The 144,179-nt window shown below is 47.0% G+C and overlaps 1 protein-coding gene across 6 annotated transcripts; it reads right to left on the bottom strand.

The window, feature by feature from the left end:
- Nucleotides 1–116,476: 116,476 nt before the first annotated feature.
- On the bottom strand, nt 116,477–119,024 carry LOC147737267 (uncharacterized). 6 transcript variants are annotated; one of them, XM_086922689.1, is made up of 5 exons: nt 118,153–119,024; nt 117,817–118,068; nt 117,123–117,570; nt 116,947; nt 116,477–116,869 (listed from the first exon to the last, which is right to left on the bottom strand). In XM_086922689.1, exons 1-5 carry the CDS (start codon nt 118,583–118,585, stop codon nt 116,612–116,614), a joined length of 1,392 nt encoding a protein of 463 aa, XP_086778815.1. In that variant the 5' UTR covers nt 118,586–119,024; the 3' UTR covers nt 116,477–116,611. The 6 variants fall into 6 exon arrangements, with proteins under 6 accessions (XP_086778815.1, XP_086778738.1, XP_086778897.1 ...); XM_086922612.1 differs by having other exon boundaries at nt 116,477–116,807; nt 116,871–116,997; nt 117,166–117,486; nt 117,733–118,068; XM_086922771.1 differs by having other exon boundaries at nt 117,123–117,486; nt 117,733–118,068.
- Nucleotides 119,025–144,179: the final 25,155 nt, after the last annotated feature.

Raw genomic sequence — 144,179 nt, forward strand, 5'->3', positions numbered from 1 at the left:
ACTCCTCAAACTAGGGGAGCGACTCCCGGCATATGATTATCGAGCATTTATACAACTAGGGCACACATAGAATGTTATAAAACCGGCAGATTATTAATGTGGCTAGCCAATCCTGATAGATAGGGTCCCCAAATACTGCAGATGCACAACAAGGGGAGGGTTACCTGGTTTACAGGTAAGCCGAGATTAATAGGTAATAAAGGTAATAAACAAAAATGGCCGACTGGTAGGAGCTCTCTGTAGGAGCTCCAAACGCTTGGGATCCCTTTTTTTGGAATATCCCAATCAGCAGCAGTCACCAAACGGATTCTGACACCAAAGAGTAACAGGATTATCCAGCGCTTCTTATGTGGAGCATTCTGAACAAGGACCTTGCAAAATAACAGCGCTTACCTAGGCTTAGACCACTGAGGGGACGCCATCTGCGGGTCGACATGCTGCGGAGATGACCGGGTCTTCCTGGACTCATCGCAGCCCATCGTCAGATTCTGACACCCAAGAGTAACAGGATTATTCAGCGCTTCTTATGTGGAGCATTCTGAACAAGGACTACATAGGCCTATGCTCGAATTGCCACCGAAGTTCGACGACCGCTGAATCTTCGCCCGTGTGGAACACCAAAGGGCGGGGAGCTCTGCCATGGATTAAGGAGAGGGATGCTAGCTGGACAGGAATCTCCCCTAGCAGCCCCATGCGAACGCTGGATGAGGCTCCATGATCTCGTTTCCACAGCAGCAGCAAGCCTCGGAGTTCCGAGGACGAGGCTGCAGGATCTCGCTCTGACGACTGGATCTCCCCACTTCAGTGGGGCCTGTACGCGCTGGGCTGCTTTTCGATTAAAAACTGAGGGCCCATGCCGGGCTAATTATCGCTCTGTGTTTTTTTTTGCCACAGCAATAGCAAGCGCCATCGACCTGAAGCATTGGAGACCAGGAGAAGAGGCTGCAGGATTGCGTGGAGGCAGCAGGGTCTCCCAGTTCCACCACATCCGGATTCCTCACAACAGCAGGGCCATCACGCACTGGGCGCCTGCCGTTTGAAGTTCCAGAGGCTAGGTCGGGCCGATTAACCTCGCTTCGGCTCGGTGCAGGAAGTCGCATCTCTGCCCCGCCTCCACAACAACGCCGATAGTGCGTTTGTTTTGAATCCTTTTCAGGAAGTCTTGCCTCATTAGGAGATGCTTACAGCGTCCTTGAAACCTGGGCAACATGACCCCCAGTCACCAAATGGGGGCCTGGAGGTAACCTGCAGCCCGACCAGTCTTTGACAGTAACGACGACAGCAACAACATCGTGGCTGTTTTATTGGTACCTCTGCTCATCTCTATTCTGTTTTAATTGTTATTTTCAGTTTGACCCTTATTCTCTCGATGTCATTTGCGATTGGTAGGAGGGTAGTGGCTTTGGATTATTCCCCACAAAATGGCTGTTTGCGTAAACAACAAAGACAAGGGGGTCACCTTCAGCCACTGGGCATTCCTTTGAGAGATAAACAGCAACCTTCTGACCCAAATCATAACAACTGAAACAGGACTACAACCCTCTACAGTCTTATGGTCACTGAAACAGGTCTACTCCGGGGCTCTCACAGCCTATGGAAACAGAAAGAGGACTGCATAGATGCCTAGTGGAGGAGTGTGGCTCAATGGTTAGAGCGGCAGACCCTGATGCAGAGTTCCGGCCCGGGACCAGGGTTCAATTCCTGCCTCGGCCGGTTTTGGGCTCAATTTCCTCAGACCTGACAATTCTCGCCTCAGCAACTCTTAGCAATAGCTTGCTTAACCTCCACACCGGCCCCAACAGCGCTAGGATGCCTGGCTTCACCCTGGGGGTGCCCAGGAGTGGAAACTTCACAGAGAAAGCCAGGAAGAGTTCCACAGCGGTATGAGTAATAGCGCCAGGAAACCGCTTGTTGGCAGAGCGCTCTACAAATACCTTGACATTTACATTTACATTATGAGGATCTTGCCTAAGGAATTGGCCATATTATACTGACACTACCACTGGAGTACAGCACATTGATTGTTGACCATGTTCCCTTTCCATACGCATTTCAGGTCAGAATTTCGTTTCACTGCATTCCTCCTGCATTTCATTTCATCTCATTGCATTCCCCCGCATTTTAATTTCATCTATTTATTTTAAGTATTTCATTTCATTGCATTCCTCCCTCATATAATTTCATTGCATTGCTCCCTTATTTCATCTCATTTCTTTGCATTCCGCACTCATTTTATGTAATCTTTCTCTTTGCCCTTGGTCTCTTCTCTTGGCTAGCCCACTCCGCATTTTAACGTAATCTATTTAATTTAAGTACTTCATTTCACTGCATTTCTCCCTCATTTCATTTCATTGCATTCCTCCCTCATTTCATCTCATTTCCTTACATCCTCCCTCATTTTATGTAATCTTTCTCTTTGCCCTTGGTCTCTTCTCTTAGCTAGTTCATTCCACACCATACTCTGCTCCTGGCACCTATGGTACTTTCAGTAGTACATTAGATCCAACCCCTGTTTTCCCCCTCAGCTCAATATCCAGCCACCTCCTTAGTTGCTATTTCCCCCTCCCATACCCATCCACCTCCCCTAGCCCATCACGCCGCATTGCACTGACCCCTCACGAGCCCCATACACGCTCTGCGCCCCATATCATCTCACCAACTGTGCTGGTCATAGCATGGAGCACACAGGCACACATACCTACACCATCATCTACCCCCCAACCTCTCAAGAAAATCAGCCAAACGATTCAAGCACAATTTGATAAAACTTCACCCTGAAACACTTATCGCTGACCCCTATTTCTCAATACACAATGGTAACAGAAACGTCTGATATCATTTTCCACACGAAACAAAGAGTGCAATGGAGGAGAGCATTCTTACCCTTATTTACGATCTCATCCTCTAGGAAAACCGCGCATTGTCTAGTTATTTATATTACCCCATCCCAGCTCTTCCAAGGGACATCAACCATCACGATCTACAATAACGGAACCATCCTCATGCAATCCACAGACCGTAGTTTGAGTCTCCTAGATAACATCTTCCCCATTATTAAAGAACAAGTGGCTGAGCCCCAAACTGCCACCCAAGCTACTCCCACCTCCAGTACTCAAAATATCACATCGACAATCCCGTCTGACAGCCACGCCCCACCACTTCACCGCCCATTACTGGCTTCGGCATCATACGCCACCTCCTTCCACACCACCCCCAGCACACTGGACGTCACTTCCCCAAACCCTCCCCCATCTATGCTCCTGTATTACACCGACCACTTCTCACACTGGAGACTCATGCCACTCCCACGCCGACTAACTCACATAATGTACTTCCTCCGAGCACGACTGAGAAAGCATATGCACCCCCTATAGATATTGATTCCTCTCCATGCTCGATCATTGCTCCCCCCACTAACATCATCCCTTCCATAACCAACTCTACTGCTACCTCGTCCTTGATGCACAATGTTACTCTTAGCACGCACTCTCCCCATTCCAGTCCACCCCCCGTTCAGTTGTTGGTACATCATAGGACACCCCATTACCACTTAGATAACACGCCGCCCTCAGACCACTCATCACACCGAGTGCACTTCCCACACCCTCACCCCTGCCAGACACACCCAGAACTACACCCACTCCTACGACTATACTAATACTGGCACCTGAATATAGACTGGACCAGACCACAATGCAGCCATACACACTCACAGCACAGCCACCTACCACACTCATAACCGCTCCAGACCCCAGACTGGATGAAATCATGATCGCACTTCACCAAATCAAAGAAGAACTCCAAGCTTTTACAGAGGTGATATCGAGTCAATCATGGGGTGTTAGAACTACTAGACTCCCAAGCTAGCAAGCAAGCAAGGAGGCTCCAGAAACACCTAACATTCACCTCAAAACTCGCTCTACCCAGCTAGAAATCAGTTCCCTCCCATAATAACTCAACCTGCCCAATCCGAAGCACCAATCAATTTTCGGAAAGCGATCTACTTCTCTTCTACACTCTTATGAACCGTCTCTTGCGATCCCTCTCACTACCACTGCACTTTCTATCCACACCATTCCCCTAAACCCTCACAGGACTACTAAGCGTCGGTATCTGGAATGGGCCCAACAAGCCTTTGCAACAGCAACCCACGCAAGATAACAAGATTGGCTTCGGTGCAGACCAGCAAGGTCTGAGTAACTCCACCTTTGGAGGGGAGTCAGAGTATATCGGGAGCAACCAGGAAGACTCAGTAAAGGAAAGATTGTCCTTCGTGGGGACCCACTAGCCAACGGACTAGAGATTGCGAATGAGCCTCGAGCAGAAATGCACAAAGTGGGCCCACGGAACACTCGTGGAGTGTAGGCCTCTGAGCTTCGGTGCAAAAGGTGCTTGGAGCAGGGGCTTCAAATGACCCAATGCACAACTTCGGGAAACTTCGGGAGTAGGAGCAGTTGCAAAAATGCAGGATGTCCAGGCAGAGTGCCCCAGCAACCGGTTTGAACTGGGAAATGCATAGAGCACCTTCTATGCCCCATGCAGTGTCTAAAAAACATTCACTGAATGCAAACCATCCTACCCAATGCACTAAAGCCTGTCTAGGAAGTTGCTAGCACCTCCCTGGACAGGAAACCTATTGTCCAGGCCTAGCCTGCCAGAGTTGAGTCCAGCAGCAGGAGGTCAAACTCGTGTCTGTGGCAGCAGCATCCATTTTGTGATGCTGAGGCTTTTCTAAACTTTAACTGGGTATACCAGTGTGTACATGTCTTCTCCCTCTAGAAGGGTGGAATGCAACCCCCGCCGCCATAACTGGCTGGGGGGGGGGGGGAGGGGTAGTATTCCAAAGTGTTTTACACCTTACATGACATGTTTTGATAAAGCCAAACCAAAGTTAGCATTAACCGCGAGTATTATAATGCACTTAAGAGCATATGGTATGGCTATATCATAGAACAGCTATAAGGAGATATTTCCGAAAGCTGCAGAGGGACTCAGCCCATGCTAGGGCACCCTCTCACACAAAACCAAGCACTCTGCTTTGATTGTTAAGGCCTGCCATAGGAGTGACTTATAGGTTACTATGTGTCTATATATATTGGTAGATATAGGGTTACTATATCTAAGTAAGGGGGGCTTATACCACCTTACCCAGGCTGCAAGTGCAGACCTGTGGTGCCATTTTGGAAGGCTGTCCAGGGGTGGCCTAATACATGCTTCAGCCCCTGGTATGCCTCAGGGGTACCTATGCCCTTAGAACCTAAGGTACTATATATAGGGACTCACAAGGGTAACCCAGTAACCATTCTGGTATATACATGGTATCAATTTAGAGAGCGAACATCTAGGCTGTGGTCCTGATTAGCAGGGCCACAGCCAGTCTAAAGTCGAAAAAACAGGGAAGCACAGCAAAAAGTGGGGGTAACCACAGGAAGCAGACCCTACTCTCCTACAAAGAGTACGGAAGTTACAACTGCACCTTTAAGAGCTTCAATAAATGCTGCTGCGAGACTCATCACTGAGCCTAAAAGAAGGGCCCACATCTCCCCAGACCTACCATCCTTGAATTGGCTACCACTGGAAGCCAGAATTCATTTGAAAATAGCGTGTATAACGCACAAAGCCCTGCATCACAAGGCACCCAGCTATCTGGCACAGAAACTGATGATTTCTGGTGGGATAAGATCCTCAAGAAGTGCGGAAAGCCTATCAAAGATTCAGCAAGAAGAAAACCTACAAACGATCATTCTCAGGGATGGCTCCCAGGATTTGGAATGCCTTACCCCAGAAACCAGACTTAACTCTTCCACTGCAGCTTTCAAAAAGGAAGTAAAATCGATTTTCATGGCAAAATTCTCCTGAGCATGATCTAAAATAATTTTGAGACCACACGTACTCGCGCTACTAATCCTTATTATGACAATGGCCCATTTAGAGTTACTAATCATTCTATCTACCCTTCACCGGACTCAACTGGATTGCTTCTTTGTTTTCCCTTACCGCTTCACTGGTATATGATGTTACGCGTTTAACTTGCATTTAATTGATGTATAAAGAACCTTACTTAATGTAAAGTGTTCTGATACCCGCAAGGGTCTTGCTCGCGCTCTATAAAACTTTCAAAATAAAATAAATAAATAAACATACCGTCCACTGCTTGACAGGCCTCCTGCATGGCACGCCCAAGGTCTGTGCATGCACACACACACACACAATCCCTGCAGCAGGCACACAACCTCTGTAGCGGATAATGCCATAAGCCAACCTATGGCACAGGAAACTATTGCAATGACTGAAGCTTCTGCCTAGTCTGTGAGATGGAAACAGGACAAAGGGAGAAAAGGGGCCCGGGGCAGCCTTGACGTCAACTGCCTGGGGGACATGCTTCGGAAATAGGGGTAGAGGTGGCCAAGTCAGCAAAAAAACAGCAAGAGCAGAGCAAGGAGTGAGTACAGATTCCTCACAGTGCTCTAAGATGCAGTGCAACATGCACAGATACCTCACAGTGCAGTGGCACATACTTCTCATAGTATTGTAAGATACAGTGCAATGCACAGACTTATCATACTGCAGTAGAAGGAAATCCAGTGTGCACAGATTCATCATTGAGCAGTAAGATACACTGCACAGATCCCCTCTTTAACACATACAAACACCGCCAGGGCAAAAGGAAATCCCCCCAGTGGACCCCGCATAGAAGAGCCCAGCTCAGCCCCAGGGGCCCCCGGATAGAAGAGCCCAGCTCAGCCCCAGGGGCCCCCGGATAGAAGAGGCCAGCTCAGCCCCTGGGGCCCCCGGATAGAAGAGCCCAGCTCAGCCCCAGGGGCCCCCCGGATAGAAGAGGCCAGCTCAGCCCCTGGGGCCCCCGGATAGAAGAGCCAAGCTCAGCTCCAGGGGCCCCGTATAGAAGAGCCCAGCTCAGCCCAGCTCCTGCAGAGATTCCCTCCAGGATTATTCAGTCTATTTCTACAAACACAGCAGAAGGTGCTAACAATCTCCTACCTGAGCAGAGACCTGTGCAGACATGTCCAGGCTCTCTCCTCCTCCTAGGGCTGGGGGGCAGATCTGGGGTCTGAGGGAGGTGTCTGTGAGGGTCTGAAGATGGAGGTATCTGCCCACCAGACAGGGCTTCTTCCTCCTCTGCAGCAGGCTGGACACACCAGGAGAGGCCGGAAGTGATGTCACTGCCGCTGCTGGTGCTGTCTCTGCCGCCTCTGACCCGGAAGAGGAAACCCTTCTCCCTTTCATCCAATGTGTGATCAGTGGGTTTCATCAGCAGGCGAGGAGCGTCCTCTGGTGGCCGCTGACGGAACCGCAGCCTCCAGGTTCCAGCAGTGAATACATTTCACATAAACAAGCATTTATACCTGTAAAGACCTGGGATTTCAGATGTCACAGACCTGAATGTTTTTAAGGATGACAGTTCAAGTACAGGGGCTCACCCTTGGCTGCTGCTGTAAGAAAGCATTTATAGCTTCACTTCAGATGAGCATCTTCCAAACACTGATGTAAAGGACTTAAGAGTATTTAAAGAAAGTTGACAACTGGAAGTGGCAGTCTGTAGTTCAATGAATATATCTGAATTTCAATGAACATATTACGGTCAGTTTTGCAATTAAAGTGGGCAGCTTATTTATTTTTTAAATAATGTATTTGCAGGTTTTTCAAATCCACATTAAACAGAGGAAAATACCATGGAATTTTAAACCAGATCAAATAAAATGTGGCACAGGTTCAGCCCTGCCAAGTGTCACACACAATGTGTTAGACTAACGCATTTTAGTGCGGGGATCCGCATCACCGCACTAAAATGAAAATCACGCATTATAGCGCTGCCGCTTCTTCCTCGTGATCGCCGGGCTATAGTACATTATGTTAAAGAAGCAGTCATTTGAGCAAGCAGCGGGAGCGCAGACCACGCGCTGGCCAGGGTGGCGCATCTGTGGCAGAGCCGCTCAAATAAAGCACTCAACAGACATGGGCTGAACTGTACCACTCTACACACTGTGCACAAGTCATTATGAGCTGCCGAGTGTTAGCAGGCTGTTGGATTCACTACTGCGGTGGCCTCGTTTATGTGACATGGCGTCCGGACTGCAACAGTGTGTCTATCTCTTGAGGGGAGACAGGAAGTTAAGTTACTCCTGAGGCGGGAGGGGCTGCGGTGCAAGCGGGAGCAGTTACAAATTGTTTGTGTAGTTTAAGTGGCAGCCACTGCTCGCACGGCTGCCTGTGCCGAATTGGTCACGGTGCCTCATCATGCCATCCTGCGACCGGACCTGTTCGGAGAAGAGAGGCCACAGACTGTCATCAAGGAGAGGCAGCTGCGTGGCTCACTGAGGTATTTAAAACTAACAGCCCAACAAATTCCGAGCCTGTAGCTCTGCTCACTGCTCTCCAGGCTCAGGGTGGTGCCGCTGTGGGTCAGGCTCCATTCAGATGTCCCTTGATTGATTTATTTACTGATTTAAAGCACTGACTAGATTTTTAATATCATTTTGAGTTCTTCTGACTGAGGGCCTCCACTCCATGCTCAACCTCTCAGTGCTGCTCTGCTGGGGTTTGCGCTCACACTGGCACCTGGCAGGAGTGTTTTTAAGTCCTGCTGTGCCCCCTGCTGTCTCATCAGCCCTGGCCCCTAGGCAGAGATTCCGTCTGGGCTGGACTTTGATGTAAATAAAATAAATCATTCTTCATGTGTGTTGCAGGAATGGGGGGGTCCTTGTGTCCATCCAGACGAGCTCTGTGCTGTATTATTTTCAAAAGGGTCTTATGTTATCTGTTGGCACAAAATCAGAAACGCCACTCCAAATACGCTGAACCAACTTCTGTGGCATGAAATCCAGCACAGGGATACTTGCCAAGCCAAGCAAGGAGATATCTTCAGACATCGCTGGAAAGTACCAAGCTTGCGGATCCCTGGAACACTCAACTTGGACATCAGCTTTCAGGAAATTGGCATGGAAATGTGTAAAACAAAGTGCGGTGGTAGAGGACAAGTTAACCTTTGGAGGTAGATCCCATGCCTGGGTGACCTTGAACTCTTACAAATTACTTGCACCACGAAAGTACTTTAATGAGGGCTACTCCAAAGAGATAAAAATGAAATTGTTATCGCACAGGCTGGGTATCCTCCCATGCATCCAGCATCTTCCACCATGGCTGAGGGCCATAACCTAAAGCACGTGTAGGATGTGCAACTCCAATCAAGGAGACATCTTACACCTAATCTGCCCCTGTAAGGATCTACATCAAGAACGGTTACTGCTATTAAAAGATCGCCTTAAGCAGCTAGGTATCCGCGCCAGGAGACAAGCAGTGTTGGCTTGTTTTAATCCGGGAAATACGCAGCTGAACTGCAGACTAGTAAAATACTTAAAGCTGGCTGAACACAAATCACTTAATATTGGAATAGCCATATAAATAAGCCACACAAGTAAGAAGCCCTAGTGGTGCAACTAATTAATAACCCGGGACTGGCTTCCCTCAAAGGATAGAGCATCAGCACTTTTCTTGAACAACAATTTTTGAGCAAGAACTAACAACAAGAACAATACATTCTGTAGGGCACCTTAACACGCCTACACCCAGTACCAGCTAGGAACAGCAAATGCACTGCAATTTATCTTGCGAATAGATGAACCTTGCCATGGCCTGCATAGCCAACTTTCTTTGTATAGTAATTTTGGTCCCTGTTTTATGGTTTTTATCATTGTACATCAATATTTTAATATTTTTTTAAGTAAATGTTGCAATGGTTTTAACACCTTCGACGCTCATGACGAACTCAGCTCGTCATGAACAATGGGAATCCAGAAGAAGCAGCACAGCAGGGGAAAACCATTAGCAGCGATGGTGTTAAATAACGATGCAAAATAAAATAAACAAAGCTTGAATCTATTTTTAAAAGGCACAAACCAGAGCCTGTAACTTGTCAATTACCTGAGGCGGCAGCTGCGACTGAGGATTCTGCAGACCGTCAACTGTTTAATGCAGCCCTGAGCCTCCAAAGTCAAGAGAGGCCCAGCACCAGCTGCTATCAGCGGAACGCCAGCACCAGTTCAGGCGATCGTCAATCGAGCAGAACCGTGTAGACCCAAGAGTTGGTAGGTGGGTTGTCCAGAAGAGGCGAGCAATCAGTGCTGATAGAGTGATGTATGCCGTTAGAGGGGTGACGTATACCCATGAAATGTTATAGGCAGTATTTTAAATGGAAACATAGAACAAGTGCTGCTACTTATTATCTATAGGACCTATTCGCTCCTCCTAAGTGCTGCATCTTCCATTAAATGTATTAAGCAGTGCTGAGAAGTGCAAATGCTCTTTCTTTTAAATTAAAGTAGTGCAGGTACTCAGTACCAGACACCAGTCACCATCTGCTCAGTTAAAGCAATAGTTTACATGAAGAATGATCACTCTGGTAAGGTTTTGAATCATGGAATGGCAATTTTACACAGGAGAGAACGGTGTAAATTATCTGCAGTGCAAGCAGGTATAAAGCCAATCAGATGGCAGAATTCCCAAATTTCGATATCTGTAAATTTCGATATTTCTCCAAAACTAATGAACAGATTTACACCAAATAAACAAAAGCGGGGTATTTCCGTTCACCCGTTTGACCTGTAGCCTTGTCTAAAGTTTCCTATGGTAATTGAATGGAGAAAACACATTTTGGGACCCCCTTTATTCTCGGCTTCCCCTTGACAAATCACCTCCACACTTTCAACATAGGAGCTGATATGAACAAAGAATTATTTTGGAAAATTTCATGAAGATTCATCAAACGACGCCAAAGTTATACTCAAAACAGAAAATGCTCTTCCTATGGAAACTAGGTCCTAACTATAACTACCTACTGACGACCGCCAGTAGGTAAAAAATATATATACATATATATGCTAGTTGAACTGTATTGTATGTAATGTATTGAATGTAATGTATTTTGTGGGACTACATTAACCTCCTGGTGTTAATAAAATCTCTGGTTGAATAAAGAAAAATAATTGGAAAAAAAAAAATGAGTGGCATTTGTGTCCCTTCCGCTTCTCATGTAAGAGGCCCAAATATCGGAAGGTGTCAACCTTATCGAGGCACACCCCTCCATGCACCATTGTGTTTTGGCAATATGTTTCCCGCCAAATACACCCCCACTTTAGACTTGAACCGGAAAGTGTCATGTGAGGTAGTGAACCTGTTCCAGTCTAATTTAACATCACATATGAAAACAGGATGCACACCTTTTTATTAACACTTTTGAACATTCTTCCATTTTTAACAGCCTCGTGCTGACCGGTGAGTGCCAAGCCCAGGAAGCACTCTTTTAATAAACCACCATAGCAAATGGAGCGACATCTCGCTCCACCCGATCGCACTATTTAGTTATGCCTTCACGGCAATTACATTCCAAAAAATACTCCATTTTCATCTTGCTCCTCTTGCTCTTTACTCGTTTTCTCAGTTTTAATGTGCTTTAATTCCACAGGCGGTGTGATCATTCATTTTCCTAGATTTCTAGTGCTCCCACTGTGCCCATCCGGACCTCTTTAGAAAGAACACGACATAAGCATTTCTTCATTCAGGCGCAGTGTTAAGATTTGGTTGAAGACGCTCGGAGGATGCAATGTTTTTAAACAGCTCAGAGCAGGTATGTTAAACAGTCAGCAGTAATAAAATGTTTCTCGAGGGAAGCGAATAACATTTCAGAGCAGATGTTTAGTAAAAGGCACAGAGCTTAATTAACTAAACAAACAAGGCAAGATGTTTAATGGGGCACGAGGCACTGAGACTGTTATAAACATGGGGCAACACGAGGGTGGTAATAGGACGTTGTGATAGAGTGACTTAATCAGAAGGGAATGAAGGGTGTGAATTTTCAATTTCTATTATAACCCCTTCACTGCGGCGGTTCGAATGGGTTTGGGCATGGAGCTGTGGTGCTCATGATTGAGCTCCTGGACCCAGCCAAGCAAGGAGAGGCTCCCCGGGCACAACAGAACCCCGTCCCGGGCTTTGGCAGTGCGGCAGGCCGGGGGACGAGGGGAACCCAACCCGGGCCCCTGGCCCCATCTGGGAGACCGGAGGCGCTGGGGACGCCTCCCCGGGCCCTCCCGGACCCCATCCAGGGCTTCCTGCCACGCGGCAGGCCCAGGAACGGACCCGGGGCTGGGGCAACATCCTGGCCCGTCCAGCTGCCGGCTGAGGACCGCTAGGCCGAGAGTACCTTGTCCCTATCAATCCGGAGGAAAATTACCCATATTTCTTGTAATCCGTGCACACAAGGTGCTGCATCTCCCATTAAATGTATTACAGCAGTGTGGAGAAGTGCAGATGCTCTTTCTTTTAAATTAAAGTAGTGCAGGTACTCAGTACCAGACACCAGTCACCATCTGCTCAGTTAAAGCAATAGTTTACATGAAGAATGATCACTCTGGTAAGGTTTTGAATCATGGAACGGGAATTTTACACAGGAGAGAGCGGTGTAAATTATCTGCAGTGCAAGCAGGCATAAAGCCAATCAGATGGCAGAATTCCCAAATTTTGCTATCTGTAAATGTTGATATTCCTCCAAAACTATTAAACAGATTTACACCAAATAAACAAAAGCATGCTTTCTAGACCAAGACCCTTCTCCCTGCCAAACCTGGGGTAATTCCGTTCCCCCGTTCGACCTGTAGCCTTGTCTAAAGTTTCCTATGGAAATTGCATGGAGAAAACACATTTTGGACCCCCTTTTTTCTTGGCTTCCCTTGACAAATCACCCCCACACTTTCAACATAGGAGCTGATATGAACAAAGAATTATTTTGGAAAATGTCATGAAGATTCATCAAACGACACCAAAGTTATACGCAAAAAACAAAAAATGCTCTTCCTATGGAAACTTGGTCCTAACTATAACTACCTACTAACGACCACCAGTAGGTACAAACTATATATGCATATATATGCTAGTTGAACTGTATTGTATGTAATGTATTGAATGTAATGAATTTTGTGGGACTACTTAACCTCCAGATGTTAATAAAATCTCTGGTTGAATAAAGAAAAATAATTGAATAAAAAAATAAAAATGAGTGGCATTTGTGTCCCTTCCGCTTCTCATGTAAGAGGCCCCAATATCGGAAGGTGTCAACCTTATCGAGGCACACCCCTCCATGCACCATTGATTTTTGGCAATATGTTTCCCGCCAAATACACCCCCACTTTAACCTTGAACCGGAAAGTGTCATGTGAGGTAGTAAACCTGTTACAGTCATTTGTTTGTATTAGGTTCCTTTTCTAATATTAGCATATGCTTCGAGATTCATTGTTTATGTTATCTTAGTTTCATTCACCGGTTCCGACTAGTCCGTTTTCTATTACATCTCACTCACATCTCCGATCTTGTTTGGTAGTCCATTCTCTCTGTTTGACAATACTTCACCGCGTCACATTAACGTCACTGATACCTTGGTAACCACTCATTGCTAAATACTTCCGGGAGTAGACTTCTCCTTCTAACCGGACAACTGAATGCGGTATCCTGATTCAACTATTCCGTACACGTCACGGTAAGCTTTCCACTAACGGGCACCCATTTACTTTGGTCAACAAAAAGGGGGTTGCTAGACTGTTCCTTAAATTAGAAAATGTGTGTAACTGGCGTGGCCAAGGGTGAAAGTGTAACACCTATGGGCATCCATTTTGTTGGAAATATTTGCCTCACACACCCATAAGGGTGTCATGCTTCATCATCGGCGTTGCTCCTCGTCGGGGAAGCGGTGCAATCCCCGACGGGCTCACCTCAGAGAAGGGCTCTTTGGAGGAGATCTTTTAAATCCAACTGCCTTATGGTGAAGTGAGGGTGTGTGGGTAGTTAGGAATGTAGCCTAGGTGGTGATTAAAATGGAGTAGAGGGTACCAGAAACTACTTTATTCAGGGGGTCCCCTACTGCAATTAAAAACGTGAATCTAATAGTCTAGGTGCCAACAAGTTAGGTGTAGTGGCCCTAGATTAGATTAACAACGGAGTGGTCAACATGTTTCTCACATGGAAAAAGTATCCGCGATTCATCAGGACCTCAAGTGGATACGAGTAAGGTCTACAAACTATAAACACCATGCAGTATGTCATGTGCCTAATGCCGCAATTGTGCAATGCTGAAAGTTACCTCTGTAGCTTTGTCCTATACCTGGATGGAAAAAATACAAATACATAATTAGTAGCATGGATGATCGCCAAAGAAGAAGTATATGGTGATAGCCAGAGTAACACACAGTGTTATGCTAGTGGAAGTGTACTAGCGTAAATTCGGCGTGCCTGTATTGTGACAAGGTGGAATAATACTGTCACTAACTACCCACACACCCGCACTTCACCATAAGGCAGTTGGATTTAAAAGATCTCCGCCAAAGAGCCCCTCTCTGAGGTGAGCCCGTCGGGGATTGCACCGCCTCCCCGACGAGGAGCAACGCCGATGATGAAGCATGACACCCTTATGGGTGTGTGAGGCAAATATTTCCAACAAAATGGATGCCCATAGGTGTTACACTTTCACCATTGGCCACGCCAGTTACACACACTTTCTAATTTAAGGAACAGTCTAGCAACCCCCTTTTTGTTGACCTACGTTGTGGGCACAAGCTGTGACTGGACCTTCCACTTCTCTTAGTGGTAATTAGTGCCCTCTTGATCGACCGATCACCCTCCCTACTCTTGATAAACCACCCGTTTACTTTACCTTTTGATAACATCGGCATGTTACCTAGCTCTACTTTTCTCCCGCATGTTGGACTCGCGTGCACCCGCGCTCACGCTACCTTTTGGGCTCACATTTCACGATTGTTTTCTCAAACCCAGCCAGCCACGTACCCGGCACCTTGGTTCGGATTCCGGCACCTTGGTTCTTATTTCTAATTTTGCACATCTTTTCACTATTACTTTTTCACGGGCACATTCTTTTTTTTTAAATCAGCACTGCATGGTATTTAATACGTAGGACATTTCCTTAAACACGTCTCGTTTTCTTTTCTTCATTGACAGAACATTTATCCCCTGGAAGAAAGCATCTCTGTAATGCCGAAATGCATTGGGATTTATAAGAGTGCATTTGCGAACATTCAAAGACTTTTTTGAAGTAATGATGTTCTTGTGAATATAACAAGATGAATGGAAAAAAATAAAAACAAGCATTGGTAAAACATCCGATTTTTATCGTGGATCTTGGTGAAACCTTTATTTAAGGACTAGCAAGGAGCCCGGGGGACACTTCTCACTGTATGAGCAGTGCTACCTTCAGCATTTTTCACGCCCCCTGTCGGAGGGCGATACTCCGGAGCACCTCACAAATTCTGAAATTACCAACAAAAGCGCTGTGCGTCCATCTATACCCTATTTACAGTCCAATTTAAACCACACCCAGATATCACTCCATAGACTCTGCAGAGTTTCCATCAAGGTTCTTGGAGTCCCCTGTCTAGCGCCCCCTATTAATGGCACTGGACACTGCCCTCTCTAACAGCAAGCAGACAGATCACTTTAAGACAGTTCAGCGAGCATCGTCAGGGCGAGGTTGTGACTAGATGTATCTGTTTGGTCTGGAGCTGGTGTCTATGGAGGTGACCAGCTGGCTTTCATTCTCCTCACTCCTGCTTCTTTTATCAGAACTTTTACAAAGTTCTAGCCTTTGCATCTAGCAATGTGATAAGTTGATTGTTCGCGGTAGGGGCCAGATTACGATTTTTCAGTATAAGGCGAGGGGAATCAACCCCTTTCCAAAACTCAGGAAGAATATTTGTCTCTTAAGAGGCCACAATCTGTCCGCCCAAAAACCAGGGCCTGCATCATAAACAGGGGGTCCCGCTGCTCCTGGCCCATCATCCAGCCACTAAACAATACTTCCTTTTCCATTTGAGCTGTAGAAAGTTTCACATCATGTCATGTTATTGTTTAGGAATAAACTCCTCCTTTGAATTGCCTATGGAAAGAGCGGAGATACGTCGAAGGCACCCCTTAATTGTAAACTTATGTCCATAGGGTTCCCTCAGTCAGCATCAAAGTCATTTTCAAACATCTACAGCTGTTTACAGTCTGTCTTTGCACAAATGTCATGAGATTGGACCCACTGCCCCTCCTGTGCTCTCACACTGACCTCTTAATATGATTTAAGAGGGACACTGTCTCAACTTGCCTCCGACACAGGGTTCTTCCTTGCGGTTATATGAAGCCTTGACTTTAATCCCCACTTTTCCAGCTCAAGGTCCCTTCTGTGCCACAATTGTCCTCAGATGACTCTTGCCTTCATCTGCAGCATTTAATCAGTACTTAAGAAGCACTACTTTACCTTAGAGCTACAAATCAGACTCGCGTCAAGAGCCCTTTGTAGGCAGTGTGCGCTATATTAATGATTCATTCTTTTGTTATAATGCAGAATATAAGGAACAACTTGCTTTTCCCATAAGTTGCCACCGAGAGCAGACGTCCAGTTGTGCTGTTCTTTCACAGATCCATCTCTTTCCATCTCTTAAACTGTGATATAAAATTGAGGGCAGATTTTATATTTTTTAACAACTTAAACCCAATGAAGAAATTCTAGTTCCTAGAGAGTGGGTGCTTTAGATGTTACATCTCCTGTCTAAATTATTGGTGCAGTGGGATCAAGGTCTCCTGTCGAGCACGGGTGGGGAGTGGGCGATACATGGCATATTACACTTTGTAGGTTTCTGAATACCCATAAGCCTGTACGTTTGTGAGCATTTATCAATTTAGAGCTGTCCCACCCTACAACAGATCCCCCCAGATTCGGTGAGCATTCGGAAGGGCTTTCTCCATGGGGAAAATGGAAAATAAGCATTAGATAAAACGTATGCAGCGCAGCACAGAGGAGCACGTCACCCTTGGCGTGCTGCGGGAGAGGGCAAGGGCAGGAATGTGCTGTATTTACCATTATGCAGCAAATCCCTGTCTTTCCACTTTGCTGGCGCACAATGTGCTGCCTAGCCCCCACGCAGGCAACCCTGCACCACGGTGCAAGGAAGCCTGCTTTGTAAGCACTTTCCTGCACAAACACAATCCTCTGAGACATTTTCCTTTCTGTGTGTGCAGCACCGGCAGGAAGAGGGAGTAACGAGGAGAAACGAAGCTTTGTTCCCCATCTCACCTCCCCCGGGAGGTGTAGGCTTCTGACGCATTCCCAGGTTTACCAGTAATGTACCAAACTCCAAGGGTGGATGCGTGGAAGCACCCCCGCTCCACCCATGGAACACCTCTCTGCGGCACAGCAATGCACCAAACTCCAAGGGTGGATGCGTGGAGCCACCCCCGCTCCACCCATGGAACGCCTCTCTGCGGCACAGCAATGCACCAAACTCCAAGGGTGGATGAGTGGAGACACCCCCGCTCCACCCATGGAACCCCTCTCTGCGGCACAGCAATGCACCAAACGCCAAGGGTGGATGTGTGGAAGCACCCCCGCTCCACCCATGGAGCGCCTCTCTGGGGCAGAGCTATGCACCAAACTCCAAGGGTGGATGCGTGGAAGCACCCCCGCTCCACCCATGGAACGCCTCTCTGGGGCAGAGCAATGCTCCAAACTCCAAGGGTGGATGCGTGGAAGCACCCCCGCTCCACCCATGGAACGCCTCTCTGGGTCAGAGCAATGCACCATACTCCAAGGGTGGATGCGTGGAAGCACCCCCGCTCCACCCATGGAACGCCTCTCTGGGTCAGAGCAATGCACCAAACTCCAAGGGTGGATGCATGGAAGCACCCCCGCTCCACCCATGGAACGCCTCTCTGGGGAAGAGTAACGCAACGCAGCGATTTGCGCTGAGTTGCGTTACTTTAGATTTATCAAGCAACGCAAGGCCATGCGCTGTGACCTTGCGCGGCTTGATAAATCTTACTCAGTAGTTGTGTCTCCCTTGCAGACCATTGCATGACGCAAAGATGACACAACTATTTGATAAGTCTGGCCCTGTGTGTGGATTTTCACAGCTTCTTTGTCCCCCGGGTGCTTAAATGTCTGCTATGTAGATTTTGGCGCCAAGAGAACAGGAGCTGTGGGTGATGTCACATGACATTCCCAGAGGTACGTTTGGAGAACGACAGTGAAAGTTTGCAAGCACCAAATAGTAACTCTGTACATCGGCATGCTTTTACGAGTGCACATATTCGTGCATTGGAGAATTGTCACTGTGTGCATAGGTGCTATTTCTCTCAAGACACATTTCATCCTTGAGTAATAATTCCTCTGGTTCCCTTTTGCTGTGGGTGTGCTAACCCCCTAAACTTCCAGGATAGAATGCGCAGATTCTCACAACCTTTCACTTGTGAACATTTGTAGATTCTTACTATTCACAGGGGGCAGGACTGGTCCTTCCAGTTGCCATGGGATTGGCCTTTGTTGTTCTCTTTCTTCCACCATCTTGCAGCGTCCCAACGTATAGTAAGATTGCGCTCCTGAGGATTTAAAGAACTAGATGCACTGTGCACCCCCAAAGTGGCGATATCTTCATTGTGCCTTTTACGCCTGCACAAGAGCAGGAACAGATTACATACATCATGCACCTTTGGAAAACAGGGTGAGGAACAAACAAGTCAAGTCAAGTCAAAAAGATTTGTATAGCGCACTACATACCCAGAGGGTTTCAAGGCGCTTAGGAAGGGGAGGAGGATTATTTGTCAAATATCCACGTTTTAAGCTGCTTTCTGAACTCTAGGTGGTTCTGGGTGAGGCGAAGGTAAGCGGGGAGTGAGTTCCATGTTTTAGCAGCCAGGTATGAAAAGGATCTGCCTCCCATGGTGGTCTTGTTGATACGAGGTATAGTGGCGAGGGCTTGGCTGGAAGAACGTAGTTGGCGGGAGGGGGTGTAGAAGGACAGTCGAGAGTTGAGGCAATCTGGTCCGATGTCGTAGAGTGATTTGTGTGCGTGGGTGAGCAGTCGGAAAGTGATTCTTTTGTTGACGGGTAGCCAGTGGAGGTCTTTAAGGTGACCAGTGATGTGTTCGTTGCGTGGGATGTCTAATATGAGTCTGGCTGAGGCGTTTTGGATTCGTTGGAGTTTCTTCTGGAGTTTAGCGGTGGTACCTGTGTAGAGGGTGTTTCCGTAGTCCAGTCGGCTCGTGACCAGAGCATGGGTGACTGTTTTCCTTGTTTCGGAGGGGATCCAGCGAAATGTTTTTCTGAGCATGCGAAGAATGTTGAAGCAGGAAGAGGATACGGCGCTGGCTTGTCTGTTCATTGAGAGTGAAGAATCCAGGATGACACCTAGGTTCCGTGCGTGGTCTGTCGGGATGGGTGCTTTTCCGAGGGCTTCCGGCCACCAGGAGTCGTCCCAAGCAGAGGGGGATGTGCCTAAGATGAGGACTTCTGTTTTGTCTGAGTTCAGTTTCAGACGGCTTTGTTTCATCCATTCGGCGACTTCTTTCATTCCTTCGTGTAGGTTGGTTTTGGCGGTGCTGGGGTCATTGGTGAGAGAAAGGATCAATTGAGTGTCGTCCGCGTAAGAGATGATGTTGAGGTTGTGTTGGCGTGCGATGGCCGCGAGGGGGCTCATGTATACGTTGAAGAGGGTGGGACTGAGTGAGGATCCTTGAGGTACGCCGCAGATGACTTCAGAGGCTTCGGACTTGAATGGAGGAAGGCGGACTCTCTGGGTTCTTCCGGTGAGGAACGAGGTGATCCATTCAAGTGCTTTTCCTTGGATACCGATGTTATTGAGGCGTTGTAGAAGGGTGCTGTGGCAGACTGTGTCGAAGGCTGCGGAGAGGTCGAGGAGGATGAGGGCGACTGTGTCTCCATTGTCCAGTAGAGTTCGAATGTCGTCTGTTGCTGCGATGAGGGCGGTCTCAGTGCTGTGTTTTGCTCGGAAGCCAGATTGTGAGGGGTCGAGGGATTTGTTGGCTTCGAGGAAGGCGGCGAGCTGGTTGTTGACGGCTTTCTCGATGACTTATATCACAGTGGGCCCACCGAAGGTGGCAGTGCCCTTATTGTGCCCATGGTGCCTGCAAGGGGTGAGGCTCAAACCGTGAACCCCCCCTTAAGGTGGCAATACTGTTCTTTGTGCCCCTTACTCCTGCACGAAGGGAGGGTCAGATTAGACAGACCGTTCATACCCCATAAGGTGGCAGTACCCTTATTGCACCTGGCGTGTTCCTGTGTCCTAAAATGAAGAGACCCCTTTCATTTCGGCATGAAAATATGTCTTATTAAACACGCAACACGTAATGAGCTCTGATTCCATCAAATGCGCACTTCTAGCGTATTCTTCTGTTCTCTAAATGTGTCACTAAGCCATGATAATCAAGCTTATAAAAAACACCTTCAGTGACTGCTTAGTTTAGAAGTTATCACAGGCATGTCATAAACACTGAATCTGACTGTTCCCCTTCATAATTCTATAATTATTATTATTTAAACCACTTGCTTTAGCCTTCTTTATTTTCGTAGAAGGTTTGAGGTCCTTAAACACAAGCAGCGCAGGTTCCATTTTAGCCACAGTACATCCTCTTGGTATCTACAGCTTAAGGCTTTAGAAGTACACACTCGTAAAGTAAACGCGAGCAAAAGAGGACGCAAATGCTTAGGGGCTTTTTTACATAGGTGACATATTTTGCGTCCAACCAGTATAGTCCGGTTAGATCACAGGTACTCAAAGTACGGCACGCAGGCCGCTGGACATTGTACCTGTGTTTTTTTTTACAGTGTCAGCAAACACCGCCGGTTGCAGCAGTGCGGACTATGAGAGACTCTGCTCTGTGGAGGGCGGGCGATTCCAGCGACGATAGTCAGAGTGAAGATGCAGGGGTGCTAAGAGGTGAAACACAACAAAGCCTCATTAACAAGTAAATGGTCTTTTAAAGACCTGTGAAGTACTCTGTGTGGTTGTGTGTGTGCCCAGGAAGCTGTCCCAGCCGGGCTGACACACATGCAGAGTGAGGTGACAGAGGGCAGAAGGGATTGAGAGCCGGGTGAGGTGACGAAGGGCAGCAGGGAGTGAGCGCCAGGTGAGGTGGCAGAGGGTGACCGAGGGCAGCAAGAATATAGAGACAGAGATAGACAGAGACAGACAGAGACAGGGACAGACTGACAGATAGAGGAAGAGACAGATAAAGACAGAAACAGATAGAGACATATAGAGACAGAGCCAGATAGAGGCAGAGACAGATAGAGGCAGAGGCAGATAGAGACTAAGCATGGGCGTAAAATCCCCATCGCTCGCGGATTTTCGGTAAATTCCCAATCCGCGAGATTCGCGAATTTCCAGCAAAATCCGCAAATTCGCACGCAGCGGATTTTTGCGGCGCGCGGCGTTTACTTACCGTCATTCAGCGTTTGCCGAGTTGTTTTTCTCGATATTTTGCGAGTGCTGCGCCATTTTAGATCTTGCTGCGGGATCCCGCGGGAGTTTGGCGAGTGCGATTACGTCATCGCGGCTTGCCACCTTGCACAGCGAGAGTTTGTCAACGCGAGTACGCCGTGTTCACGTATCGCGGGAATTCGCAATTGCGACCTTGTAGATGCGGCGAGCAGGAACAATCTCGCACTCGCGAAAATACAAAATTTGCAATTCTGCACAAGAAATCCACCAGCAAGCAGCATAAACCTACTGGAAATGATGATTTTTCTCTGAATAACTCCTCAGGTTGACATTTGCCTGCACTTTTTTTGCGAGGAGTCCATTTTGGGGAGGGGGAGTGGGAGGAAGGAAGTGCCCCACACTCTCCAACTTCCTGTTCCTGTCCAGCAGGCTCCACCCCGTGCTTTGTCCATCTCCTGGTCACTTTTCATTTGGATCTGGAGCTGGAAGGATTACTTTTTGTGGATGCTGCTGGATATTTGGATTTGAGGCCTTTTTGACTTTCTTTGGATCACTTTTGGATTAGAAATTTCACAAGTAAGTTTGTTTGGGGCATTACAGTTGCTGCAACTACAATTTTGGAATTTTCGATTTTTGGGCTGTTTTGGGGCCTTTTGCCCTGGGGTACTCAGTGGTGGGTGGACTGAGTCTTTCTGTGGGGTATCTTGAATGTAAACATCATGGAGGGGCTGGATGGCTTGGGATTGTGCTGATTTTTCAGTGATTTTCGTTTTTTTGGGCTGTACTTGTGGCCTTTTCACCAGGGGTAGTGAGTGTTGCATGGGCCTAGTCTTTCTGTGGGGTGTCTTGAATTTAAACATCATGGAGGGCATGGATGGAATGGGATTGTGCTGATTTTTCTGTGTTTTTCGATTTTTGGGGGTGTTCATGGGGACAGGCCATGTGGCTGGGGGCCATTTTGAGTGCTGCTACAGGCCCTGGCCATGTGCTGGGAGGCAAGTGGCAATTTTGAATGCAGGCAGTGTTGTTAGGCCTGCAACCATTTTGCCTAGTTTTCAACCTTTATGCCCAGGGGTAGTGAGTGTTGCATGGGCCTAGTCTTTCTGTGGGGTGTCTTGAATTTAAACATCATGGAGGGCCTGGATGGTTTGGGATTGTGCTGATTTTTCTGTGATTTTCGTTTTTTTGGCCTGTTGTTGTGGCCTTTTCACCAGGGGTAGTGAGTGTTGCATGGGCCTAGTCTTTCTGTGGGGTGTCTTGAATTTAAACATCATGGAGGGCCTGGATGGTTTGGGATTGTGCTGATTTTTCTGTGATTTTCGTTTTTTTGGCCTGTTGTTGTGGCCTTTTCACCAGGGGTAGTGAGTGTTGCATGGGCCTAGTCTTTCTGTTGGTTGTCTTGAATTTAAACATCATGGAGGGCATGGATGGAATGGGATTGTGCTGATTTTTCTGTGTTTTTCGATTTTTGGGGGTGTTCATGGGGACAGGCCATGTGGCTGGGGGCCATTTTGAGTGCTGCTACAGGCCCTGGCCATGTGCTGGGAGGCAAGTGGCCATTTTGAATGCAGGCAGTGTTGTTAGGCCTGCAACCATTTTGCCTAGTTTTCAACCTTTATGCCCAGGGGTAGTGAGTGTTGCATGGGCCTAGTCTTTCTGTGGGGTGTCTTGAATTTAAACATCATGGAGGGCCTGGATGGTTTGGGATTGTGCTGATTTTCTGTGATTTTCGTTTTTTTTGGCCTGTTGTTGTGGCCTTTTCACCAGGGGTAGTGAGTGTTGCATGGGCCTAGTCTTTCTGTGGGGTGTCTTGAATTTAAACATCATGGAGGGCCTGGATGGTTTGGGATTGTGCTGATTTTTCTCTGATTTTCTTTTTTTTGGCCTGTTGTTGTGGCCTTTTCACCAGGGGTAGTGAGTGTTGCATGGGCCTAGTCTTTCTGTTGGGTGTCTTGAATTTAAACATCATGGAGGGCATGGATGGAATGGGATTGTGCTGATTTTTCTGTGTTTTTTGATTTTTGGAGGTGTTCATGGGGACAGGCCATGTGGCTGGGGGCCATTTTGAGTGCTGCTACAGGCCCTGGCCATGTGCTGGGAGGCAAGTGGCCATTTTGAATGCAGGCAGTGCTGTTAGGCCTGCAATAATTTTGCCTAGTTTTCAACCTTTATGCCCAGGGGTAGTGAGTGTTGCATGGGCCTAGTCTTTCTGTGGGGTGTCTTGAATTTAAACATCATGGAGGGGCTGGATGGCTTGGGATTGTGCTGATTTGTCAGTGATTTTCGTTTTTTTGGGCTGTATTTGTGGCCTTTTCACCAGGGGTAGTGAGTGTTGCATGGGCCTAGTCTTTCTGTGGGGTGTCTTGAATTTAAACATCATGGAGGGCATGGATGGAATGGGATTGTGCTGATTTTTCTGTGTTTTTTGATTTTTGGGGTTGTTCATGGGGACAGGCCATGTGGCTGGGGGCCATTTTGAGTGCTGCTACAGGCCCCGGCCATGTGCTGGGAGGCAAGTGGCCATTTTGAATGCAGGCAGTGTTGTTAGGCCTGCAACCATTTTGCCTAGTTTTCAACCTTTATGCCCAGGGGTAGTGAGTGTTGCATGGGCCTAGTCTTTCTGTGGGGTGTCTTGAATTTAAACATCATGGAGGGGCTGGATGGCTTGGGATTGTGCTGATTTTTCAGTGTTTTCGTTTTTTTGGGCTGTACTTGTGGCCTTTTCACCAGGGGTAGTGAGTGTTGCATGGGCCTAGTCTTTCTGTGGGGTGTCTTGAATTTAAACATCATGGAGGGCATGGATGGAATGGGATTGTGCTGATTTTTCTGTGTTTTTCGATTTTTGGGGGTGTTCATGGGGACAGGCCATGTGGCTGGGGGCCATTTTGAGTGCTGCTTCAGGCCCTGGCCATGTGCTGGGAGGCAAGTGGCCATTTTGAATGCAGACAGTGTTGTTAGGCCTGCAACCATTTTGCCTAGTTTTCAACCTTTATGCCCAGGGGTAGTGAGTGTTGCATGGGTCTAGTCTTTCTGTGGGGTGTCTTGAATTTAAACATCATGGAGGGGCTGGATGGCTTGGGATTGTGCTGATTTTTCAGTGATTTTCGTTTTTTTGGGCTGTACTTGTGGCCTTTTCACCAGGGGTAGTGAGTGTTGCATGGGCCTAGTCTTTCTGTGGGGTGTCTTGAATTTAAACATCATGGAGGGCATGGATGGAATGGGATTGTGCTGATTTTTCTGTGTTTTTCGATTTTTGGGGGTGTTCATGGGGACAGGCCATGTGGCTGGGGGCCATTTTGAGTGCTGCTACAGGCCCTGGCCATGTGCTGGGAGGCAAGTGGCCACTTTGAATGCAGGCAGTGTTGTTAGGCCTGCAACCATTTTGCCTAGTTTTCAACCTTTATGCCCAGGGGTAGTGAGTGTTGCATGGGCCTAGTCTTTCTGTGGGGTGTCTTGAATTTGAACATCATGGAGGGCCTGGATGGTTTGGGATTGTGCTGATTTTCTGTGATTTTCGTTTTTTTGGCCTGTTGTTGTGGCCTTTTCACCAGGGGTAGTGAGTGTTGCATGGGCCTAGTCTTTCTGTAGGGTGTCTTGAATTTAAACATCATGGAGGGCCTGGATGGTTTGGGATTGTGCTGATTTTTCTGTGATTTTCGGTTTTTTGGCTGTTGTTGTGGCCTTTTCACCAGGGGTAGTGAGTGTTGCATGGGCCTAGTCTTTCTGTGGGGTGTCTTGAATTTAAACATCAAGGAGGGGCTGGATGGCTTGGGATTGTGCTGATTTTTCAGTGATTTTCGTTTTTTTGGGCTGTACTTGTGGCCTTTTCACCAGGAGTAGTGAGTGTTGCATGGGCCTAGTCTTTCTGTGGGGTGTCTTGAATTTAAACATCATAGAGGGTCTGGATGGCTTGGGATTGTGCTGATTTTTCAGTGATTTTCGTTTTTTTGGGCTGTACTTGTGGCCTTTTCACCAGGGGTAGTGAGTGTTGCATGGGCCTAGTCTTTCTGTGGGGTGTCTTGAATTTAAACATCATGGAGGGGCTGGGCGGCTTGGGATTGTGCTGATTTTTCAGTGATTTTCGTTTTTTTGGGCTGTACTTGTGGCCTTTTCACCAGGGGTAGTGAGTGTTGCATGGGCCTAGTCTTTCTGTGGGGTGTCTTGAATTTAAACATCATGGAGGGCATGGGATTGTGCTGATTTTTCTGTGTTTTTCTATTTTTTTTGGGGTGTATAACTGAACTCATGTTCCTCTGTCTTCCATTCCTTTTAGGTGCACAAGACTCAAGAGAACCACCAGTGCCAGGAAGAAGTCCTGCAGCGGTGTGTGTGTGCAGCATAACGTCACGCGACGTCACGTCTGGCCACAGACAACTCTGCAACTCGTGCAACTGCGGCCTGCTGTTCTGACCTGCTCTGAAGAAGATGGCCCAAAAAAAAGTTCCCCGTAGCTCCTCTAGCAAGAAAGTTGCCAGTAAGGAGCAGAAGAAGCAAGTTACCAAGGAGACTGGTGTGCCGCCCGCCACATTTTTTGGGAGTAAAAAAAAAAGTACGCCTGCAGCAGCAGCGCGATCTGCTGGGGACCAAGCTGGGAGCCGCACCCCCGCTCCATGGGGCTCAGTGCCACCATCACCACCTTGCCAACTTAAGTCCAAGTCCTTGAGTGCTGCAGAGGCAGCCAGTGTACTTCTTCAATCACCATCGACCAGTGATGTTGGCTCATCGCAAGAAAGTAGCAGCAATGTCCCTCAATCAACACAGGTTGTTGTAACTCATCTGACGAGTGTTAAACAACCACATCCGCAACAACAACCACATGTGCAAGTACAAGCCCAAGTACAAGTGGAACGAGAGGCAGCGCAAGGAGATGCGCAAGCAGAGGTGCATGGAGGGTCACAAGTGCCCACAATAGTTGTTCCTCCCGAAGTAGGGGCACATCGGGAAATCGAAAATCAAGGCGAGGTATCATTTGAGGAAGCCACTCCTCCTGATGATCATTCATTGTCTTCCACACCCCTAGCAAGGAAGAGATCAAGGGCGAGGTCTACATCTTCTTCAAGCACACCTCCTTCTGTTGATACGGATCACAATTGGGAACCAGCACCACTGCCGTCTGAGAGTGAGGCACACCATGATCTGACAAAGCTACTTAAGCGTAAAAGGAAGGTCGTCGAAAAACTCATAGTTATGGAGGGTGATGAGGCTCAACAAGAAGTGGCGGATACTGCTGTTGATGAAGGCTCTCACGACGACGAACCAGTCATCATAAAGGTCACTGCAGCCCCAGCGGGCATGCAGCAAACAGACATTTTTACCCTAGCCCGAGAAGCTGCTGAGCGTGATGATGTTGTCGACGAGGAGGCAATGGAAGAAACACCACAATCATTGGAGTTAACTAGTACACCAACACCTACCGCTTCCATATTTCTTAGTCGCCAGAAGGGACCTCCATCCACCTCGACCTCAATTAGTGGTGGTGAAAGTGCAAAACGTACTGAAGTTCGGCAATCCACATCCTCCACTTCATCTGGCATTAGCAGCAGGACCACCACCACCAGTATCGCCGCCTCCTCCGGCCCCCAAAGACATTTCAAGTCCGCAGTTTGGGACTTCTTTAGTGTTTGCCCAAAAAAGGAAAACTTCGCCATTTGTAGCATTTGTAAGTTGGTAGTTAGTCGTGGTAAGTTTGGTTCCAACTATGGTACCGGAGGCCAGAGAGGTCATCTTGAAAGAAAGCACGCTGTCAAATGGTTTGCGCACCTACAGGCGATCAAGGAAGCCCGAATTGCACGTAATGAAAACGTTGATGTTTCATCTGATGATGACGAGGAGGAAGAAGACGTGTCAAACACTTCACTTACACCCAGTACCCCTGTCAGCAGCACACCCCATGTGAGCCACACTAAGAGTGTGGGAGAGAGTGAGACACCAATGCGAAAAAGTTCATCAGCGAGCGTAACTGGGTCGAAGATATCATCATCATCATCCCGTAAATGCTTGGTCCAGGGCAACATTAAAAAGATGTTGTTTACAGAAGCACAATATGAACGCAACCACCCACTGACACGTCTGTATAACACTAAGCTGGCTAAAATGCTAGCTCTGGACCTTCTCCCTTTTTCTTTTGTAGAAGGTGTTGTTTTTCTAGAATTAGTGGTAGCGCTCTGCCCTAAATGGAAGGTTCCTAGCCGGTTCTATTTTGCCAGAGTTGCGGTTCCAGCACTACATGAAGATGTGCTGGAAGTGATTGGGGCAGCTTTGCAGAAGAGTGCTGTTCACACTATACATCTGACAACAGACATGTGGACCAGTGGCGCAGGCGCTGATTACATGTGCATCACTGCACACTGGGTCTCTTTTTCAGGGGTTAAAGCAAAGCTAAACGCAGGTGTTGACCCGGACCAAGTTTTTAAAGCTGCTCGGAAACAAGCAACACTAGCCATGTTTGGTTTGGAGAAACATCACACAGCACAAAACATTTTGGATGAGTTTAAGACAAAGGTCCTTGACTGGCTGTCCCCCAAAAAACGCCAGATTGGTTATGTTTCCACGGATAATGGCGCCAATGTAGTTAAGGCCATGGAGCTGGGTCACTATTTCAGAGTGCCCTGTTTGGCGCACTGTATAAACCTGGTTGTCAAAAAATTCTTGAGTGATAAAGACAGTGCAGCGTACGAGGTAGTGGAGACCTGCCAAAAAATGTGCAACCATTTCAGCCATTCTTTTAAGGGCCGGAAGCATCTGAGGAGCCTGCTACATGAACGTCGAATGCCAGTGAAAGCACTCATCCAGGAGGTGGCAACACGTTGGAACTCAACCTTCTACATGCTTGAGCGTCTGTATGAGCAGTATACGGTACTCGATCACTATTTCTTAACACAGGGTACAGCTCAGAAGGACCTGAGGATGGGTGCGGAGCAATGGGACATAGTTAAAAGCCTGACACGCATGCTTCGTCCTTTTGAGGCCTTCACGCGTGCAGTCAGCAAGGAGGACTGTAATTTGGGAAAAGCTATCCCATTGTTGTACATGCTGGAGCACCAACTGAAGGAGGTGTGTTCTGTGTTTCAAAAAGATGAAAAAAACAAAGACGTTTTTGTTTTGGCGGAGAAATCATTAGAGCGTCTACAAGGTGATGAACATCTTAAAATGATCCACTCAAACCAGCATTACATTTGTGCTACTATTCTGGATCCACGCTACAAAAAGGCGCTGGCAGGCCCAGCATTCTTTCCTTTTGCTGATGAAGATGTTACAAAGTACAAACGTTGGCTAGCCTTGTCAGCCAAGAGGTTTGAAAGAGAACGGCAGAAAATTGAAGGAAAAGGCAGTACATCAGCATCAGCAGGCCATCCCCAGTCAAAACATTCCACTTCTGCACCTGTGGCTGTGGCACAAGTGACCTCTCAGCCGTTAAAGACACCGGCAACCGGATCATCTGCACCAGACACAACAGTAACATTGGAGGCTGAATAGGATTGGCTAGCTCGGCTTGGGTTTGGTTCTCAGAAGGTCATAGCAACAGCTAAGCAAAGTGGAGGAACCTTGGAGGAGGACCATGAGTCGATGGTGAAGGACTATCTGAATTACTCAACAGAGGTCTATGTTAATGCTGACCCATTGGCGTATTGGCATGGGAAAAAAGAATTGTGGCAACAGCTCTCCAACCTGGCTTTAAACTACTTGTCTTGCCCACTGGCAAGCGTGTCTTCTGAACGTGTTTTCAGTGCTGCTGGTGGCATTGTAACTCCCAAACGGAGCCCCCTCTCGCCCAAAAATGTGGAGAGGTTAACAATGATCAAGATGAATCAGCACCTCATACCACCAGATTACAGAGTACGAGAAAGCACGCCGGATGAAGACGAGGTGGACAGCAACGTAGATGAGGGAATTTCTTCTCTGTCAGGGGGTTACACTGAACTCACCCTGCCTGAATTCGCAGAGTATGATGACGAAGCCTTATTCTTATTCCTGGACCCTGACACCGAGCCCTGAAAATGAGACAATGAATCAATAACTTTCTTTTTCGTCCTTATTCACTTTTATTCCTGTGTGTCTGTCTTTCTTTGTTGTGCACAGTTAATATAATTCAAACTTTAATCACCGAATCACAAAAACAAGCCCATCAGCAGAACTGTCTTCACTTGTTTGCTTATTGATTTGAAGGTGCCGCAGTCTGCATTCCTCAGGTTCACAAGTTCAAACATGCTCCTCTATACTCAGCACTTGTGGGGGTGTGCTACTTCTTTGCGGGTGAGTTGACGGCTCTGGGGCCATTGCTGGGAAGCTCTAATACCGGATAAAAGTGGTTTGGACCAAATCAGAGGCGGAATTTTTTGTGTGTTTTTGCTGACTTGCTTGCCTTTGAGGAGCTCTTTGGGGGGGTTCCGGGTGTTTGTGGGTGAGTTTTGGGGTCTGGGAGCACTGCTGGGACACTCTAATCTTGATTGCATTTACTTTTGAGGAAATCCGTGGTGGAAAACTGGAGTTATGGCCTAGCTGCACAGCGCGTTTGGACCGAAGGCCGAGAAATATTGTAAGTATGAGATTTTCCTTTTGGGCTGTTTGGGGGTGTTGTGCTTTTTGGTGGGTGGGTTGGCGGGTCTTGGGGCATTCCTGGGAAGGTCTAATACCGGATAGAAGTGGTTGGGACAAAATCCACGCTGATTTTTTTTGTTGCTATTTCTGATATTTTGCTCAATGTAGCGTTTTCGGGGGTCCTGTTTGGGGGCTTCCTGGTGTTTGTGGGTGGGTTTCGGGGTCTGGGAGCACTGCTGGCTATGGATACTTTAGTTTGCAAGAGGTTTGAAGCAAATCCATGGTGGCAGAGGGGAGTTAGGGCCTAGCTGTAGAGCGCGCGCGGAGTGATTTGGGAAATTGGCAAAACAATGGGCTGTTTGGGGGTGTTGTGCTTTTTGGTGGGTGGGTTGGCGGGTCTTGGGGCATTCCTGGGAAGGTCTAATACCAGATAGAAGTGGTTGGGACAAAATCCATAAGGAAAAGCCTTTTGGCACTTTTTGTAACTTACGGTTCGTTAGGGTTAGCCCTAGCAGCAGGATTGCATGTGTTTCGGGGTGTTCTAGATTTTTGCAACTGAGTTCTGGGGTCTTAGAGCACTCGTGAGAATGTGTAATTTTGGTTGCAAGTCATTTGAAGAAAATCCATGGTGGGAAAGGGGGGATTTGGCACAGTTAAAGAAAGCCTCTGCCACTATTCTTAACTTAGGGTTAGGGTTAGCAGTATTTCTATTGCATGTGTTTGGGTGGGGGGGTTTTCGAGTCTTGGAGCGATGCTGGCTATGGATACTTTTGCTTGCTTGCAAGTGGTTTGAATACAATCCACGGTGGGTAAGGGGGTATTTGAGCCTACTTTTTCTTTCGAAGTACGTTTTGTCACAAGTTTTCAGCTAGGCCTCGTTTTTGGAGATCTGATTGGGGGTCTTCTACATTTTTGCGACTGGCTTTAGTAAGGGTCTGGGTGGGAGCACTGCTGGGAAGGTCTAATTTTGTTCTAAAACACAGTTTACAGTACACCTAGCTTGAGGGGAAAGATCCGCTAAATTAATTTGCCCATACTTATTTATCCTTCAAAAGGTGACTCAGACAGAGTACGCACTTTCAAAAATGTTGTACTGTCTATTAGGAACATCAAAGTGTGACTTTTTGCACTACACAGCGTACATACCTTATATTTATTTATCAGTGCTGTTTTTCGTTCAATAATTACAGGCCGGGTTTCAGTCTGTGCAATGGGGAAAAAAGGATGGAGTCAGGCTTCACATTAGCGAGCCGCAATTCAGCATCCGCCAGGCAGGCAGTGGACAGGGTGTCTTCTGGTCACCAACATTGATGGACGAAGCGTCAGCTGGAATGGAGGAGTGCCGCTAATAAGAGGAATTGTTTGCTGCATGCAACTTACTTACCAAATTCAACAAGACAACTACAACAATACAGATACAGTATCCATTCTTTACTTCTATGAGTGTGTGTGACTGCATTTCTTGGATCTCTCTTTGCTTCTAAATTGATCCCTACAGCCATTCTATAGGTTTTACTTTGGCTACTTTTTAAACCTAATTTAATGTAAGAAGTGTTTCTCTGAGTGCAGAGATAGGCAAGTGAAAACGCTGCAGCCCTGTACTGTCGCATTCTAGTACTACTTACTTTTCAGTAACAATGCATGCAGTAGTGCATGCACTTCCTTTATGTCACTTAAAAGATTTATGGTTAGCTTTGTACCCAAAGATTTCTTTATCTTCAATTATTGTTTGTCCATGCTGTGCTTTTTTTACAGGGTGTCTTCTGGTCACGAACATTGATGAACGAAGCGTCAGCTGGAATGGAGGAGTGCCGCTAATAAGAGGAATTGTTTGCTGCATGCAACTTACTTACCAAATTCAACAGGACAACTACAACAATACAGATACAGTATCCATTCTTTTCTTCTATGAGTGTGTGTGACTGCATTTCTTGGATCTGTCTCTGCTTCTGAATTGATCCCTACAGCATTCTATAGGTTTTACTTCGGCTATTTTTTAAACCTAATTTAATGTAGCCCTGTACTGTCGCATTCTGTCATTCACGGTTGTCGAAAGTACTACTTACTTTTCAGTAACAATGCATTCAGTAGTGCATGCACTTCGTTTATGTCACGTAAAAGATTTATGGTTAGCTTTGTACCCAAAAATTTCTTTATGTTCAATTATTGTTTGTCCATGCTGTGCTTTTTTTTTTTCTCTCAACAAAACCTACTCAAAAAAAAAACCCCATTCCCATCCATTTTACAAACCCTAACCCTCTTCCCCCGGGCTGTGTGGTTTTGTTTGATGTGTGACTAAATGACATCAATAATTCCACACACTTGCTGGGGTGGATAAGGTCATAGCAACAGGCTGGTGAAGGAATCCGAGGATATATTCTAGACTTACTCAGCTTCAGTACTATTTCTTGTAGTAGTAGCCAATGTCAAAGAAATCCTACACAAGTACAAGTTATACTATCAATACTTTACCATTTGGTAGGCTACATTGTGGCACTGTTGTAGTCTAGTGTACTGTCACCTGCTATATTCTCTATCGTACCGTTGTAATGCTACAGTAAGGACAAACCAGGTTTCATTTTCTTTTTTTCCATAGCCATGCAACTGCCACTGTGTCACACCACTAGTACCCCCGCAATGAGGAAAATATTTCATCCGCCCTGGATTGCAACCTTAATCGCCATTTCCCGTGGAGCCAGCCCTGGGCCTAGCCCTACTTTCAAACAGAAATTACAAGTAAGATAAGCGTTTGGTTGGAGCCGAGGTAGTATAATGGAGAATTAGGAGAGACGAGAGATTGGCGGTAGTACTACTAAAGTCCTAGGACTATTCAGGAAAACAAACTTACTGTTAAACCCCTACCCACCAGACTCAAAAGCAGTAAAAAACAGGTATGGTCAGATAAAGTTTCAAAAAGTATATTTTTATAGCCCTAACAAAATAATCTCCCGCAAGACCCTCCCTAACCCCAATGATTGTCCTTCAAAAGTCCCCAAAAAACCGGACTCCCAATTCCCACCCCCCAAAAAAATCTAAAAAAGGGGCAAGGGACACTACGGCAGGGTGCTGTTGACAGCCAGGGCATCATGCTCCTTTCGGAGGGTGGCATGTTCGAAGCGGAGGCCCTCCACCAGGTTCTTATAGCTTAGGACCTCCTGCTCCAGGTAGGACAGTCTGAGGGATAAGCGGCGCCGGCGTGCCTTGCAAATCCTGTGGGGGGCAGCTGCTGTCTTTGCTGCTCGGCGGTGGTGTTTGGCTTTGGTAGCCCGGCTCCGTACCGCTGGAGCACTGCGCTGGCTGGCAGCCCGCACGGAGGAGGATGCAGCTGTCCCAGTGGATGTTGTTGTAGTACCAGACTGCGTCTCCTCCTCCTCCAGGGCCACCAGCCGCCGATATTCAGCGACAGTGGCATCCAGCCTCCGTTGCCAGGCCATTCGAGCCAGCTCCCTCCTCCTTGATGGTCTCTTGGATTTGGAAGGAGCAACTATATGAAGAAAGAAAGACATAGTCTGTAACCAATGCTCCTTAAGATTAACACAAAATGATTGAGCAGAAAGTTGTGTCACAGTACAAGTAGAAAATTGAAAGCACAGTACATAACTATTGAGGACAGTATCTATGTAACCTCCGACTTCTTCATCCTTGCTCTAACATTAGTGGGAGTTTAAGGAACAAATTCTACAAGCACTATGGACTTCCATTACAGTCGACTATGACAGTACACCAGTCTTATTCTTCTTCTTCTCTCTTGTTTAGGAAAATTGGTACATTATCTTATGCAAGCCGGCATAATGCCAGCGCAGTGAACTTGCACCCGAGAAAAACAGACGCACACCATGGTGAGTGAGACAGACTTGCGTTACTGTACCGGTCCAGTACATGCAGGTGGTGAAGCTCTTACTTTTCTATTACGGGTGGCACTGAGAATACTCTGTTAAAAGGGCTACTGCTTAATTAATTTAGCTTTCACCCTACAGTGCAAATGAGTATTAGAAAAGGAAATGAAGAAGCTAAATAATCTGATTATCTATCACTTCACATGGGATGTATTTGATGACATACGGGATGACTTTAGGTGCTTTGCTTATTATTGAGTGAACAGTGATACACCCACACATGAATGACGTACTACTACTAAACTAAAGTTATTAAGAGAGGTAGGGAGTGTCCACCGTAATAACCGGATATATGCTGTGCTTGCAGTTGCAATACAAACTACTGCTACTATTCATGGTAGTATTTGGACAAAATTACAACTTCTTTTCCTTGCCTTTCCTACACTGGAACGGGCGTGCGGGTGCTGTGTTACATGCTCTTCAAAGTAACACTTAGTTCATCCAGTGACCGTCTACTCTCTCTAGATACACATATGCTATCTAAGAGTCAGATAGTACCATGAATGATCCAGGCATCCATCCATTCAAAGTATATGCACACATACAGTTTCTGTTTCACCCATCCTTGCTTCATCATTCACCCAGCCATGCACCATACCATATTCTTTCCTTCCCAGCCACCTCGGGGACCAAGCAAACACATATCATTCTTCTTTGCCAGTCATCATTACATTTCTCGTCCTTCCACACTTACTTACACCCTTCTTTCGCTTTCCGTTCATCCCATCCATCAAGTTCATCTCAGATCTGATTGGGATTCTTCTCGCCAAAAACTTCACAGCTAAGTCGAAGTACATTTAGAGGAGGCTACTACCTGGTTGATTTATAATACACCCGTGCAGAAAGCACACTCTGCAGTCTTCAATCTCAATAAGTAAGGAATATATAGCTTACCTCTGCCCGCCACCAACGTGTGAACCCTCACAGGATCGTCCGGCACTCCCATCGCCTCCTCCCCAGAGTTGTCCTCGTCCAATGCCACATCCACCTCCGCGCTGGCCCCGCCTCCAGATGTTGCACCTACAAAGTACATTTAATAATGTTAGAATACACCACTCACTACTATATAATATTTGGTCTAGGAGGAAGAAAGAAATTTGAAAAAAACAGAATACAATGTAATAATTTGTGACTGTCTACTCTAAAGTAAAAATGTCCCTTTTTCCAGGGAAGGCTGTTGTCTTGCTGCACTTTTTGGCACAACTGATGAATGCTTTCTTTTTATTTTTAACACGCACCACTTTTTCTCCTAACGGACAGAAGCTTGACTTCTAAGAACACGAGCTGGATCAAGTTCAAACCAGGTGAGAGCTCGGCTCGTCCACAAGAAATGTGTCCAATTAATCGTCAGCACTAAGCACTTTTCCATTTTCAGTTAAACATTTACTTTTATGACAAACTTGATTTTAATAAATGTGTTTACTTTTAATAAAGCTTTTAAACTTAAATAGACTCTGTGGTTTTTGGTCCTCCAGACTAGAGTGGATGAGCTAAAGGTTTTGGAATTTTTGCAAGCATGAGTCCGTGCCTCTGACATCATTGGGGATCAATCATCGGTGACTTTGGGAGCTAAGACCCACATGCATCAAGCACTTTTCCATTCGCAAACGGTGCGATTCCTTAAAATTGGCCGTTTGCGAATGCAAAAGTGCTTTTTGGGATGCATGAAGCAATTTTAGAATTTGCAACATTGTTGCGAGTTCTAAAATTGCGGGTGCTTTTAAGAAGTCGCAGATGTGCGACTTCTTAAAAGCAATGCATCATCACTTTTGACAAGTGAAAATTCGCACTTAGGGTTCCAAATTTACCGAGTGGTTGAACCACTCGGTAAATTTGGAAAAAGTGTTTAAAATGCTTAAAATGTTATTTTTTCAACATTCATGTTACGGACACACATGTCCTTAGGACATGTGTGTGTGCAACATGATGCGAAAAATACATTTCAGGGGTGCATGGGGGGGTCCTTTGGACCCCCCCCTGCACCCATGAAATTTTCTAAGTGCCACTCGCAATTTGCATTGACTCCTATGGGCCTTTTGGCCCATAGGAATCAATGGAAATTGCGAAAATTAACTTAAGAATTCGGTATTTCTTTGGGATTCGGTAAAAAATGCGATTTTTACCGAATCACAAAGAAATACCGAAAAAAATGATGCATATCATTTTGCATTTCCTAAATAGCGATTCCTTAATTTTCGCTATTTAGGAAATGCAAAATCCTACAATGATGCATGTGCCCCTAAATGACTCTGCCACACTATCTAGTCAGTAAGGAGATTGGTGGTTCAACTGCAAAGTCTGTTATCACTGAGGTATGTGGAAAGTCTAACAGCACCTATTATAATTGATAAGCTAAGCAATGCATTATTTAGTGTCCATAGTTCTGTTTGTGCAGATTTGTCCCTGCAACAGTAGTAGAATGGATTGTCCTCCTATCCAAACCAAAAGTAAAGTAGTATCTTATTCTTTCTTGGTGGTCATTCATTTTTTTATTGTTGGCAATTGTCAAAGCATAAACATTTAGAAGACTTGAAAAGACATTATGGACAATCCCAGAGGACTGCACTCAGTGCATAGAGCTATTGCTGACTAGAATGGGAGTCCAATGGAATTGCCAAATGTGCAATCTTAGTTAGCTACACAGACAGACTAATAAGAATAATCTAGTAATACCACACGGAGTAATAGTCGAGGCAGGATAAGAATTTAGATCCAGTCTACAAGAAGATCAAAGACGATTTAGAAAAAATCGAATGAGGAACGCTAGGAAAAAATAAATACTCTATATTAAAATTAAAACTTACTGGGGCCAGCAAAGGAGCCCTCGTCTGCCCGATCCTGGCCTGCATCCTGAACAGCACCCTCCTCCTCCTCCTCCTCCTCCTGTGTCCTCCTCTTGCCCCTGGGGGAAGCTGATGTACAACATGAAAGAAAGAAAAACAGAAAACATGGATGATATTTGTCAACCAAATCAAACATTTCAAAAGAACTAACAAAATATTTTGGCGAAATAGCAAATAGACAACTATTCCACGGGATATATTATTGACCAATCTCAGGTGGTCTACTACGTTATTAGTATTGCTTGATTTGCGGACCGTCGAATTGGAAACTTCTTATGTAACTCACTAAACAAAGTACTAAAAAGGTTTGCCTAGGATTGGCAGGCAGCAGTCCGCAGCACGCGAAGTGACAGCCAAAGTCCATCGTGATTGCAGATCAGCGACAACACTAAAGTTTCCTACTACATTAACCAGTCATTAAAATACTCTCAATCCACCACCACTATTTCTTCTTATCGCCATGTGTACAAAGGAAGGACTGGATTTGAGTCTGTAGGGGCTGATTTAGAAGCCCCTTGCGGCTCTTTTGCTCCATTTTGCAGCACAAAAGAGGCGCAATGGTGCGGCGTATATTAACAACGTGACGCATATGGGAGATGCATCACGTTGTAAAGCCCTGCGCCATCAGGGGGTGTTCCGGCACAAGGGAGGGCGTTCCTGCGCAGGAACGCATCCTAAAAGTGGCTGAGGGAAATCTACAAGATTTCAATCACTCACTTTAACGACAATGATGCGTGACTCAAACCCTGCGCCTGCTTGAAGCAGACGTACGGCTTGACGCAGCATTGGGGAGATAGGGCACCCCAGAGCATTGATGGAGCTGCGCCATCGTTGCGACGCAACTCCAACAATGCGCCGCCTTTACGGCACAGATGCGTAACGCTTTGGTGACGTTTTGGGCCCATGGTGCGCCGCATTGTAAATACGGAGCACCATGGGTGATGGTGGCATGGCGCACAATTACTGGCGCATCCCTGCTACTTTGCAGGGATGCGCCGGTAATTAAAAATCTGAAACTTAGTGTGTAGCATTACGCAGTTCTTTAAACTACACTCATACATAATTTCACAGGCCAATGAAATGAACACAAAATCTAAAACAAATAAGAATAGTAGCAACACTACTGAGAAGGAGAGCAGTGCACCTGAAATGCACAGAAGATTTTGAAATATAATTTACCTACAATGTAATGAGCAGCATTATTGCTCTTGGTAAAAAACAAAAATTTGCAATATAATAACACAGCAGGAGAAAACAGAGTAGTAAAGAAATAGCTACTACTACTCACCAAGCCCGGGGATCTCAAGGCCAAGCAGGTCGAGCAGATCTCGTTCACAGGTCAGGACATCCGTCCAGCGGTGGGTGGCCTGGTTGTAGGTGCGCCAGACCCGAGAGTGGTGGTACATGGCCCGGCACACCTTATCCCACTGCTTCCGGCGCTCCCGGATCCCGTACCCGGCACCGATCCTGCCGCCTGCCATGATGGTCCTGGGGAGGCGGCGCTGAACATAAAAAATGAGTGCGCCCACCTCCTCCGGGCTAAAGATCTCCCTGGGTACGACCTGCTCCCCCCTCAAACGCCCGCACGGGAGCTGGGCACGGGGTGCGGGACCCTTCTCGGGATGCTTCCCGGCTCCCTTCACCATGGTCTGGGCGGAAAGGAATAAAGAAAATAGAATAGGGAAGAGAAGAAAAGAAAAGAGTTTTAAACGTAGTTTAAAATTAACCAAAAGTAGCAGTAAACACAAAAATATAGGGCTAGAAAAATAGAGGAATAGATAATAAGTAAAATAGATTAAAAAAAACTTCAAACAAGCAAAGGATGGCAGAGATTTAGAGAGGATACAAGGAGCATGCCCAGAACCATAGCAATGAATGAGAAACAAGATGGCCGCGCCCGTTCACGACCGCGCGGGTAAGTTCGCGCGAGATTTTCCTCACGAACACTCGCGAAATTGTACTGGTGAGCCACACACTTTGCGAGATTACACTTCGCGCCCGGAAACGGAAATATGCCATGCAAACAAGATGGCCGCGCCCTTGAACGACCGCAAGGGTAACTTCGCGCCTTGCGCTACAAGCGGCTCGCGAAAACGCACAAAACCTTGCGACCTAACACGCCGCAAAAAAACAAATCGCATATTTACACGAATTCGCGGCTTCCGAATCCGATCTCGCGCGTGTTCGCGCCCCGCGAATCCCGCGAAATTGCAGAAAAACGAGTTTTGCAAAACTGAAAGCACTCGGCAGGTGCAAGAGTTCAAACCCATCATTAGTAACCATTCCCTGTAGTGCTTCCTGACTGGGGCCCCTCCAGAGTTCAGTTGCTAGTTGCAACAATTGTATGACCCTGCTCTGACCCTCACAGCAGGCTCATAGAATAGCTACAAGTAGGCCACAAAGGTCCTGGAAAAAAAATTGCACTGCAACAGAAAGCAAATTACTGATAAGGAAGCAGGTGCCAGACCTGGAATTTTAAAACAGTGACACATTAATAAACTAACCCCAAATTAATTCATGTCAGTTGAAGCAGGGCAGGTGTGCTTGCTTTTCCCCCCCATAATCTACAGTGATGATGAACCAGAGGGTGGAATTGATGTAACAGAGGGTGGCATGGGTGAAACAGAGGGTGGCAGTGGTGAAACAGAGGGTGCTGGGAACCTGTAATGATGAACCAGACGTAGAAACAACATAGTTGCGACCGTTGCGAGCCGACAAGTAAGTTTGCGATTGCGAACTGGTACCAAACCCTCGCGAACTGGCAGAAAAATAATCCGCAAATTCGCGAGAATCCGCGGATTTTGCGGATCGCGAGTTCGCAAATTCGCAAAATTTGCGAACGCCAGATTCGCAAAATTCGCCCATGCTTAATAGAGACAAAGGCAGACAGAGCTAGATAGAGGCAGAGACAGGGCGTGACTGGCAGAGACAGATAGAGGTAGAGACAGACATAGATATACCATGATAGAGACAGAGAGAGAGAGAAACAGACAGAGAGAGAGACCGAGAGAGAGCCAGGGACAGATAGAGACAGAGACAGATAGAGGCAGAGACAGATAGAGGCAGAGACAGACAGAGATAGAGACAGAGACAGGGACAGACAGAGACGGATAGAGGCAGAGACAGGGACAGGGGCAGACAGATAGAGGCAGAGCCAGACATCGATATGGGGAGGGAGACATGGACAGACAGAGACAGGGACAGACAGAGATGGAGAGGGAGACGGAGAGTGAGACGGAGGGAGACAGAGGCAGGGAGAGGGAGGTAGAGAGATGGAGGGAGGGAGACAGAGGGTGACAGAGGGAGGGAGATGGAAGGAGACAGAGGGAGTTAGACAGAGAGAGAGGGAAACAGAGCCAGATAGAAGCAGAGACAGACAGAGATAGATAGAGGCAGAGACACACTGAGACAGACAGGGATAGAGACAGGGACAGACAGAGATAGATAGAGGCAGAGACGGGGACAGGGGCAGACAGATAGAGGCAGAGCCAGACAGAGACAGAGAGATGGAGAGGGAGACAGACGGAGGGAGACAGGGACAGACAGACAGATAGAGGCAGAGACAGGGACAGACAGATAGAAGCAGATACATGGACAGACAGATAGATGCAGGGACAGACAGAGAGAGGGAGACGGAAAGGCAGATGGTGAGAGAGGGAGGGAGACGGGGAGGGAGATGGAGGGAGGGAGACAGAGGGTGACAGAGGGAGGGAGAGAGAGTGAGACAGAGTGAGGGAGTCAGCAGAAGACTGAGGAAGGGAGTCATGGGAAGACTGAGGAAGGGAGAGGGAGACAGTAAGGGAGACAGACAGAGGGAGAGGCAGGGAGATAGAGAGAGGGGGGGGAGACAGATAGAGAGAGAGAGGGAGGGCGACTGAGAGAGGGAGGGAGAGATAGATGGAGGGAGGGAGGGAGGGAGACAGAGAGAGTGGGAGGCAGAAAGAGAGGGAGACAGAGGGAGACAGAAAGAGAGGGAGACAGAGAGAGGGAGACAGAAACAAAGGGAGACAGAGGGAGAGAGTCAGGGGGAGGTAGAGGGAGACAGAGAGGGAGACAGACAGAGGGAGACAGAGGAAGACAGAGGGAGATAAAGGGAGGGAGACAGAGGGAGGGAGACAGCGACAGAGGGAGACAGAGACAGATGGAGATGGAGAGAGAGGGAGACAGACAGAGGGAGGAGGGCAACAGGGGGAGGGAGACAGAGAGGGAGACAGAGGGAGAGAGAGAGAGAGGAAGAGAGACAGAGAGAGAGGGAGGAGATAGAGGGAGAGAGAGGGAGGTAGACAGGGAGAGGAAGACAGAGAGAGAGAGAGAGAGAGAGAGAGGGAGGGAGACAGACAGAGTCAGTGAGACAGAGGGAGACAGAGAGAGAGAGGGAGGGAGAGATATAGAAGGAGACAGAGAGAGAGAGAGAGACAGAGAGAGGGGGAGAGATAGAGAGAGGGAAGGAGAGAGGGAGAGAGAGAGAGAGAGAGAGAGAGAGAAAAAGATGTGTGTATGCAGGGCCCTGGTGGCTCAGTGGACGAAGGCGTCCACTGCAGGGGCCTGTGTTCAACCTCATTGTCACAGTTTTTTGTGTGCTGTAGCCCCACCCTCTCCCCCTCTGACCCTGCCCCCACTGGTGAGGCCCTCGGTCACAAACCACACTATAAATTTGGCCCCCAAGAGAAGGTTTGTGAGTACTCATGGGTTAGATCTAGTGCTTAAGATCCCTGTTTGTTTCTGAAAACATAAAATAAGAATCAGTGGTAAATACCTGCTATGAACGCCTTGAGACCCTCACGAGTAAGTAGTGCGCTTTACAAGTGATTGATTGATTGATTGAACTCCAGAACTGAACATTGATTCAGAGAGAAACTTCCCCCGGGTCGCAGATCGAGATGGCCGGGCACCAAATTTCACCTTAAATGGAGAAGCATGCAGCAAGACTCCTCCGAGACTCAGGCTGCAATGAATGGTGCTGGGGCAATGTTTGTCTCTGAATAAACACAATGTCTTTTCCCTTGAAACAGCTGACAAGCGTTTCCAGACAGACTACAAATCTTGTTGTCCCAGGTCTGCGCACCACCACAGAACCTCGAGAAATAGGTAGGTTATTTATTGATTCTACTTGAATCAGCATAGCGCCTAGAGATAGCACAGTGAGGGTGTTTGAGCTATAAATTGTGCGCATGCGCCGGTCTAGGAGATGACCTTTAGAAATCGGTCAGCTCCTTTTCAAGCACACTAGTGCTTTTGGTGGCATCCACCTTGCGGGAGCGAGCAGCGACGCTCTGACCATCTGTTTTCAATTAGCATGGCCGTGTGTGCCGCTCCTCGGTCCGCAAGCACGAGTGCTTGAAAACAGCTTACCCTCCCCCAGCCTACCTCACCTCCCACTCTCCCCTGCAGTGTTTTCACCCGCTTCCCTGCTGGCTCAGAGGCCTTTCCTAGTTCCAGTTGCTGCCGCTTTTATATACAAGCGATTCAGTAACCTTCTCTCCGGATGTCAGCTCTGCAAGAATCCCAGGCTCTATAAGTATATAAATCAGCCTTCTATCAAGTTCCAACTACAGATTTGCTCCCCCCACCTTAAGTTCTAAAACTGAACAGTTTCAACAATAAAATACATACTGTATAGCGCTGCCTTAAAGAGGGAGCGGACGCCGTGTGCTTCATGGAGTTGGGTCGCCCGCAGTATCTCTTTAAAATATTGTGAAGGAACCAAGTCTGATGCGTTGCATTGTCAGCTGAGACCCGGAACCAGTCTTGTTTGTATTTACAGAAGTGAATTTATGTTTTACTCTGACTTTCTTATAGTTCTCACTACCTCTTCATTTATTGTGACGCTTTTGCACGTTTTATTCGTAAACTCTGTTAGCAGCTTCAGGTTGTTTTTTGGTTTTCTGATCTAACCCACTGAGCTGCCACTCCAACTGGATTTTGACATCTCTTTTCACAGGTTTCCGTAACAACGGTGTGGCCTAATGTGTGTCTATTTTAATAGCTTTTGTTAACTGTGGCACCATATTTGAATAGTACTCTGCAGAGAGGTACAAACTGCAGCTCCCTCCTTCCCTCATTAGTAAGATCCCCCGCCCTTCCAGTCCTCTTTTATCTTATAGGCCCTTTGTTATAGGCTCACCTGGTTTCTTGACACCTCCGTATCTCCCAGTATCTACTAGGAACCATTTCTTTTTATTCAAAAACATCACCCCTTCTTCTTCAAATCTACAAATTCTCACTCACGCACCCTTCACAGACTGGCAATCACACACTACTGACAGCAATCTCACACTTTTCTAATACCACTGAAAGCACGACACACTACTAATACTACTGACAGCACCCTCACACTCTTCAAATACTAACGGCGTTCTCACATACTACAGACAGCACTCTTCTAACATAACTAACATCACTCTAACACTCTTAATACTACTGACAGTAAACCACTCTTCTGATAGTACAGACAGCACTCTTCTATTACTACTAACATCACTCTCACACTCTTAATACTACTAACAGCATGCCACTCTTCTGATACTACTACCAGCACTCTCACACTCATATTGAAAGCACACCACTCTTCTAATACTACTGACAGCACTCTTCTAATACTACTAACATCACTCTCACACTCTTAATACTACTATCAGCATGCCACTCTTCTGATACTACTATCAGCACTCTCACACTCCTGTAATACTACTGAAAGCACACCACTCTTCTAATACTACTGGCAGCACTCACACACTTCTAATACTACTGACAGCATGTCACTCTTCTAATACTAATGACAGCACACCATTCTTCTAATACTGATGACAGCACACCACTCTTCTAATACTGCTAACATCACTCTCACACTCTTAATACTACTAACAGCATGCCACTCTTCTGAAACTACTAGCAGCACTCTCACACTCTTAATACTACTAACAGCATGCCACTCTTCTGAAACTACTAACATCACTCTCACACTCTTAATACTACTAACAGCATGCCACTCTTCTGATACTACTACCAGCACTCTCACACTCTTAATACTACTAACAGCATGCCACTCTTCTGAAACTACTAGCAGCACTCTCACACTCTTAATACTACTAACAGCATGCCACTCTTCTGATACTACTATCAGCACTCTTGACGTAAATAATTAATTTACTCTCTTAATTTCTATGCAGGTAAGTACTTAATCAATAATAACTCAGATCGGATGAAAAAAGACAGAGTCCGTGGTGTTAGAGTTTCTAAGGGTTTTATTCCTCATAAAGGAATGGTCGTGACCAGGATATCGGATTCTGAACACCACAGGGGTGTCAGAAGGGATAGATGAGCGCGCTAACATTTTATTGATAATACATAGCTTATATACTTAATTCACATCATAAGCAACAGTGCAAGAGGCGTAACAGCTGAGAGAAGACAAGATAACAGTATACACGTGGTACTAGTACGTAATCAAGAGGCGTGAACTAGGCGTGAACTGGAGGTGTGTACTAGAAACGTCACTGATAGGTGTCACAAAGGGGTGGCACTAACAGAATTGTTGCAATGTCAGCAGAAATCGGAAGCTTGGATGCGCGCGCAGCTGCATGACGTGTGATTGACGGGGTGCAGGGAACTTGACATTTACACTGATGGAAAGAGACAGAAGTCTGGCATGTCAGATCAACTTGTACTTCTATCATATCTGATATCTGATGTTTAGGAACCATATTATCTGGGCGGAAAGGTCTCTAGGGCAGAAGCTATTCTATGCTAACTGTGGATGCGTGTATAAGCGCCTAAGTGTCTGCATGAGAAGCGTGGGGGCACGGGGCCTTCCATGGAAACATGGTAACAGAAGCTATGAATTACTTGCGTTGAGACAGGTCGGCCCTTTGGCTCTGCAGCTGGGGAGGATGTTTACTGAAGCTAGTAGGCAGGAATGCATTTTCGTGGAGCGGAACAGATAACTCGAAGGTTATAGTCAGTCTTGGCAGAAAGCAGGCTGAGCTGAGCGCGAGGGGCCGCGCTGGAAGTAAGTCAGAGTTCACGGGTACAGAGGTAGCCTGGGCAGAGGCTGTCAGAGTCGAAAGCCAGGAAAGAGGCTCGATGGCAGAAATTCAGGACCTACTCTGCCAGAGCAGGAAAATATGTAAAGTACACTACAAAAAGACGGTGGCATAGCATACTTAGGAACGGACTATATAATCCATTCAGGGTGGATCTGAAAGAGGACAAGTTAACGTTGGACGCAAATGTATTTGCGTCTTCATGGCTGGCACAGGAGGGAAGTTACATGCACTTTAAGCTGGTACATGGAGTCGGTGGGGTACGCGCTAGGGAACATAACATGACCAAAAATTTATATTTCCTCATTCCCTCCTTGTTCCCTACGGACCCTTCATGATATATCGATCCTCATGAATCGATCAGTTTGTTCTTGCAACATCATTTGTTCTTCTTTCTTTCGTTTACGTTTTGAGAGAAAACTGGAATGTTCAATACAAGAGGTGGCACACAGTCCACAAATCGCTGGCCCACACTGCAGGCACAGGCAGCAACTGAATACTAGGACTAGGCCAATGCCTAGGAAGGATAGGATCTTCCATCCCCAAGCTGTTAACGTTGTCCAGAACCAACCGGACCAAGTCCAGGTGCCTGGATTCTGATGTATCTGATTTGCAATTTTATGGAGACGTGTGATAGCTTGATATACAGATGGTGCGTTTTGTGGTATGAAAACACAACAACTTGACCCGATGACCTTACAGGCTCCGCCTCTATCTGCCAAGATGACGTCAATAACAAGACGGTTCTGAAGGACAACAACCCGCATGGCGGACTGCTCTTCTGTTAAGTTACCTAAGGCGGAGGCAGTTTCATTCACTACTGCCTCAAGCGTTCTAGTTAATCTGCGTATTAATTTACTATTCTGAACAGGTCCTAAAAAGAAAAAGAATCCTTTATTAAAATCGGTGTACTGTTCCCATGCCGTTTCTGTGTAGTCGACAAGTGGGATATCTCTTCTGGGTCTATTCTTTACTAGATTGGTATTTCTATGGTAATCAGGGGGAGCTAGAAAAACAGGTGGCAGAAGGAATGCAATGTAACAGGTACCATCCCAATCTGGAGGTAAGCGTATGTATGCGGTATGACCACAAACAAAGTAGGAATGACTAATAGCTTTAAAGGACGATTTTCCATGATCACTGAATTCGACCACAGTAGGGCATTTACTATGACCTAAGTGTACTGAACCTTTCTTCTTGATACATAATTCACCAGTAACTGGCAATACTGACATAATGGGTAGAACTGGCGTGTCTTCGGATTCAACAGTAAGAATCATAAGGTTAATTGTATAATTACCTAATCCATATACTTCATTTTCTAGATCAGTTCCTGTTCTAGTGGGGAGTCCCTCCTTATCAGGGAAACAGACGTCGAGCAGGACTAAGTTCAGGTTTCCCCAAACCCAGCCCCCGTCGAAAACAGCAATATCAGGATCTAAGGAATTAATTATTTTAAACCATGCTCCGCAAGAGCCATTGTGAGTGAATGGGTACGGAAAGAGGGGCAGAGCTCCCTTGTAGTTCTGGTAGGGAGGGAGTCGGCCACATATCCAGCAATTTGTAGCATTGTTAGTTTGATGAGAATGGTGTAGCATACTAATGAATGTGTTGTTGCGCAGCGCAAGTCTGTAGGAAAGCTCGTGTGGAGGTAACTCACTAAAAGTGTGTTCAGCAGATACATTATAGGCAGATTGTTCACGCTTGAAAAGAGGATAGTAGATAGGTAAAAGGATGCTAGTAACAATAATTAAAATACTCAGAATAAACATGATTAATAGTGTCACTATACAGTGACTACGAAGTGATTTACAGTATGTACGTTTCTTGGCTTCTCTCTCTCTCTCTCTATCTCGATCTAGGGGATACATGTCAGAAACTATTTAACCGATTCACCTAGGGGAGGACTTAAACAATTAAACTGTCTGACTTGCTAGATCGGAGTTTCATGCGATACTCTTCTTGAGGAGTTTTTTCTCGTTCAGATTCTGTAAAGTCTTTTGGCTCGACACAGTCTTTGGTGGGGGTGGACGAGTCTCGATCAGGTTTCAGTCCAAAAATTTTTTTCACATGACTCGTGTGAACCCACCCCTTTCTTCCTTCGATTTTCACGGCCGTCCTCGTGGTGAGAAGAACGGTCTTCGGGGACTTCCAGCGGGGCTCCAACGGACTCTTTCTATCAAAATTGCGCACTAGTACAATGTCCCCAGGACGGACGTCGTGTGGCTTTACATCAGTGTTGTCAGGGAAGGCTGCAGCAACCTGTGAACGACATGATTGGAGTGCAGACATCAAGGAGGCAAGGTAATCTGTCAACATATTACAATCAACATCAGTAATCTTTTTCGGAATGGGCGTCCCCCACATATTCGGTGGTCTGCCAAAGACCACCTCGTACGGGGATAGCCCTGATCTCGAATGGGCGACCATTCTCATGTAGAATAGTGCCACTGGCAGGGCGACTATCCAGTCGACCCCTTTCTCCTGACATATTTTGGCAAGGCGGATCTTTAGTGTCTGGTTATGTCTTTCTACAAGGCCTGCGGCTTCGGGATGTCGGACACAATGGAACTTCCACTGGTATCCCAATAATAAAGAAACTTATTTCATTAATGCAGATGAGAATGGCTGACCGTTATCTGAGTACACGACACGAGGCAAGCCGTATCGTGGGAAGAATTCACGAACCAGCTGCTTGGCAGTGGTCGGAGCAGTGTAATCTGGGACTGGGTATGCTTCGGTCCAGCGGGACAGAGCACAGACAACTACGAGAACATATTTAAATCCTCGACAACGGTCCATCTGGATATAATCCATCTGGAGGACTTCAAAAGGGTGATCGGGAGGATGAAATCCACCTTGCTCTACAGGGACACTTTTACCTGGATTGAACTGACAACAGATCATGCAAGTACGCACTTTCTGTTTCGCTGCTGCTCGTAAGTGTTTATTGTTCCAGATATTTTGTAAACTGTCTAACATCGCTTTCTCTCCTAGGTGTGCTGGGCTATGTGCTGTATTTATCATGACTTGAACCATAGAGTCAGGGAGAAACCATGTAGATTTTCCCTTCGTCACCCAACCTTGATCTGTTTGGATCCCTCCTTGTTCAATCCATTTCTTTATTTCTTCTGGAGTAGCATGTGTCTGAATGTCGATAACATCTAGTGTGGGATCCCTGACTGTCATACAGTTTGTCGGTTCTGTTGTCTTTGTCGTATCAGTTGTCTGAGTGTGAGTCAGTGCTGTATGTTTTGCTGTCTGGTCTGCCAGGTCGTTACCCTGGGAAACAGAATCTGTGACTTTAGTATGTGCTTTACACTTCATGACGGATATGGCTGAAGGCAGATGTATTGCTTCTAACAATGCTTGAATGAGGGGACCATGTTGGATCTTGGCACCATGAGAGGTCAGGAAACCTCGTTCTTGCCATAACATGCCGAAGTCGTGTACAACTCCGAACGCATAACGGGAATCAGTGTATATGTTGACATTTCTGTTCTTGGCTAGAATACAGGCTCGGGTCAGAGCGATGAGCTCTGCCGCTTGAGCAGACAGTGTATCAATACGATATGTTTCTTTAACTTCGGTTTCAGTGGTCACAGCATATGCGGCCACTAATTCTCCTGTACTTGTTCTCATACATGAACCATCCACATAAAGTGTCAGGTCTGGATTTGTCAATGGAACATCTGTTAAGTCTCGTCGGGGCTTTGTTACTGCATTAATGATCTCTATGCAATCATGCAGAGCTGGATCTGTCATAACTGTAGGTAACAGTGTTGCTGGGTTCAGGATACTGCAACGTCTGATTTCTATGTGTGGCTGGAATAGTGTCAATTCGTAACCTGTCAGTCGTGCTATAGTCAAGTGTTGAGTCTGGGTTCTGTTTAAAAGAACCTCTACAGAGTGTGGAACTTGTACTGTTAACTGATGGCCTAAAACAATTGAATCGCTCTGTCTTATTGCTAACGCTGTTGCTGCTACTGACTTTAAGCACGCAGGGAGTGCCTGGGCTACTGAATCCAATGTACTTGAAAAATAAGCACAAGGCTTATGTGAACCTGCCTGATCTTGAGTGAGGACAGACAATGCTGTACCGTCACGTTCTGTAACAAAAAGTGTAAACGGTTTGCTGTAACATGGTGTCGCTAAAACTGGTGCTTGGCATAATGCTTTCTTTAATTCCTCAAAGGCTTGTGTATGTTCCTGAGTCCAAGGGAGGGCAATCGAAGTTGCTGCCTCCTGCGTCGTTAACTGGATGAGTGGTTTAGCTAGAAATGCATATTGAGGAATCCATTGTCTGCAGTACGAGGTGAGGCCTATAAAGGCCCGCACTTCCTTTTGTGTCTGTGGTCGTGGCATATTTACAATTAACTGAATGCGATCGGGAGTGAGCTGTCTCCCCACTTTGGACAGCAAGTGACCTAAGTATACAACTTGCTGAACACAGAATTGTAGCTTCGAAGGAGACACCTTGTGTCCCTTGTCTGCCAAAAAATGTAAAACTGTCAATGATGCTTGTTCACATTCAGGCTCACTTCGTGCGGTGATCAGTAGATCATCGACGTATTGCAGTAAAGCGGTGTTAACTGGCATTTGAATACAATCTAGTTGTCTTTTCAGTGCTTGACTATAGATGCTGGGGCTTTCTGTGAATCCTTGAGGTGCGCGGGAAAATTTGAAACTTCGTCCATTTAAACTGAATCCGAAGAGATATTGGCTCTCCGGATCAATAGGTACACTGAAGAAAGCGTTCTTGAGATCAATTACAGTAAAGAACGTTGCTTCTGAATCAATAGCAGTCAATAGGGAAGAGATGTCGGGGACCACAGGGTACTGTGGTACAATACATTTATTCAGTTCTCGAAGATCAATCACCAGCTGATATACTGGCGGCGCATTGGGGTCTGTACGTTTAAGAATTGGAATGATGGGTGAATTACAGATATTGGAGTCGGTCTCTACGACCACTCCCTGGGCAATAAGCTCTTCAATGATTTTCAGTAAAGCCACTACAGCATCGGGTGGTAACTTGTATTGTCTGATTCTGGGTAGAACAACTCCTGTCTTGAGTGTAACACGGTATGGAGTGATATGCATACAACCTACGTCAGCTGGGCCTTTTGCCCATAGGTGATCTGGTACATTTTTCAATCTGACATCAAAATCTCGTAAAACATAATGACCCTTGAAATCCCGTAGAAAGAGTCTAACTCCCTCCGGGGAACAGCATATTATAGCTCCTAGAGCTTTCAGAGTTTTTATTCCTAACAAATTTTCTGGGCATGATTTCGTAAGTAACAAATCTGTAACTCGTGATAATGGACCCACAGCCAAGGGTACTGGTTCCGATACCTCATTTACAATAGGCTGTCCTGAAAAACCAAGGGAAACATTCTGTGAGCCTGAGAGGGGTGCCCCTGGGACTTCATTGTGACTTATTGTAGTGCGACTTGCCCCTGTGTCAATTAAAAACTTTCTGTCTTTTCCCAATACGTGACTGTGTACATAAGGACCTTCTTGATCTATAGGAATTTCAATAAGAGGCAAACCACCTTCCCTCTCTAGGCTGCTTCATGTATATCGGGGGTAATCTGGATATGCAGATTGGGCATACTGGTACATCTGTTGTGAAACTTGTTGAGTCGCGGCAATGGGCTGTGGCTGTGGTACTGCTACTGTCTGCGCTGTGTGGGATGGAGCATGCATAGGCTGTGTATTCTGCATTGGCTGTACATTTTGTGAGGTCTGTTGCTGGACTTGGTCTTGTCTAGGCGGATGCGGTCTTTCTTTAGTTTTACCTGTTGAAATGTTATGTTTCAGGACTGGGCATTCATGTACGTAATGACCTGGCTGTTTACAGTAATTACATGTCCCCTTAACGGGGGCTGTAGTATGACTTGTCTGGGTCCCACCTTTTCTCTGACCGTCGGCTGGGACCGTCTGAGCTACTAACATTTTCATCTTTGTGTCTTTCATACGCTTCTGTTCCTGATCTTGTTCTTCTCTAATTCTATTCTGATGATATTGTAACATTTGTAACATCTGGGATGGCGTATTTGCCTGCCAAGTACTTTCAACTTTATACACTCTATTTTTAACTAATGGTAGGGAATTCTCCACTAATTTTGATACGAAAAGGTGTGGATATGACTCGCTGCTTGGTTGTAGGCCACTATTTATAATGAAACATTTCTCGAATCTTGAATAGAAGTCACTAGTATCTTCATCATGTTTCTGTTTACAGGACGAGATGGCGTCCCAATCTTCCTTTCTAGTTGTCAATAATCTTGGCAGAACCTGTACTATTAATCCGGGTAATGCTTTAGTCTTATCCCCAAGGCCTAACCCTGGGACCCGTTTGCTTTCTTCATCTTCTATTTCTGCCCATGCAATCTTTGTGTCCCCCACCTCCCATTCCTTTTCCTTTAATTTCTCGTAGATGCCCGTGGGCAACAGTACCTTCAACATTTTCATGATATCATCATACGTGTAATCCCCCATTAATAACATGTCTTTAAGCTCTCTGTGGAAACCTGCAGGGTCTTTATCGTGACACGGAACCAGTTTCTTCATTTCTAACAGTTCTAACTTAGTCAGTGGCGTGTGAACATATACACGTTTCAAGATGTGATCCGTACCCATAACTGGGTGTACTTCTCGTAAGGGGTTCTGATTTTCAATGCCACTACCGCATTGCATGTGGTACATTTTCCTTTCTGGAGGTGGGGCGGGAACATATTCAGAGCTTATGAAGGTGTTATATTTATGTCGTTGTTCTAGAATTATTTGTATTAACTTGGTACTGAAACCTCTCCATCTATCCATGAGTAGTGCTTCTAATGTTTCGTGTAAGGGACCTGGATCGGAATGATAGTTTCTGTACTTGGTGAGGAGGTGCTGAATCATGTATACACCTGCTAACTTCTGCTCGTCTGGGGAAAGGTTCAAGAATGTCTGCGCTAACGTATCATCATTATATATGTCTGGGTTTTCGGCCCATAACACGGCTGACCGGGCTAGTTCCTGTTCATCCATAGAATTGAGTACATGGTACCCCATTCGGTCTCGAAGCCTTTTATCAGTTTCCTGGAACTGATGTTCAGAAGAATTCGGGTTTGTTAAAGCAGAGAGAAAAACTCTCTTGTTTTCCGGACGGATGCCTTTCCTAAGGTAGTTTCCCTTACCTACATACGCTATAGTATCTGTAGTCCTTCCTGGTTCTTCAGGTTCTTCTTCCTCCTCGGAGGAAGCTTTGTCATTCCCTTTCTGGTGTGCCGTTATCACTGCCTTTCTAATTTTCTTGTACATACTGGCTATGCAAGCCCCCTTGTCATGTTTTCCTTCGGCTATATTTTGACCCCACTTGTTTAGTGCATCTAATTCACTTTGATCTGTTCCAGGCCTGTCTCGTTCTCTTATTAGGCAATTTATGAAGAATCGTAGTATTTGTGCTTGAATGTCAACCTTCTGTTTCTCCATGGCATCCTTGATACTGTCAGGGTCTTTCCCTGTCTGAACAAACTCATATATTCTATCTAGACGTTCCTTCATTCCTACATAGCATAGCAAGATATCAGTAGCAGATCTTAACCGTAGTGATGCCAATATCATTAGATCGTCTTTACCGGGTACTGGATCATATCTACAAACGGAAATGTTTTCCCTGAGTGCGTCAAGGCGGGGAGACTGGAACGTGAGAGGACTCTGCGTTTCCCTGAAATTGAATCTGCGTGTTAGTGGCGGGGTCCGAAGACCCGCAGTCGCACCTCCTGAGGCGGACGCTTGGGCATTATCTCCCTGCGGAGTCTGGATCTGAACTTGAATTTGTCGTTTAGTAGGATCAGGTAGGACTTGTTTCGGTAGGTCAATCTTGGGTGCGGGAAGTGGCGGAGCTGGCGGAACGGGGGAGGTCTGTCGCGGTACCGGCGGAACATGATCTGGGGGCGTAGTGCCACCCCCGTCCCTGTCAGTGGGCAGGGCACGAACAGGCAGATTGGCGTAAGCTGGTGCTACATCCTCTAAATATGAATTTAGGAATATGTCTTTAGTAGTCTTATGCATTACTTTAGTTGGAACTAATGGTGGCGGTAAGTTTTTCGGTATTTCTGATAGGGCTTCAGATGTGCCCTCGGCCGCGAGGTACATACCGTTTACGAGATTGTTTCGGGCACGGTCTATTTGTTCTGTTTTTACTCGGATCCCTTCAATAACTAATTCGTTTTCTTGGGCTTTTTCTGATTCTTTAAGTCTGTCTTCTCTACGGAGTGCTTTCTCAGCACGCTTATGTGATTCCTTACGCCAAAATTCTATGGCGTCTTTCTGGGATTGTCTAGCTTTCTTTTTCCATAATGCTTCTTCTACCTTCATGATGCACTCGGCATCCCATGTTCCAGTAACAGGCCATCTGTGTCTTTCGTCTAGGTGCTTGGTGTAATCGGCCCATAAGTCTAGATACAATATGGCGTCTATGCCATGTTTATGATACATAAAGTTACCTGGAGTATCCCTAGGGGGAATAGGAATTTCTTCCTCCAGTATCCCTTTCCTAGTTCCTATCTGCTTTAGCTTGCTGAGAAACGGCATCTTGTCTACTTATTACTGAATGCTTGGTCCTTACTCCTTAAATACTGGTTTCAGCTAGGTTATACAAGAAACACAATAATGCACATTAAACAGTCACATTCATACCACGATATTAATCACATAAGAAGACATTTGAGACATAGATGACTACCCCCTATACTGGATGTACTGCTCAACAGTACAGATACACTGGTGTAACAGTGCAGAAATTCGGAATACTAGATATACTGCTAAACAGTACAGATACACTGCCTAAAAACAGTGCAGACCGGACTTGTGTACCCAAACCCGTCTAGATACGTCCCAGCAATGGTACTCACCGGGAAGCACGGAAACAGAAGGCCTCGGAAAACTTGACTGGACTCGACTCGGTACTTCGGAAAACTTCGGAAACCTGGTGGGCCTCTTGACACCTCGGACCTTGCTTCTTTTCGGCTAGGCTCTGGTCGGGATCCTCCGCACTCCTCACCGCCTCGTCTGGGCACTGATCGCAGTCTTCGTCACCTCCTTGGGTCAGAGGGAGATGCAGGAAATCCTGCCGGTACGCGTAGGTTCCGTCTAACTGATGGCAGGGGACAGAGCTTGCAATGCGCCAACCGGCGCGTGAGGTGGGGGAGGGGTCCCTATTCGGGCGCCAAAATGACGTAAATAATTAATTTACTCTCTTAATTTCTATGCAGGTAAGTACTTAATCAATAATAACTCAGATCGGATGAAAAAAGACAGAGTCCGTGGTGTTAGAGTTTCTAAGGGTTTTATTCCTCATAAAGGAATGGTCGTGACCAGGATATCGGATTCTGAACACCACAGGGGTGTCAGAAGGGATAGATGAGCGCGCTAACATTTTATTGATAATACATAGCTTATATACTTAATTCACATCATAAGCAACAGTGCAAGAGGCGTAACAGCTGAGAGAAGACAAGATAACAGTATACACGTGGTACTAGTACGTAATCAAGAGGCGTGAACTAGGCGTGAACTGGAGGTGTGTACTAGAAACGTCACTGATAGGTGTCACAAAGGGGTGGCACTAACAGAATTGTTGCAATGTCAGCAGAAATCGGAAGCTTGGATGCGCGCGCAGCTGCATGACGTGTGATTGACGGGGTGCAGGGAACTTGACATTTACACTGATGGAAAGAGACAGAAGTCTGGCATGTCAGATCAACTTGTACTTCTATCATATCTGATATCTGATGTTTAGGAACCATATTATCTGGGCGGAAAGGTCTCTAGGGCAGAAGCTATTCTATGCTAACTGTGGATGCGTGTATAAGCGCCTAAGTGTCTGCATGAGAAGCGTGGGGGCACGGGGCCTTCCATGGAAACATGGTAACAGAAGCTATGAATTACTTGCGTTGAGACAGGTCGGCCCTTTGGCTCTGCAGCTGGGGAGGATGTTTACTGAAGCTAGTAGGCAGGAATGCATTTTCGTGGAGCGGAACAGATAACTCGAAGGTTATAGTCAGTCTTGGCAGAAAGCAGGCTGAGCTGAGCGCGAGGGGCCGCGCTGGAAGTAAGTCAGAGTTCACGGGTACAGAGGTAGCCTGGGCAGAGGCTGTCAGAGTCGAAAGCCAGGAAAGAGGCTCGATGGCAGAAATTCAGGGCCTACTCTGCCAGAGCAGGAAAATATGTAAAGTACACTACAAAAAGACGGTGGCATAGCATACTTAGGAACGGACTATATAATCCATTCAGGGTGGATCTGAAAGAGGACAAGTTAACGTTGGACGCAAATGTATTTGCGTCTTCATGGCTGGCACAGGAGGGAAGTTACATGCACTTTAAGCTGGTACATGGAGTCGGTGGGGTACGCGCTAGGGAACATAACATGACCAAAAATTTATATTTCCTCACTCTCACACTCCTCTAATACTACTGAAAGCATACCACTCTTCTAACACTACTGGCAGCACTCACACACTTCTAATACTACTAACATCACTCTCACACTCTTAATACTACTAACAGCATGCCACTCTTCTGATACTACTACCAGCACTCTCATACTCTTGTAATACTACTGAAAGCACACCATTCTTCTAGCACTACTGACAGCACTCTTCTAATACTACTAACATCACTCTCACACTCGTAATACTACTAACAGCATGCCACTCTTCTAATACTACTGACAGCACTTTCACACTCTTCTAATTCCACTGAAAGCAGACCACTCTACTAATACTATAACAGCACTGTCACACTCTTCAAATAATTAAAGCATTCAGTGTATTTTCGCCCATAGTTGCCACCGGATTCCGCATTGCCCGTTAGTACCTGCCTCCTTGACCCCGGACCTGTGTGTGCTCACCGCTCCCCCTCCGCCGCTGCAGACCAACAGCAGCCGCCAAGTGAGGGAGAGCGAGAGGGCGCAGAACTTCAACACCCAGCTGGCCTTGCACCGGGACCGGAAGGGCGACAGTGAACCAGTGCGCCAGGCGGCGCTTATAATCAAGGCTCCACATCGGTGGAGCGAGGGACGCATTCAGTGTATTTTCGACCATAGTTGCCACCGGATTCCGCATTGCCCGTTAGTACCTGCCTCCTTCACCCCGGACATGTGTGTGCTCACCGCTCCCCCTCCGCCGCTGCAGACCAACAGCAGCCGCCGAGTGAGGGAGAGCGAGAGGGCGCATAACTTCAACACCCAGCTGCCCTTGCACCGGGACCGGAAGGGCGACAGTGAACCAGCGCGCCAGGCAGCGCTTATAATCAAGGCTCCACATCGGTGGAGCGAGGGACGCATTCAGTGTATTTTCGCCCATAGTTGCCACCGGATTCCTCTCCTGACCTGGTCGGAAGAGGTCGCTCCCCCACCCTCCCAAGGCTTTCTGACTCCGTGACCAGAGATCGTTTACAAGCTCTTCCGTGGTATCGTAGCGCTTCACAACTGTACCCTCAGCGCGACCTTTTCCCCCGCATTACTGCCGCTGCCTGCTTTGCTCGTCATACTTGTTACTTTAAATTTGTGGATTGTGCGTTTTGCAATATTTGTGCTGTACTGCCAAGTCTGCGCTTTGTTTTTTCTGATTGGCGCTTCACTTTGTGCCCGGTTGTGCCTCTGTTCATCCCCCAGGCTCGGCCAGTTTCGATTTCTCTGTAGTTGCAGCCATTTTGTTGTTTGTGGTGATTCCCTGACCGTAGCTCCACCCCGCGCCCGCCTCCCAGCTGACCCTGCCTCGCCCCTGCCCCCTCCACCATCCATACATGACAGATGCTCCTGCTCGCCGCGTTCACGCGCAGCGGTCGCGCCCCAGTTGCGCCGAAGGTGCGCCAAAGGTAAGCCCGTCTACGCCCGTCCGCGCCTGGACCGCGCCCAGCGCCAGACCCCCTGGCCCTCGCATTGCCCATCCCCCCCGCATTACTTACGACGCCTCCACCCTCCTAGCCCTTAACCCCGGCCGCTCCCCCAACTGCGTCCAAGCAGCTCCTGGACACACCCATGGACCCTTCTCTTGCAACTCCTGCAAGTTCGACGGCACCAAAACCAGCTCCTCATCCACCAACACCAAACAGAGATCCGACACCAACCACCTAAAATGCATCCTGCTCAACACCCGCTCGGTCCACAGACACGCCATCGACCTCTGGAATCTACTTGACACCATATCACCGGACGTCGCCTTCCTAACAGAAACATGGATGAATGCCTCTTCAGCCCCAGACATCACCATTGCCATCCTGGAAGGATACAAGATCATCCGTAAGGACCGCATCGAGCAAACAGGAGGAGGCATCGCTATCGTCCATAAGAACTCCATCCGCATCTCAACCAGCTCAGACGTCAACCTCGCCAGCGCCGAACACCTCCACTTCCAGATCCACACCGACCCCAAGACCACACTCAGAGGCACCCTCCTCTACCGGCCTCCAGGACCCCGTGCACAATTCAATGACGACATCACTGACTTTATCACCCCACACGCCCTCCCCTCAGAGGACTACATTCTATTAGGAGACCTCAACTTTCACCTGGAAAAGAACAATGACAACAGCACCTCCACCCTTCTGGACAATCTTGCCAACCTCGTACTCAAACAACTGGTCACTTCCCCCACCCACATTGCTGGTCACACACTCGACCCTATCTTCACTTCCAGCAAACATGTCTCCTTCAGTCACACCACAGCTCTTCACTGGACGGACCACAGCTGCGTTCACTTCACATACAATAAGACCACAATCCACAACCATCCTCAACCCACCATGCGAAGAAACTGGAATAAAATCACCATCGACCAGATCTCCTCATCGCTTCTTCAAAACCCTCCTGTCCACTCCTCAAACCCCGACCAAGCAGCCATTAACTTCACCCAATGGATATCCAACAGCGCCGACATCCTAGCACCGTTGAAAAAACGTCAAAGCAAACCAGGCAACAAAAACGCCTCCTGGTTCAACGATGATCTTAAGAAATCGAAGAAACACTGTCGCTCCCTCGAGAAGGCCTGGAAAAAAGACCCAAACACCAGCACCAGGGACGCCTTCAAAAACGCCACCCGCATACACCACCAACTAATCCGGTCTGCCAAGAAAGCTGCATTCAAAGACCGTCTAGATAACAACGCCCACAACAGCAAGGAATTATTCAACATCGTCAAAGAATTTACCAACCCTTCAGCCAACTCCAACGACATCACTCCCTCTCAAGCCCTCTGCGACTCCCTAGCTTCCTTCTTCCACAACAAAATTGCAGACATCCACAACAGCTTCGACTTCCAACCCGGAGACCAACCCACCCAACCTTCTGCCGCACCCTCACCCCCCTTGAACATCCTCAATGACTGGAACCCCATCTCCACTGAGGACACCATCCGCCTGATGAACTCCATCCACTCAGGATCCCCCACGAACCCATGCCCTCACCATATCTTCAACAAAGCAGACTCCATCATAGCACCACACCTCCGAGATGTCATCAACTGCTCCGTCAACTCCGCCACCTTCCCGGAAAGCTGGAAACACGCAGAACTCAGCGCCCTTCTGAAAAAACCCACAGCTGACCCCACCGAACTCAAAAACTACCGCCCCATCTCGCTTCTCCCATTCCCGGCCAAAGTCATCGAGAAAGCTGTCAACAACCAACTCGCCTCCTTCCTCGAAACCAACAAATCCCTCTACCCCTCACAGTCCGGCTTCAGAGCCAAACACAGCACTGAGACCGCACTTATCGCAGCAACAGACGACATTCGAACTCTACTGGACAATGGAGACACAGTCGCCCTCATCCTCCTCGACCTTTCCGCTGCCTTCGACACAGTCTGCCATAGCACCCTTCTACAGCGCCTCAGAAACGTAGGAATCCAAGGAAAAGCACTGGAGTGGATCACCTCATTCCTCACCGGAAGAACCCAGAGAGTCCGCCTCCCACCATTCAAGTCAGAGGCCTCTGAAGTCATCTGCGGCGTGCCACAAGGATCGTCACTCAGCCCCACCCTCTTCAACGTATACATGAGCCCCCTTGCGGCCATTGCTCGCCAACACAATCTCAACATCATCTCCTACGTGGATGACACTCAACTGATCCTATCACTCACCAAAGACCCCAACACCGCCAAAACCAACTTACACGAAGGAATGAAAGAAGTAGCCGAGTGGATGAAGCACAGCCGTCTGAAACTGAACTCAGACAAAACAGAAGTCCTCATCCTAGGCACCTCCCCCGCCACGTGGGATGACTCTTGGTGGCCAGAAACCCTTGGAAAAGCACCCATCCCGACAGACCACGCACGGAACCTGGGCGTCATCTTGGACTCCTCACTCTCGATGACCAGACAAGTTAACGCCGTTTCATCATCTTGCTTCAACATTCTTCGCATGCTCAAAAAAACATTTCGCTGGATCCCCATTGAAAGTAGAAAAACGGTCACCCACGCACTGGTTACGAGCCGACTGGACTACGGAAACACACTATACGCCGGTACCACCGCAAAACTCCAGAAAAAACTCCAACACATCCAGAACGCTTCAGCCAGGCTCATACTAGACATCCCGCGTAAAGAACACATCTCTGGTCACTTGAAAAACCTCCACTGGCTCCCCGTAAATAAGAGGATTACCTTCCGCCTCCTAACCCACGCACACAAAGCACTTTACGAACTTGGACCCGAATGCCTCAACACACGACTGTCCTTCTACACCCCCTCCCGTCAGCTACGATCCTCCAACCAAGCCCTTGCCACTGTACCTCGCATCAACAAAACCACCATGGGAGGTAGATCCTTCTCCTACCTGGCAGCTAAAACCTGGAACTCACTTCCCACTCACCTTCGCCTTACTCAGAACCACCTAGCATTCAGAAAACAACTTAAAACTTGGATATTCGACAAGTAATTCCCCACCCTTCCTCTAGCGCCTTGAGACCCTATGGATATGTAGCGCGCTATATAAATCTCTTGACTTGACTTGACTATTGCCCGTTAGTACCTGCCTCCTTGACCCCGGACCTGTGTGTGCTCACCGCTCCCCCTCCGCCGCTGCAGACCAACAGCAGCCGCCGAGTTAGGGAGAGCGAGAGGGCGCAGAACTTCAACACCCAGCTGCCCTTGCACCGGGACTGGAAGGGCGACAGTGAACCAGCGCGCCAGGCGGCGCTTATAATCAAGGCTCCACACCCGCGTCGCGGGAGCGCCGGGCAAAGGGCGGGCCCTCTACGGCCCTCCAAGGCCAGAAGAGGCCGGGCTGGGCCACCCCCCTAACTGCTGCATACCATTGATGAAGGTACCCTTCTTATCTTGATACTATTGGAAGCCCAGATTCTCTCTACTTCCCCATGTGTGGGTGGTCCGTTGCCAGCTCTATTTGTCCAATATATAATCTCTAGGCGCTACCTATCCCTTCTCTGTGCGATATGAGGAAGACTATCAAATCGACCAGGATGCCTACTTTAAGGTCAAGCACTAAGCTGAAGGCGGTTGCCCCCCAGCCAGTTCCTACACTCACTGCAATTGACTATAGGGGTGGTATCAACTGCTATAGCCAACACAGAAAGAAGGATGTCGCTACCACCTACAATATTTGTACACGATTCACAAGATATAGCTACAGACCCCCTAGCAATCACTATAGATCCCACTGACGATCTAGATCTAAGTCTTGGTGTTACCTCCTCCTTTGCTGACCTTCCGTGCGCTCAAGTTCCAACTGAGCCACTAAGAGATGCAGAACCCCCCAGATCAATCTGAACAACCCTCGGGATGGAGGAAAGTCATCCTTAAGCAATCTAGAGTCAAACAAATCTAGTGATCCCCTAGTACATAAGAAGAAGAAAAAGGGTCAGAGCACTACGCAAAATCATAATCTTGTTGCCCCAATCCCTAATCTTACACCAGGAATACCTTGCTGGGTAGCAAATATGGTAGCTGATCTTAAGGCAGACCTCGAAGATACTATCATTGCCCACATTAAACCACTCATGTCAAAAATTGACAGGCTGACGTCCCTAATAAACAACAAAGGGATGGGCCTGACTAGGCAATCTGTAAAGGACAGTTCACCAACTAAAGGGGGGGCAAAAGGGGGTACCGCTAACAACATCCCGAATGCTAAGGTCACTACAGCTAAACAACCCTTAGTCACACCAAAGGATACAACTCAAAGTAATGTTTTGCCTGGGAAGAAAGCTCCCGTATCCTTGAAGCCTACTGTACCTACTACCAACCCACAAGTTCCACCAAAGCAAGGGCACGGATTGGGTAATGTTCCATCTTTGGCAGACAAAACTGGACAACATCTAGGAAAGGGAACAAACAAAGACACTACCCAGTCAAAATATCAAGTAGAGAAGACAAGGTTGACACGCTTCAGGACAATTAATCTCCCCCCTGAAGCCCTTCCCTTTGTGGTCGTGCTAACAGGAGTACCACCGATGAAGGAGGGAAAAAGGGAAACGCAAATTGAACTAAAGAACAAATGCGTACAATGGTTGCAGTTAAATAGACCCTTACCCCCCAACATTTCTGGAGAAATACTAGCGGTTAGACGAGGGGAATGGATAGGTAGACGCATTAAAACAATAGCAGGGGACATTATAACCATTAATTTTAGAGACATGGATGCGGTAGATTATATATGCAATACACCAACCTGTGGCTCTAACACACAGATCCATCCCTTACTCCTTTCATATTTTTATCCGTTAATGTACCAAAGGCAAATCCCAAGAAACAGAATTCCTATGAACAGGGCATACCAGCAAGTTCCCCAGCAAAGATTTTTGCAAAGGCAATCCCCCTGGCAAGGTACCCCTACTTTTGATCCATTCCTATCACAGTACGCACACTGGAACAGGTTCTGCGCACTGGATGAAGTGGATTGACTTAATATTGAGGAAACCAATACTTCGCCATTAGATTTGGGACTACACGTGGAAGGGAATATCCTAATGGAAACTACAATCTCTAGTCCCAGCCCCATCTCTGTACCAGTGGCTAGTCACGCTGAGTTAACATCTACATCAGTGACTGTGCCTCTAAATAAAGTTGTGGGCCCTGAAAAGAGTGATGGTCATGATCCAAAGGGTGCACTGACAATCCTTAGTTGGAACCTAGCACCTCTCAATGCAACTCTCTAGTGGAGGCACACAATCTCTGCCTGTTCCAGGAGACCTGGAGCTTAGAACCACTCCATCAAGTTGGCTATGTTACATATTTTGTGCCTGCGGAGAGACATACTAATGGGAAGGGACGCCCTTCAGGTAGTCTGCTTACTTGGATAAGCATCTCTCTTAATTGTCGCATAAAAATCAAGCAGATTAATAGCCCAGACATTTTAGGACTCTCCTTAAATGGTCCTCGCAGGGGGCTCATTTTTTCTCACTATAGGAGACGTTATCCCCGTTAGCATCTACGCCTCTCGAGAGCCCTTTAAGAGAAACGGACTTCCCGCTACCTGCCCCCTCCTCCCGCGAACCTCCCACTGGAACCAAAGACGGCGTGCATCGCTCTAACGACAGGTGCACCCCATTGAATGAATAGGTAAGACGCTCCTCACTGTACTTCCCTGGCCACACTCCCTTAACGCTCTACCCTGGGGAGCTAGTCCCTCATCTTATAGCGCCTGCATTTATTCTTCACCTTTAGGAGAGAATCCCCTCTGGAATCAAAGACGGCGCGCATCACTTAAACTACATGTATACCGTATTGAATTAGTAGGTAAGACGTTCTCCTTTGTATCCCCCTGGCCACGTTTCGCCTAACGTTCTACCCTTATGAGCTAGCTCTCAACCCTTTAGCCTCTGTATTTATTTTTTACATCTAGGGTGATTGTCCACTACCCTAATCTATGACCCAGGAGCCTTCGAGAGGAATGTGCCTTCCCTCCTTCCATTCTAGAATCCAATTGTAGTGTGACCTCTATTAGAGGTAAGTGTTAGACCTCACCCTAAAAATGCTCCACTCCATTCCTGTTCCTCAGGTTTAAAATTCCTGCCCCCCCCATGTGTTATTCTTTACCCTGTAAGTATGTTTACCACGTTTCTTGATCCCTTCCTTATCTACCTGCCCCCCCCTCATTCAGAACTGTTTTCTGTGGGTGTGAGTCCTAATTGTATGCGGGCCATCTAGTCTCGTTAACTCCTGGAGTGTAACTCGTATTGTTTTTTGTGGTAAAATTGTATCTCTATTATTGAAAATGTGATCACTCTGAACCCCCCTTTGGATATTCACCTGACTAATGTTATTCTAATGTATTACCTCAACAGGAAACCTGTTATCACATGTGGCCCCCATTTGTCTCTTGCCCCCTCCCCTCCTGATGAAGGTGTAGCCCGACACACCGAAACGCGCGTCGGCGCTTGTTCCATTTCTGGAACCTACAAAAAACCTGTTTTGTGAATGTATACCACCTTGTCTCTTGTTCATCTTATACATCGTTGGCAACTGTGTGAAGTGAAGTATGACTGTTTATGAATGTGTGTGTGAGTGTTGGTGAGAGTAACTACGTGAGTATGGGCCCTGTCTAGCATTCTTGTTATTCCATTCTAGGAATGTATTTTACTGTGTATTTATAACCTTAAATTGTTTAAGAGAATAAGAAAAAAAGAAAAAAGAATGAATTGTCATAACGTATAATAAAATATATTTTGATATAATTCCTTCTACTATGTGTCTTTGAAATATCCCCTTGGGCTCAGAGTGATACACAAATGTTGGACCTATTCTAGGCCATCCATAATATCCCTTCGGCAGGTTCCTTCTGCTCTTAAACTTGTTCTGTTCCCCGTCTACCTGCCGTGTATTGATGTGGGGTCCCCCCTTCTTTTGAAATTACTTCTGACAGCAAACCATTCTTCTAATACTACAGACAGCACTCTTCTAATACTACTAACATCACTCTCACACTCTTAATACTACTAATAGCATGCTACTCTTCTCATACTACTATCAGCACTCTCACACTCCTGTAATACTACTGAAAGCACACCACTCTTCTAACACTACTGACAGCGCTCACACTCTTCTGATACTACTGATAGCACTCACACTCTTCTAACACTATTGACAGCACTCTTCTAACATAACTAACATCACTCTCACACTCTTAATACTTCTGACAGCATGCCATTCTTCTGATACTACAGACAGCACTCTTCTAATACTACTAACATCACTCTCACACTCTTAATACTACTAACAGCATGCCACTCTTCTGATACTACTACCAGCACTCTTCTAATACTACTAACATCACTCTCACACTCTTAATACTACTAACAGCATGCCACTCTTCTGATACTACTACCAGCACTCTCACACTCCTGTAATACTACTGAAAACAGGCCACTCTTCTGGTACTACTGACAGCACGCTTCTAATGCTACTGACAGCACTCCTTATTCTAATACTACTAACAGCACCCTCACACTCTTCTGATACTACTGACAGCACCCTTCACTGCACTCTGCAATACAATACAGTGAAGGTGGCAGTCCATGAGCTCACACATAGCAAGGTTCATGCACTGCTCAAATACTTGGGCTTTTGTAAATTCGGTGCATCGTTTTCAAGGGGAGGGGTGTTAGATCTGTCATCTTATTGTTTCAAGCATCCTTTGCCCGCGACGCTAATTCTTCAGGCAGTTCAGTACTCTAGTGATGAAGTTGCACACAAAATGTTATGGTGCTGTTGACATGCATCGAGGCACATGTCTTTCTGTTTGCATTAAAAATCCTTGGAATGTGTCCATATATGCTTCCTGAGGCATACATGTATTCCTGAATCAGACTGTATGACCCAGTGTGCAGTAATTGTATAGCTCTTCAATCCTTGACAGCACAGCACCCAGGATAGTGCAATGCATGGCTAAACACTTATAAGGTCCCAAAGGCGAGACCTAATGGCTATGCCAATGCTTGTTATCTTCTGTGATGTTACCATACAACATTGTGAGCACTAAGTTCAGGAATTTTAAAATAACTATTTTAAAATGAATGTCACAATTCATACCCTGTTCTGATGATCCTCGGAAGTGTCCCTGAATAGGGGATTGTTACTAACCCAGAGAGTACGAGTCCGACACTTTCAGGAATGCTCAGTGGGTTGTGCGGGCTACATTTAACCTTACCTCAGTGATGGTGCACTATACTAATTCCTTCAACCTGTGGGTTAGAAAACTAAGCTCTGTAGACCTGGCCGCTAGATCCCACAATCTGCAGCATGGTCTTTACTCCTGTATGGGGTGAGATCAGATTAGACACAACTGGTGCCCCCCACTTATGGTGGCACTATCCCTGTTGTGCTCTTCACTTCTCTATAGGGTGAGGTTCAAACTAAACACAGCTTGGAAGCCCCTGCCCACAAGGTTGCCCTTTGCTTCTGGAGTCCTTAATTACTGTTCGGGATGAGGATTCGACTACACAACTTGTGAGCCCCGGCCCGAAAGGTTGCATTTCCCTTCTTTTGTCCTGAATTCCTGTTCCACGTGAGGATAAGACTAGACGCATCATTTGTCCCTCTAAGGTGACAATACTCTTGATAGTTCCCTTTACTCCTGCATCGGGTGAGGCACAGACTAGGTAAAACTTGTACTTCGCCTTAAAGTGTCAATACACCTTGGGTGCCGTTGGCACCTGTATGAAGCGAGGGTCAGACTAGACACGACTTGTGCCCCTCTTGAGGAGGTAACACTCTTGTTGAGCCATTTACTCCTATACAGGATGAGGTCTGACTAGACACTCCATGTGCCTCTCAATACTGGACGGGCTTCACAACGGAACCCTCATGCCAGAAGTCACCCTTGTTTGCCGTGACGTGCTCCTGGAGTGGTGCAGAGAAGCGTCTTCAGCCTTGCCCTGCCTACCATACCCAGGGGAAGCTGTGATAGAAAACATCTAAACACCGAGAGAAGGTATGCTGTGCCATCCATCTTATGAACCTCGATTTACTGGGTTTCTATGTGCTGCTTCTGCTAAGTTTAAGCACAGAGCTAGGAAATCACAAATGAACCAGTATGCAGAACAGAGCTCCCCACCCCACATTGTAAGAGATATGAGTGCTACTCAAGTGTGAACATGTTTCAATATATATATACATATGTCTTATTAGCATACCATGACTATCACTGAAAGGCATCAGAGCTCTGTACATGGTCCAAGGTGAAGACAGTCATGTGTGATTAGAGGGTAGAAGGTTTCTAAGAGTAAGAGACGACTGTTAATGTGTCAATGTGTGATCATCTTTACAGAGGTGCATTTTCAGCTCTCTTCTAACACAATTTGCAGCTCTGACAATTTCATATATGTCTGAACTATTATCCCTATTACGACGCCTTCTGCCTGGAGAAGGCCCATCCTGGACCAGCATGAAGACAAAACACATACTGACAACTCGAGGACAAAGGGATTGTGACAAGGTCTAGGAACACTAACAACATATCCTAGGTCAAACCTCACATGTTTAATTGATGGAGCGCAAAGAGTGATAGAAAATGATGAACTGAGAAAAAAGTAACTAGAGAATTACTGCAATTTAACGTAAATTGAAAACCAACAACTAACTACATAACCACTGGTGTGTCTTGTAAGCCTATTATTTCTCAATGTAGCCCTTGTTTGTGATTACCTTACAGTGCTCACATTATCAGCATATTTCACATAAGACAGTAACCTTTCCAGCTCAATGGTCTGCTTCCTGGAAGCAGTCTGCTTTCCTGTTCCCATACTTTGGTCAGAAAAGGTAAATGTTTCTTTCACTAAAGTGTCCTTAGCTCGGTTTAGGTAACGTGGCTTGAGCAGTAAGGCCACACTCGAAGGTAAAGCAAAACAGTGGAAGTCACAAATTTCAATAGAGTTGGGTCATCAAGTTGAACCTCAATTTACGGCCATCAAAATGCGTGAAACTTCAGGCAGTTACAACAGCTGGAAAGACTTCAGAGCTCTAGGTTATGGAGCTGGTTCAAGGTTGATGATCCCAGCGAAAGTACGGAACGTGGTGCGAGAACAAGCAGCGTACTGGAGCTCACGCTGATGGTTAAAACATGAAACTTGTAACCATCAAATTACATCACAGCAGGTTCAAAGGGCAATCAACGCTTCAAACCCTTATCTCAGTTATCCACGTGTGAAGGTAGAATACCAATAAAGGAAGCTCAAGGTGCAGGGATCTCAGATTTTGGGCTCTCGTGCTTACATTGTAGCCGTACAGCGAGAGTAAAAACTGTTCATTGTATAAGAATAAGAGCCCCTCAGAACCAGTTAACAGCAGATGAGATTTCAGCACCAATGTGACGGTGAGCACAACAACATCAGGTAAAAGGAAGATGAGAAGGGAAAATATCCAAATCAAATCATGATAACATGGTTAACAAAATGGAGAAAGTACCTGACCTTACTACTACAGTATCAAATAGCTGCTACAAGAGTCCCTCAGGGAGCCGAGTGAAGTAGCAAGTCCAGGAAAATTACTTCAAGATATTTGCTGCCGCTCCTCAGCCAAACAAGTGCATTGGAAGAGTGCTCTGGTGTTCGTGCAGGATCATCTCTGCGTCCACTTTAGCATTACCACAAAAATGAAACTCTCGGGTCGAGATGGACGCCTCGAGGCTATTCACAATTGTATCTTACACCTCTGAGTAATCTATACATGCAAGGATGCTCTTAGAGTAACTTTGCTACTTTTAGCTACTCACCATTACAAGTATAAAGTTACTCAAAAGTGTGGACTTCTTCGTCTGCACATGCTTAAACAGAGGTGGAGTAAAATGTACAAATGAAACTTAATACATCCAAAGTGGAGCAATAGAAAGTGCAGCGCCACACATGGCCAACCACTGGTAATGCAACACCCTCCCTTAGAAAACAATGGAGGGAGAGACTTAAAAATCGAGCCCATTAGAAAATAAAGATAAAATAATGCATTTTGCCTTATAAAACTACATATACCTTCAAAAGAATGCTATAAAATTACTTTAAAATTACTTAGTTTGTGATAACATATGTTAATCTTTTAATTTTAAAAATATTGCAACTATAAAAAAAATATTTCAATTAATTCTATACATGAATTTTTAAGGATGTGTCCCCTCTGAACAGAGGTAAGGCAATTCAGTAATTCTGAGTACATAATAAGAAAATAAGATGATTTTACCTAGTTGGGATTTTTAAACATATCTTTAAAAAACTTTTTGTTTACATTTAAAATGAATTAAAATGAATTAAATATAAGTTATTACTGTAGCATTTCTTACTTTGTTCTATATTTAAAGTATATACAATTTGCATATATTTAACATAAAAATATTACATTTTTGTCAAGTGTAATGAACAATTGAAACATTCTTTATATTTTCTACACAGGGAAAACTCCAGCCAAGTTGAAAATATAGAAGATTATATTTGTTTTAAGGTTCAATTAAATGTGTCCCACCTAAATTAACATTTATAATATGTATTAATTATTTTTAAATGTGATGTATAGCATTAATTATGTAATTATACTTATCTAAAAATAAATGTTATGTTAGTGTTTTAATCAAACAGATGTTATTAAAACATTATAAAATAATGAATTTTGTTTTCTTTTTAGATATTTTTTGCCATTGAATTACATTTATTTAGATTTTTAACTAGTTTTAAATATTTCATTTAAACATGATTTCCTACGGGGTTTTAATTCATGTCCTTAGCTCCATTATTATTTATGGGAATGTGTTGCAGTTCCAGTGGATGGCTGTGTGTGCTGTTGCCCTTACTCCGGTTTGGAGCTGGAGTACATTTAGAACTGTTTTAGGTACATTATGGCTGTAGTGACTTTAGAGTTGTGGTTTATAAACAGCAATGGATTTACTCCTTTGTGGGTGAGTACTTGTGATTCCCTAAATTCCTCCTTACTCCTTACTTAGCCCTCCCCTTTATTCATAAATATTACACATTTTACACCCACTCCCCTCTGTCCCTCTCACATTTACCACACAAAAGTATACATGTGCAGAAACTAAGCAGTCGAGGCAGACAACTCCACAAAGAAAAAGATAGGAGCGGAAGAATGACTGCACATAGTTTGTGAATAGCATTTTATTGTGATAAATGCTTGAGAAATGTAAAATGACTTACACTAATTATGTGAATGTCGTTTTTATCTTTGTATGTGTCTTTTATTTGTGTTGTTTGTGTCCACATGACGTTCTTTCCTGGACTTCCTCCCTCTCCACATACTTAGGAGGACACCAGGATTGATAAGGTGATATCTGTATCCTATTTTAAACGCACTTTTGAGCAGTAGCATGTACTTTAGGTCCTGATGAAGCGGCAGATATTCAGTGATCACTAGACCGCAGAAACATGTCGACCACTACAATATAAATCAGTGATTATTAGGGTTACTCACTGACAGTCTTGCACTGAATATTTTTTAACCTTGGAAATGAACAGGCACCAGAATAAAATTCCTTAGCGTTCATTATCCAATTTTAAACACAGAGCACTCCTTTCTCTTATCTTTTTGATTCTCACAATTTTTCTTTCTTGCACTGCTCTTCAGTTTATCAAGCAAGTTACCACGCACTTTCCTTTCCCGTGTTAAATAGCAACAACTTTGCTTCCACATCTTGGGAAAGGTTCCAAATGATGACAGGGCGGTAAATAACGATAAACTGATGGACATCTTCTCATTAGGTGCGATACTTTATTGTGTGCTATTCATACCTTTGTTTCAACACACACTCACTCAGACACACTTCTCAAAAGACACATTTTACTCTTTGACCCATAGTTATTCTGCTGTTTGCTTAACCTCTAAAGTATATCAAAAGCCAGAATCAGAACTAACTCTATCTGTAAAGTCAATAGACAGACCACACACAACAAATGTGTGCTACGAAATAAGAAAACATTTTTTATAATATCAAATAGCACACTGACATAGAACCTGCTTATTTGGAAATCAAGGAAAATATCTTAAGTTTTTAGACAGAGAGAACAAATTATTGACATGGTTCATGATGAGGTAAAAATGACAGCAATCAATGAATGTTCATGACAACATGGCACAACAAAATGTAATTTAATAAACCACACCTACAAAATAATTAATTGTGACTCTTCCCCAAAAAGCCACAAGTCATTTTACAAGGTTATTTCCTAACATAATAACTGGATCTTAATCACAGTTTAAGTTTCTGGCCATTCATGTATGACCCAATTTGTACGGGAACATTTGCTGGCAGCTTATTAGTTGTTTATTAGAAATGCCTACAACTTGGACTCCTTTCCCAAGAAGGGTGGGTTGGGAGCTCTCGTCAGTCTGACTGTGGAACGGGTAACACATTTATTGATTAAAAGTGATGCTGGATTCCCATTTACTTCTTCCACAAATGGGCCACTCTGGGTGACCTCTAGGACTGCCCCAAGCATGCAATCCTTCTCCCGTCTCAGGCACAGTCATTGTGTCTGATTCAGTCCAGTAGAAACTCCTAGTGTAGATGCAAGTTGTGGAAAATCCTTATTAATCACTAAAGGATTTTGTTGAAATCCTGAATTTGTTGAGAATTTGGCGTTCTATTCTGCATTGGGCTGTGGGACCATCAGGACTGAAGGCATGTTCCAATATATCTGCCTTTGATTCTGCATGCTCGGCACAGAGGCCAGTTGGGCTGGGACCATTGACTGAGACATCCCATTCGGTGCCATCTGATTCATGTTCCAGTTTCCCAGGTTCCTGCAAACATCGCACAGATCATGTCTTATTCTGCACAATATTAGTGTTTGAGGTATTTAAATTGCCACTGTTAGTAAAACCTGTACCCTAAGCGGGGCCGGACTGGCCACAACGGGCTTCCGCTGTTTCCCCGGGAGGCTGGAACAGTGGAGACCGATTGTTCAGTGCTGGGAAACATATTGGTCACTGGGGGCTGGTTTTGCTGTGGTGATGTTATATCACCCCAGCAACAAAAGAGGCAGGGATCTGGTCCGTCAAAATTGTCAGGCCTGGTTTGGGTCCCCAGTCCGGCCCTGACCCAGAGGAACATTTCCTCCTTGCACATACTGAACATCATTATTCTGCACACCAACGCCGTGCATATCCAAATTCACACCTCAAACAAACCCAGAATCAAAACGAGAATACAATCCATGAGAACCAATTTCGTCACCCGTTTGGAAAATTTTTGTCTGAGCCATCATTATTTTTATTTTGATCTTCTTCTGCTTTGTAATACAATTGTCACTAGAGAACTCATCCAGAATGTTGGTCTGCACCCTCACATTTTGCTGGATATGAGCACTAACCTCTGGATGCAACACTAAATGATGCGTCCTCCTTTACCCGGTCTTCGACTTTGCAATATTGTCTGTAAATCTGCATTAATCTTTTGTAATATATAATAAAATATTTTGAGGCGCTTCACTCTGTGGCTCTTCAATTGGCCAGTTTACAAGCAACTTACACTCATTCCACAAATTTCTTGGGTCAACAATGAACACATTTAAACTCAGCTCTCTACCACCCTGCCTGGACGATCAGTTCTCGTCTCCACTGCATCCCTCCTGGACAGGCCCCACCTTCTATGAACCACCCAAACACAGGACAAGCCTCACTTCATCTGCACCCCTAGACAGGCCTCTCCCCTCTGCACCCTGGACAGGCCTCACCTCCTCTGCACCCCTGGACAGGCCTCACCTCCCCTGTACCCCTGGACAGGACTCACCTCCTCTGCACCCCTGGACAGGCCTCTCCTCCTCTGCACCCCTGGACAGGCCTCACCTCTTCTGCACCTCTGGACAGGCCTCATCTCCTCAGCACCCCTGGACATGCCTCACCTCCTCTGCACCCCTGGACATGCCTCACCTCCTTTGCCCACCTGGACAAGCTCAACTCCTCTGCACCCATGGATAGGCGTCACCTCCTCTGCACTCCTGGACAGTCCTCACCTCTTCTGCACCCCTGGAAAGGCCTCACCTCCTCTGCACCCCTGGACTGGCCTCACCTCCTATGCACCCCTGGACAGGCCACACCTTCCCTGCACCCCTTGACAGGCCTCACCTCCTCTGCACCCCTGGACAGGCCTCTCCTCCTCTGCACCGCTAGACAGGCCACACCTCCTCTGCACCCCTGGACATGCCTCACCTCCTCTGCCCACCTAGACAGTGGAGAAGTGTGGCTCAGGGGTTAGAGGCGGCAGACCCGGAAGCTGAGATCGGCCCTGGACCAGGGTTCAATTCCCCGCCTCGACGGGGCGTGGGCTCAATAATTCCACGGACTCGATAATTCTCGCTCCGGTGCCTACTCGATCACGGGTTCACACTCTGCGACTCTGGGCAATAGCTTGCTTAATCTCCACAACGGCCCCTCGCGGCGGGATGCCTGGCTTTCACCTTGTGGATACCCTGCCGGGGTTATCTCACAGGGGAATACCAGGACGGGTTACCTAAGCAAGCGCTTAGATGCCTGCGATGTGGGCGGTTTGCGCTATATAAATACATGTACATTTACATTTACAAGCCTCACCTCCTCTGCACCCCTGGACAGGACTCACCTCCTCTGACCCCTGGAAAGGCCTCACCTCCTCTGCACCCCTGGACAGGACTCACCTCCTCTGACCCCTGGAAAGGCCTCACCTCCTCTGCACCCCTGGACAGGCCTCACCTCCTCTGGACCCCAGGCCTCACCTCACGTGCTCCCCTGGACAGGCCTCTGCACCCCTGGACAGGCCTCTCCTCCTCTGCACTGATAGAAAGGCCTCACCTTCCCTGCACCCCTTGACAGGCCCCACCTCCTCTGCACCCCTGGACATGCCTCACCTCCTCTGCACCCCTGGACATGCCTCACCTCCTTTGCCCACCTGGACAAGCTCACCTCCTCTGCACCCATGGATAGGCGTCACCTCCTCTGCACTCCTGGACAGTCCTCACCTCTTCTGCACCCCTGGAAAGGCCTCACCTCCTCTGCACCCCTGGACTGGCCTCACCTCCTATGCACCCCTGGACAGGCCACACCTTCCCTGCACCCCTTGACAGGCCTCACCTCCTCTGCACCCCTGGACAGGCCTCTCCTCCTCTGCACCGCTAGACAGGCCACACCTCCTCTGCACCCCTGGACATGCCTCACCTCCTCTGCCCACCTAGACAAGCCTCACCTCCTCTGCACCCCTGGACAGGACTCACCTCCTCTGACCCCTGGAAAGGCCTCACCTCCTCTGCACCCCTGGACAGGCCTCACCTCCTCTGGACCCCAGGCCTCACCTCCTGTGCTCCCCTGGACAGGCCTCTGCACCCCTGGACAGGCCTCTCCTCCTCTGCACTGATAGAAAGGCCTCACCTTCCCTGCACCCCTTGACAGGCCTCACCTCCTCTGCACCCCTGGACAGGCCTCTCCTCCTCTGCACCGCTAGACAGGCCACACCTCCTCTGTACCCCTGGACATGCCTCACCTCCTCTGCCCACCTAGACAAGCCTCACCTCCTCTGCACCCCTGGACAGGACTCACCTCCTCTGACCCCTGGACAGGCCTCACCTCCTCTGCACCCCTGGACAGGCCTCACCTCCTCTGGACCCCAGGCCTCACCTCCTGTGCTCCCCTGGACAGGCCTCTGCACCCCTGGACAGGTCTCTCCTCCTCTGCACTGATAGAAAGGCCTCACCTCCTCTGCACCCCTGGACAGGCCTCTCCTCCTCTGCACCCCTGGACAGGCCTCTTCTCCTTTGCCCCCCTGGACAGGCCTCACCTCCTCTGCACCCCTGGGCAGGCCTCTCCTCCTCTGCACCCCTGGACGGGCCTCACCTCCTATGCATCCTGGACAGGCCTCTCCTCCTCTGCACTCCTGGACAGGCCTCACCTCCTCCGCACCCATGGACAGGCCTCTCCTCCTCTGCACCCCTGGACAGGTCTCACCTCCTCTGCACCCCTGGACAGGCCTCACCTCCTATTCACCTCTGAACAGGCCTCACCTCTTCTGCACCTCTGGACAGGCCTCACCCCTTCTGCACCTCTGGAAAGGCCTCACCTCTTCTGCACCCCTGGACAGGCCTCACCTCCATGCACCCCTGGACAGGCCTCACCTCTGCACCTTTGGACAGGCCTCTCCTACTCTGCATCCCTGGACAGGCCTCACCTCCTCTGCACTGCTGGACAGGCCTCACCTCCTCTGCACCCCTGGACCGGCCTTACCTCCTCTGCACCCCTGGACAGGCCTCACCTCTTCTGCACCCCTGGACAGGCCTCACCTCCTTGCACCCCTGGACAGGCCTCACCTCCACTGCACCTCTGGACAGGGCCTCTCCTCCTCTGCACCCCTGGACAGGCCTCACATCCTCTGCACCCCTGGACAGGCCTCACCTCCTCAGCACCCCTGGACACGCCTCTCCTCTTCACCCCAGGACAGGCCTCACCTCCTCTGCACCCCTGGACAGGCCTCTCCTCCTCTGCACCCCAGGCCTCACCTCCTCTGCTCCCTTGGACAGGCCTCTCCACCTCTGCACTCCTGGACAGGACTCACCTCCTCTGCACCGCTAGAAAGGCCTCACCTCTTCTGCACCCCTGGACAGGCCTCTCCTCCTCTGCACCCCTGGACAGGCCTCTCCTCCTCTGCACCCCTTGACAGGCCTCACCTCCTCTGCACCCCAGGCCTCACCTCCTCTGCTCCCCTGGACAGGCCTCTCCACCTCTGCACTCCTGGACAGGCCTCTCCTCCTCTGCACCCATGGACAGGCCTCTTCTCCTCTGCCCCCCTGGACAGGCCTCACCTCCTCTGCACCCCAGGACAGGCCTCTCCTCCTCTGCACTCCTGGACAGGCCTCACCTCCTCCGCACCCCTGGACAGGCCTCTCCTCCTCTGCACCCCTGGACAGGTCTCACCTCCTCTGCACCCCTGGACAGGCCTCACCTCCTATCCACCTCTGAACAGGCCTCACCTCTTTTGCACCTCTGGACAGGCCTCACCTCTTCTACACCCCTGGACAGGCCTCAGCTCCATACACCCCTGGACTGGCCTCACCTCTGCACCTTTGGACAGGCCTCTCCTACTCTGCACCCCTGGACAGGCCTCACCTCCTTTGCACCCCTGGACAGGCCTCTCCTCCTCTGCACCGCTGGACAAGCCTCACCTCCTCTGCACCCCTGGACCGGCCTCACCTCTGCACCCCTGGATAGGCCTCACCTCTTCTGCACCCCTGGACAGGCCTCACCTCCTCTGCACCCCTGGACAGGCCTCACCTCCACTGCACCTCTGGACAGGGCCTCTCCTCCTCTGCACCCTTGGACAGGCCTCACATCCTCTGCACCCATGGACAGGCCTCACCTCCTCAGGACCCCTGGACAGGCCTCTCCTCCTCTGCACCGGTAGAAAGGCCTCACCTTCTCTGCACCCCTGGACAGGCCTCTCCTCTTCTGCACCCCTGGACAGGCCTCTCCTCCTCTGCACCCCTGGACAGGCCTCTCCTCCTCTGCACCCCTGGACAGGCCTCACCTCCTCTGCACCCCTGGACAGGCCTCTCCTCCTCTGCACCCCTGGACAGGCCTCACCTTCTCTGCTCCCTTGGACAGGCCTCACCTCCTCTGCTCCCTTGGACAGGCCTCACCTCCTCTGCACCCTTGGACAGGCTGTACCGACAGGATTTTCGGACCAGATGGGATCAGCTCCTGAGAGCCCCTCCAACCCAGTCGGAACGTAACCACATCCCTCCTCAGGACCATCTATCCAGGCACCTGGGTACCTACCTGAGGATGGGGAACTCGCAATATACAAGCATAGGTTTTCTACAATATCCTATTCACACCAACTAGTCTCGCGGCCACTTAGACCCAGACTAATCTACCCCGGGGCAGGTCTGATTATATACTCTCACACACTGATCTCCCTCAGTGCTCACTCGACACGCAATCCAGCATGTCTACACACATGGGCCTGCAGTCCCAGTGCTCTCATTTACACACGGTCCGCAATCCGGCAGACCTATACACCCCTCTGTCTTAGGTGCTCTCATTCACACACGGTCCGCAATCCGGCAGACCTAAACACTGGTCTCCTCCCCAGTGCTCTCATTTACACACGATCTACAATCCGGCAGATCTAAACACTGGTCTCCTTCCCAGTGCTCTAATTAACGCCACTTATCAATGACGACCACTTTCCTATGAATACCTTCAGCTCTCTGTCTCTCTATGTTGGGAAGTCTCTCTCTCTCTATTCACTAAGGGCTTGCTACTACAATATTAGGAGTTAGAACAGCTTTCCAAATTGAAGTATGTACCTTCTGCTCTTGGCATCAAATGTTCCCTCTCTCCCTACTTGCTCAGTCACGCCTTACCTGATCGCGATTCGCATCCGTTCATGCAAACAATGTCTGACTAGAAGACCAGGTTACCCTGATTGAACAAGAATACAAGGCACATGTCGGTTCACTAAGAACTGGGGAAGTTTTATTATAACAATGATGAAGTACACATACATAAATCTATGGGGTCTCTATGACTAGCAGGAACTTTAACACACCGCTGAAAGAAAAGGATTAGACATACAGTACAAGGTTATCTGCGGGGTAACAGGAACTTTTAACACACCGCTGAAAGAAAAGGATTAGACATACAATAGCCTAGGGAATAAGGACAAGGTTAAGGTGTAATTGTAAAGGGGACTAGTTTAGACTACCTCACCTATTAGAAGGAAGATTTCTCTCTGACTCTGGTGGGATCAGGGCTCTCTCTCTGTCTCTCCCTCTGTCACGACATCACCACGCCTCTGGTTCAATTGCTCCAGCTGACAGCCTTAGCTCCTCCATCTGCTTTGATGCTCTCCGCACTGCTCTCTCTTCAGCTTCAGCAACCATCTGCCTTCTTTCTCCATTCCAGAACTGCACTCTATTCTGCAGCTCCAGCAGACATCCTGTTCTCTCCTCTGCAAGAACCAGACTGCTCTGACTCCAAGCTGAACTGACCTCCAAGCTGAACTGCACACAAGCTGGACTGAACACTCCTCCTCTCCTGCAGCTCGCTATTATGGATTCCTCTCCCCTCATGGAAATTTCCAACAGAGGGCTGCCTCCCACCGAATTCCTGTGCCAGCTCCAGAGCTCTTTGCGCAACCGCAGTGGCCAGCTGCTTGTTACGTCTGGGCCCAAGAGAAAAACACATTCCTCGGATAAGAAGCAGTCCTGACTGGTTTTCCTCTAGCAGACAACAGCCTTAACTATAAACTTTACCTTTACCCCTGAAGCCTCTCAGCTCCATCAAAATGGAGTCCCTCTAGTTCTGGGCCTATACGCCTGAGAAGGATGAAATAACCCTTAGCTCTGTCAGAGTACCTACATAAACCATACCAATGTGTAATATAAAGTCAGGACCACAGGATCCAACCTCTACTATAAGCAAAAATGACAGGCCAATAGGCAATAGATGGCCTCTTCTAGGTCTGGAAGAAAGGGCTTAAAAGGGCCAACACAAGCTAGGAATACATATCCTAGATGTGAGCAAGATTAAAGTCTATATCACTGCCCACTAGGGCCAAAAAGCCTGTCTAAACACAGGCCTCACCTCCCCCGCACCCCTGGACAGGCCTCTCCACCTCTGCACCTCTGGACATGCCTCACCTCCTCTGCCTCCATTAATCATCCTCACAATCGTAGTAAATTGCAGCTAAGTGAGTTACAGCTCTCCTACCTGATTAGAAACCTGCCCAGGCGCTGGTGGGGGAGGGGGGGGGGGGGTTGGGGAGGGCTGAGGGGGGCAGATCTGGGGTCTGTGAGGGTCTGAAGATGGAGGTAACTGCCCATCAGACAGACAGGGCTCCTTCCTCCTCTGCAACAGGATGGACACAGAGCAGGGAGGAAGTGATGTCAGCATCCACTGCTGTTGCTGTCTCTGCCGCCGCTGCCCCGGAAGAAGAAACCCTTCTCCAATTCATTCAAGGTGCCGCTCAGTGGGTTTCATCGGCAGGCGAGGAGCACCCTCTGGTGGCCGCTGACGGAACTGCCGCCTCCAGGCTCCAGGAGTGAATACATTTCACACAAGCAAGCATTGGTGCCTGTAAAGACCTGGAATTTGAGATGTCACAGACGTGAATGTTTGTAAGGTACAGACAGTTCAAGTACAGGGCCTCACACTTGGTTGCTGCTCTAAAAAAGTATTTATAGCTTTACTTCAGATGAGCATCTTCCAAACACTAAAGTAAAGTTCTTAAGAGTATTTACAGAAAGGCGACAACTGGAAGTGGCAGTCTGTATTTCAAAGAATATATCTGTATTTCAATGAATATATCTGTATTTCAATGAATATATCAGTATTTCAAAGAATATATGAGTATATCGGTGAGTTTGCCATTTAAACTGGGCAGCTTATTTATTCTTTTAAATAATTTATTTGCAGTTTTTCAAATCCACAACGTGCTAGATAACAAAGTAAACAGAGGTAAATACCATGGAGTTTTAAACACCAGATCAGTGACAATGAGGCATAGATCATGTGTCAAAGCGGCAATTGAAGGAACAACTTATTTCTAATTTTCCTATGTCTGTGGCTTATTCCTTATATGTAATTCGGTTTTATATCCTCGAACAAGACTGAATTGTAGGTTCTAATTAGGTTTTGAGTTTCTGGTTTAAGAGCACAACTATCTCCTAAAATACTAAGATAGCGGCCTCTTCCAGGCTTTTTTTATGTTTACAGTAACCACCTCCATCTCTCAGCAAAGATTCACTGACAAAAAATAAAGCAATAAATCTTTGAAACAATTAATTCCTAAGATAGGGCAACCAAGTATGAACACAGTTTGCCTTGTATCATAAAAAATAGTGGGTATTACTGGTCTGAAGAACAGGGGAGGGGCATTTCATTACTCGAAAATATTGTACTCCTACACATAGGCCCCTATATCACAGTACGCTCGTCATCAATACACCGCTGATTAGTGAGTGCGTCAACTCTTTGTAGCATTTTCATTCAAGCAACCATGAGTGGCTCGACAGCGACATTAGTTTGGACGTGCATACATCAGAGCCCTCAAGCCTCACTCATCACGAGTGACACTAACACATTTGGAGGTTGGTCTGAAGTCTCATTCAAACCTGGCCCATTCTTCAAAACTATGGGCATTAACTAGAACTTCACACAGGACTATTCAGCATGGATCAGACCCTCTGTCCCACATTTTGTTGGCAAAACTTTTCTCAAATTTCACCATGAGTACTGCACACAGTTCAGTAGAATGTTAAATTGAATGTCTATTTTAGTTGTCACTGCTTTCACACCCTGAAAAGGCTGAAGAAAATCTTCAAATGGCTCCCAAGCAACACCAGAAGCCCATCATCCATGCACTCATCCCCAGTAATCTGGACAATAGGAACTCTCTCTGCAGAAATCAACAAACAGCTCACGAGAAGGCTGTAAACCACCCAGAACGCAGCTGACAGACTCATTCTCAACCTCTCGCTTAGAACCCATATCACACCACACCCGAGAGAGCTCCATTGGCTCCAGATACATAAGCACCCACAGTTCAAACTACTCACCCACACATTCAAGGCACTACGCAAAAAAGGCCCTGCTTACATTAACAACCACAACTCCTTCCGTCAACACCCTAGGTACCCCCGCTCAGCCGGACTCATCCTCAGACACATCACAGACATACACAAACACAGATCCGGAGGCCGCACCTTCTCATACATTGCTCCTAAAGCATGGAGCGACTTCCCTCAACACATCAGAGACTCCTCCTCGCTTCCTGAGTTAAGCAAGATCTGGCTCTTCGAATGACTCCACTCTCGAGGATAGACTTCCACACCTGCACAGCTCCAGGACACCTTCCCAGGTGATAGTGTGCTCTACAAATACACTTAACATAACATTTTCCATAGCCTACTTGTTTTCTCCCGTTGTGGTAAAAATCAGTGCCAGGTGCACAGATTAAGTCTGCAGTGAAGTAAAAAGTGGTGCAGTGTAGAGGTTTCCTCTTCAGTTAGCACTGAACACAGCAAGAGTACAACACAGTGCAATGGTCCCAGACTCCCTCATCTATTTAAAACCACTCAGAGTGCCAGTAATAAATGGTAGAGTGTGTGAAAGTGTCCACAAAAAGTAAATGCCCCTCGCAGTTGACTGGCGGCAAGAGAAGGCCGCGTAGGCTCTATGCAGATATTTAGAACTGCTAAAATGCTAACTTTGTAAAATTTGTTCATTGAACCTGTGCTAGGAATAACCAATCGCCCCTCGGCGCAACGCTTCTAATTTTAAAAACAACCTGCTGTAAATATTTTTAACATTTGCTAATTTGCTAATTTGCACAAACACCGCCTCTCGGTGCAACGATTGAATGAATTGAAAGCATTTACCCTGTACTGGGCTTCGTTCCGCCGCGGCTTGTGCCGTCAGAGCGGCGGGCCCACAGCCACACCATTTCCGGCACCTAACGCGGAAAACTCACTTCCGCCCTGACCTGCTGCTGAACAGGCAGGTTAGCGGTACAGTGAATACAAGCGCCACCAGTACTTAAGACCTCGGCAGCCTTCACTCGGGGCTGACTGGCGGCAAGAGAAGGCCGCGTAGGCTCTATGCAAATATTTAGAACTGCTAAAATGCTAACTTTGTAAAATTTGTTCATTGAACCTGTGCTAGGAAAAACCAATCGCCCCTCGGCGCAACGCTTCTAATTTTAAAAACAACCTGCTGTAAATATTTTTAACATTTGCTAATTTGCTAATTTGCACAAACACCGCCTCTCGATGCAACGATTGAATGAATTGAAAGCATTTACCCTGTACTGGGCTTCGTTCCGCCGTGGCTTGTGCCGTCAGAGCGGCGGGCCCACAGCCACACCATTTCCGGCACCTAACGCGGAAAACTCACTTCCGCCCTGACCTGCTGCTGAACAGGCAGGTTAGCGGTACAGTGTATCCCTTTCCCCTGTATAAATGGCACTGTGGAGGAAGCGGAGCGGACGAGCGCAGCGGGAGCACCGACTTCGCGCCGAAGTCGTGCCAAAGTCCTGCCCGTCTGCGCCCGTCCGCGCCAGATCGGGGCCAGGGGCCACTTCCTCTGCTCAACTAACCTTAAACCACGCCACCACAATCACTTATGACTCCCAAACCCTGATGAAACTTATGCCGCCCGTCCTCGACGGCTGCCTACACTCTATTGCACTCGGTAACCCCACCAATGCATGTACCCATCGCAGCTACCGACCTACGTGTCAGGCTAAATATTCACAACCCGCCAAAACATATCAAATGTTTCTGCTAAATTGTCGCTCGCTCACCAAACATGCGGTTCAAATGTCGATTCTCTTAGAGGACAACAGCCCCGATGCCATTTTTCTCACAGAAACATGGCTCAAAGAGGCGTCAGACCCTGATATCACCTCCCTTCTACAACAGGGATATTTACTACAAAGAGTCGACAGGCCAGAAGGCAGAGGAGGAGGAATAGGAATCCTTTATAAAACCAATACCAATGTAGGATTAACGCAGGTTCTATATCAAACTGCGAAAGCATGCAATTTGCCCTTGACCTCTCTCCTACGGCGACCTTTTCAGGTATACTTATCTACCGCCCCCCAAACCAAATGGGAGATTTTCTCGACTCCTTACAACTTAAAGTCGCTGACTTAGCTGTCACTAGCCCACACCTCACCATACTAGGTGACATCAATATCCACCTGGATAATCTAGATGATCCCTCAACCAAAGCCTTGTTAGAGAATTTGGAAGCTATCCAACTCACTCAGAAGGGTTTTGAACCGACACATGAGAAAGGCCATCTTCTGGATGGAGTGTTTAGCAATGACCACAGACTAGTAGTAGGGACCCCTATGGCCCTCACATGGTCTGACCACTACTTGGTCCCCCTACGGTGGCAACACACCGCCTCTGTCCCACTACCCCCGCGTACTTTGCTTCAGGGGAGAGAATGGACTAAGCTCTCTGTTGACAGGTGGACAGATGCTTTACTTACCAACATCCCACAAGCTATGGATGACCCAACACTATTGTATGATAACTACTCCCAATGGATCTCCAAGGCCCTTGACCATGTGTTACCACAAACAACCCTAAGGGAAAAAACTAAATCCAAGGTATCACCATGGTACACTCCCAAACTCAAAGAAATGAAAAGACACTGTAGGAAGCTAGAAAGAACCTGGAGGGCCTCTCGCAGCAGCTCAGCTAAAATAAATCATCATGATGCCATAAAAGAATACAAAGCAGAGATTAACTCAACCAAGGCCCGCTTCTTTGAAGACAAAATTAATAACGCCCACAACTGTCCCAGAGAAATATTCCAAATCGCAAAATCTCTAATTGACACCCCATCCATCCCCCCGGATCCCAGCAAAGCACAATTCCGATGTAATAATCAAGCGGAATATTTTTATAATAAAATACAATCAATCTCATCGGCATTTGTTGCTCCAGATCTAGCTGACCTTGAAGCAACTATGCCACCCGGCATCACACCCCACAGACTAGTAGAGTTCCCCCCAGTAGGAGTGGACACTCTGGAGCTTATCATAACAAAAGTTAAATCTGGATCCCCAAGCGATCCCGCACCCCCATGCCACTTAAAAAAGATCACAGACACAATACGGCCAGTTATTCTTAACATCCTTAATAATTCCATCACTACTGGCATAGTCCCCACGGCCTGGAAGAAAGCTCAAGTACGAGCTCTTCTGAAAAAACCTTCCTTAGATCCAAACAACATGGCCAATTACCGCCCAATATCCCTGCTCCCCTGGGTTAGCAAACTGCTCGAGAGACACATCAATTCATCTCTCACTCATTACCTAGAATCAAATAGCATACTTCACGATTCCCAGGCAGGATTTCGCCCCGGGTTGGGAACGGAAGCAGCTCTTCTGACAGTGACCGAGTTAGCCAGGAAACAGATGGACTTAGGCGGCACTACAGCAATTATTTTGCTTGATCTTAGTGCCGCTTTCGACACTGTAAATACCATCATCCTCATTCACCGTCTTAAGCAAATAGGAGTATCAGGAACAGCCATTCAATGGCTACAATCTTTCCTAGAAAATCGCTCTTTCCGAGTAGTTGAGGGCACCACACAATCCAGGACCTGGCCTCTTGATCAGGGTGTGCCTCAGGGCTCGTCCCTGAGCCCCACCCTTTTTAACATATATATGCTCCCCTTGGCAGACATCGTCCACTCATTTGGCCTGGAGTTAGTCACATATGCTGACGATACTCAACTGATCGTCTCCGTGAACCAAACTATCGCCTCCTCGCCTAATCTCGAGGAATGTTTAGTGGCAGTTAATAAATGGATGGCCAGCTCCCACCTAAAACTCAATGGTGATAAAACGGAGCTTATGATTCTTGGAAACCCAAACATCCCTTGCCTGCTACCAAACTGGCCCCCATGCATGGGCACCCAGCCTCAGTCCAAACCCCAAATAAAGAGCCTGGGCATCTGGCTTGATGCCAATCTGAATTTCAACTAGCAAGCAACAATCGTATCTGCCACCTGTTTTGGCATGATGCGTATGCTCAGAAAAGTACTACCACTTCTCCCCCCACAAGCCCGCAGGATCATGGTGCAAGCTATTATTCTGTCCCGTTTAGATTACGGGAACGCGCTGTACCTAGGGGCTCCGGCCACTACAACAAAGAAGCTCCAGGTCACGCAAAATGCAGCAGCCCGTCTCCTGCTGGGCCTCAACAGGCGGGACTCAGGGACTGCTGCTCTAAAAAGACTCCACTGGCTACCCATCAAGGCTAGAACACTGTTTAAATCAATGTGCTTTATGCATAGGGCTATGTGGAAGGAAGCGCCAGCAATGATCTGCTCGCTGGCCACTCCATATCTCCCCCGCAGGTCGCTGCGTTCCAGCACGGCCTTTCTGGCCACCGAGAACAAAGTCAAACGTGCCAGATGGGGAGGCCGCTCCTTCTCCTGGAATGCGGCTAAGGCATGGAATTCTCTGCCAGTCTCCCTGCGCGGTGAACCTAATCTCCTAAAATTCCGGAAGGAATTAAAAACCCTCCTTTTCACGTAAATCACACCGCCTTCACCTGTCCCCCAGTCACACTCAGCGCTACGAGGCCTCCGGGTTGTCTGCGCTTAATAAAACCCATTTAATAATAATTTAATAATAAGTGTGAGCAAACATCAGCACAGAGTGCACAGGTTTCTTAAACTCTAAACACCCTATTACTGTGAGTCATATGCAACAGACAGACCTCCCACAGTGTCTCTTACTGGAAGCACCTGGTGGGCTAGTTGGCCCCCAGGGGCCTTCAGGATTGAAGGGAAATTAATTCCCCAACTTAAAACACGCCACAGGGCGTGTTTGCACACGTCACCTCAGTCCCCATCCCCTCCCTTCACCACGGTGTAAACGCGCCGTGTGTCCGTTCTAAACTGGGCAATTAAGTCCCTTGAATCCTAAGGGTCCCTAGGGTCAAACTAGCCCACTAGGTACCTTCAGTAAGCACCACAGAGCTGCGTTGCAGAGAGATGTAAAAAGGGGCGTGGGTGCTGAACACCTGTCTGCAACGCAGTTCCATGGCGCACACTGGAGGTACCTGGTGGGCTAGTTGACCCTCAGGGACCCGCAGTATTGAAAGAGTATTAATTCCCCAACTTACAACTCTCCACGGGGCGCGTTTGCACAATGGTGAAGGAAGGGAACGTGGCCTGAGGTGACATGTCTTCAAACACACCCTGTGGTGCATTTTAAGTTGGAGAATGAATTCCTCCTCAATCCTGAGGGTCCCTGGGGGCCAACTAGCCCACCAGGTACCTCCAGTATGGGCCAGAGAGCTGCATTGCATAGAGGTGTTCTGAGGCCATGCCCCTACTTACAATACTCTGCAATGCAGCTCCTGGGCTAGTTGGCCCCCAGGTACCCTCAGGATTGAAGAGGTATTAATTCCCCAACTTAAAACGCGCCACAGGGGGTGTTTGCACACATGTCACCTCAGGCCCCGCCCCCTACCTTCACCACTGGTCAAACGCGCCCCACGTGGCGTGTTTTAAGTTGGGGGATTAACTCCTCTTGAATCCTCAGGGTCCCTAGGGCGCAACTAGCCTACCAGCTACCTCCATTAAGCGCCATAGAGCTGCGTTGTAGAGAGGTGTAAAAAGGGGCGTGGCCTCAGAACAACTCTCTGCAATGCAGCCCCCTGGCGCATACTGCAGGTTCCTGTTGGGCTAGTTGTCCCCCAGGGACCGCCAGTATTCAAGGGGAATTCGTTCAGCGCAGTAAGATGCAGTGCACATATCTCCTCTTTAACACAAACAATAGAATAGGGTTTTCTGACACAAATGATGCCCACAAACACCCCAGGGCCAGAATAAAATCCTCCCAGGGCCCCCCGATAGAAGAGCCCAGCTCAGCCCCCCACGGGGCCCTGGATTGAGGAGCCCAGCTGAGCCCCAGAGGCCCCCGGATAGAAGAGCCCAGCTCAGCCCCAGGGCCCCCTGATAGAAGAGCCCAGCTCAGCCCCAGGGACCCCTGGATAGAAGAGCCCAGCTCAGCCCCAGGGACCCCTGGATAGAAGAGCCCAGCTCAGCCCCAGGGGCCTCTGGATAGAAGAGCCCAGGTCAGCACAGGGGCCCCCGGATAGAAGAGCCCAGTTCTACCCCAGGCCCCCCGGATAGAAGAGCCCAGCTCAGCCCTAGGGGCCCCTGGATAGAAGAGTCCAGCTCAGGGGCCCCGAGTAGAAGAGCCCAGCTCAGCCCCAGGGGCCCCCGGATCGTAGAGTCCAGCTCAGCCCCAGGGGCCCGGATAGAAGAGCCCAGCTCAGCCCCAGGGGCCCCCGGATAGAAGAGTCCAGCTCAGCCCCAGGGACCCCTGGATAGAAGAGCCCAGCTCAGCCCCCAGGCCGCCCGGATAAAATTGCCCAGCTAAGCACAGGGGCCCCCGGATAGAAGAGCCCAGTTCAGCCCCAGGCCCCCCGGATGGAAGAGCCCAGCTCAGCCCTAGGGGCCCCCGGATAGAAGAGTCCAGCTCAGGGGCCCCGGATAGAAGAGCCCAGCTCAGCCCCAGGGGCCCCCGGATAGAAGGGTCCAGCTCAGCCCAGGGGCCCTGGATAGAAGAGCCCAGCTCAGCCCCAGGGGCCCCGGATAGAAGAGCCCAACTCAGCCCCAGACCCCCCGGATATAAGAGCCCAGCTCAGCCCCAGCGGCCCCCGGATAGAAGAGCCTAGGTCAGCCCCAGGGGCCCCCGGATAGAAGAGCCCAGCTCAGCCCCAGGGGCCCCGGATAGAAGAGTCCTGCTCAGCTCGGCTCCTGCAGAGATTCCCTCCAGGATTATTCAGTCTATTTCTACAAACACAGCAGAAGGTGCTGACAATCTCCTACCTGAGCAGAGACCTGTGCAGACATGTCCAGGCTCTCTCCTCCTCCTGGGTCTGGGGGGGGCAGATCTGGGGTTTGAGGGGGGCAGATCTGGGGTCTGAGGGGGGGCAGATCTGGGGTCTGAGGGGGGTCTGTAGATGAAGGTAATTGCACAGACAGACAGGGCTCCTTCCTCCTCTGTAGCAGGCTGAACACCAGGAGAGACAGGAAGTGATGTCACCTCCGCTGCTGGTGCTGTCTCTGCCGCCGCTGACTTGGAAGAGGAAACCCTTCTTCTTTCATCCAACGTGCAGCTCAGTGGGTTTCATCAGCAGACGAGGAGCGCCCTCTGGTGGCCGCTGACGGAACAGCCGCCTCCAGGCTCCAGCAGTGAATACATTTCACACAAACAAGCATTTATACCTGTAAAGACCTGGGATTTCAGATGTCACAGACATGCATGTTTTTAATGGGTCAGAAAGTCCAAGTACAGGGCTTCACACTTGGCTGCTGCTGTAAAAAAGTATTTACAGCTTCACTTCAGATGAGCATCTTCCAAACACTGATGTAAAGGACTTAAGAGTATTTAAAGAAAGGTGACAACTGGAAGTGGTAGTCTGTATTTCAATGAATATATGAGCATATCGGTCAGATTTGCAAGTAAACTGGGCAGCTTATTTAGTTATCTTAAATCATTTATTTGCAGGATTTTCAAATCTACAGCGTGATACATAGGAAAGTAAACAGAGGAAAATACCAGATCAGTGACAATGCGGCACAGGTCATGAGTCAAAGCGACAATTAAAGGAACAGCTTATTTCCAATTTTCATGTGTCTGTGGCTTATTCCTCATACTCGAACAAGACTGAAATTTAGGTTATAATTAGGTTTTGAGTTTCTGCTTTAACCCATTCCCTGCTCGCGCCGGCCAACAGCTGTCGCAAGCACTACCTCGCAGGTGCTGCACAAGTCTGTTGGCCGACGCAGCCCCGCCCACTCATTAATTCTCCCGCTCTGCGGGAGAATTTGCACCATGGTTAAGCGGTTAAGAGCACAACTGTCTCCTAAATTATCAAGATAGCGTCCTCTTCCAGGATTTGTTGTTTTGTTTACAGTAACCACCTCCCTCTCTCAACAAAGATTCACTGACAAAAAAGAAAACAATTTATCTTTGAAACAATTAATTCCTAAGATAGAGATATCAAGTATGAACCAGAAATGTCTCACACAGTTTACATTGTATCATAAAAATGAGTGGGTGTTACTGGTCTGAAAAACAAGGGAGTGGCATTTCACTGCTCTAAAATATTGTTCTCCTTCGCATAGGCCCCTATATCATAGTACACTCGTCATCAGTACACCGTTGATTAGTGAGTGCGTCAACTCTTTGTAGCATTGTCATTCAAGCAGCCTTGAGTGCCTCGATAGCAACATTAGTTTGGATTGCATACATCAGAGCCCTCAAGCCTCACTCATCACGAGTGACACTCACACATTTGGAGGTCGGTCTGAAGTCTCACTCAAACCTGGCCCATTTTTCCAAACTATGGGGATTAACTGGAACTTCACATGTGACTATTCAGCACAGAGCAGACCCTTTGTCCCATATTTTGTTGGCAACACTTTTTTCATATTTCACCATGAGTACTGCACACAGTTCAGTAGAATGTTAAATTGAATGTCTATTTTAGTGTGACTTGGTTGTCAATTTTATCACTTTACATGTGTTCTGATCATGTCTATAAATTCAGTAATGTCTCTTCCTTTGATATTGTCAAAGTCAAATGTTAATCAAGGTGACAGTGTGCTTTATAAGACACATAAATAAATAAATAAATAAATAAATAAATAAATAAGTGGCACCACTCCCTGTGTCTTTTTTAAAACCTCAATTCTTTATTGATTTTTCATATACAATGAGCATATTACAGGGATGGAAGTTTATCGATTCAGCAAGATACTGTGTAAACTAGAACTTGTGAGAAGACATTGAAAACAGGAAAAACAATAAATGAAAAAACCCCTCTAGATAGAGGTGATGTGGCTCAGAAAACCCCGCAGATGATCAGGGAAAGAGGAAGAGGGTGAGCATGAGGGGAAGGGACATGGGAACAAGAGAGAAATGTCAGGGTGCCAGGCCCCATGGTTGCCCCCCAAAAAGCCAACTCCCACTACAAAGGCTGTAGAGAGCTAACTCGTAGTTTGCGGTGTTAAATCCTGAAATATTGACATTTTGTGAAGCAAGGTCAGACGGGCCATGAATTGCGGTGCCACCCTTAGGTTGGTCATCAAGGTATCCCCAATGGAGCCCCAGTAGCACAAAATACTGTACAGTCTGCAGGGAAAGCAAAATGTCACAGGTGAGTGCGCCACACCTTCAGCACCGCCAGCACTTGGACTTGTCTACTATATCTGCTTCATAGATCCACTCTGGAATCCAGTGCTAGTGGTGTAGGAACTTGAAATAACTGAATTTCAACCTGACCTCCTGGAGGAAACTGCCATGGTCTTTGAAACTCTGGCCCTGTTACTCTACATCATCCATCATTATCGAGGAATAGTGATTGACGAACACCCCATCTATATATCCCTATACGGGGATGATCTATAAGTGTACCAGCGTGAGGAACACGCAAATGTGGATCACACATTTAGAGATTTGGATGATTTTAGCCAGACGTCGGGAGTCCAGGTGAATTGGAATAAGTCAAATGTATTCCCGATACATGCTCCGACACCAGCCACTATTCTGCCAGAAATGGCCCAGGATCTCTGCTCGGAACCCGTCACATTATGCTTCCTGGGCATTCATGTTTATTACAACTTGGCTGATCTTGAGCAATCTTCAACTGGCACTGATTTTTGCAGACATCCATAAATTTCTGGCTAACACTTCCTCTATCCGTCGCAGGCAGGGTCATACTGCAAAGATGGTTTTCCTTCCCGTTCTCTTTCATTACTTTGCAGCTCACCCTATTTGGCTCACAAAATCCATCTTTAGGGAGATTAACAGCCTATTGATATACCTCATATAAGGCACAGGACGTCGTAGACTGGCATTAACCAAACTACGGCTCCCCACTGATGGAGGTGGGTTAGCGGTCCCTGACTTGGAGCTTTATTGCCTGGCGGCGCACCTGAAATGGCCAGCTTACTGAAGAGATTGTCGATGGAGGAGGGGGCGTGATAGCGACTGGCATACACTTTCTCTCCGCCAGTACCATGCCATAGGCCAGATTGATTAGCCCTAACGCTCAAACAGGCGTTAAATATTCTGGTCTCTTGCTGGATACCCTGCAATTTCAATGGGCCTGGGTCTTGCACCGAACACAAATGATGGTTCTGTATGCGAAGTACCTCACACGGTCGGCATTACTACAACTCTTGGATGAGGGATATTGGGCTGGGTTGCGGGAGAGAAAGGGTAGGAAAGTGCTGTGGAGCTGGTAACAGGTGGAAAACTAAGGAACTTTTTGGAACTTGTAAACAAATATAAGTAAAGTATAAGTAAACAAATATACTCTACCCTCCCACCACTATTTACTGTATGGGGCATTGGCGGCAAACATGTGGAGGCCATGGGGGAGGACAGGCAAGAACCCCCAGAACAGAGGGATAGAAGCAATGTGGAAGTAACTCAAATCTACAAGGTGAGGGTGGGGAGGTTAGAGTTCTGAGAAGTTCCAGAAGAGCAAGTTACAGATATGTAAAATGCCCAGCGAATCCTTGCATCTGTAACACTATTCAAACAATCACATAAGAAATTCCATAACAGAACACAACATGACCAATGTCTGTACACTGCAGTATTACATCATATAACAATAAACAGTGAAGGTATCCTATCTGCAGAGGCTACACATCTTCTCCTTTTTTTAACACCACACACACACACACACACACACACACACACACACACACACACACACACGCACACACACACACACACAGACACACACACAGAACCACAGAGACAAAACCACACACAAAACAGGACAATAAATCAACCCAGAGAGCCACAGAAAAGCAATACCCAAAGTAAATATGAAAAACTAACCAGACGCCACTCAACATGTAAGAGGAGAGTGTCTTTTAGGTACTTTGATAACACAAGAACTCCCTCTTAACCAAGAACTCTGCACCATTCCCTGCAACAGACACTTGTTTGTCACTTACATGTTTTTTCACTTTCATTATCACATTTTCCAATTATGATAACTCTTGCCATATTTCACCATTGCCCATTCGAACCACGAACAGCATTGCCTCTGATCTCAATGACTCTAACAGGATCTCAAAATGTCAAAGATGCCTTTGTTAACAAAATGAGGTCTTCCTGACACGTGCCAAATCACCCATTTCGAATTTGACCTCCTGGACATATTTTTCCTTACACCTCACGCCCCTCTGACACCGAGCAACACTGTTTGTCTCTCAATTTCCCGTCATCAACACTTGCTGTAGACATTCATCACAGCCTTGACCCATCATCTTCAAAAAGGACACAACAAGGTCACCTCTTTCCTCCCCCTCATGAGTTTAAAAGGTGCTTTACCAGAGATCGAATGAGGTGTAGATCTATAAACCCACCCAAAATCTCTGGTAGTTACTTCACAGTCAACTCTGGATGTCAGTGCGCTCCGGATACACTCCACTATAAACCTGTTGAATCTCTCCACTTTTAGTTGGCCTGCGGGTGGTACAATGGCGTGCATACATTTTTCACTCCACATTTGCCTAAAAACTCTGTCATGGTGGAAGAAGTAAATTGAACTCCATTGTCAGTGAGCTGCTCCTCGGGAGTCCCTTCATTAGCAAACACTTCACAACCAAAAGGAATCACATAGTTTGTGTTGGGTTTGGCTATACCACGTACTTCCACCCGCCTGGAAAGATGATCCATCATGATAATAAAGTGTCTCATATTAGAAGGTAATATATAAAAAGGGTCGGAAAAAAAATTCAACTACAACTCTCTGCCACACCTTACCAGGACATGATACAGGCATAGCAGTAGGCACAGAGGTCACCAAATGGTTAGCAGTCAAACAGCATGGTGCACAATTTCTCACTAATCCTTCTACCTCCACATCCACTCCAGGCCACCAGAAATAATTTCTTATCCTGCACTTAGTGGCGCTCATACCCAGATGGCCGACATGCGCTGTATCCAAAATCTTTGGTGGAAACATCCTTGTGGAATTAACTTATCACCTCTTACCAACAATCCTCCTTCCAAAGATAACTCATCCGCCACCTTGCAATAAGATTGCAAAGAAGGCTCCAAAGTTTTTTCCTCGGCCCCCCAAATTTCCCAAAATTCATGACCTTGTTCAATACAGTATCCTCCCTCAACCGATCACACAATACCATTATATCGGAACAAATTACCAAATCTTCAACTTAGGCAATGATACATGCCTCAATTTCTTCCTGTAAATCTACTTAACACAACTCTAACTGTAACCAAGCCAGAAAGTCTATTCTAATGTTCTTTCCTCCTGTAATATGAAGCACACTAAAACTCCAATAATTTGATAGATAATTTGGCTGAGGATCTTAATCTGGATCCTAGACAAAATAGCAATGAGTGGTCTGTGATCGGTCCTCAAGCTAAATTTTCTTCCCAAGAGATAAGGCTTAAACTTGCCGACATCCCAAACGCATTCCAACATTTCACTTTCTATTACAGAATATTGTGTTTTCAAATCTTTTATGCTTTTGGAAGCAAACCAAAGAGAGGCTTCCGTCCCATCCATCACTTGTAGCAAAAACACTCAATGCCATAATGTAGGAAACTGGCTCTATATATACTACACCAAAATGAGGTCTAGTGTGTATAGAGACCAAGTGAACCCAGAGGTAGGCAGAGGTTAAAGTTAGATAGAACCTTACTCTCTAATTGTGGTAGAGTGGTCGAGCAGTAAGGCAGTATCAGAGGACAGTGTTAAGCATTTGATGTACAAACTCAGTCAGCAAATGAATTCACCCACTCAATAACTGAACTCTAGGCCAATTGTATTTGTATAAACATATATACTGTTGTTTTATTTTTAGAACCAAGTAAGCCTGGCACAGGTATGCATTAAATACTTTTCAGTAATAAGTTACTGGATATAGAACAGTTTGAAAATGCAATTAAAATTGTACTTTGTTTGATTTACAGGGTATGCAGAAGGATGCAACAGTTAGCAAATACAGTACATTGAAATTAATATGCTTTTTCAGGTAAGTTACTTTCTACGTTACTTTTCTTACTCAGTGCTGGATACCTAGATTTAGCACTGGGACATTTCCTGGAAACAGGTACGTAAATTCGTTTTGGTTATTCACATGATTTTTAAAGAATATTTTTAGGTTTCAAAACACCACACTTAGAAACTTTTTGGAGTAAAAGTGTCAATGTTATCCTATGGAGAGAAAACAGGTTAACGGTCCATAGGTAAGTAATCGACTGTGGGAGCTAAGGTTCTGGGGTTAAACTCAGGGGTCCCCCAGGGTCAGTGATGCACTGTCGTTGCACCCTTAGCGGCACTAGGGCAGCCGGGTGCGGAGTGCTGAGGCCCACTGTTATCCAAAGAGGGACAGGGAGTCTCCGGTTGGTGGCTGCTGGCAAGCAGGTCACTGGGTTGTGAGAGCAAAGCTCCTAGGGTTAAGGTCAGGACAAATGGGGAAACAAAGTAGCACTAAAGGTGCACCCTCAGCGTCACTGGGGCGGACGGGTGCAGAGTGCTGTTTCGACGTTGGGCGCCCTGTTGTTTTCTATGGAGAACCTTAGGCAGGAAGACAAAGGACTTCTGGGTGCGACCACCACTGGGAGAGGTAAGTTGGGAAGTTAAGGATTGGTTAGGCAACGTTGGTTTGGGCACACAAGGCCGCGGGGCATCGGGAGCAGGGTTGACTTCTGGGGTCGGATCTTCTTACCAGCTCCTGGTCGCGTTTAAGGGGGCCTTCTGGATTTAGGCTGCATTCGTTGGCTGGAGGCTTGAGGCAGGTCAGGGGTCATCGGATCTCGGGTCAGGATCGCAGGGGTGACCTCCTTGTGGTGTTTTACCACTCGAGTCTGGGCCTGGTTCGGCGGGTGCAGAGTGGGCTGTATTCGCAGGCCCTGGCTGCTGCCAGGGGTTGCTGTTTGAACAAATCCGGTGTTCACAGGAGATTCAGTCTTTAAAGTGAAGGCAGGCAGGTCCTCTGTGGTATTTGAGGTTGCTGGCTGCAGGACACACCGGGATTTCACAGGAGCAGGTTCGAGGGGAGGCAGGCCTGTAGGACTGGGGCCAAGTTAGTGGGCGCTGTCCTCTTGTTAGTTCTGCACGGCTCTTCGGTCCTTCTTCTTATCTTCTTTTCTTGTCATTTCTGGATCTGAGGAAGCAAGATTCAGGGTGCCCCCTAAATACTAGATTTAGGGATATTACAGGTAGGTAAAGGGCATGGACCAATGAGTCCATTCCCTGGGGTGGGTACACCCCCTATTCTGCCACTCTCCAGTGGTAGGGGGGCAGGAGCCTGTCCCTGGTTGGCTGGGTTCCCCATCCTCAAGATGGCGGGGACTCGAGGCTGTGCTTCAACCCGCTTCCCCCAACTGAGGGGTGGAGTTGGCAACATCCCTCTTTCTCACTTGTTTTTTTCCCACATAAAGTAAGGGGTAGAACCACTAGGGACCAGTTGCTGAAAGCAGCAAATTGTCTGGAGAGGCTCACAAAGGCAGTATGCCTTTAAATCTTCTCCTTTGCGAACCCTGAGGCTTGTCACCTCGTCCCAGGATGTGCATTGTTTTAGGCCCCCGAGAGCAGCAAGCTCTCGACCCAGGGGTCCCGAAACATGTCTGTTGGTGGCAGCCTAAGCAGCCACTCAGTCAGGTCACTAGGAGTTGGTCGAGTTTCAGGGGGCATCTCTAGGATTCCCTCTTTGGTGCATTTTACATTAAATCCCACACTGGCATCAGTGTGGGTTTTATGTGCTGAGAAGTTTGGTAACAAACCTCTCAGTCTTTAGTGTATCCATTATGGGGTTGTAGATTTCGTGATGACAAACTCCCAGCACCATATACTCTTAATGGCACTGCGTACTGTAGGGGCACAGGGCTCATGCACTTGTATCCTCACCGCTGGCAAAGGGCAGCCAGCTAGAGGGGTGACTGATGTATGCCAGGGCAGTGGTTTGTGGGCATGGCATACAGGGATGTGTGCCATGTCAACTCTTCACTTTGTTCTGCACCAAGACACGCAGCCTGCAAGGGCAGTGTGTGAGTGTCAGGGTATAGGTCCTCTAAGGGTGGCACAATAAGTGCTGCAGCCCTTAGGGGCCTTCCCTGGTCACAGTGCCCTGGGTACCTGTGGTACCATTTACAAGGGGCTGACATGTGGCCAGAGATGCCAATTGGGGTTAGGCTTCAAAACAGTTTTAGGGAAGAAACATAGGCCCTGGGTACCTGATTAGAAGGAGCCCATTGCTTCTTTCAGGGTGTCTAAAGCCTTTTGACAACTAACTGTCCAGTTTACCTTTATGGGCATTTACTTGGAGGTGGGTTCTGTGAGGGGAACCACAATGGACCCATATCCCTTCACAACCCTCCTGTAGTACCCAGTCAAGCCAAGGAATGCCCTGAATTGGGCCTGGGTTGTTGGAGATGCCTAGTCCAGGATAACCTGGCTCTTGGGCTCTAAGGGTTGTACCTGGCCTCCACCAACAAGGTGGCCCTAGTACACCACAGATGCCCTAGCTGGCATTTGGATGACTTGATGGTTAGGCCTGCAGTTTGCAGGCCTTTTAAAACCGTCTGAAGGTGGATCAGGTGATCCTGCCAGGTGGAACTAAAGACAGCAATACCATCAAGATAAGCTGCACTAAAGGATTCCAACCCAGTCAGGACTTGATTCACCAACCACTGGAAGGTGACAAGGGCATTTTTTAAACCAAAGGGCATAACAGATTTCTCATGGTGCTAATAGTGCTCTAACAGTGTAGCAGAAAAGCAGTGAGGTACGCACACATTACTAATTGAGCAGAACAAATCTCAGTAACGTTAAAAGATTTTTCAAAATGTATTAAACAGCAGTTCAGAATGCACAATCCATTGTGAACATATTATTCATACAGCAGCATAGTGTGTACAGATTCCAGAGTACAGTAAACATCACTGAAGTGTACACTGATTTCTCCTCAAGTAGTAAAAGGCTTTGCATCGTCCCATTATTTCTCAAGGTGTAGCAAACAGTAGTGCAGTGTGCACATATATCTCATTGTTTGGTAAACTACTGCATGCAATGCTTTATCATAGTCAATTACAAGTAATGAAGCGTATACACAGAGCATAGTAAACAGCAGTGCAGTGTGCACAGATTCGTCAGTACAACAAAAAGCAGTGCAGCCCATATATTGCCGTCACACAGAAAAAACAGTGTGGTGTGAACAGATTACTCAGTGTAGTAAATGCAGAACAGTGTGCACAGATTTCCTAAAGAGTAGTAAGATGCTGAACAGTGTGCACAGATCCTTCATATTGTAGTAAGATGCAGTGTAGCTTGCACAGATTTCTTAAAGTATAGTAAGATGCAGAACAGTGTGCACAGATCCTTCATATTGTAGTAAGATGCAGTGCAGCGTGCACAGATTTCTTAAAGTATAGTAAGATGCAGAACAGTGTGCACAGATCCTTCATATTGTAGTAAGATGCAGTGCAGCGTGCACAGATTTCTTAAAGTATAGTAAGATGCAGAACAGTGTGCACAGATCCTTCATATTGTAGTAAGATGCAGTGCAGCGTGCACAGATTTCTTAAAGTGTAGTAAGATGCAGTACAGTGTGCACAGATCCTTCATATTGCAGTAAGATGCAGTGTAGCGTGCACAGATTTCTTAAAGTGTAGTAAGATGCAGAACAGTGTGCACAGATCCTTCATATTGTAGTAAGATGCAGTGCAGCGTGCACAGATTTCTTAAAGTGTAGTATGATGCAGTACAGTGTGCACAGATCCCTCATATTGCGGTATAATGCACCGCAGCGTGCTCAAATTTCGTAAAGTGTAATAAAAAGCAGTGTGCACAGATTCCTCAATGCTGTAAAAAGCAGTGCAGCATGCACAGGTGTCTCACAGTGCAGTAGGATATGGGCAGAATGCATGTGCAGTACAGATCAGTGCAGTGGTACTGATTCCTCACAGTGCAGTAGTATGTAGAGCAGCATGCACAGATTCCTCACACTGCAGTAAGATGCAGTGGAACATATTTACCATAGTGCAGTAATATACAGTCCAGTATGCCGAGATTCATCAGAGTGCATTAAGAGGCAGTGCACACACATAACTTACTGTGCAGTGAAATACAGTGCAGCACGAACAGACTCCTCACAGCGCAGTAAAATGCAGTGCAGCAGTGCACAGATCCCCTCTTTAACACAAATGATGCCCATAAACACCCCCAGGGCCGGAAGGAAAGCCCCCTAGGGGCCCAGATAGAAGAGCCCAGCTCAGCCCCAGGGGCCCCTGGATAGAAGAGCCCAGCTCAGCCCCAGGGGCCCCCGGATAGAAGAGCCCAGCTCAGCCCCAGGGCCCCTGGATAGAAGAGCCCAGCTCAGCCTCAGGGCCCCTGGATAGAAGAGCCCAGTTCAGCCCCAAGGGCCCCGGATAGAAGAGCCCAGTTCAGCCCCAGGGGCCCTGGATAGAAGAGCCCAGCTCAGCCCCAGGGGCCCCCGGATAGAAGAGCCCAGCTCAGCCCCAGGTGCCACCGGATAGAAGAGCCCAGCTCAGCCTCAGGGCCCCTGGATAGAAGAGCCCAGCTCAGCCCCAAGGGCCCCGGATAGAAGAGCCCAGTTCAGCCCCAGGGGCCCTGGATAGAAAAGCCCAGCTCAGCCCCAGGGGTCCTCAGATAGAAGAGCCCAGCTCAGCCTCAGGGGCCCCCGGATAGAAGAGCCCAGCTCAGCCCCAGAGGCCCCTGATAGAAGAGCCCAGCTCAGCCCCAGGGCCCTTGGATAGAAGAGCCCAGCTCAGCCCCAGGGGCTCCCGGATAGAAGAGCCCAGCTCAGCCCCTGGGCCCCCGAATAGAAGAGCGCAGCTGAGCTCCAGGGCCCCCGAATTGAAGAGCCCAGCTCAGCCCCAGAGGCCCCCGGATAGGAGAGCCCAGCTCAGCCCCATGGGCCCCCGGATGAAGAGCCCAACTCAGCCCCAGGGCCCCTGGATAGAAGAGCCCAGCTCAGCCCCAGGGGCCCCCGGATAGAAGAGCCCAGCTCAGCCCCAGGGGCCCCGGATAGAAGAGCCCAGCTCAGCCCCAGGGGCCCCTGGATAGAAGGGCCCAGCTCAGCCTCAGGGCCCCCGGATAGAAGAACCCAGCTCAGCCCCAGGGGCCCCGGATAGAAGAGCCCAGCTCAGCCCCAGGGGCCCTTGGAAAGAAGAGCCCAGCTTAGCCCCAGAGGCCCCCGGAGAGAAGAGCCCAGCTCAGCCCCAGGGCCTGTCGTAATTTGACAATGACTGGGTTAGCGTTTAGCTTTGCTACATGTTTTTCTTCTTATCTTGGCCTTACACGAAAACGCCATTTTGTATGTTACGGCGGCCATTTTAGAGAATGAGCCGCCTCGTGGTCAGCATGCCCTTTTGTCCTTTGTCCGTGTTACTGACCACTCGAGTTTGCCCAGCAACAGGCTATTTTTAGTAGCGGTCAAGCTTGTACATGCGCAGTTCCGACTGACCAGTCACCCTTTTGGAATGTTCCGCCAAACTGACCAGTGGTCTTGTAACCCCTCCCATGAGTTGGCTGTGCTCCAAAAATGACCATATATGTACCTAAACTCTGTGACCATGTACCGCCTACCTTTTTATTACTGTAAATGTGTATAAAAGAAGAACTCGCACCGATGTTCGGGGTGATACTTCTTGCATTGCCGAAGGGTGCTGTAGGAATGTACCACCACCCCATGGGGTCTTAATAAACTTGTCTTTTGTACTTTTCAGTTTCTGTGCCAACAGTTCTTATGGTGTAAGTGGGTGTTCTGCGGAGCATGTAGGCCTTGGGAACCCAATACCACAAATTGGGGACCACGAAGGGACTCATCGGCGACTCGGATGCCCGAAGGAGAGGTCGTGACGAAGGATTGGAAACTCGCCATGGACGCGTACACTGCCACTGAGTGACCCGAGTCTTGGCACCCACGGTGTTTTCTTCCTTCCTTCTGATCTGACCTTCCAGGTGGCGCCGGTCCCCAACTGAGATCTTGCTCATCTGTGTTGCTGTACAGTGCCCGTTTGGCTGATTCGATTAAAGACCTTGGCAGTTGGAATCTGGATATTTGAGATTTGGGTAAGATTTGTGATCGGTAAGGTAGTCTGCGGACGCTTACTGAAGTTCTATGACTGTATCTATGATTTGAGTTAGCTAACATTTTGACTTGTGAATTTGAATACATATGTGCAGTGCACTTCACATAGGCAGGCATGTAGAGATGTTTCTCTAATTTTGTTTGTATTTTGAGCGGCACATTTTGTGTGAAATATTGTAAGTACCATTTATATGGTATCACGTTTTCATGGTACTTTTTGAACAGGCCTGTTTTAAGCACACTCCGAGGGATGTGCTGTCTTGGAAGTGGTACCTCATATAGGTTAAATGAATCTCAGCCGGCTCCCCCAGAGGGAACCCCTAACCGTGATATGTATGTTAAATTTGGCCTTCCCCCTAAACTGTACAGTAAATTATGGCATAAATACACCAAAACCGATCCCGAGTTGCAATGGCCACTACATGGGTCGTTTGATTTGCGAAAGGTTCAGTTTGTGGAGCAATGTTTGTTTCAGCGCAGGTCTAGACAGGATATGTTTGATTGTGTACGAATGTGGGAGAAAGTGGTGCGTGAACGTATGAAGCGTGAGGTTGCCTTGGCAGATAAAGAACAGCGAAAAGCTGCTTGAGATAAAGCTTTACAGCTTGAGGAGAAGGAGACGCAGGAGAAGAAAGAGAGGGAGGCACGGGAACGTAATTTGCAAACGACTGGTCAATTTCCTATTCGTCGTCCACTTTATCCTGTCCTTAATAATGAAATTGATGATTTTTCATTACTAGATCGATCTCCACCTCCGTACGTTCAGCCTACGGCCCCGTCCGAGGACTCCGGTGATGAAGGTCGGGATAAGTTGAGTGTCAGGTTAACTGCCGAAAGAGCCGCGAAATTGCGTAGTCTTGCTAGGAAATTAAATTTGGGTCACATAACTGTGTCAGAGCTTACGGCTAAAAAGGATCAGTGGTCGGAACGAGAATTAATTTGTTTTTTTAATACTTTTGCAGATGAGGTTATTCAGCGATTCCGTAAATATTCAGAGACTTTAGAACCAAAGGATGTGTCAGTCCATCATGAGAATATGCGTAAAGGTGTATTTGTTCTTACAGATGCAGACAGGTTTTTCTTACGATTGCTCCAGCTACGGGATGAGGCGTCCAAATTGCGGGAAGCACGAAAGGCAGCAGAGCAGCCTGGGTCGAGGACGACGGAGCAGTCTAAACAGTGTTCTATCCTGGGTTCAGATAAGAATTCTAAAGTGCATGTTATGCCTATGCGTGAAGCTGCGCCTCTGTATGTTCCACCTAAAGGGGACGGTTCAGATGACGATAAAACGTCGGCAAATGCAAGGGGTATTTTATATATAATTGGGTGTACACACCTTGGAATAGGGCCGATGTGATGGCGTTCAAAAATGCTTTACCTGATCTCCGTAAGAACCCGGCAGCATTCTATGAAGGGGTGGAGGGGGCCATTTCCTCTTGTGTTATGACTCTTGTTGATATAGACCTTTTCTTTGGATTAATACTCCCCCCTGATATGTGGAGATTGATTCGTAAAACCAATGATCACACGACGTTCGGGGCAAATTGGAAGGAGTTAGAGCAGGCTGACTTAGATAGGGAACCAATGGAGTCGTGTTTGCGGAAAACCGCAGGTACATCCCCTAAGAGGCACACCAATTATGATCACAAGAAGTGGTTCAAAGTTCACTTGAAAGATAGCATTTATTTTCTTCAATGCTTGTTTCTTATATTTCTTTTTAGATTATCATACTGATATTCATAGCATATCAGAGGACAACACGGTTTAACATATGAACAGTTCATATGTTAAACCGTGTTGTCCTCTGATATGCTATGAATATCAGTATGATAATCTAAAAAGAAATATAAGAAACAAGCATTGAAGAAAATAAATGCTATCTTTCAAGTGAACTTTGAACCACTTCTTGTGATCATAATTGGTGTGCCTCTTAGGGGATGTACCTGCGGTTTTCCGCAAACACGACTCCATTGTTACCCATCGGTGTTCAGACGGATAACACCACCCTCTGAGAGCACCCAGAATTTCTGACAATCTTCCTTCAATATACCTACCAACATAGTTGTGCACCCCCCAAACCCTTTTGTTTATTAGATAGGGAACCTGCATGCAAGCCGTGTGCTTTGATTTTAGACCTTCCAGCGGCTATTTTGACTAAACTAAAAACACTTGTGCCTCCTAAAAAGATTGATTGGACTATGTTGGCTTCATGTAAACAGAAGCCGGATGAATCAGTATCTGATTTCTTTACACGCTTCGAAGAAGCGTTTCATGATTATAGTGGGCAATCATTAACAGATGATACGGGTAGGCATTTGTTTGTCGATAAGTATGTGGCTAATCTCCTACCGGAGATTGCAAAACGGTTGAAAACGAGTGAAAGTTCCTGGACCACGGCGACCCCTGCGTCTTTGTTAACTATGGCACAGTATTACGAGCGGCAGGAATTAGAGGCTAAAGAAAGTGTTGATAAGAAAGCGAAGGAGTTGAAAGCGAAGGTGATGTTAGCGCAGGTTCGCGGAGCTCAATCTAGAGGGAGTGATAGAGGCAGGCGAGGAGGGGGTAATGCGTCATATGGTCGTACCGACATTGCTGAGGATCAATGTGCATATTGTAAAGAGTTTGGGCATTGGGCTGAAGATTGTCCGGTGCTCCGTGAGCAGCGTAGTCAGCGTGGTCGAGGAGGTGGAAGGTCGAGGAATAGTTATTCAGGAGCAAGAGGTGGCGGAGGTGATCGTGGTAGGTTTGAAACAAGGGGCCGTGGTAAGGATGAACGAAACACCTTTGATAGGCGAAACCAGTATCAGATATCGGAGGGTGAGAATGTGGACCACCAAGATTATGTGCATGCATAGGATTGCGTAGGATGGGGTGTAGAATCGGTCGAAGTGCCAGTAGATCAAAGAGGTCCATATGTATCAGCGGGCATTTTGGGGTCTACTGATCAGTTTTTAGTCGACACAGGAGCTACTCATAGTGCTTTGTCTAAAAACCTGGTTCCAAGGGCTCCCCTGTCTGGCGAAACGATAACATGTATAGGGTTTGACGGCACACCCTCTCCTAGCCCATTATCACAACCCCTTTCCCTTTGTATTGACAAATTTTTCAGTTTTTGTCCATTTTTGTTGTCACCTCACACACTAGATAACATTATGGGTATTGAGTTGCTCAAATACTTTCGAGCAACGATACGCTGCGCTCCTGAAGGAGTGCAGGTTATTTTGAATGACAATTACCCAGATTCAGACAGATTTTTTACAATAAAAGACATTGCAGCATTAGCCTCTCTCCCGCACACGTTATGGGCGATCTCAGATACGGATGTGGGACAGATGCTTATTCCGCCTATTCGAATCACTGTTAAGGAGGGAGTGTCTTTGCCCCGTGTACCGCAGTACAAGATCTCTAGGGAAGGTGAAATTGCCCTGACGCACATCGTTCAGGATTTGATTATTGCGGGAGTAGTGGAGGAAGTTCCTTACAATGTCTGTAACAGCCCTATTTTGCCGATTCTTAAAAAGGACACTGACGACAAAGTCTATCGATTTATTATTGATTTGAGAGAAATTAACAAAATTGTCATTCCTCAATACCCGGTGGTGTCTGATATCACGACATTACTTACCCTGGTCCCTCCAACTGCAACGACCTTTACTGTTATTGACCTTAAGAATGCGTTCTTTTCCATTCCCATTCATCCTGATAGCAGATACCTATTTGGCTTCACGTTAAATAATAAATCGTATAGATTTTGTCGTGTTCCTCAAGGTTACACAGAGAGTCCTAGCATCTATAGTCAGGCTTTAAAAAGACAGCTTGACTCTTTTGAATTGCAATCCGGAGTAGCCCTTATACAGTATGTTGACGACCTCCTGTTGGCTGCAGACACCTATGCACAATGTGAGGAGAGTACGCTTGCGTTGCTTTCCTTTTTGGCTCAGAACAATCATAAAGTTTCGAAGAAAAAGTTACAATACTGTAGACCCAAGGTGACCTACCTCGGTCATCTTTTGTCTAAGGAGGGGCGTGCATTAACATCAGATCGAATTCAAGCGATTTTAGATACGCCAGTTCCCCGCACTCAGAGAGATGTACGTGCTTTCATAGGATTAACGTCCTTTTGTAGACAGTGGATAATGGGGTTTTCGCACATTATAAAACCTTTGTTAGCGTTACTGTCCAAAACTACACCAATGCCCCTTGAATGGACAGATGAATGTCAAAATGCTTTTGAACAACTGAGACAGGCTCTTTGCTCTACACCCGTGTTAGGTACACCAGATTATACAAAGCTTTTCACGTTGTACGTACACGAGAAAGATGGGTGCGCGTTATCAGTGTTAGTGCAAGCACACGGGGATAAGCAGAGGCCATGCGCATACTTTTCAGCCATTCTTGATCCGGTAGCACGAGGGTTACCTGGGTGTTTCCGAGCAGTCGCAGCGACAGCAGTAGCTATACGGCAAAGTGAGGGAATAGTTTTGTCACATAAATTGTTGGTGTTAGTTCCCCATGCAGTAGATGCCCTGTTAAATCAAACAAAGACGCAGTATCTCACGAGCGCACGTTTAACAGGATATGAGCTCACACTTTTGGCACCACATATCACACTCAAAAGATGTGCTACCCTGCTACTTTATTGCCATATCCGGTTGAAGAGGGCCAGGAAGAAAAACACCATGATTGTGTTTTCCTGACCGAGGAACAGACAAAGGGTCGTGTTGACTTACAGGATATGCCACTTCCAGATGTGGATGGGGAACTGTGGGTTGATGGATCGTGTTTGAGGCTGCCAGATGGCACGACTTCTGCAGCATATGCGATCACGACCCTTAAGACGGTGGTAGAAAAAGCTTGAATACCCCAGAAATCAGCCCAAGCAGCGGAGCTGATAGCTTTGACAAAAGCCTGCGATTTGAGTGCTGGCCTACGTGTAAATATCTACACAGACAGCCGGTACGCCTTCGGGGTAGCGCATGACTTCGGCCTACTCTGGAGAGAGCGTGGGTTTTTGACTTCACATGGAGTACACATTATGCACGGAGAGCTAGTGCGTGATCTCTTAAATGCGTTGCTTTGCCCAAAGAAAGTGGCGATAATCAAATGCAGTGCACATAAAAAGGTCACTGAAAAAGTGGGACAAGGCAATGCTTTTGCAGACAGTATAGCAAGACAAACAGCTATGTCACAAAAAACTACTCCCCCATGTATGTAGTAAAGTTGCAGGCCGAGCGATGGCATGATGCTAGAGAGGAGATTCTAGACATTCAGAAGTCAGCGACAGAGGCGGAACTCACAACCTGGGCAGCAGAGGGGGTGCTGGATGATGAGGGTTGTTGGAGGAGCAAGGACATGGAACGATGGAAATTGCCTGCAGCTTACTTGCAAGCGATGGTTCAGATGACACATGGGTTGGCACATGTTGGAGCTCTTGCAATCACTCGACTGTTAACACGAGTTTGGGAGCATCCTGAGATTGCCAACACTGCTAAGAGAGTAGTGCAGACCTGCCTGATATGTCTACAGCACAATCCTGCAAAAGGGACTCATACTCCGAAAGGAGGGTTCGTTCCACCTTCTGCGCCATTCGAGGTACTCCAAATGGATTATATCCAGCTTGAGCATTGCAATAACCTTAAGTATGTTCTAGTGGTGGTATGTGCTTTTACTAGTAAACAACAAGAGAGATAGGGAGAGTCATGAACACTCTTAGTCCCCAAACTATAATATGCATCAACAACAAAAGAGTGTTCCTGTTCTGTTTAGGGTAGAAAAAAGCACAGAGCACAAGGAAACAACAAAGCCCATTGGTTTGTTAGGAAAGCCCTCACTCACCGACCTGGTCGGTGACTTGCTTCATCATCGGGCCCCACCGGGTGTGACCGAATGCCACCCCGGTGTGCTGCGACGCCAGAATTACTGCGGAGCTGGTTTTGTGATGGTGGGAGGGCTATGTGAGAAATTACGTGAGTAGTGTGAAGTGGTGATTTTTAAAATTGCCTTGTATGTATCAAAAATTTAATTTTAATCAAAGATCATCAAGGGCAAGGTTAAAAAATGTGTTGGTGAGTAGGGCCAACTAATTAAATGGTCTACTCCCACTAGCATTAGGTGAAAATGTGAGTGGTCAACATGAACATGTTTCAGCCGGTGTGGTATCATTAACCTGGCATTCGTCAGGACCTATGGTGTCAAACCTCGGCGGTATGGGCACTCTAAGGCCCACCCAACCAGAGGACTTGAAAGTTAAAAGTCTGTGAAGTGCAAAAAACAAGGGGGGCGGGCTTCACCACCCGAAGGTAGGACGCACACACCTCCTGGCTCTAAATTTTAGAGACCAAAAATAAAAAACACTTCACCAGGGATGAAAATCCACCCCATAGACCGCGGGAGGGAGGGGACGGCGCATTTGGCACATCGCCCACGGCGTCCGTCTCCTGCAGGTAAACCTGATCGCCCTCAGTACCGGGTCTCGTCGGTATGTGCTTTTAGCAAATGGGTTGAGGCATTCCCCACGAAGGATAATACAGCTTTGACAACGGCTAAGGTGTTGCTCAAAGAGTACTTCCCTCGCTACGGCGTTTGCAAATTTTTGTGGAGCGACAATGGTCCTCATTTTGTTGGGAAAATCGTGGAGTACGTGCTGAAAGGATTGGGGGTTCAGCAAAAGTTCCACGCTGTGTTCCACCCTCAGTCAGCAGGTCTTGTTGAGCGGTATAATGCTACTTTGAAACTAAAGTTGGCTAAGATTGTGGCATCCACGTCTCTGAAGTGGCCGGATGCCTTGCCGTTAGCATTACTCTCTATTAGATCAGTGCCCCATTCTCGAACTGGCCTCACACCTTATGAAGTGGTGTTCGGAAGGGCCATGAATATATGGGGAGCTCCTAAGCCGCGGTTGTTACATGATGTGCCTTGTATAATGATGAACGACTATTTGGCACGATTAACAAATGATTTGCTTTCTATTCATCAACAGGTTCGAGAAGCGCTCCCTGACAACTCCATTGGAGAAGCACACAATCTTCGTCCTGGTGACTATGTCATGATTAAGTCGTTTGAGAGAGCGAACAGCTTTGAACCGAGGTGGCGTGGCCCGAGCAAGTCCTGCTTGCGACTCGAACGGCTGTGCGAGTGACCAACAGGAAGCGGTGGGTGCATTCAACTCACTGCCGTCGCGTCTCTCCGGACTTGGTGAATCCTACTGTGCTGAATGACTACAGAGACATCTTGGACAAGGAAAAGAGCCCAGCTGCAACGTCGGCCGAATTGGAGGGAGCCTTCCCGGACCACACCGTTTCTGGACAACAGCGTTACAATCTGCGGCCAAGATAGAAAGGAGATTTTTCTTTTGGTGCAAGACTGGTTGGTTACCGCTCTGGGGTTTGTGAAACGGAAGCCGGGAATCTCAAGGGGGGGGGATCAGTTCTGCCAAGAGTAGCAACACCCGTCTTGACCCCGGAGAAGAAAACAACGGCTACCTCGGAGCTCAGCACCCACATTTTTATTTTTCTAGGTGTACATATTTGAGACATTGTGAACTCTTTTTGAACTATGGCGTCTACTGCATCACGAGATAAAAGAATTCTTGGTGCTATGTTGTTCGTATTGACAATTGTGGGGATAGCAGTGATAGCCTGGGTAGTGGAACTTGTGGTACCTGTACGAGAACATTTGCTGCCGACTACCCCGGCTCCATCTGAACATTTTCATTTCACCTTACCCTACCATGAAGAACGGCACCAACAGACTTATTTGAACAATAGTTTCATCCAGATCTTGCATCATACTCATATTATGACGAACACTTCTAAAATGTTGGGTATGTGGGATGTTGCCTGGGCATCAAAAGAGAGGAGGCACACCGCTCATCCCACTTCCATTTTCCCATAATGGATCTTGTAATGCCTGGTATACTCTTTTGTTTACTTTACGCTGGCCAACCAAGGGGGGTTGCTCTTCCGTTTGAATAAAATCTGCTACCATGACCGGGATGGATATCCACAAGCTGAGGGTACTCGGTTTGAATGGGAGGAATACCGCCCCGACAATGTATCTGCACATCGAATTTACAGTAATCAACGAGATCTTAACTTGTCCAGCTCTCATGTTATAACTGTCATAAACACTAAGGCTGATCTTTGCATACGTAATAAAGGTACAATTCCGGTTGGTAAAAGTGAATGCAACACTACACTCACCTTTGACAGTCCAAATGGCATTTCATTCATAGCATCCCGAAATACATATTTTATCTGTGGCAATAAAGGTTATCATTGTCTCCCGTTAGGATGGTTAGGTACATGTTATATATCCTTTGTATTGCCCCCTGTATTTATTGCCCCACCAATGTACCATAATGATTATGTCTTGTACCACGACTTTGTGTTAAATAGAGTTAAACGTGCCATAGTTTTGGAAGACATCGATCAAACCGATACTGCATTGCAGCAATATGTGGATTTTAATTTGGGACTGTTTTCCTTTGTGGGGGCTGCTCTGAACAGTCGAAAGATACGACGACTGACCCGTGTTGTTGAGGCTGTAGCTAATGATACTGCTTTTGCATTGGGGAATATAACTGAGGAGCTTCAAATATCAAGAATTGTCACGCTTCAGAACCGGATGGTTCTAGATGTTGTTCTAGCAGATCGAGGGGGGGCATGTAGAATCATCGGAAGTAGCTGTTGTGTGTATGTTCCAGATAACTCACCATCTGTATATGATGCCATCTCGAAACTGCATAAAATCGCTGCTGAGATACATCCGGACAATGGTATGTGGACTCTCTCAGGGTGGTTCAGGTCCATGCTTAGTACATGGGGCTGGAAGCTATTGACAATCTTATGTATTGTAGTGGGGATATTATTCTTCTTGTGTTTATGTATTCAATGTGGCCCTGCATTATGTTCTATGTGTTTATCAGCTTGTGTCCCATCTAAACGAGCTCTTGCTCAAAAGGAATTTATGCTTCGGAAAGAAGTAGCCCAAATAATGTCAATTGATATAGAAGATGAATATCCGGACTATGTCCACTATGAGGTAGCTTCAGCTACACGCTAAAAGGGTCGTCTGTCGTAATTTGACAATGACTGGGTTAGCGTTTAGCTTTGCTACACGTTTTTCTTCTTATCTTGGCCTTACACGAAAACTCCATTTTGTATGTTACGGCGGCCATTTTAGAGAATGAGCCGCCTCGTGGTCAGCATGCCCTTTTGTCCTTTGTCCGTGTTACTGACCACTCGAGTTTGCCCAGCAACAGGCTATTTTTAGTAGCGGTCAAGCTTGTACATGCGCAGTTCCGACTGACCAGTCACCCTTTTGGAATGTTCCGCCAAACTGACCAGTGGTCTTGTAACCCCTCCCATGAGTGGGCTGTGCTCCAAAAATGACCATATATGTACCTAAACTCTGTAACCATGTACCGCCTACCTTTTTATTACTGTAAATGTGTATAAAAGAAGAACTCGCACCGATGTTCGGGGTGATACTTCTTGCATTGCCGAAGGGTGCTGTAGGAATGTACCACCACCCCATGGGGTCTTAATAAACTTGTCTTTTGTACTTTTCAGTTTCCGTGCCAACAGTTCTTATGGTGTAAGTGGGTGTTCTGCGGAGCATGTAGGCCTTGGGAACCCAATACCACAGACCCCCAAATAGAAGGGCCCAGCTCAGCCCCAGGGGCCCCGGATAGAAGAGCCCAGCTCAGCCCCAGGGGCCCCCGGATAGAAGGGCCCAGCTCAGCCTCAGGGCCCCCGGACAGAAGAGCCCAGCTCAGCCCCAGGGGCCCCGGATAGAAGAGCCCAGCTCAGCCCCAGGGGCCCCTGGATAGAAGAGCCCAGCTTAGCCCCAGAGGCCCCCGGATAGAAGAGCCCCGCTCAGCCCCAGGGGCCCCCAGATAGAAGAGCCCATCTCAGCCTGGCTCCTGCAGAGATTCCCTCCAGGATTATTCAGTCTATTTCTACAAACACAGCAGAAGGTGCTGACAATCTCCTACCTGAGCAGAAACCTGTCCAGGCTCTCTCCTCCCCCTGGGGCTTGGGGGGAGGGGCAGATATGAGGTCTGGGAGGGGGCTGATCTGGGATCTGAGGGGGGGCAGATCTGGGATCTGAGAGGGTCGGAAGATGAAGGTAACTGCCCAGCAGACAGGGGTGCCTTTCCAGCTCTGGAGCAGGCTAAACACACCAGGAGAGGCTGGAAGTGATGTCAGCATCGCTGCTGGTGCTGTTTTTGCCACCGCAGACCCGGAAGAGGAAACCCTTCTCCTTTCATCCAATATGCAGTTCAGTGGGTTTCATCAGCAGGCGAGGAGCGCCCTCTGGTGGCCGCTGATGGAACAGCTGCCTCCAGGCTCCAGCATTGAATATTTCACATAAGCAAGCATTTATACCTGTAAAGACCTGGGGTTTTAGATTTTTAGATGTTACAGACAGGATTGACACCTAAAACCAGCTGAGATGGCAACACTAGTCACAGACATGGATGGTCTTAAGACACACAATACAAAAATGGCATTTACAATCCAGCGGGCCACACAGATGCAGCATTACTAGGCTGTCAGGGCGATGGATATGCAGTTTGTTTTAACTTCAGGGATTATTCATCTTGGGGAATCTTGGTTGTGTTAATGTGTTTTTATTATTGCATTGGCTGGTCTCTTTTAAAGCGGGTTTCAGTGGGAGCCTGACTCATGCATAATCTAATATTTAAACACAGAGTTATATAATATTTGTTTTGGGTGAGTGTCCCAGATGGTATTTATGTATTATGTATACACAGCGTGATTGCGAGAGTGCTTGCATTAATTCAGGAGTGGAGTTTTAAGTGTGATTGTATATTGAAAATTTCTGTATGAAATACAGATTGTGAGGAAGGATTTTGGATAGAACTGACCAGGATTCAACCACTTGGATGTTTCATAGCTGGGGACTTTTCCACAGGTTTCTTGCGAAATAGGACCGGCTGGGTACCTTCCATTTAGGGGAGATGGCTGACACAAATTTAAGGAAACCCACCCCTTCCATAAATGAAAAAGGGAGAAGGTCCATTGCTAACATTTTAGCAAGCTTCGCATTGTACTACCGTGCCTTTGGGTGGTTGCGTTGGAACTGCCCCTCCAACCTAAGCATGTTGTTAATGGTAGAATGGATTACTTTCCTTTGTGCTGCTGTTGTTTTCATTAACCCACTTAGGCTCATGCTTCAAAAGAAACTGAGATCTCTGCCTGTCCGGATGCGGGCCAGCGTGTTGGTGTAGAGGAGAATTATCCAGTGCAGTATTTATGAACCTAGTTTCACGCACATCAGCACTTTCGTTAAGTAAAACTACCCCAACTCAACCCATTGAAGTTGGGCACGAAGAATCAGGGGACGATATTATTGCGGTGGAAGGTGAAGAAGAGGGAGGCATTTCTAGACCTGTCCCCAGTAGTGTAGTGGTACCGCCCACATCCTCCTCAGCAACAGCTGAGTGGCACCGCAGTAAGAGCCATACTCAGGCTGAGACACCACCCTTAGTCATGGACCTGTTCGCTGGCCTGTTTCATTCGCAGGACCCAGCAGTCGGTATACGGAGTGGGCCAAATTGGGAGGCCATATCAATGTATGCTGATGATGTATTTGTGTACCTCAGGAATGTGCAGGCGATCTACCACAGGTGATGGATGTTCTAGACGTTTTTGGTAGGACTTCTGGACTGAGGCTAAATTGGACCAAATCCAACTTATATTCAATGTGCAAACTCACAACTTAGAACAGGAAGTGCTGCCCCAATTAGCACTGGGGTGGCACCCTGACATCTTCAGGTATTTAGGGGTGAACGTACCACACCGATGATGAACTTATACTGGGCAACTTAGGTGATGTCCAATGTTAGCAGCTCCCTGTCGTTTTGGGGCTCCCTGCCACTATCGACCCATGGGTAGAGTGGAAGTTGCAAAAATGCTGTTAATACATTTACCGTATTTTCCGGCGTATAAGACGACCCGGCGTATAAGACGACCCCCTACTTTGCCAGAAAAATTTTAGGTTTTGTGCTATACTCGCCGTATAAGACGACCCCCCACTTCCAGCGCAGCATAGCCATTCCGAGAATGTACCGGTATTTTGAACTTACCGTATTAGTCTAGTCCTCCTCCCTGTGGGTGAGCAGTAAGGCTTTATCAGTGGGCAGTGGGTACCTATAAGCGTTTATTTTACAAACTCAAAGACTGAACGCAAACAAATTGGTTGTATAAACAATCTTGCTTTACTCGGAATATTTTTATTTAAAACCATATCAAAAACTGTCACTTCTGAATATACCGGTACGGTACGGCAAACATAAATTAGTGCATGAAACAGTGCAAGTGGATTAAACGTTCCATAACTTCCCATAAATCCAAGCGATTTCTACAGGATTTACAACGTTCCCTTTAAAAGCCTTCAAAATCCTCCTCTTCGTCATCTGATCTCATAAGTAAGTCAATGAGATCTTGTGGTACATCTGTAAGGCAGTCATCGTATGGATCTTGTACCAATTCCGTATCAGATGATGTGGTCTCTTCTTCGGCATCCTCTTCACCTTCCCACAGATAGTCGTCCTCCATACCATCTAATGAATTTGATATGCCACACTTCTTGAAAGACTTTATTACAGTCTCTGCATCGATGTCGTTCCAGGCCTTTATAACAAAGGTGCACAAAACATCCAACTGTGGAGCACGCATGTTTCCTCCTTTTGTGAATGTTTTTTCACCGCTAACCATCCACTCATTCCACTGTTCTCGGATGCGATCTTTAAATGGCTTGTTTAGGCACACATCCAGTGGCTGCACCAACGATGTCAGTCCTCCAGGTATAACTGCAGCATCTGTTTTTAGTCTTGCCAGCCTTTGCTTGGTGCTGGGAGTTAAATGAGCCCTGAACATATCCCACACCAGTAGACTACGCCTTTGTAGAAGTCCACCTGGTCGCCTGCTCCATACGTTATCAAGCCATAGCTTCACCCCTTCTTCATCCATCCTTTCTCATTCACATGCACAAAACAACCAACAGGAAACTTGAGTTTCGGCATTGTTTTTCTTTTAAAAATAACCATTGGTCTCAGTTTGCCACCATCAGCTGTGCATGCAAGTACCACTGTGAAACTGGACTTCTCATGTCCTGTTGTTTTTATTAAAATTGTCTTTTCGCCTTTTTGATGGACAGTTTTGTTGGCAATCATATCAAAATTCATTGGAGTTTCATCCATGTTTCCGATGCTACTTAGCGCATAGCCATGTTCATTGCGCAGCCTAATAACGTAGCGATGGAAGCTATGCATTTTGGCATCAAGATCCGCAGGTAATTTCTGGGCAATTTTTGTCTTTTGCCGCAATACCAGATTATGCCTTCCCAAGAATCTGGTACACCAGGATACAGTGGCCTTAAATCTGTGGCTGAGATCTGGAGTAGATTTGGCCCACTGAAGTGCAACCAATCGGATTTTATTTCGGGTCACGACATACCCGCTTTGCCGATGCTCGGCCACCATGTCTGCTACATGCTTTTCCAGTTCTGGCCAATGTGGGGTGCCTCTTCTTAGTGCACACTTGCCCCATGGCATACTCCGTAATGCTTGCTCATTTGCTCTCCAGGCCCGAACCATCTTTTCTGTCACTCCATATTGTCTAGCAGCAGCACAGTTATTATGTTCCGTGGCAAAATCCACAACTTTAAGTTTGTAACTGGCTTCATATTTCCTTCTTCTTGCCACTGCTGGAGCCTTGCTGAGTTCTTGACTGCCAGCCATTTGCACTGGATGCGCTGCAGGAGCCTTGCCGGGTTCTTCGCTGTCTGCCATTTGCACGGAATGTGCTGCTGGAGCCTTGCCGGGTTCTTGACTGTCAGCCATTTGCACTCGATGTACTGGTGCTGTACAGTATGAACAGGTGCAGACTGTCTTCAACACCACACGTACGGTACGGCAAATACGCTATCTGCTCAAAAGACTGCCTTTCCTCTTCGCAACAACCAGCCAATCACGGCAAGTGCTCTACTGCCTTCGGTAACATTCGGGAACATTCTACAGTCCCCTTTCTATGCCACGCCCATGTCAAGGGGAGAGGTGCGCGTGCCAAAACGTGCCAAACGTGCCAAACGTGTCAACACACTGGGCGCTGCCATCTTCGGCGCTGGCTGCCCATTACCATGTACCGTGTTTCGGACGTCCTGCTGCCTCGTCTGCCTGGGGATGTGCAAGCGGTTGGAGGCGCGTGTACAGCGGCAGTGGCAGTCGAGGTAAGACTCATGGCGCCATTTGCTCGCTTGTGAAGCGGTTTGACACCTTCGAGTGAAGTCTTTGCTATGAAAAAAACGCTCGCTTTCGATACTTCATGGCGTTGCCAGGGCCGGTGGCTGTATTTTTTGACATAAGGTGTGTTGTTTCTTGTTATTTCCTATTGTGAAGCGGTCTGACACCTTCGAGTGAAGTCCTCGCTATGACAAAAAAACGCTTGCTTTTGATACTACTTGCACAATTCATGGCGCGGGGCCTGGGTGTGGACGTTGCCAGGGCCGGTGGCTGTATTTTTTGACATAAGGTGTGTTGTTTCTTGTTATTTCCTATTGTGAAGTGGTCTGACACCTTCGAGTGAAGTCCTCGCTATGACAAAAAAACGCTCGCTTTCGATACTTGCACAATTCATGGCGCGGGGCCTGGGTGTGGACGTTGCCAGGGCCGGTGGCTGTATTTTTTAACATAAGGTGTGTTGTTTCTTGTTATTTCCTATTGTGAAGCGGTTTGACACCTTCGAGTGAAGTCCTCGCTATGAAAAAGCGCATGAAAACATACCATAAAATTTTGTACCCGGCGTATAAGACGACCCCCGACTTTCGAGAAAATTTTAAGGGGTTAAAAAGTCGTCTTATACGCCGGAAAATACGGTATACTGATTTTCGACACCTCTAGTTTACCCGCCTCGGCGCTTCTTTAGGACATTGGACTCTGTTTCTGTTCTTATGGACTTAATCTGGGGAGCGGGCCACAAGAGAGTCGTGCTTCGCAAACTATACTCTACCTTGGAAGGGAATGGGGGGATGTACATATAAAAGACAAATAAAGAACTACAAACTACTGTGTGACTTGGAAGACAATTATTTCTCAATACAGCCCTTGATTGTGATCTTGTTACAGTTCTCACATTATCATCCGCACTAGAAGAGATGGGAGTGTAGTGTAGTTCCTATTTTCCCAATAGGCCCTGCGCATTGGAATAACATAAACAGTAGTATGGACGTAGAAGTGCGGATCTTCCAGGTCTCCACTGACTATGCTAAACTTAATTGGGTTTGTTACCAACTAGCTCAGAGGTCACTGGAAACTTTCTTGACTGAATAGGAAGTGATCAGCTTCCCTGGTACAGACAAGAAGGGATTCAGTTTTCTAACAACCGCATAAACATGACAACTTTGCTCCTTAGAATAAGAGTCAATCTCTAGGGTCGTGTGAAACAATAGACAGTTATTTTACTCAGTCAGTTTTGTGCAGATTACTTTCACCAAAGTGCAGAGAATAGAGAGACAGGTGTTTTTAATAAAAAGGTATTATTTATTGAACAGTCTTTATTCTCATACAAGAGAAATGAATTGCCACAATTGCAAGACTAGTTATTATAAAAAGTGCGTACAGTAAAATGAGTATTGCGAAATAATACTGTAAAAACATTGATATGGTTTCTTAGCCATACAATGGTTTAAAATGAATAAAACATATATTCATTCATATATACAGTAGGCTAACGTACTCAACTGGTGCTTCTAACTACGCCTACCCCAGTGTACCTGACCTAAGCCTAATACTTGGGAGGGAGTAAGTAAGTAGCAGTTTTAGTTAAGTTGGTTTTGCCAAGGTTTGCTTCAAGAATTCTCTCTAAGGGTTTAGTCAACATCATACCTCTGGAAAAGAATGTTGGAGGTCTTGTATCTCCTTCCAGGACTCGATATCCCAGTCACTCGCAAGAGTGGGCTGGAAACGCCAGAGCTGGATTTCTCGGCAGGAGAAAAGACAGCGTCTCTCTCAGCGCGTCGAGGAAGAGGAGGAGGGGCAGCGTCTGTGGGCAGCTAGTATCTGCTGGGCTCTGCAGGGGGACAGCTGTTCTGCTCCTATGTTCACCACACCATCGCTATCATCGATGTCGTTGAGGCAGCGATAGCATCAGCATCAGCGTTTGCTTAAGGCAACATTGGTAATATTTATACCTGAAAGGTGCCTGGTTTGACGTACGTTTTTGGACATAAGACGTCAATAAAGATGTCACTAGGAAGTGATCGTCTCTTAGTGCTCATTAGAGTTCTATTACTAATCAAAACATAGCAAGCGGGGCTTTCCCAGGTTGCTGAGTTTTTATCTTGTTGAAGAACTCGGAGTGTAATCTAGGAATCTTAGATAGTGGCTTCTGCTGTGTCATTTGCTCTAATGAGCTGCAGAGGAAGCTGCAGAGGAAGTGATTCTGAAATGTGGCTCTGATCGTGTGAGGCCAGAGACGAGTTTCTGAATATTGCATTTGATCGTTTATGCCAATATAGGGGAATAAATGCATTATAGCCGTATAGGGGCATAAGGTCACATTATTGATCGGGGACCTAGATTAGAACGTGACAGGAGCATGGTGTGTAGGTAGAGCAAAACAGTGGAAGTCACACATTTCAATACAGTTTATTAAAAATGGACAAGGAACTTTAAGATTCAAACCAAGTTTAGATCAAAAAGAAAATTTAATAATTATTCAGAAGCAAAATCTAAAGGTGGGCTGTGATGTAAGGATCATTAATTAGCAAAAACAACTGTCAAAACCAAACAAAAAGGTAAATGAATAAAAAACAAGTAGATCCACTGAATCAATCAGGAAGTCACCTACAAAATTGTAGTTGACTTCGGTAGCTATGCTCGAGAGGGCAAAGATAAGTTTAGTCTCTGGTGATGATTAACACTGGAATTTGATGCGAGGTTTTTGGCTGAATCAGCCTCAGAAGGTGATGAGCTGCACAGAAGTGGCTTGAAGTGCAAAATTCTCACAGAGTAGAGTTGGGTCATCAAGTTGAACCTGAATCCACGGCCATCAAAATGTGTGAAACTTCAAGCAATTACAACAGCTGCCAAGTTATGGAGATGGTTCAAGGTTGATGATAAGAGCCAAAGCATGGAACGTGGCAGGCCTGAGGCATGGTTAAAGGGATAGCAGGTTCTATTTGAAACAAAAAGAAGATGGAAAGAGGCCACTCATGTGGATCTTTGTAATACGAGGCCATGTCCCATTGGAACAGAAATCATTAGGACTATTTAGGGTGGGGCCACAAATGGTTTGCACATGGTTGGCCTTGTCTTTAGTGGCACGGAGAATAGAAAATGATGTGGCGGGATGTTGCCAAGATTAACTACCAGTCCACCCATCACCTTTAGTTTTTCTCAATGATCAGCCCTACGTGGTACAGACATGAACAGATATTGGTCCCATAGAGACCTACGACAACGGGACTTCTGCTGCAGCCCCCTGGTGAGGCTCGTTAACACTGGAAACAGTTTGAAGTTGCTTGCATTCCAGATCCTAGCAGCGTGGGCTCAAAGTTCAGCATCGAATGGCCTTTGTGGGTCAGAGCCACTGCTTATAAACACTCAGGGAACAAAACACACTGAATGGAATGAGGCCACAAATAGTTACAAAAGAATGAGGTTAATTCAAGCATTTCCATCCCTCGCTGTGCGCTGTTCTCAGTAGACAGTTTGTTGGACAATCAATGGATTGATGTCTTTGTGGCTGCTTCATGTAAATGTTTTGCAATGCTGAAAGCTCCTCCTCAGGGTTGACAGTGAGCACCTTTTATTCTCCCACAGTGTCTCTCTTATGTGGAAAGTTACATTTACAGCTGAAGTTTTTGTCACATTGAGAGCACGGGTCATTTCATTTCATAAAGCTTTATTCGGAACGTTTAAAAAACATGTCCATAAAAGCACAAATAATACAGACAATTCATACAATTTCTTAGAGGCAAACATAATATACATATAAATATACTATCGATCAGAGAAAAAACAAAATACACATATGCAGAATATCCAGAGGGGGATGGAATAAATATTTAAAATGTACAGAAGTTTGATTAAAAACACATACTTTTCCTGGCGCTAATCGCTTTATATAAAAAAGATGCAGTAAAAAAAACAAATGTCCGCATGATTCAGATTAAAAGCACGGGTCATTTTCTTTCACATTGTGGGTTCTCTCTTGTTGAATGAAACTGAATCTCCAGCAGACCCTTTCCTGGCATTTAGAACAATTACAAGGATTTTTCCAGGTAAGTTCTCACAGGTTGAGTGGGACCAGATTTCCGACTGAAACTTTTCCAGCATTCAAAGAGCTAAGAAAGTTTTTCCCCAGTGTGAGTTCTCTCATGTCTAGTGAGAGTTGATTTCAATCTGAAGCTTTTGTGGCATTCAGGGCACTGATATGGTTTATGCCCAGTGTGGGTCCTTTCATGCACAGTAAGGTTGTATTTCTGACCAAAGCTTTTTTGGCATTCAGAGCACTGATAAGGTTTTTCCCCAGTGTGAGTTCTCTCATGTCTAGTGAGAGTCTTTTTTAGACTGAAGCTTTTCTGACATTCAGAACACTGATACTGTTTGAGCCCAGTATGGATTCTCTCATGTAGAGTTAAACCGAATTTGTGATAGAAACCTTTTTGGCATTCAGAACACTGATACCGTTTATGCCCAGTGTGGGTTGTTTCATGTACAGTAAGGTTGTGTTTCTGACTGAAGCTTTTACAGCATTCAGAGCACTGATAAGGTTTTTGTCCAGTGTGGGTCCTTTCATGTGCAGTAAGACTGGATTTTTGACTGAAGCTTTTACAGCATTCAGAGCACTGATACGGTTTTTGCCCAGTGTGAGTTCTCTCATGGTGAGTGAGAAAATTTTTCCGACTGAAGCTTTTCTGGCATTTAGAGCACTGATAGGGTTTGAGCCCAGTATGGATTCTCTCATGTTGAGTTAAACCGGATTTGTGATAGAAACCTTTTTGGCATTCAGAACACTGATACGGTTTCTGCCCAGTGTGGGTTCTTTCATGTGCAGTAAGGCTGGATTTATAACTGAAGCTTTTACAGCATTCAGAGCACTGATAAGGTTTTTGTCCAGTGTGGGTCCTTTCATGTGCAGTAAGGCTGGATTTATGACTGAAGCTTTTACAGCATTCAGAGCACTGATAAGGTTTTTGCCCAGTGTGAGTTCTCTCATGTTCAATTAAACTGGATCTCTGACTGAATACTTTCCGGCACTCAGAGCACTGGTAAGGTTTTTGTCCAGTGTGGGTCCTTTCATGTGCAGTAAGGCTGGATTTATGACTGAAGCTTTTACAGCATTCAGAGCACTGATAAGGTTTTTGGCCAGTGTGAATTCCCTGATGGTGAATCAGACTGCAACTAAAACTGAAGCTTTTTTGACATGTGGAGCACGGTTTATGCCCAGTGTGGTTTCTTTCATGTGAAGTGAGATTGGATTTGGTACTGAAGCTTTTACAGCATTCAGAGCACTGATACGGTTTAAGCTCAGTGTGGATTCTCTCATGTTGAGTTAAACCGGATTTGTGATAGAAACCTTTTTGGCATTCAGAACACTGATACGGTTTCTGCCCAGTGTGGGTTCTTTCGTGTGCAGTAAGGCTGGATTTATAACTGAAGCTTTTACAGCATTCAGAGCACTGATAAGGTTTTTGTCCAGTGTGGGTCCTTTCATGTGCAGTAAGGCTGGATTTATGACTGAAGCTTTTACAGCATTCAGAGCACTGATAAGGTTTTTGCCCAGTGTGAGTTCTCTCATGTTCAATTAAACTGGATCTCTGACTGAATACTTTCCGGCACTCAGAGCACTGGTAAGGTTTTTGTCCAGTGTGGGTCCTTTCATGTGCAGTAAGGCTGGATTTATGACTGAAGCTTTTACAGCATTCAGAGCACTGATAAGGTTTTTGGCCAGTGTGAGTTCCCTGATGGTGAATCAGACTGCAACTAAAACTGAAGCTTTTTTGACATGTGGAGCACGGTTTATGCCCAGTGTGGTTTCTTTCATGTGAAGTGAGATTGGATTTGGTACTGAAGCTTTTACAGCATTCAGAGCACTGATACGGTTTAAGCTCAGTGTGGATTCTTTCATGTACCGTAAGGCTGGATTTGTGATTGAAGACTTTCTGGCATTCGGGACACTGATAGGGTTTTCGTCCAACAATAGTTTTCTCATGTTTAGTGAGGTGGGATTGATGACTAAAGCTGTTCTCACATTCATTGCTCTTATTAGAGTTGTTTGTTTCTCCAAGTTGGGTTTGTTCCTGGGTACATGCCATCTTAAGACTAAATTTGATTTCTGATTGTGTACTTGTTTATGTTACAACTCAGCATTAACTTCTAAAATACATTTCAGATGCTCTTCTTAACATATGTATTTTAACTAATGATAGTTTTTACCTGGAGATCATTTTCCTACCTTTAAAGGCACCGATCTAACTTGTCTTATTAACTTTCACTGAGGAGCCCCTTGTATTGATTAAGAGGCCTCTCATGGATTCATGTTCTCCAAGTTATGCCCGGGTGAATCCTCTCAAGTTTAATTAGTCTCATTTAGTGATTCTAGTTTATCACATTTGATTTAGGAGTTTTAAAAGCACTGATAAGGTCTTTGGGCTTTAGTGTTTGACTGTTAGGTATGTTTTTTCATACAAGTAATGACAGATGCTTAGGGCTTGCCAGGGTGGGTTATGAATTATCAACAGCGTAACACTGGCCCCTTTTATACTTTCTGTCAGTATATGCTTTTTTTAGCTCAGTGACTAAGACAGGTACATGATCCACTTTGTGTCAGGTTCCTGCATACAGCGCCTACCTAAACATCAGGAACTACATCTCCCATGATCCTTGTAGGGAGGAAGTATAAGGGTGGTTTTGCAGGATACTCGTTGCACGTAATTCTTAGTCCTTTGTTTGTGTTTTTTGCATTGGTGGGAGGACCGGCGTTCTTCGAGCTGCTGCTGCCATGGGGAAGCGGGAGCTCTGATCCCCGCTCCGCTTCAGCCTAAAGGTATTGTTTCTCTGACCCGGGAAGGAGCCCTGGCCTAGGGCGCCTACCGGCAACATAGATACTGTCACCTTCGTTTCTCGAAGGAGCGCACCGTTTGGGTGCGTGTCGATTTTAAAACCCGGCTCCTCAGGGTTTTTGGTTTCCCGGAGCTTAGCGGCGGCCGCTGCAAGCTACCGTGGAAGTTTTCCAGAGCTTGGGCTCATCTTGTTCCGATTTGCCCGGAGCATAGTGGTGAGTTCACTACATGCTGCCGGCTTGAATATTCATTGTGTTATGTATCGTCCGGAGTAGAGTGGTGTGCTTTGCTACCTACTGCCGGCTAGAGAGTTGTACTTTTGGTTTCTTTAAATAGCGGAACGTAGTGGCGGTCACAACCACACGTTGCCGTTATATAGGATAAAGACTTTGTGTTCTGTTGTGTGCACCAACGGATAAAACCATATAGAACTAAAGGAATATTCAAAGCGCTTCTTGGGGACAGAACCTTGCTTAATGGAGTGATGAAGTGTGGTATTTACTGCAAACTCGTTTAAGATTTATTCGAACTATGAACTTGTGCTTATCTCAAAGAATCATTTAGAGGAACAAGTTCCTAGACCAGGGAGGGATCAATTACATGAGGTTCATATTCCACATAAGATGGTGTGTATTCTCAAAGGGTGTGCGTTTTCTAGAGCATGTACTTGTGTAGGATATGTGTGTTAACAATTGTCTTTCCTTTCAGGAAGCTGGACTGTTAATCCTTTAGACTTGTTGGCGGACTGTGTACAGCCTCCTAAGGTATTCAGCGGTCTATTGAGTGCTATTGTGAATAGTCAGAATATTGGCAGGTGTTATAAAGCTTTTGTTCTGTCATTTCAGATCCCTTGTCCCTGCTGACCCCTACCCGTCCCCGGTCTCTTTTCATTATTTATCCCACGCCTGATGGTTCGAACCCCCTGTGTACATATTCAGGGGGTTGGTAACGTCAGGAGGTGGACCCCTTTGTTCATCGGTCGGATCCCGTGGAGCAGGCTCTGACACTTTGGAGTTACAGGACCCTTTGAAACCCCTCGGATCAACCTCAAGAGACAGAGTTGGTGGGGGAAAATCTTCCTATATTGGAAATGGTAAGCCAGCATCTTTGGTGAATTGACATCTGAGAAAGCGCATTTACAATGACTTTCTTTTAAACAACCTTTTCTCTCCTCTCATCTTCAGGAGACAGAGACAAAAGCTTGCTCTTGTAAACCGAGGATATTAGTCTTTTTGACGGTTCTGTCACATCACAACACGTCTACAGATGCTGATCTGTTGTGGAGGGTTTACGTCTCCAAAGTATTTCTCATAAACCATCAAACAGAATTTACAACACTGAGTTTTCCCATGCGCACTGCGTGGGCATCAATTGTGGCCAATGTTCTCCTCAATCTCAGTTACTGACACTTGGTAAACATTTATGGTCATTTTCCTTTAGGGATTTGACAACTTTCACATTCACCAGTTTCTTCCGCTCCAACATCCTCACCATTCCTGGTACATAGAATGTGTTTCTTCTCAAGAGCTCAAGAATGTTTTAACTTTCCTTGTGTTTCTCTAAATTTAAACCTTCTTTTTTCTGTTCATGCTTCAGTCACCTGTAGAAACGGAGTCAGAAATTGTAAATGAACACAAAGAAAAAATATTTATGACCTTATACTTTGCACAAAGAATATACTGACAAAAACAAGCCAGGAAATCAGTTGAGTATCATTTCTGATAGTGGTGAAACAGCTCGGGGACACTGTAAATCGGGAGCTTCGGATCACTGGAGCTCATGGATGTGAGAGAAAACGTAATTACTATTTAAGAAAGAAACACAAGTTGCACATATATTGTGACACAGATTCTCAGCAGCAGCCAACACTATCAATTTACAATTTCTGTGGCAAAAGCTTGCATCACAATGAGATATTTCTAATACTTTTAATGAATTATCTCCTGCCCACCTAGACTGTTAATCTATTCCTTTTTCCAGTGATCTAGGAAGGGACATTTTATTGAACAAAGGAATTCGCTTTGTTGTAATCACTGCTTTAAATGCCACTGTAGACTGACGCTGTGTCCAGTTAGCTCAGTGGAATTCACTATTTCAAATTGTGCGGATGATAAGGACTTACTTGGTTCCCAGAACTCATCACACTCCTCCGACAGGACCCAGGCACTGCAACACCTGAAAAAGAGAAAAAAACAGCACAACAGTAAAGGAAACAAATAAGGGTCTAGAAAATAAAAACACAAAACAGAAGAAAGAGATAAAAGGCTATCTTCCACTCTCACCACATGTTCCTGCGCAGGAAACTGTGCAGCAGATGCTTGTAAAACCATAGGTTAATTCTAAAGACAGTGCCCCCAAGGTCAGCACTAGGTGCAGCTCCACCGGTTGCATCACCCTAAAGCAAGCCCTGTGTGCATGTGTCATCACACACATATACTGTGTCTTTTGCTTGTAGTAGATAAGACAGAAAAGGATAGTTTAGGAGGACATAAAGAGATGGAAGTTAGATCAAGAGAGAAAAGACGCCGAAAGAACAGTCAGAGGGGGGAGAGTATCACTTGGTGTAGAGGAGGAGACAAATGTGCCAATAGTTAAGGAACTGCTGGGCAAAACCGACCTAAAAAGGAATCGGACCTGCACTACACCCCCCACATTTCCAGGAGGAATGTGGCTCCATCATATTATTATCAGAAATTTGATAACAACAAGAATAGTGTACAGAGGGAGTCAAATGTTGAAGCTGAAGAGACAAAAAAAAAGACTGAAATCAAGAAAGGGAATAGAGAAAGAAGAAACAGGGGAAAAGGAAATTTAAGAGTTATAGGAATCCTTACCTGACAGTTATATTATATTTTGTTCCTCCAAGGGTGGCAGCCACGCTGCACTGCCTCGTCATCCCAGAATACCTTGAAAGGAAGTAAAGAAATAGTTTTGCATCAGACGACTATCACACTTCATCACATTTTACAAATAACCATCCTGAACTTACAACACAAAATAATCTCTTGTTCTCTGGAGGCCATTGTGAAGCAAATATGGGTATGAATAAATACTTTTTTGGTTCACCAAGAACCATGATCCCTTGCTGGAAAAGGTCTCTGTGAATATGGAGTGCACCCACAGTCTCAGAGAACAAACCCCAACAACACAGTCCACTTCTTCATAACCCCCATCTTTCCATTTACAGACCATGAAACTTGCAAATCAAAACAATCTGGTTGGCAAAGATATGTTAAAGTCCTTGAACATAATTCTGCCCACACTTCATAAATCAACCAGACTCTTATATTTATACAAACCATGCTCTCTGAGCAACTGCAATTCAAGGTCAAACTGATGCAGAGTTTGAATGCCAAGCAATGGAAGTAACAAAGCATCAATGTGTTGGCGCTTTTTATCTATAACTTATCTGAAGGGATGATGCGGAGGGTCAGCATAAATAAATCCTTCACGAGACAAAGCTTGGAACATTGAAATGTTTAGACCTCCATTGAAGACAACAAAGCAGCAGCAGCTTATACAACCTGATATAGGCCTGCTGCTCTCAACATTACAATGTCCTAATACACAGCCTCTGCCTCTCTGAAATATATGGATTGGACAGGAGAAGGCAGAAGATAGAGCCTGCAGCAGGACACACAGGAGCCTCCCCCTTCCTCCTCCCGTAGCTCGCAGTGTCACTGGCATCTCGGAAGGAGGGGGGGTTCTGCTCATCTCCCGTATCTCCCGACTCACCTGAATGATGAAAAGCAGTTTAGCCAAGCCCAGGAAGAACCAGGGGCTGACTTCAGCCTCCTTTCACAGCTATTGTTGTGATTGCTCAACAATTAACCCCTGTGGTCCTGCATGCGGCTGTTAACTGTTCAACATTCACGCTTACAGCAGTTCGGAGTACCGGAGGAGTTTCAACCCCCTGGGTCTCTGGGACACCGTTGTTTTATTAATTAACACATTCTGCCCTCATAGGTCAAACAGTGTAATGACCTTATAGTCAGCCATAGCAGGCAATACTGCCCATTAAAGGACCGCTCTCTTCGTAAAGACCCTTGCCTTTGGAGCTACAACAAGCTACAAAGCTATATTAAAGGTTTCAAATAATTACTGAAGGCATAAACATGGTTACTCAATCAGAGAAATAAAGATCATAATATTTGCAGGAGGATCACATAAAGGTAACCTCTAAAGTATATCAAAAGACAGACTCAGAAATAGCTCTAGCTGTAAAGTCAGTAGACAAACCACCACAACAAATGTGTGCTAAGAAACAAGAAAACTTTTTTTATAATATCAAATAGCAAACTGACTAGAACCTGCTTAGTTAAAAATCAAGGAAACGTTCTTACGTTTTTAGACAGAGAGAACACATTATTAACATGGTTCATGATGAGGTAAAAATGACAGCAATCAATGAATGTTCATGAAAACATGGCAGAACAAAATGTAATTTAATAAACCACACCCACAAAATGAATAATGAATTGTGACTCTTCACCTAAAAGCCACCAATCATTTTACAAGGTTATTCCCTAACATAATAACTGGATCTTAATCACAGTTTAAGTTTGTGGCCATTCATCAATGACCCAATTTGTATGGGGACATTTGCTGGCAGCTTATTAGTTGTTTATTAGAAATGCCTACAACTTGGACTTGTTTCCCAAGAGGGGTGGGTTGGGAGCTCCCATCAGTCTGACTGTGGAACGGGAGGCACATTTATTGATTAAAAGAGATGCTGGATTCCCATTTACTTATTCTACAAAAGGGCCCTCTAGGTGACCTCTAGGACTGCACCAAGCACGCAATTCTTCTTCCATCTCAGGCACCGTCATTGTGTCTGATTCAGTCCAGTAGAAACTCCTAGTGTAGATGCAAGTTGTGGAAAATCCTTATTAATCACTAAAGGATTTTGTTGAAATCTTACATTTGTTGAGAATTTAGCGTTCTATTCTGCACTGGGCTGTGGGGCCATCGGGACTGAAGGCATGTTCCAATATATCTGCCTTTGATTCTCCATGCTCGGCACACAGGCCAGTTGGGCTGGGACCATTGACTGTGACATCCTATTCTGTGCCATCTGATTCATGTTCCATTTTCCCAGGTTCCTGCAAACATCGCAAGGATCATGTCTTATTCTGCACATTATTAGTGTTTGAAGTATTTAAATTGCCACTGTCAATAAAACCTATATCCTGAGCAGGGCCGGACTGGCCGTAACGGGCTTCGAGTGTTTCCCCGGGGGGCTGGAAGAGTGGGGGCTGATTCTTCAGTGCAAGGAAACCTATTGGTCACTCGGGGCTGGTTTTGCTGTGGTGCTGCTATATGTCACCCCCAGCAACAAAAGAGGCAGGGGGCTGGTCCGTCAAAATTGTCAGGCATGGTTTGGGTTCCCAGTCCGGCCCTGACCCAGAGGAATAACATTTCCTCTTTGCACATACTGAACATCATTACTCTGCACCCCAACGCCGTGCATATCCAAATTCACACCAGCAACAAACCCAGAATCAAAACGAGAATACAATCCATGAGAACCACTTTTCTCACCCGTTTGGAACTTTTTGTCTGAGCGCTCATTATTTTTTATTTGATATTTTTCTACGTAGTAACAAAATTCTCACTACAGAACTTTTCGTAAAACAAAATCTCTTCCGGAATGTTAGTCTGCAGCCCCTCGCATTTTGCTGGATATGTGCACTAACCTCTGGATGCAACGCTAAAAGATGCGCCCTCTTTTACCCGGTCTTTGCCTTCGCAATATTGTCTGTAACTCTGCATTAATCTCTTGTATAATAAAATATTTTGAGGCACTTCACCCTGTGGCTCTTCAATTGGCCAGTTTACCAGCAACTTACTTCACGATTGTTAAGAATTAATTGCCTAGGTTGTTACATTTCATGTGTTACAAGCAACTTACACTCATTCCTCAAATCTCTTGGGACAACAATTAACAAACTTAAATTCAGCTCTCGACCACCCTGCCTGGACGAACAGGCCTCATCTCCACTGCATCCCTCCTGGAGAGGCCCCACCTCCTTTGAACCACCCAAACACAGGACAGGCCTCACCTCCTCTACAAACCACTGGACAGGCCTCATTCACCTTCTCTGAGCACCTTGGACAGGCCTTGCTTCCTCTGCATCCCCCCCCGACAGGTCTCACCTCCTCTGCACCTACTCCAAACAGGCCTCACCCCCCTCTACATCCCATGGATAGTCCTCCCCTCCTCTGCACCTGCTGGACAGGCCTCACCTTCTTTGTGCCTCCCCCTGGACAGGCTTCACCTCTTCTAACCTCCCTCTGACAGGACAGGTCTCACCTCCTCTGCACCCCTGGACAGGCCTCCCCTCCCCTGCACCCTGGGACAGACCTCACCTCCTTTGCACCCCTTGGACATTCCTAACCTCCTCTGCACTCCACTAGACAGGCCTCACTTCCTCTGCACCCCCCCAGCTCTGGACAGGTCTCACCTCCTCTGAACTACCTTGGACAGGCCTTGCCTGCAGCACCCCCCTTCCCTGACAGGCCTCACCTCCTCTGCACGGCACCACAGCACAGAACAGGCCTCTTCTGCAACCCCCCACCGGAAAAGCATCACCTCCTCTGCACCCATGGACAGGCCTCACCTCCTCTGCACCCCTGGACAGGCCTCTCCTCCTCTGCCCCCTGGACAGGCCTCACCTCCTCTGCACACCTGGACAGGCCTCACCTCCTCTGCACCCCTGGACAGGCCTCACCTCCTCTGCACCCCTCAGGACAGACCTCATCTCCTCTGCACCCCCAACCCTTGCAGGACAAGCCTCATCTTGTCTGCCCCCACATGGGCAAATTGAGAAGTTGGCCTGGTATATGCTGTCTACTAGTTATAATGGGCACCTTGTTCCAGTCTAAACAACCCTTATTAATGATAGCTATGGAGAGCAGCCTTCAGGCTAAGTCTTGAAGGAATGTAAAGCAGCTTTTTTTTTACCAGTCTATATTCTCATGAATGACCAAATGAAAGGAGACCCACACCAGGAATATATATAAAATATATGTATTTATTCTAAAACACACCCCTAGTCTCTTTATGAGGCTAGAAGTCGAAGTACACAAGTTACAAGTCAAATACTACAGTAAATAGCACAATAGGCCCCAGGGAGGGACTAAACCATATTGTAAAATAGTGATATAAGAACCAAAACTTGACTAGACACAAGGCCTAGAGCCTGTAGAATCACTGGGCCCCTTCCGAACCACCCAAGGTAGTGACACAGGGGACCCACGGGGGACGCGTGCAATGTGGGAACACAGCCGCAAGCGCCGTTAGCTTCTATGGGGAAAGTCGCAGTTGGAAATTTAAAGTTTCAGGACACTTAGGAGAGGACTAGGAACAAACCCTTTTGGACTTAGATGGTTCTAGGGCCAACACCCATGGGAGCACTGGAGTACTCGTGTTACCTAACCCAGGAAAGCCGGGAGCATAGGTGCCAAATGGTGTTGGGTCGCGTCGTCATTTTCAATGGCGAGTTGCTGCAAAATGCTGCTGCCATGAAGAGGAGAGGTTTCCGAAGAGATCCAAGTCTGGATTGAAGATGAGAAGAACCTGAAAGCAGAGGGGACAGAGTCTCCGTCACTAGTCAGTGACCAGGGGCACGATAGTCGAATGCCCACCGATGTTGGGTACTTCAGATGAGATGAGGGGAAGCTTGACTCTTCAGCCACAAGGACCAGGAGGCATCGACGACAACCAGAAGCAGGATTCAAGCTCGCTCACAAAGGATGTCAAACGCTGCAGCGTCGGTGCCCGGATTGGACACAACAAGCCTTGGCAACAGCAACCAAAGCATAAAGAAAACAATGGCTTTGGAGTGGACCAGCAAGGTCCAGGCAACTCACCAAGCGATGGAGAGTCAGGGCACGTCTGAAGCAACCAGGGAAGCCCAAGGAAAATCAGAATTGCCTTCTCAGGTACCCACAAGTCAACAGACAAGGGATCGTGAAGGTACCTCGAGCTGAATCACAAAATGGCAGCCCTCGGTTCACTCGGAGTGAGTAGGCCAGCATTCTTCAGTGGATTCTCTGCTCGGGGTCGGGCTACAAGTAATCCAAAGCACAGCATCGAAGAACGTCGAGAAGCTGATGTACTTGCAAATGTGCATGGTGTCCAGGGGTTCCGGTTTCACATTACCCACAATGGCTATAGGTCTCGGCTTTGCTGGGGACTCAGATCAGCCTCGGGGAAGTCTGGAAATCCACCTCTGGTGTTGCAAAGTCTTTGGCGTCTGGCGGGAGTTCCGGAGATGCAGACCGGTCAGATGCGTCTTTGGTGCCTGCCAAGCAGGGGAGTAACTCCTTTACTCCAAAGGAGATTCTTCAGTCATCTGGCGTTGAACAGATCGTCGAAGGTCCAGGATTCAGTTTCAGAGTTTCGTCCAGGGATATCTAAAGTTCTGGTTACAGAGGTTCCTTCATTATACCCAAGGAAGGAATGGGTTGGACTAGCTCTAGGGACCCACTTATGGGAGGGTTTGGAAAGAGGAGGAGCTACACCCATTTCCTTTGTTCAGTTTTGCACCAGAGCAGGTGCTGGTAGCCCCTGGGGCTGGTTTGAACTGGACTATGCACAGGGACCCCAAATGTGCCCCCAGCGCAGTCTTCAAAGCACTCTTGGAGTGCTCCCACACAGTCCCAATACACAAAAGCCTGTCTGGGAGGTGGTTACACCTCCCTGTGACAGGAAAACTAATGTCAAGGCCTCCCCGCCGGAGTTTCGGTCAGCAGCAGGAGGTCAGACTTGTGTCTGTGGCTGCAGCATCCATTTTGTGATGCCAGGGCTCTTTTAAGCTGGCACAGGGTATACCTGTGCTGTCATGTCTCTCCCTCTAGAAGGGTGGGATCAAACTCCCAATCCAGTTTCTGGTATGGGGGTATGATTCCAAGGTGTTTGACACAAAACACAACATGTTTCCATGCAGCCAGTCCAAAGTTAGCATTTACCGCAAGGTTATAATGCACTTAAGAGTAGATAAAGCAAGGGGGGCGTGGCTAGCCGGGCAGCGAAAGGGCCGCTCTGTGAGTGAGCTCCGCCGGCTGCATCATATAATCCTGCATTAATCCTGCTCCGAGACCCTGGAGGCCCCTGATCTGCCCGGGAGTCGGTGACACACACCCTTGGGATCCTGCCACCGAGGTTTGAGACGCACGACTTGCTGAGTTGCGGAGATATCGCTGAGAGACGATAGCCCGGAGTGCGCGCCTTTTGGGCCCCGCGGCTACGTGGCTGGGAGCTGGGCACCGCGACCTACTGCAGACCGCGGCTTGTGAGGCCGCTGTGAACCAGGCGGGACGAGACGCAGCCGCCTGCCTTCGAGGGGGCTGACGCCCTGGGACAAATTGGTAAGTCCCTGCTGCCTTGAAGACTCGGCCTGTGACGTGGTGAGGCCGGCGGGCAAAGAAGACCTGGAGATCCCCCCTTGGGCGGTAACTCTGCTGAAACTCCAGGCAAGGTCGGCCATCTTGGAGATATTGGCGCTCTGCTGCCGGGCCGCGGCCCAACTGTTCTATAGCCGCGCGGCTGCTCTGGCTTCAACGCCCGACCCGAGCTGACATTTACACTCCTTTCGCCTGCATTGCACGGCTGTTCGGGCCGGTCTGATTAGGTGGGGCCCACTCGCTGCTGTGACAACGGGCTGCGGAATTGGTGACCCTGCCATTTTGTGTACTGCGAGCTCTCCGGACTCCACACTGCAGTCGACAGGCGCCCCGACACATCGTTGACGGTCCGAGGTGGCCCGAAAGTGTGTTCGTCGGAACTTGGCGGCTACGGGTACTGCTCCCCACCGGACACTACGCACAGTACAATCTGAGGGGTGCGATTTGGCGATCCGCGGAGTGCCTTACATTTGCTGCCGTAATGGGGAAGAATGAAGCTAAACAACCCAAGATAAGCTTTGAGAACAAGCGCCCGCCTAAACAGTTGGCGACTGAGACAGATGGAGGAGAACCGTCGTCGCAATCTGCTCCGGCGGACATTGACTTTGGGGCGCTCATAATGGAGGTGCGATCTAGCCTAAAAAGCATCAACTCCAAACTAGATGCAATGTCCTCCCAACTAGAGTCGGTGAAGACCAAGGTGGACGCCCATGAAACCAGGTTGGATTGCTTAGAGAATAGGCAGACCGAATGCTGCGAATTTCAACAGCAGACCAAGCAACATATCACGAATCTGGAGAGGGAACTGGACAGCCTACGAGCTAAGACGGATGATTTGGAAGCGCGTTCCCGTAGGTCCAACATCCGAATTACTGGAATTCCGGAGACGACGAACATCGGCAAGATGGAGGTGTTTGTGACAGACTTGCTACACAAACTTTTCGACCCGGACCTCTCGTCGGTCTTCACAGTCGAGAGAGCGAATAGGTCGCTTGGCAAGAAACCTTCGTTGGATGCACCGCCTCGTCCAATCCTTGCAAAATTGCTCAATTTCCAAGATAGGGATCTTATCCTGCGTCTGGCTAGAGAAAAGGGTAAGATTACGCACAAAGGGAACACCATCTCCTTTTTTCCGGACTTTACCCCCCTGGTTCAGGCGGCCCGTAAAGAATTCATCCCAGCAAAGAGACTGTTGGTGCAAGCTGGGGTACAATATTCCCTGTTATATCCGGCGAAACTAAAAGTGATTCATGACAACACTACGCACTTCTTCACGGATGCGAAGTCCGCCCTCAAATTTGCTAAACATATCAATGGTCCGGGGGCGCGACGGAAATCGCCGAGATTGGAAGAAGACTCTGCTCGACTCAGTGATAATGATTGATTGTGCCATGACTGTAAGTACTGTGCGATTATTGCGTTTTGCTCACGCCCTACTTCGGGGCTCAGATGTCCCCAGCACCCTCTACTGTGCGGCGCACACTGTCTGTGGCGGGAGAGGGGACTTGGAGTGACCTCCCCCCGCACTCCTGCTGCTACTGAGACTTTGCTGCCTGTATTGACATTGCTGGGGGGCTGCTGATAGACCCTGGGGAGTGGGTACCCTCCGGGTGCAGGAGCTGCACACCTACATACAGCCACCCTGTCCACACAGGGGTGTAAGCCGGGAGCACCACGCCCTCATGGGGTGTCTCCCACTATTTTTGTCGTTAGTTTTCCACCATATTTTTCAAGTCTTTCTATGGGATATGTCACAACCTGATTGGGGGGTTGGTGAGGGTGGGGGAAGTGGGGGGTGTTTGGAGAGTTGTTGTTTCTAGTTTCAACATGGTGCACTGTGAACTGTTCAATACTTTCCGTTTTGTGCGATGGGTCGGTGTGTGGAACGTGTGCGGGGCTCAAAAGACAGGGAGGGCGCAGCCTGGGGTTGACCCAGCAGCTTTCACGACACTTCAGTCATGGGGGGGGTTAAATTGTGGACCTGGAACATTCGAGGCCTTGGGGATTACAAAAAAGCCCAACTGCGGCATATTACGCAGACTAGACATAAAGTAGACATCTGTTTTTTGCAAGAGACTCACCTTAATACAACCCCTTCGCCCAGGCTGAAACATTCGAGATGGTCAAATGTTTATTCTGCTATTTATTCGAACTATGCAAGAGGGGTGGCTATACTTGTACGTAGGAGATTCGATTGGCGGGAACATACTTGTGTGCTGGACAAGGAGGGACGTTATGTTATAATACATGGTTCGCTGCAGGGGAGACCGATTATTCTATCTGCTATTTATGGTTCGAATGTGGATGACCCGGACTTCTTTCGGAGCGTCTGAGCACAAATTGCACTGCTAGACTGTCACTCGATTGTTATGGGGGGTGATTTTAATGTTGTGTTGAATGATGACATGGACCGGAGAGGGGCGAGTAGGCCCACGCATGCTAGAGCGCGTCAGGCTGTCCTAGATGTTATGGAAGAAGGATTGCTGTCGGATGTGTGGAGGGTTAGACATCCGGGGGATAAGGGGGGGACTTGCTATACATGCCATCAATCTGCCTGGTCCCGCTTGGATTTTTGGCTGGTGTCGCCTGAAGTGGCGACGTGGGTGGTGACTGTAGAAATCCAGGCTAGATCACTTTCAGATCACGCCCCCTGCATGTTGGAGTTGCACATTCCAGACACTGTACACAGTACACAGTGATCTGGTGTTCGCTGAGGAGATCCGAGCTGATATTGTCAAATATTTTGCTGAATACGAAGGCTCCGCTTCTTCGGAGGCCATTGTGTGGGACGCCTTCAAGGCGGTTATCAGGGGCCAATGCATAGCGAGGCAGGCGGGGGTATTGCGCACTATCCGTCAGTCGCTGGCCCAGTTAGAGCGGGAGTTGGTGGATTTAGATTTGGCCTTCTGCCAGGAGCCGACTTTGGAGCTTGCGGGCAGCTTAAAATCCTAGATACTGGCCTTTAATGAGGAGGTGCAGCGCGAGGTTAAGTTCCTGGGACGACAGGCTGAGGCCCGCAGATATGGGGAAGGGGATAGGCCTAGTAGGACCCTGGCTAGATTTATAGCTCCTCGCACACAGACGCACTACATACACACTATACACAATAGCGAGGGCTCCCTGGTCATGGGGCAAGAAGCCGTTTACACGCCTTCACTGAATTCTACACGTCCCTGTACACCTCCAGACAGCCCACTGTCCCTGCATCCCTGGAAAGCTTCCTGGACTCCATTGCCCTAGTCTGGTTTAATGATCACCACAGGCAGTACATGGACCTCCCAGTGACCGTGCAGGACATTGTTCAGGTAATCAAAAGCATGCCAGCCAACAAGGCCCCAGGCCCTGATGGCTTGACAACGACCTTTTACAAAACATATGCGGAGGAACTGGCGCCGAAACTGCACTCGGTGTTTGTGGAAGCCCTTGAACTGAATTCCCTCCCAGACTCCATGCGCGAAGCCTTAATCATCACGCTGTTGAAGCCTAACAAAGATGAGCTGTTCCTGGACTCCTATCGACCCCTCTCCCTAATTAACGTGGATGCAAAAATCTATGCCAAGGTTATTGCAGACAAACTGCAGCCAATGTTACCTATTATAGCGCTCCCTGACCAATCTGGGTTTATGCCTGGCCGAGCCACTTCACACAACCTCAGGACCATCTTCTCTATCCTACATTATCTACACCCCTCGGTTCAGGCAGCTGTGGTGTTCTTAGACGCCACTAAGGCGTTCGACTCCTTGGAGTGGCCCTACTTGTTCAGAATCCTGAGTAGGATGGGGTTTAGCCGTAACTTCATTACCCTCATCAGACTGCTGTATGACACACCCAGAGCCAGGGTAAGTGTGAATGGCCTTGTATCGGCACCCTTTACCATCACTAGAGGGACCAGACAGGGGTGTCCACTGTCTCCTCTTCTTTTTGCCATAGCAGTGGAGCCGCTAGCGGCCAGGATTCGACAGCACCACACGGCGAGGGGAATTGGATTTAGTTCCCGTAGCCTGCTGATCTCGCTATACGCAGATGATGTCACCTTATATGTCACCAACCCCACAGAAAACATGAACCCACTCCTTCGCGAATTCGTACGCTTTGAGGGCCTAGCGGGAGTTTCCATAAACTGGTCGAAATCTGTGGCGTTTCCTCTGACTGACGGGACTGGTCGGCCACCACCTGACTATCCCCTGCGTTGGGAAACTGACGCTGTAAAATATCTGGGAATTTGGGTCAGTAGAGATGTGCAGGAATTATGGTCTCTTAACTTTGGCAGGGCGGTGGACTGGCTGGAGCGGAAAATAGAAGTTTGGAACAAGCTCCCCCTCTCCCTGGTTGCGCGGATAGCGCTGGCCAAAATGGTGGTTCTCCCAAAATTTTTGTACCTTTTTGTCAACATTCCGTTGCCAATGACGGCACACTTTCACGCGCGCGTCCGGTCTCTTCTTCTGACTTTGGTATGGGCTGGGGGTCAGGCGAGAACTTCCTGGTACCTGCTCACGCTCCCACTGCGGCAGGGTGGTCTTGGTGCGCCAGATTTGAAGTTATACTCCCTATGCGCTCAGGCACAATTCCTACACTTCTGGGTCTTTCCCACTCCCTACCAGCCGCATGTGGCGGTGGAGCTGGCAGCTGTAGCCCCTTCGCCGCTACGCGTGGCGCTCTATGGAAAAGTCTTGCGCCCCTCGAGAGACGTGGACACCGTAGAAATGATTCGCTGGTCCTGGCGTGAACTGCGTAACAGAGCGGGACTCACCTTACTCTACGCGCCAGCTATCCCCCTACGGGGCAACCCGATGTTACCTTGCTTGTGTGCCAGGGGTGACTCCCTCACACTTCGTGGGAAGCGTTTGCACACCTTTGCGGATGTATATCCTGACGGTACATTCGAGGAGCTGGGCGCTTGCGAGGCTGACCATCCTGACTCCTTTGCTGATGCGCTCCTATACCACTCTCTTAGGGAATCCTGCAAGAAAATGTGGCCCCAATTCCCGGAGGCACCGCCGACACTTGATGCCCTCCAGAATCTGCTTTCGAGACCCTCGCCCAAAAAACTGGTGTCGAGGCTCTATAATTGCATGCAGGAGCAGGCCCCGGCAACGGTCCCAACAGCCAGGAAGGCTAGGACTGCTGAGCTGGTAGACCCTCTGACGGATGAGATGTGGGAGTATTGCTGTAAGCAATTGACGGCGTTGTCTCCGAATTACCGTTTACGGCTAGTTCATTTTAAGTTTCTCCATCGCTATTATCGTACGCCGATACTGCTGCACCGTATGGGCGTTCGCGCTGATGCCTCCTGTTGGAAATGCGGCGGAGAGGATGCATCCTTCCTTCATGTAGCATGGAGCTGCCCCAGATTAGGAGAGTACTGGTCAGACATATTCACTGCCATTAACCAAATACTACACAGGACTGATACACCTTCTCCACTGCTGGGCTTGCTAGGCTATGTCAAAGACACAGAACCCTGTGATAGAAAGTTACACGCGCTGCTACTCCTATATGCTAAGCGACAGGTGTCCTTGCGCTGGGGCCGGAAGGCTCTGCCAACATTCACAGCATGGGTTAAGGATGTGACGTATGGTCATGCACAGCTCACGCATTATTGGGAAACGATGCCTACTGCTTCTAGACCTAACGACATCTGGGAGCCCTTCCTGCAATGGACTAGAGAGCGCGCTGGCTCGGATGCTTCGGGAATGTCACCTGCTGTGGGAATTTCGGATGACATGGGATAGGGACTTGTGGATGAGTGAATGCTGTTGTTGGTCTGATAGATTCGAGCTGCGTGAGTTAGCTCTGGAGCGGTGCTGCACCTCCCGACTCCCGCCCCCAGGACGCTCTGATACTGCCCTGTATGAACCTTTCCGTCCCTTCTGAGGCAGCGAGCGTTGATATTTCGCCTTGTTCCTCCATCCCCCTCTCCGTCCCCCCCCCCCCCCCCGGGCGGTTGACTCCTGGCTCTGCCACTGATTGATGCTGTTATATGGTTGCCCGGCACGGGCGCACACGACCCTCTGTATGCGTGCAATGATGTGTGCTTGAAGTTACAGACATGCACCAATGTTCGTTGTTCTTCTTTTTCGTTGCTGGTTGGGGTGGGATGGGCAAAAACAGTGGCCGTAGACGTATTTTTCCATACTGCCGGTGCAGCAGGCTGTGGCCAGTTGCTCTCTACAGGGTTACGAGGCAGCAATACCACTTGCAGATCCGTCTGGCTGTCTACGGTGCTGAACAAAATGTAAGACCAATTACCGTGCTAATGTCATACTGCTGCTATGTGTTTTATTCCTTTACAGTGTGTTTCTCCTATAGTCATGCCACCTGACTGTTTGTGTCACTCCTGATGGTTCAACACTCTTTGTGTGTTGTTTGATTTGATAGCGGCCTGCCTCCGGGTTGTTGGCGTGACGCAGTGTAACTTTTATCTCTTTTGTGCCAATAAATGTCTTACACCAAAAAAAAAAAAAAGAGTAGATAAAGCAAGGCAGTGGTATTTGATGTGGGTAACAAAGCGCCACATAGAATAATTACACACATTATTTTAAGGAACCCAGTATTTGACGATGCTAAAAGGTGAGCAGAACCACCCCACTCCTCAGGAGAGGCCTCTGGCTTCTAGAACAAATGACACTCCTTAGCACACGTCTCACTTATAAAGTAACATAAGTATGTAACACGTTTCCAAAAATTCAAAACTAAATAAAGTGCAAAAGATTAGTCTTCCTTCTTCTTTGTTGGTCACTTTATTATGTGCAAGTCTTCCCAGAAATTCTCTACAGCCAACACGTGTTTCGTCGCAAACGGGAGGTCGTCCCGCGACTTTCTCAAGGCTGTGTGATTTAGAAAAAAGACACAAGAAGACCAGTTTATATATTGAGAAAAACAGTCCCATTGATAACAAACAAACCATACTATATCAGTATTGGGAGAGTCACCAATCAAGTGTAACTCATGCTTGTGGTGGGATAAGAAATCAATACAAAAATCCAACAACACAATAACACAGAATATACCTCTGTGAAACAGTAGGTCTCTGAACCTAATAGCGATGGAGAGACCAAGTAAGTGCGCTTAGGATAGTAAGAGCCAGCTAAAACTCTCCCACACTAAACGGAGTGAGAACTTTCCGCTGTTAGAGCGATCGTGAGAAGTGTGAATCATTACGAGGGCTAAGGGTCATATTAAAAGAAATCTGAAGCGTGCACTAAATAGGTAAAATAAAATAGTGATGTGAGTAAGTGAAACTGAGACACTAAGAGCAAGTCTTATTTGAGGGGATATAAATACCTATCGCCTGTATGAGAACTGGTTCTGTAAAACAAGCAGAGAGATTTGTATATATCAATCCATAGTTTGAAATTCAATGTTTGAGATTAGCTTTAAGACTAGTGCCTTTAAAATGGACCTACTTATTATGCGGTGATAATTCCAAACCGCAATGGGTTTCAGGTGTGGTAGCGTCTATGATTCCGAACGGATTTCACAAGTTTCTATTTCTTCCAGTAACAATCTTCTTAGTGCTGCAAAAATGTGAAATCACTAAATAATGCTTATTTGGAACCGTATTTCCTACTTAAGTCACTAATCATTACTAGCAACAAAGTCCTTGCTATTCTTTATTAAAAAGGCTTCAGAGCAACCGACGTGTTGTTTAAATATTATAGTTTGCTTAATGAACATGCAGATTGACAACTCAATCGAAATGAAGTATCCTAACCCAAAGCCATGCCAACGAAAACCCATGCAGTATCCTGTTTGTAATGAATACCTGCATATTTGGGCCATAGTTACCAAAATCTGCCTTCTTATGCTACGTGTAAAGAAGCATATTGTGAGCGTCATAGTCTTAGTTTACCGTTGTATCGCAACCATAAGTTGGTGGATGTGAAGAGCCGGTGTAGTTAGAATGGCCGCCAAGTTAGAATAGAACGCTAAGTCCTTCCTCTCTGTTTACACCAGGAGAGTAGGGAGTGAATTCACAAACAACGTGAACACGCTGTTTACACTTCCGGTATTTAAACTAGTTTGGGAAACTTCTTCGCACAAGCATACTCGGCATCGAAGATACATGGTGGCATCGCGGAGGATTCTCTTAAGAGTGGAACAAGGTAAGAAATAATGCTAATGCTGAGGTGGTAGCGCAACTCTGGAATTTTAGATTCTTCTAATGTTGAGTTTGCGATAACATTAACATTGTTACTTGTCTTCATGACAACTTTTAAATGTATTGTTTTTTTAAGGGGGCATACTATAGCCAGTTGGTGTTTTTGAGTCGTATACATAGGTACATTAGGAAGAATGTGTAATTTTACGTGGCACCTCTTGTTCTAACATTAACAAGATGTAGCTCTCAGAGTGTTCAACATTCTAACTGAACCGGCGCTTCACAACCACCAACTTATGGTTGCGATACGACTGTGAACTGAGACTATTTTTTGGTTCCTCTCGAGGTACCTTCGCGATCCCCTGTCCGTTGACTTGTGGGTCCCTGAGAAGGCAGCTGTAACTTTCTTTGGGCTTACCTGGTGGCTCCAGACGTGCCCCTACTCTCCATAGCTTGGTGAGTCCCCTGGACCTTGCTGGTCCACTCCGAAGCCATTGTTCTCTTCCTGCATGGGTTGCTGTTGCCAAGGCTTGTTGTGTCCAATCCGGGCACCAATACCTTGTGGCACAGCTCGAATCCAGCTCCTGTTTTTTGTCGACACCTCCTGGTCCTCGTGGCTGAGGAGTCAAACTTCCCCTCAACTCACCTAAAGCATCCGACATCGGTGGACATTCGACTATCATGCCACTGGTCACTGGCAAGTGACCCAGACGCTGTCCCCTCTCCTTTCAGGTTCTTATCATCTTCGATTCAGGATTGGATCTCTCCGACACTTCTCCTCTTCCCGGCAGCAGCACTTTGCAGCAACTCGTCATTGAAAACAACGACACGACACGACACCATTTGGCACCTATGCTCCCGGCTTTCCTGGGTTAGGTAACTCGAGCACTCCAGTGTTCCCATGGGTATTAGCCCTAGAACCATCTAAGTCCAAAAGGGTTTGTTCCTAGTCCACTTCTAAGTGTCCTTAAACTTTAAATTTCAAACAGCGACTTTCCCAATAGAAGCTAACGGCGCTTGCGGCTGTGTTCCCTCATTGAACGCGTTCCCCGTAGGTTCCCTGTGTCACTACCTTGGGTGGTTCTGAAGGGGCCAAGAGATTCTACAGGCTCTAGGCCTTGTGTACAGTCAAGTCGTGGTTCTTATACCACTATTTTGGTACATGGTTTGGTCCCCCCCGGGGCCTATCAAAAACTGTGCTATTTACTGTGAATATTTGACTTGTAACTTGTGTACTTCGACTTCTAGCCTCATAAAGAGACTTAGGTGTGTGTTTTAGAATAAATACATGTATTTTATATATATACCTGGTATAGTTCTTATTTGGTCATTCGAGAGATTATAGACTGGTAAAACAAGCTGCTTTATATTCCTTCAATGTTTCTAAAGACAATTGTCCGAAACATTAGCAAAAATAGGAGAAACCAAATGAATATAGACCAAGATTGAAATCTATATTTGCTGTCCAGCCGGGGACTCAGTCAAAATATCGAATCTTTAATTTCGACTTACACTTATATCGAGTTGCTAATATCGAAGGGACAGAATATTGATGTCCAGAATATCGATGGACAGAATATCGACCCTAAGGTAAGTAATATCGAAATTACTTATATCGATAGCATATATATCGATGTAAGTAATATCGACATTACTTATATCGATAGCATATATATCGATGTAAGTAAATTCGATTTACTAATATGTGTTAGAAATTTTAGTTAAGTATTTAAATTAATTGTTATAATATGTGTTTAATATTTTTTATATAAAAAATATATATAAAAGTAAATTATATGTTTTACTACCAGAGCGGGTTGTGGGTTTTTAGGGGAATAGGGTGGGAAGTAATTTATTTGTAATGAATTAATTATTTGTTAATGATTAATTTATTTTGTAATTAAATATTAATTGGCAATGAATTATTTTAATTGATTAATTGATTAATTAATTGATAATTTATGTATATTTATAAGTAAATTATATGTTTTACTACTGGAGCGGGTTGTGGGTTTATAGGGGAATAGGGTGGGAAGTAATGTAATTGTAATTAATTAAATAATTTTTAAGCATATTTTAATTTGTAATTAATTATTAATTGGTAATTAATTTTATTAATTGATAAATTAATTATTTAATTGTTAATTAATTTTTTTTAATTGATAAATTAATTCTTTAATTGGTAATTAATATTTTTAATTGATAAAGTAATGATTTAATTGGAAATTAATGTAATTTTAAATTAAATGTTATGTGTTACTACTAGAGCGGGTTGTCGGTTTATAGGGGAATAAGGTGGGAACTGATTTAATTACAAATAATTTATTATAAAATTTTATGTATATTTTATTTTTTTAGTAAAAAAATTATTTGCAATTAATTATTTCAATTGATTAAGTAATTATTTAATTGATAATTAATTTTCAATTAAATGTTATGTGATAGTACTGGAGCGAGTTGTGTGTTTATAGGGGAATAGGGTGGGGTGGGAATAGTAATATTTACCCTTACGCTATCCAACACTTTCCCTACTGTTGCACCCTCTGGAGTGGGAATATTAATTTTTACCCCTACGCTATCCAACACTTTCCCTACTGTTGCACCCTTTGGAGTGAGAATAGTAATTTTTACCCACCCGCTATCCAACGATTTCCCTACTGTTGCACCTTCTGGAGTGGGAATAGTAATTTTTACCCCTACGCTATCCAACACTTTCCCTACTGTTGCACCCTCTGGAGTGAGAATAGTAATTTTTACCCACCCGCTATCCAACGCTTTCCCTACTGTTGCACCCTCTGGAGTGGGAATAGTAATTTTTACCCCTACGCTATCCAAAACTTTCCCTACTGTGGCACCCTCTGGAGTGAGAATAGTTATTTTTACCCACCCGCTATCCAACGCTTTCCCTACTGTTGCACCATCTGGGGTGGGAATAGTAATTTATACCCCTACGCTATCCAACACTTTCTCTACTGTTGCACCCTCTGGAGTGAGAATAGTAATTTTTACCCTTCGTTATCCAACGCTTTCCCTACTGTTGCACCCTTTGGAGTGGGAATTGTAATTTTCACCCTTACGCTATCCAACACTTTCCCTACTGTTGCACCCTCTAGAGTGGGAATAGTAATTTTTACCCCTACGCTATCTAACACTTTCCCTACTGTTGCACCCTTTGGAGTGAGAATAGTAATTTTTACCCATCCGCTATCCAACGCTTTCCCTACTGTTGCACCCTTTGGAGTGGGAATAGTAATTTTTACCCTTACGCTATCCAACACTTTCCCTACTGTTGCACCCTCTAGAGTGGGAATAGTAATTTTTACCCCTACGCTATCCAACACTTTCCCTACTGTTGCACCCTTTGGAGTGAGAATAGTAATTTTTACCCATCCGCTATCCAACGCTTTCCTTACTGTTGCACCCTCTGGAGTGGGAATAGTCATTTTTACTCACCCGCTATCCTACACTTTCCCTACTGTTGCACCCTCTGGAATGGGAATAGTAATTTTTACCCCTACGCTATCCAACACTTTCCCTACTGTTGCACCCTCTGGAGTGAGAATAGTAATTTTTACCCACCCGCTATCCAACGCTTTCCCTACTGTGGCACCCTCTGGAGTGGGAATAGTAATTTTTACCCCTATGCTATCCAACACTTTCCCTACTGTTGCACCCTCTGGAGTGAGAATATTAATTTTTACCCACCCGCTATCCAACGCTTTCCCTACTGTGGCACCCTCTGGAGTGGGAATAGTAATTTTTACCCCTAGGCTATCCAACACTTTCCCTACTGTTGCACCCTCTGGAGTGAGAATAGTAATTTTTACACACCCGCTATCCAACACTTTCCCTACTGTTGCACCCTCTGGAGTGGGAATAGTAATTTATACTCCTACGCTATCCAACACTTTCCCTACTGGTGCACCCTCTGGAGTGGGAATAGTAATTTTTACCCACCCGCTATCCAACGCTTTCCCTACTGTTGCGCCCTCTGGAGTGGGAATAGTAATTTTTACACACCCGCTATCCAACACTTTCCCTACTGTTGCACCCTCTGGAGTGGGAATAGTAATTTATACTCCTACGCTATCCAACACTTTCCCTACTGTTGTACCCTCTGGAGTGGGAATAGTAATTTTTACCCACCCGCTATCCAACGCTTTCCCTACTGTTGAACACTCTGGAGTGGGAATAGTAATTTCTACCCTTACGCTATCCAACACTTTCCCTACTGTTGCACCCTCTGGAGTGGGAATAGTAATTATTGTTAAGTAAGTATATATTATGTATGATTTGTTAATTTGTATTTTTTTTAATAAATATGTATTATTTTTTTTAACATTATTAAATATATTTAAATATGTTTAAGTAATTTATAAGTATTATTAACAGTATTTTTCATGTTTTTTTAAACCCCCAAAAAAACGATATATTTAACAACGATATTTTTAACATCGATATTATTTTTTCGATATTTTGGTGCTTACCATGTTGTACATAGGGCGTCGATATTCTTGCAATCGATCGAATTGCGCCGATATTTGTGTAGGTCGAAATTCTGTCTGTCGAAATTCTGTCATAGATCCGTCCAGCCGGACAGATTAAATAGTTATATGTATCCAATTTGTTAAGCAATTACCAAGCGGGACACAACCTGTGTCCAACTATCACATATGTGAAAACATATGACATACATATAAGTGAAAGGCATGGGAGGGCAGTCTGTGAGTTCTTTAAAATTACAACAGACAATTAGTATAAAAATGCACTTTTTTTGATTTTTGCAATACAGTATATACATCATCAAGTGTATACTGTCGACGACGTTTCGATCTCTATTTAATATGGGATCATCATGAGGACTTATAAATACATGCCTCGATGTTAAGCAAGAAGACAAGGTCGTCTAAGAGTACATGGCACGGAAGCTTTTTCATATAAAGACCACTAAAGCGTTCCGAGGATAAGGAACAAATCAAGAGCAGTCCCGCATTCCGGTCTGTGGCCGGTCGGGGTAACTGATGGTACAGGCAGTACAAAAGAAGTCCACCGCAATGGGAGTATGCAACGACGGGCGAGTCAATACTCATTTCTTGAGGGCAGACGGTAAACTTTCCTTAAACATCAGTTACCCTGACCCTCCCTCCCTGGACATGCTTCACCTCCTCTGCCCCCGGGACAGGCCTCACCTCCTCTGCACCCCTGGATAGGCCTCCCCCTACTCGGCACCCCTCGACAGGCCTCACCTCCTCTGCACCCCCTGGACAAGCCTCACCACCTCTGTCCCTGGACAGGCCTCCTCTCCTCTGCCCCCCTGGACAGGCCTCTGCTCCTCTGCCCCTGAAAAGGCCTCACCTCCTCTGCCCCCTGGACATGCCTCACCTCCTCTGTCCTCTGAACAGGCCTCTCTTCCTCTGCTCCCTGGACAGGCCTCTCCTCCTCTGCACTCCTGGACAGGCCTCATCTCCTCTGCCCCCTGGAAATTCCTCACCTCCTCTGCCCCCTGGACAGGCCTCTCCTCCTCTGCACAGCTGGACGGGCCTCACCTCCTCTGCTCCCTGGACAGACCTCTCCTCCTCTGCACCCCTGGATAGGCTTCAACTCCTCTGCACCCCTGGACAGGCCTCTCCTCCTCTGCACTCCGGGACAGGCCTCTTGATGCTTCTCAAAGGAGCTCTCAGTGAAGGATTCATATTAAGGACAGAGGAGCCCAGAGTTCATTCCCCCCCATACAGCGCCTCTGACTCCGCCCTGAGCCTCGGGGGCTATGCACAGGACCTGAAGAGAGACACTGTTCCCCTGGACAGCCCTGACCTCCTCTCCAACCCCCGGTCAGGTCTCACCTCCTTTCACCTCCACTGCACCCCAGGACAGGCCTCTCCTCCTCTGCACCCCTGGACAGGCCTCACCTCCTCTGTACACCCTTGAACAGGCCTTGCCTTCTAGGCACCCCTCTGGACAGGCCTCACCTCCTCTGCACCTCTGGACAGGCCTCACCTCCTCTGTGCCCCCTGGACAGGGCTCTCCTCCTCTACACCCATGGACAGGCCTCACCTCCTCTGTGTCCCCTGGACAGGGCTCTCCTCCTCTGCACCCCTGGACAGGCCTCACCTCCTCTGCACCCCTGAACAGGCCTCCCCTCCTCTGCAGCCCAGGACAGGCCTCACCTACTCTGTACCCCTGGACAGGCCTCACCTCCACTACACCCCTGGACAGGCCTCTCCTCCTCTGCACCCCTGGACAGGCCTCTCCTCCTCTGCCCTCTGGACAGGCCTCACCTCCTCTGTACCCCTGGACAAGCCTCACCTCCTCTGCACCCCTCTGGACAGGCCTCGCCTCCTCTGTAGCCCTGGACAGGCCTCACCTCCTCCTCTCCTCACTCAGGCTCATCAGCAGGAAGAGCTGAGCTCTCCTGACGTCACCATGAACGGGAAAGGGGGGGTGGGGGGGATCTGATCCATGGATTGATAAATTGCAGCCAAGTGAGTTGGCAGCTCTCCTACCTGAGCAGAAACCTGTCCAGGCTCTCTCCTCCTCCTGGGGGTCGCAGGTCTGAGGTCTGTGTGGATCTGAAGATGAAGGTAACTGCACACTAGACAGGGCTCCTTCCTCCTCTGCAGCAGGCTGGGCACACCAGGAGAGACAGGAAGTGATGTCACCACCGCTGCTGGTGCTGTCTCTGCCACCGCTGACCCAGAGGAGGAAACCCTTCTTCCTTTCATCAGATGAGCAGCTCAGTGGGTTTCATCAGCAGACGAGGAGCGCCCTCTGGTGGCCGCTGACGGAACCGCCGACTCCAGGCTCCAGCAGTGAATACATTTCACACAAACAAGCATTTATACCTGTAAAGACCTGGGATTTCAGATGTCACAGACGGGAATGGTTTTAAGGGTCAGACAGTTCAAGTACAGGGCCTCACACTTGGCTGCTGCTGTGGAAAAGCATTTATAGCTTCACTTCAGATGAGCATCTTCCAAACACTGATGTAAAGGACTAAAGAGTATTTACAGAAAGGTGACAACTGGAAGTGACAGTCTGTATTTCTATGAATATATCTGAATTTCAATGAAAATACGAGTATTTCAGTGAGTTGGGAAATTAAACTAGGCAGCTTATTTATTTTTTATAATTATTTTTTTGCAGGTTTTTCAAATCCACAGTGTGGTACACAGGAAAGTAAACAGAAGAAAATACCATGGACTTTTAAACACCGGATCAAATAGAATGTGTCATAGATCATGTGTCAAAGGGACAATTAAAGGAACCGCTTATTTCTAACTTTCCTGCGTCTGTGGCTTATTCCTTATATTTGATACAGTTTTATATCCTCGAACAAGA

Source organism: Lissotriton vulgaris, chromosome 1_1, assembly GCF_964263255.1.
Source record: "Lissotriton vulgaris chromosome 1_1, aLisVul1.2, whole genome shotgun sequence".
Classification (NCBI taxonomy): Eukaryota; Metazoa; Chordata; class Amphibia; order Caudata; family Salamandridae; genus Lissotriton; species Lissotriton vulgaris.

What these genes read in the sequence shown, in the direction of transcription:
- LOC147737267 (XM_086922370.1), bottom strand. Translation starts at nt 118,585, where the DNA reads ATGGCATGTACCCAGGAACAAACCCAACTTGGAGAAACAAACAACTCT. An exon ending in TAAATCCAGCCTTACTGCAC is followed by an intron (nt 118,069 to 118,152) that starts ATGAAAGGACCC and finishes GTTTAATTGAAC; the next exon opens with ATGAGAGAACTCACACTGGG. An exon ending in CAAATCCAATCTCACTTCAC is followed by an intron (nt 117,487 to 117,732) that starts ATGAAAGAAACC and finishes GTTTAATTGAAC; the next exon opens with ATGAGAGAACTCACACTGGG.